The sequence below is a fragment of the Chelonia mydas genome, chromosome 25, assembly GCF_015237465.2.
Source record: "Chelonia mydas isolate rCheMyd1 chromosome 25, rCheMyd1.pri.v2, whole genome shotgun sequence".
Taxonomy (NCBI): Eukaryota; Metazoa; Chordata; order Testudines; family Cheloniidae; genus Chelonia; species Chelonia mydas.
This window is the reverse complement of record NC_057858.1, coordinates 13,572,018-13,673,218: the sequence shown is the minus strand read 5'-3', so window position 1 is coordinate 13,673,218 and position 101,201 is coordinate 13,572,018. Positions and strand designations below refer to the sequence as shown.

Sequence of the window (101,201 nt, the reverse complement as noted above, 5' to 3'; positions counted from 1 at the left end):
GGAATATTTTCCTCAATCCCCCTAGTTTGCTTGGCCCAGTATCCCATTGTCACGGAGTCCCTGGGCGATGCTCTGGAACTGCTCCCCATGAAGCCAGTCAGGTCTCTGGGGAAGTCTCCTTTCTGGGAGCAGCCTGTCTGCAGGACACACAGCTCACCCGGCTCCACCTTCCTGGGTCTGACCTCGGAGCATTCAGCATCCTCTGCCCCTCCGTGCGCTTCCCACAGCAAGTCCGCTCAGGTGGGGCTCCTGGGAAAGCCAGAGGGTCCTGCACCCCAACTCCGCAGTCAGACGGGACTCTCAGCCAGCCAGTAAAACAGAGGTTTATTAGATGACAGGAACATGGTCTAACACAGAGCTTGTAGGTGCAGAGAACAGGACACCTCAGTTGGGTCCATTTTGGGGGGCAGTGAGCCAGACAACCCCGTCTCTTCACTCCATGTCCCCAGCCAGCCCCAAAACTGCCTCCCACTCCAGCCCCCCTTCCTCTGGGCTTTGTCCCTTTCCTGGGCCAGGAAGTCACCTGATTCCTTTGTTCTCCAACCCTTTAGCTCTCACCTTGCAGGGAGGAAGGCCCAGGCCATCAGTTGCCAGGAAACAGGATGTCGGCCATTCTCTGTGTCCAGACCCCTGCACGTACCTGCCCTCTAGGGCTCTGCAATGATCATACACCCGTATCCCACCACCTAGATACTTAAGAACTGCCTAGGGGAAACTGAGGCACCCCCACAATGTTCAGAGGAAACATTAAGAACAGTCCCGCTTCGTCGCACCCCTGCCCTGCGCCTGTCTCATCCGGACACGCCAGAGCTCACTGATCCCAGATACACAGGGTCACGGGAGCTGGAGTTGGGAGAGACCCCTAGGGACCCAGCCAGGGGCTCTCCTGGCCCTGCCCGGTGCTCAGACGCGGCAGTGATGGGCACTAAAGCCGCTGGCACAGAGATCTCATGTACCTGCTCAGCCCGCAGACCCTATAGTGACAGATTCTGTAGACTCCAACATGGAGAGCTCGTGTACATTCCTCGTGCTCAGACGCTGCGGTGATGGGCTTCATAGACACCGGCACGAAACTCTCATTTGCCTAGACACAGAGGCGGATAAGGGGTTTGTGGGGGCCTGGGCCAGAGCAAGTGGGGGGCCCTCCCCACCCCTTCCGCCTGCAGTCCCCCCACAGCACTCCTGCCGGGGAGCGAGATCGAGACTCAGGGGCTTCCCCTGCTCCCCGCAGGAGCGCCAGGCAGAGCAGGTCGGGGCGCAGGGGCACCCCAATTGGCTGGGGCCCCTGGACACAGGCCCCGTTGGCCCAGTGGCTAATCTGCCACTGCCTAGATACTGCGGTGATGGCCCTGGGCAGACTTACAGACAGGTTAGCTCATCCAGCCCCATCTCCTGCGAGCGCAGGTCACAGGAGCCCATGGCGCGGACACAGCAAATAGGCACCCTGGACCCCAATGTTCACCTTGGGAAACATTTCTCCCAAAGGTCGATGGGACCAGCACTGGGGTGGATGGAGCCTTCCACAGCTCGGCCCCTGGTTCTGCTCCGGTCCAGCGCCTGGGCGCGGGTCCTGTCTGACGGCCGTGGCGTGACTTGTGCACAATAACCTGGGAACAGCTCGGCGGGCACCACCACCGCCTGGCCCTGTGTGGGCAGGCTCAGCAGAGAGGCCAAGGGATGGAAGGGCCCAGGGAACTGAGCACCCGTCTCAGCCTTGCACGGGCCCTTGAGCAGGCCCGGGATGGTGGGGAGCTCATCCTGCCACCACTCTGAACAACAAAAGCCTTTCATCTCCAGGGCTGCCAATCCGGCTCCTTTCACCCGCACTAAATTAATTTGAAGCAAACACAATGCTTCTGGGAGCGCTCCTTTCCCAGCCCCGCCGCCTGCTCCTGTCTCCTTGTAAAGTGAGCGCGAATGAATCAGCCCCGCGTCGCGGCTGGGGCGGCTCTGTGCGGTGGATGCAGGCCGCGAGCTCACCCAGCCATGAATAATACAGCAGCGCCGGCCTTCCACAGGCAACGGGCAACTTTATTTTGCCACTTCGGAGAAGACACAGAGGCATTAATGAATTTGTCGGGGAGCCACCTGCATAAAACATGAATCCCGGGTTCCTGCCTCACCTGAGCACGATGCCATCCGTCAGTTCTGCTTCATCAGTGGGCCAGTGGGCATCTGCTGCCCTCCTCCGGGCAGGGACCCCAGCAGGCTTGACGGACCCCGCCCCCTGTGCAGGGCGCTCTGCCTACAGCTGCTGCCACCTGGGCAGAGTCCTGAAGTGGCCCAGATCACCCAGAGCCAGGAAAAAATCCAGGAGCCCAGTCCTATCTCTAACCATTAGACGTCGCTCTCCTCTCACAGCTGGGAAAGAGAACCCAGGAGTCTGGACCTGCCCGTTGCCTCATCTAACCAGCTGCCCCTAATCTTGTCCTACAGGCAGGAATAGAACCCAGGAGCCCTGACACCACCCCACCCCCCCCACTCTGCTCTAACCAGTAGGCCACACGACCTGCCTTGCTTGAGCATGCTCGTTCCACCGAGCCTCCTTGGCGAGCGACAGGTCATGCTTCCCGAAGCCAGAGGGACCCCGGCTTTGCTGCTTCAATGGCAGTGGATGGGACCTGGGGGGGCAGAGGAGGTTGGGGGGCAGGTGGCACTTGTGCAAAGGAGGCAGCTTGGCTCCACTGAAGCCATGCACACTTGTGAGAGCTGCCTCTGGGATGGGCAGAGAGAAGGGGCTTCACATCTGCTTGGGGATGCAGAAGCGGGGAACCCAGGTGCACCCATCCCCACTGCCCCTTACCAGGCCAGGAGACGGTCCGCCAGCTGGATCTGCATGCACGAGACAAAGGCAAACGGCCCTTAAACCCCCTCTGCAAAGCCTCCGTCCTCTGGCCTGGGAGGAACTGGAACTAGAACAGGCCCAGTGCAATGCCGTTGGTGCACCTGCCCCCGTGCAAACCCCGAGTGGCGACATGCTGCTGCATTCTTGCAAAACAGGGCCTGTGCCTGGCACCTCATGGGTTTATGTCACGCTGGTGAGGCCCCCTCTTCCCGTGGTGCACGGGGCTGCTCCATCCGTGTGTCACGGAGTCCCTGGGCGATGCTCTGGAGCTGCTCCCCATGAAGCCAGTCAGGACTCTGGGGCAGTCTCCTTCCTGTGAGCAGCCCGTCTGCAGGACACACAGCTCACCCGGCTTCCACCTTCCTGGGTCTGACCTCGGAGCATTCAGCATCCTCTGCCCCTCCGTGCGCTTCCCACAGCGAGTCCGCCCAGGCGGGGTCCTGGGGAAGCCAGAGGGTCCTGCCCCCCAACTCCGCAGTCAGATGGGACTCTCAGCCAGCCAGTAAAACAGAGGTTTATTAGACGACAGGAATATGGTCTAAACCAGAGCTTGTAGGTGCAGAGAACAGGACCCCTGAGTTGGGTCCATTTTGGGGGGGCAGTGAGCCAGACAGCCACGTCTGCACTTCACTCCATGTCCCAGCCAGCCCCAAAACTGAAACTCCCTCCAGCCCCTGCTCCTCTGGGCTTTGTCCCTTTCCTGGGCCAGGAGGTCACCTGATTCCTTTGTTCTCCAACCCTTTAACTCTCACTTTGCAGAGGGGAAGGGCCCAGGCCATCAGTTGCCAGGAAACAGGGTGTCGGCCATTCTCTGTGTCCAGCCCCCTGCACATACCTGCCCTCTAGGGCTCTGCAAGGATCATACACCCTTACCCCACCACCTAGATACTTAAGAACTGCCTAGGGGAAACTGAGGCACCCCCACACTATTCAGAGGAAACATTAAGAACAGTCCCACTTCGTCACATCGTGTAACAAGCCACGGCACAAACCCTCAGCATGGAGGCCCGACTTTGCTGAGCTGGCTTTTCCCCAGCGCCCGTCTCTGCTGACCTTAGTCCCCAGTGGAATAGCCCTAGTCCTGGCTCCTCCTGGCTCTGCTCCCTTCTCCGGCACCATCGCGGCCAGCGCCCGGGCACCCAGCAGCTGTGATGACTAGACAGATCTACCCGCACCGAGCAGCGTGGAGCTGGGACAGCGCCTGGCATGAGGCTGTGGGACCGGCCCGTGCTGCCTCTCAAAGCCATCCCCCTTCCCGGAGGGATGTTGCCAGTTCCTCCCCTCCACCCCCTGGACACTGCTCCAGAGGGGAGGGAGCTATGGGGGAGCAGGGCAGGGGGAGCCTCTCTCTTCGCTTTGCAAAATGAGGTGCCTTGTTTTAGCCCCCTTCGTGCGCTTGATCCGTCCTGCCACAGGGCCCTGTCGCCGTCCCCTCGCTCTCATCGGTTCACATCCCCTTTCGAACAGCGAAATCCAGCCCCAGCACAGCGGAGCTCCGCTCCCCCGCCCCTTCGCCATGGCAGATCTGCCGTGAGTAGAGCCGGGGCCAGCTTGCCACTGCTTCAAATTCCGGCAGCTATTTATTTCCACCAGCGTTTGGAGTCAATAAACATGATGAATGAAATGTGCTTGAGCCCCCCCGGCAGGAGATAAAACACCACCAGAATCCAGGCCTGCCTGCTTCGCCAGCCCCAACCAGAGCCGCCGGGTGCCAGCATTCAGCACCTCTCCTCGCACAGCGGCAGAGAGCTGGGGGGAAGAAGAAAGGAAGAGCGGGGGGGGGGGGAGGGGGCACCACGTTCCCAAACTCCAGAGAATTAGGCCGGTTATTGAGCAACATCACTAACATCAAAACAAGCGCTTTGGCCACTCTCCGTCAGCGTTAGCGCTCTGCTAAAGGGCAGCTCCGATTCCAGCTGGGAGGCTGGTTTTACCCAACAAGACGTGGCCACCTCGTCCCTGGTGGAGCAAGGGCCGGCTGGCCAGGAGGGCAGAAAGTGGGGGCTTGTGGTTAGGCCACTGGCCTGGGCCTCAGGAGAGCTGGACTCCCACCCTGTGTTTGTACAGCGCCGGCACGACGGGGCCCTGAATGCAGCTCAAGCTTCTCGGGGCAACTGCAATAACAGGGCAAAGGCAAAATCAAGAAGCAGGACCTGACCCAGAGGGGGTGGAAAGGGCTGCTAGGCTTTTCGCCTCTCAGTGACTGGTTCCAACCCAGCCCGGGATGGTGACCCGCCGCTGCGGCTGTCTGATGGGTCCTGGTCCCTTTCCACATGGCCAGGTCCCCCCCGCACTGAGACCCAGCCCATCTGCAACTCACTGCCCCCCCTGCTGGGATGGGGCATGGGGAGTGGGTGGAATCTGCACTCTGGCTATCCCCATCCTGTGGCATCAGCCAGCGGGGCTGCCCATGGGGTATCTTCCACCATCTGCAAGTCATCCTGGCGGAGCAATTCCTGCGGCAGCTCTGGGGCTCGCCTGACAGCTCAGCAGGTCACACGTGCACACGCTCACAGACACTCACAATGGGAGCGACACGAACCTTTCGCGAAGCTGCTCGACTCCCCTTCGCAGCCCTGGGTGCCCCTGTGGGGGTTAGCGCCCAGGGCTGCAGCCAGGAGCAGCATGTGGAAGCTTGATCCCTGCCCAGCCGGATCCTGACACTGCTACTGACAGCATGTACGATATCTGCTTAGCCCCGCTGCCCTCCGGCAAAGCCCTGGGAACGACGGGCGGGCCGGGAAGCCACTCACCGGGAGCCGTGCTCGGCACACTCAGGCAAAGTCTGCGTTTTCCAGAGGCCACCTCGTGGCTGCAAACAGGCCCTCAGAGGCGCCGGCAGGCGCTACCAGCCTGACATGCCCAGCTATCCCGGCAGCTGCCTGTTGCAGAGGGATGGGGAGAATCACTCCTGACAGCCAGCCCTCTATGCTCCAGAGCCCACCAGGGCCAGAGACTGGACTAACGCCTGTCGCTAGAGGCTGCCAAGGGCCTGTGGTACCTGCTTAGGATCTGGCGCACCAGGACCAGACCAGAGGAGGGGAGCGGACCCTGCCACACTTGCTGGCAGCTGGGATCTTCTCGCTGTGGGCCTGAACCTCCCTCCTGGACTAGGCTGGGTCCAGATCAGAGCTTGGGGTCAGACCCATATCTCTATAATGCAGCAAACCGGAACCCCAATTCCCCATCCTGATTGAGGGGTCATGGTTCAGCCTCCATGGCGGGGGAGGGGAGAGCGCCTGGAGAGCCAAGGGGCTGGGGTGCGCTCACCCCCTCTCAGCCCCCTGCGCTGTCTTGGCTCAGAGGCCCCCTACCCCGTTGGTGAGCAGTTTAACCGGATCAGCCCATGTGAATTTTGCTGAGAGCAGGCACCCCCCATGCAGCCCGGCCCAGCAGTCCCGGCTTGTCATCAATGGCTCAGCTGTAGGGGCATTTCCTGCAGCATAAATTATGCAAATAAGCCACCGTGGGGGCGCCACACTCCTAGGGAGCCCCCAGAATGCTGCACTGGCTTGTGGACTCCCCTGACACACCCTATGCAGTGGGAGCAAACTCGCCCAGCAACCCCCCACCGGGCCAATTATGCAAATTAGCTGCAATCATGCAAATTAGCTCCCCGCCTCGCTTGCATTTGGCGCTCTCCCGGCTGTGCTGATGACACGCGGGTTCTGCGGCAGAGGGCAGCGATGCCAGGCCCGCTCCCGGCCTTCCCGGCGCTGGCAGAGCGACCCAGAGACGCGAGAGCAGAGGCAGGGCCGGGGAGAGGGAGAGGGAGCGGCGCTGGTTTGGCTGCAGGTTCCCCCAGCAGGGTGGCTGGCCCCGGGGAATCCCCGGTTGCCCGAAGTTTAAACAAAGCTGGTGGCTCACTGAATGCTGCCTGACGGGCCCCCAGGCTGCAAAGTGGGAGAGGAGCTCCCGGTCCTGCACTGAGCAGGCCCAACTGGGGGCCACACCCATCCTGCCACCAGCCACCTCCGGCCAGGCAGGGGCAGGGCTGGGGGAAGAGAGCTCCAGGGTGAGTGACTGATCTGGGCTGAGCTTGCCCCCCCTCAAGTGGGCGCTGACCCACATGCTCTGGGGGGCACGGTGCTGCTAATGCAGCCCCCTCTCAGAGCCCCTCCACCTTGTGTTCCCGAGCGATCCCGGAGGAGCAGGAGCGCGGGTCCCACCTCCCTCCCTCTTTCCCACCGCAGCTTGAACTGGCTCTCAACCCCCCCCCACCCCATCCCCGCACCATTAAACAGCGTCTGCGCTTCACCCCAGAGCCGCGGCATGTTTGTTTCTCCTGCGCATCGTGCAGCACCTTGCACATCAATGTGCCTTGTTCCTATTAGCCAGGAAGTTCGACTGGAGCCAGGCCCTGCCTGAGAGACCCAGGAGCCGGAGAGCCAGGTACAGAGACATGAGTCCACAGTTCAGTCTCAATCAACCGCCAAGCCTTTATTTCATTAGCTCCCCGACCACAACCGACCCCTCACTGGCCAGAAGGGAAGCCCCAGTGGATCTGGGGAGCCCATTTGTGACCTCTGGCTCTGAGAGCCTCCTGCAGGCCCGTCCCAGTTGCCGTCTGGCCCTAAGTCGCGGGAACGGAGACCTTGGTCAGCTCTGCTGCTCCACTCAGAGCAGAGGGACCCGGAGCTCCCTCCCCTGTCGCGGGTGGTGTCCCTCGCCCGGCCACGCATGCAGCTGAAAACGAAGGCAGGCACGGCGTCTCGGAGCGACGCAGCGTTGTAGCGAGAGCGGGAGGCGGCACACGGACTGCATGCATCGGGGGCGGGGAGATAGCCCTAGCCAGCGGTACGGGCTCTGTGCCTCGAGCAGGGAAACACACTGCGAGCCACCGGGGTGACCACGGCCGACCCCCTGCACTTGCCCTGGCCTGGGAGGCAACGCGCATCTGCAGGGCTGGGGGAAGCCAAATCCCTGCCCCCTTTCCCTGGCTCCTCCCCTTTCCCCTGGCTCCTCCCCCTCACTAGATTTCTCTCCCATGCCGAGCCCATCCTGTGTGGTGCTGATTTCAGTGGCGGCTGAGGGCACTCAGGATCGGGCCCTATATCACGATGCTGTATTAATCCCCATCGGTCGCCCTGACTCCACAGAGTAGCCCCCCTTTCTCAGGGGACTATCACGGGGGGGCCCTGGCTGGGGATCTCTTAGGACAGCACTGTGGAGACTGAAAAATCCGGTCACTTTTTTCTTTGCCCGGGAGGGGGGAAAACCCCACCTGCGCTTTGATTGTTTAAGGGACAGCAGCAATCATCAGCCCTGGGCGAGCCCTGGACACTGCAGCTCACGGCAAAGCACCCACACACCAATTTCCTACTGCAGTGGTCAGTGCCTGTTTGAGCTTAACCACGCCCGATTTGCCAGATTCCTGCTTTCCCATCGTGCCTAGCTTCATGTGCTGTGGCAAGGTGATTCACCCCACCTATCGTAATGAACAGGCTGGTGTGGGTGGGGAACCACGACCGCCCACAGATGGAATCTGAGCTGTACCACTGAGTACCATATGCCCTGTACTGTATAGCGCTAAGGGGATTCTCCTTCAGCTCAAAGTGTGTTTTCGAAGGGGGTGGGTCAGAGTTCTGTCCCTGTAAAGTTAGATCAGCTGCTTGAGCATGGCATAGATCCTGCATGGCTATGTTACAACGTTAAACTAAACTCCACAGATGGGATTATTCAGCCAGATGTTTTACATGTACCTCAAAGGGTTTTTGCTCTAGAAAAGCTTACGTTAGTGAGTCCAGCTCTCAACGTGCCTGCTTTCCTGTCCCTCCTGCGCAGGGTACATTCAGGGAGCATAGGCCTTTCCATGGGTGTTTCAAGGGCTTTGCATTGAACCTAGTGCTGAGTATGCGCCGTCTGGTCCCTTAGGGAGCTTTGTCAGCAGGACCCGTGCTGAGCTGCGCAGATCCCGGGGAGCAAGGGGAGCAGCTGGCCTCTTCCGACACCCTCACGCTTGCTTCTCTTCGCAGCGCTGCGGGCAGGGGGACGCTGTTGATTTTGCTCCAGTGCCGTTAGCTGAAGCACTGACAGGGAGCGCGTGGGCCGTGAACTGCACAGGGCGGTGCCATCCCAAGCGGACGCTTTGCATCATCCACCCGCTCCCCATCCAGGGCATTAATCTTCTGAGCATCCGCCCCCCATGCGTGGGGCGAGAACTACACTCCCATTTACGCCCCCTCTGAGTTTCCATCCTCCGCAGTCATCGGAGGAGCAGGGCCCAAGGCCTGTCCGGTTCAGCAGGACCCACCCTAGCGCTGCGGGTGTGCACCACATCTGAACAGCCCCCAGCCCCAGGCAGGAGCGTGGCATTGGCATGGGGGATCCTGGGGAAGCTGCAGGGGCGGCAGCCCGGCCCTGCCCCCTCTGCAAGCAGAGAAAGGCCTAAAAACTAGATTCCAAGCGCTAGCCACAGCAGCGTGAAGCCAAGAAGGAATCCGGAGGTTGGGTTAGCGAGGGGGGCAGCGGCTGCACCGGAGCGTGGCCGGAGCGGCCCCTACGAGTGCAGAGTCTGGATGTCCGTTTGCAGGAGAAAGCAAGTGAATTGAAGCTGGCATGGTCCCCCCTCCAGCCCTCTTCCCTTCTCTACCACAGACCCCCTCCCTAGCCTGCCATGCCGTGGGACCGTCCCCACCTGCTATGGAAAGGGATGGGGGGGGGGTTCCCTTCTGTTTCCTGTGATGCTGTTACCAAGAAATGCCCGGTCCCTGGGGCTCGGTGGCCAGTACCACGGTCCTGGCTCAGCCGGCTCCAGGTGAGAAGGGATGGGAGGGTGGGGGGGAATTACTATGGTAGCAGCTCTCCAGCTGCGGCGTTTGTCTGATGGTTGCAAGAGCAGTTCTGTCCCCAGCAGAGCGGCCATGGCTGCCTCTTATACCTGGAGAGGCCTCCACTTGCCCGGCTCCTCCCTGCCGTCCTTGGGGGGCCCTTCGCTGGCCTTCTTGTAGCAGTAGACCCCGAAGAGCTTGTACTTCTTGTCCGGGAAGCCCAAGTTGCGGACGCCGGGCTCCCGGCCCCCGCAGCGTGCCCGGGGGTTGACGATGGGGTAGCGGATGCTGCCATCCTCCACCCAGCCCGCCTCACACTTGTCCAGCAGCTGGATCTTCCAGGCAGCGTAGAGCTGGCCCACCTTGGCCACCCTGGCGCCGTTCTTCTTGCAGGCCTGGAGGGCCTCAGGGTAGCTCACCTTGCCGTAGGTCTTCAGGAAGTAAACTTTGCCTGGAGGGGGAAGAGAAGGAGCTGGGTTAAAGGGATGGAGCTTCCCCCCTCCCCTCCCCCTCGCCAAGAGGTGCAGGGCACCAGGCCCGAGACTGGCCATGCCGGGCCCGGGGCATCAGCCACGTACAGTGGGCAGGACTTAAGCCCATAAGGCCTGGCACCCACAGCTCCCATTGGCTTCTGGGGGAACCACGGGTGCTTGGCACCTCTGTGGATCATGCCTGTAACTGGTGGGAGGGGTCCCCGCCATGGGACCCTGTCATTGTCACCATGGCATGAAGCGTGAGCGCAGCCAGGAGGGACTAGTTACACGTCTAGCTCCAGGATCGGCCTCTCCATGACCAAAGACGCCAGGGCGGGTCTCAGACCTAGCAGGGGGACGTGGCCGCTCGAGGGGCTTGAACGGCCCTGTCTAGCATCTGTTGGAAGAAAGAAAGCAAGGGACGGTGCCGTGCAGGGTCATGTCAAGGCAGCGACTAGCCCCCGTTAGCCATGGGTCTCAGAGACCGGGAGGGAGCAGGATTTGTGGCTTCGTTGCCAACATCCCCTGTGCTGGGGGCCGCGGCAGCTGAGGCCAGGACAGAGCTCCAGCCCCACTGGGATGTTGAATTAGGATCTCTCCCACGCCCCCTGGGTCCATGAGCTATAGACACTTAGGAGCACAAGGGAGCCGAGGAGTCCAAGAGGACCCCAGGGTGGATCTGTGTCCAGCAGCCTTGAGAAAGAATCCCCTTTGCAGCCAGGACACCCGAGCCTGGTCCCCTCTCTGCCCCACAGGACACTGGTGCAGCTTGGCTCCCCCCCGGCTTTGGGATCCAGCCATGCCACACTGCCTCTCCCGATCCCTCCGCCCAAGGGCAAACTGGCAAAGGAGCCCTACCAGTCCCAGCCGGATGGGAGGGGCACACAGGCAGGGCTAGGCCTTCATCAGCCAGAGGTGAGGAGCGAACAGGGGAACGCTGAGCCAGCCTGGCTGCAGAGGAATAAAGGCAGCTCCTGGAAATTAATTCCTAGACACATCGAGATTGATGGGGGATGCAGCGCTGCGTCCGGTGATGAGTCCCCATAGCTATTACATCCGCTATTTATCCCGCCTGCCATGATTAAATAAACATCCGCAGAGCCCCCTCTTCCGCATTCCACCTCCCTCCCCCCCCCGCCCCCGGCCCTGCCAGCCAAAGAGTACTGTAATTTACGCACAGGGACAGCCCCTCTAGCTCAGATTTGTCTTGTGTAGCCCTGGCTTCATCCATCATCTGTGCCTCTCTCCGTTGTAATTACCTGCTTCTCCTTCCCCTGTTTCTGCCCCGGGGAGGCAGGAATTACAGCACAAAGGACCTTGTCCATCGCGGAAACCTCGCCTCTTTGCATTAAAGCCAGTGCCGCTGACAGCGGGAGCTAGTGTAAACGGCACCCGCATCTGTGCCACCACGTCACCCCGAGCCGCTCTGAAGAGTCAGGCGATGGTGGACATGCTGGTGCTTCTCCCGCTGTTGCCCTGGGGGAGAGGTTCCCCCCCCCAAGGTGTGGGGCGGCTCTGTCTGCCTTGAGTCCTTCTGGGATTTGTGAGGGCTGGGGGTGGCTTTGCAAAAGGAGGGGGAGGGACAGCCGCTCTTGTCCCTCAGTGCCTTGGAGGGGCAGGGGCCGGGGGTTCAATTCCTGATGAAAGGGGGTGGATACAGCGTGGGCTCGAGCAGGGAGGCACCCCCCACCCCGAGACCACTGGCTGTAGTGGGGTGGACTCCCCTGCATGAGGAGCTTGGCTGAGGCTCATCAAACTCACCGCACACAGGCCAGCGAAACAGCCCCCTAGTCCCCGGCTCTGGCCCGTCAGGAAGCCCCGATGGAGGCTGGGCTTTTCAGAGCCTGAGCGAGTGGCGAAGGCTGCTGACATGCAGTCCCCAGCGCTTCGCCGGGGGGGCGGGGGGGGGCTGCCATCGCGCCCAGCAGCCACACACCACGACGGCGAAATAAGCCAGCGCTAAGGGGGGAGATTTATGTGGCAGCCATCAAGCTGTCCTGGCAATAAAAGCCATCGTTAAAAGATACCAAGAGACACCTCCCTCTTCGCCACTTAGCAGCACCAGAGCCGTTGGAAGCGAGAGCCCTCGGGTTCACTCCCTCCTGCTGTTAGCCCAGCCCCAAATCCCAGCTGGGATTCCTTCCTCTGTGCGGAGAAGGGGACCGACAGCTTAAAACCCCCGTCACCTTTAACAGAGAGAGAAAGAGAAGGCCGGGGCTGGGGACGGCAGGCGGAGTGCCATGCTCCAGCTCCAGCTGTGAGATGAGTTGGGAGGATCTCAGCCACTTCCCGCTGGGGCTCCCTGGCAGTTGGGCCCCCTCATTGGCAAGCTGAGCGGAGAGGCCGAGGGCTGAGCAGGCCACAGGGACAGAACCCCCAAAGGCGAGACGGGGGCGTGGGGAGGGGAGAGGCTTTTGCTGCGGCATCCCGCCCTCTCGTGTGGGTACAGAGAGGATTTGGGACTCGGGGCACCTCCCACCAACATCGTGTTCATATCTCCTGGTCCCACCGGAGACCCCTGGGCTCCTTCTGTCATTGCTACAGAGAGCTGGGGGGGGGGGGGCGGGGGGGGTGGAAGGGTCTCTTCTCTCCAAAGCACCCTGCCCAGAGGCTGAGCACTGCCTAGCTCGTGTCAGCAGGGACCCCTTTGCTGTTCCCTCCTCCCTTAGGTGGCAGGGGGTGGATACAAACAATCCCCTTAGCAATAATAGCTGGTGCTTCCTGGGGCCAGGATGGGGGGGGGTTGACTCAAGGCTGAGGGGCAGGGGGAGCCATGGGGCTGCCCTGACAGCAACCCCTCCCCTGCCCCGCCCCGCTCCGCCCCAGGGAGAGCCGAGTGAACTCACTGACTTCCACAGGACGCAGCACCGAGGGCAGGCAGGGCGAGACCCCAGCAGCTGAGGGGCCCAGATCAATGGCTGGGGGGCAGGGGGGGAAGGAGCCCTGGGAAGCCTTTGGGTGCTTAAAAGCCATCGTGTGACACTGATCCACAGCAGGGGACGGGGGTAGAGTGCAGAGGGCTGCACCATTCAGGTGATGAGCTGCCTCAGTTCTGAGCCGATCCCCACGCCACTGCCCAGGGAGGCAGCATAGTCCAATGGGTAGGTTCAATTCTGCTTTGAGGATCTAGGCCCGATCCCACAGTCTGTGCGCCGGGACCGGGGCAGCGCAGGGGCTCAGAGGCAGCGTGGGCTGACCCACGCTTGGGGGGTGCTGGCATTCCTGGCTCCTTACCCTCCCACCCCTTCTTTTAATCCGTGCCCTCCACTTCCACCCCTCAGCAGTGGCCGTGACTATTAAAGGCATAAAAGGCCCAGGAGAGCTGTAACCACCCAGTGTGCTCACTCACTCAGGTGCTTTAGTGCCTAATTAACTCCCAGTAATCCCAAGGCAATGAACCAGGCATGTTCAGCAACCAATCACCCTGGGCTAATAGGGAGGGAGGACGCCACCAGCCGCACCTGAGCTCCGGGGGCTGCAGCCAGGTACAGAGTGTTTAAATTCCCTGGGGCCTCAGCCCTCTACCCCTTTCCCTAGCATTTCGGGCTGTTGGAGTCTTTGGGTGATGGGCTGGGCCACTGGCTTTCAGCCTGTGGATTGGGGGTCTTCAGACTGTATCTGAGATTTCCAAAGGGGTCCGCACCAGCATTTGAAACGTTTTAGGGGTCTGCAAATGAAACAAGGTTGAAACCTGCTGGATTGGAGTAGGGGGGAGGAGAAGGAGGGGATGATGCCAAGGCTAGGCTAGGAATAAATAAAATTAAAGGGCCAAAACCCACTGAGGCCAGGGCTATTGCCCAGGGTCCGGGATGGGCCGTTCTCTTCCCCATTCAGCGTCCTGTGATCTGGGAATGCAGCCTGTTCCTTCAGCGCCTGGGTGGGACAGAGAACAGCTGCTGCTCTGGGGGGCTGGGATTTGGTGGGGCGGGGGGGCTGGCAGGGAGAGACGCATGGCCTAAAGGAGGAGTTCTGCTCTCCCCAGAGCAGGATCAGCATGCCCGTGCTGAGGGGCGACAGCGGCCCATTGATGAGACCTCCCTGCAGCTCCACCAGCTCCGTGCCCCCAGGGGACGCGCGGGGCACGCACCAGCAGGGAGGGGAGCCTCCCAATCCCAGGCGGGGAGGGGGATCCGCTTAGAAAGTAGTGCTGAGCGACCGTAGCCCACAGAGGGGTCATGTTCAAGGGCTCAGGCCTTCTCAGCAAGGGAAGAAAAGAGCCTCAAGCTCCAGGAAGGGGATGGTGGCCGGCAGCTCCGTTCATCAGGCCCTGTGGAACTCTCTGCCACAAGGGTAATGCTCGTCTGGGCAGGGGCCAGAACTTCCTCAGGGGTCAGTCCCAAGCGGCAGGATGAACTCCCACAGGAACAAGGGGCCATCCCAAACCAGCCCACCACTCCAGGTGGTGCTCTGCCCTGCTTTCTCCAACACAAACACAGCAGTGCAGACCTCTAGAGATCCCAAAGCCCCCCCTGGTGTGCACAATCCCCCCGTTGGGGAGGGGAGAGAGACCAAATCCCATGTGACAGATGTGAGTCACACAGCTTAGTGCCCGGCTGTACGGCACTGAGACGCGGCAGGATGAGCCCCTAGTAGAATGGGGCACCTGAGTTGAAGCCGGGGGGGGGAGGTAAGAAAACACAGCATCAAGGAGCACGGCTTGTTAGGCAAAGCACTAGGCTGGGGAGTTGGCTCTCCCACAGCTGCCTGTGTGACCCTGTGCAGGTCACTCCCTTCCCCCCCGCCCCACACGATGTGCCTCAGTTTCCCCCTTTGCAAAGCGAGGATAATGACCGTGACCCGCTCTGCTAACCCAACGTGCGCTAAGTATTACGTTCTTGCTGAGCATTCAGCGTGCTCCAGGCCCGGCTGCGCTGCCTGTGCAGCTGCCCCGCGTCTCTCAGCACCTGCCCCCTTGGCCCTGCCCCACAGAGGGAAGGGGGCTGTTACCGTTCAGGTTGGACGTGAAGCAGAAGGCGTCGTAGCGCTCGTCCTCCTTGTGCCGGTACCCGTAGCTCCTGACCCCGACGGGGGTGTCTTTGCGGCCGCACTCGTCTCGGGGCCTGGAGATGGGGTACTGCACGGAGCCATCCTCCAGCCAGCCGGCGTTGCACCAGTCCATGCCCTCCACCCAGGCCTTGTGCAGCTGGTCGTAGGAGGCCAGGATGCCGTCCTGGGCCAGACACGCCTCCTGGGCCTCCTGGAAGTTGAGGGTGTAGCGGCCAAGGCGCGGGTGGTACGGGAAGATCACTCCTACAGGGACACGCAAGCAGAGCAAAGCGCTGGCTGGGGGGTCCTACAGCAATCGCCGAATGGGGAGCTGCGCGGGGGGTGGGGGAAGGGCTGTTGGCTCTGAGGCTTCAGGGCCCTCGCTGTGCACTGAAGGGGTCAGGAAGGGATTTCTCCCCCCACCTCCTCAAGGACATTACTTTACAATTTCTCAAGTGTATTACGGGTCCCCCCCCCTTCCCCCCGAAGCATCAGTTATTGGCCGCTGCTGGAGGAGGGATACCAGGCTAGAGAGACCAATGGTCTGTTCCGGGGCTGGCAGGGGAAGCCTGGCCTCCTGCCTCCTGATCCTGTGAGCCAACCTCCAGCCCACACCTCCTTGCAGAATCAGGAAGAGAACTTAAGACTCCTAACTCTCGTTACCCCGCCCCTCTTCTCTCACCACTAGCCCCCACTCCCCTCCCAGAGCTGGATCTAGGACCCAGGTGGCCTGGCTCCCTGTCCTCTGCTCTAGTCACATGACCACGTTCTCCTCCCAGTGCCCATCTGTCCCTGCACCCTGCTCTAACCCCGGGGAGACCTGCCCCCCTGTGTAAAATAGGAACCGCCTGAACTTTCACCCAAAGCTTGAGCCTAATACCAGCCGACGCCAGCCGTGGGGCTGCTGTCCGGGTGGCAGGCACGGTGCGGGTGATGGGACTTATCTGCCCTGGCAGCTGCTGGGTTTTGCTCCGGCACGGGCACGTAACGCTTGCTTTTGAAAAGAAAGTAGGACAAGGTGAGCGGCACCGCAGCTCAGAGTGACGGATGCATCTCTCAACCCTGCCACCCCAGGCATCGGCTCCTCCGCCACCTTGCCCGGAGCCGGGGCCCGGGTTCTGCCAGGCCGCAGAGCGAGGTGATAGAGAGGCATGCTCCAGGTCGAGCTGTCCTCCCACGCTCATTCACATCACCCTCCCGCCGATCCAGCATTAGCCAGCCTGAAGCGACGTGGATGAGCTCTGAGGAAAGCAAACCAAGTGTGGCAGTGATTACAGCAGGGCAGAAGGGAGTCTGGCCGCCTGGGGGCAGTGAAATCTAGTGGTTAGAGCAAAGGACGGGGCAGTCAGGACTCCTGGGTTCTATTCCTGGCCGTGTCATTCTCTCTGACCTTGGCCAAGTCACGTATCTCTCCGGCTGGCTGGCTGCAAAGAGAGGGTGATTCCTCCCTCCCCAGGCTGAGGGATTGTTTGCAGCAATGCTTTGAGAACCTCAGACACAAGGTGTATGCTAATGACCTCGCTTGGACATGTGCCGCCACTCCGGGTTCTGATTGCATGGACGCCGCACCGGGACCTTGTCTACACTACAGGTTACTCCAGTATAATTTACCTCATTCAGGAGCGTGCATAATCCACACCCCTGAGCGACCTAAATTACACCCACCTTAGCGCCGGGGTAAACGGCGCTATGTCAGCGGGAGTAAAATTTGCAAAACCAGACGCTCAGGCCAGGCCTACGCTAGCAAGCCCACAGCTGCACTGCTAATTATGTTTTGCCAACATGAGTGGTAGCGTAGACGTGGCCTAAGTGGGTGTGCACGGTCGTTTTGTCTCCATACGGTAGCCGGGCGCTGCAGTTCAGAGCTTTGGCGAACAGGATTTATGAGCACATGCTGGGTGGTCAGGCCATGCGTGCGTGCAAAACGGCGCACACAAAACTGGGTGTGCAATGCAGCCTGGGGCTCGCAGGCCCCCAGAGAATGCGGCCCTGCTAGTGTCTCCGGGATTCCCTTTACCTTCCAGATCCAGCTTCACCATGCCTGTGTCGTCCTCCAGCTCATTGGTGACCTCGCACTCATACTGCCCGTAGTCCTGCAGGGTGACATTGCGGATGATGAGGGAGGCGTCCCCTGTCCCATCCTCCTGCAGCGCCGTGCGCCCCCGGTAGCTCCCAAAAGACCTGCGCTCCTTCCCCATGGCCACGAAGACGTCCACGAAAGACATCGGGTCCATCACTTTGGTCCACTTGAGGCGGATCTCGGCGGGGTCGTGGGCTGACGTGTCATAGTGGTACCGGCAGGGAAGGAGGATGGTCCCGCCCCGGTGGGTGACCACCTTCCCAGGCGCCGTCTGGACGACCACGGCCCCGCTCTCATCCTCTGCACATAGACACAAAGGCTAGCGGTGGCTTTGGAGGGCACACACCCCTCCTCCAGCCAGCACACCACCCTCTGCCCTGCCCCGCTGCACCAAACCGCAAACCAACCAGGGACCCAAAAATACAAAACTCTTCTGCTAACGTTCCGGGGTGTGAGTTTCACACACTGGCTGGGAGAAGGGCTGGATGATCCGACTGGGCTTTTCCATCTCAACCTCCTGGGTTGCTTGGAAATAAGAAAGCTGCCGCTTCTCCATGTCACATGAGGACACGAACACGCGTGTTGGGAGCTGTCTGCCCTAGGATGGCCTGCAGCGCTGGGGGAAGGTTATTATGTGACGGCTAAACGTTCGTGGAGGGTGTCCATCTGTCACACGGCCAGGCAGCCCTTAGAGAGGTGACCAGAGACAAACGGACCCAACCTTAGGAAAAGCTTGTGTCCATTGTTAGCGATTCAGCTCCTTAATGGATACTGGGGGGTCGGGGGGTTTGGAAGAACGAATCCACCCCTGCAAATGCACCTCAAATTTCCAGAGAGAGGAAATAAAGCTTCCTTTTTATTGGGGAAGAAAACAAGGTGATTCATGCTCCCTCCACCGCTCGTCTGGGACTCTCTGACTCCATGTCTCTCTGCATCACGCTCCCTTGCTCTCCGGCTGGCCTTGGCTATCCTAGGAAATTGCACCCGTTTAACTAAATCGATATTAAATGTCACTGAATGGCGCTAAAGGGATATGAACCAGATTTAAAGTGATTGGAGTGCATCTGCATTAGGGGCATGAAGAAGGTGGCTGGGCTTGGGCTGCAGGCAGCAGGCTGCGATTCCAGAAGTCTGGGTCCATTTCCCAGCTATGCCACAGACTCCCTGTGTGACCTTGGCCACGGTCCTTAATGTCCTTGTGCCTCAGACCTCACACCCTTTGTCTATTTAGACTGTCAGCAGTTTGGGGCAGGGCCTGTCTCTCACTGTGTCTGTGCAGCATCAGCACGAGGGTTGCCCAGTCTTGGTTGAGGCCTTTTGCAGCTCATCCATTGTAGTATAACAGCCTACTACTCCTAGTTGCTGATGGAGTTACTCTTTTAGCTCAGAAGACAGAGGCATGTGCTGAAGTCCTGGGTTCAAACCTTGCTGATGCCCTATGGTGGGGACCGGGAGTTTATTAACCCTTCTGGACTTGATACGATCCTGGTAGCACAAAGGAGATGGCCCAGTTGAGAATGAGAATGATCTCTAATGAGATGTGATACAATGGAGAAATCGGGAGGGGGAGCGAGAGGGGACCCATCCGACAGGCTGAACAAAGACACTGCTTGCTGGAGGGCTCAATCCCATTGGCAAAGCAGCATCCCCATAATAAGGCGGAGGGAAGGTGCTCGCTCCCAGCAGTGGAGCCTGTCACACAGCAGAGCCAGGGTGGCTGGGTGCGTTAACGGCCACCTCCCTCCCAGGAGTCATTCCTGCAGGCAGGTCATTCCCAAGCAGGGTCCCACGGGCTGGGGTTCCGCCAGGGGACTTGCACTGCAGATTCAGTGCCTGGCTGATGCAGTCCCAAGCACTGTTCCCTCTAAGCCACACACGGGTGCACGCACACACAGATCCTAAACACACGGCGAAACACCGCACGCACAAACATTTGCACAGAAGCACAAACATTTGCACAGAAGAAATTTTTTGTGCACACGGCCTGTCAAAAATTACAGGGAACATTGGTCCCAAGCTGGGTGCCAGCGCTGCCAACAGAATGGTAGTGGGGCAAAAACCTGCCCAAGAGCCATTATTGCCTGGGTGACACTGTATAGGAAGGTTTCATTTATAAATAGTTTATCAAGGGTTAATAACTGAGGATTAGATGCTTTAATATGTGGTTACGTGATTGTCAGAGTCCAACAGATCAGTGTTATGTGGCACCGTAGTTTATAACCGTCTATAACACTGCGAAGGACGTGCTCACAACCAGAGATGGCTGGGAAAAGGGTTTCCACCTCATGACAAATGTTGAGATTTAAAAAATAAAAAATTCAGCTCAAATTGGGACCAAAAGCCAAAATTTTGAATTTTTGCACTAAATGAAAATTTTTAAAAAATTCATGTTTGGTCAGTTGAAACATTTCATTTTGATTTTGACCCTTTTTAAAATGATGATTTTTAATTTGTGCTTGTTGTTTAACTTATGTTTTTTATTGTTGTTGTTTTGTTGTTTGATGTAGAAAATAAAGTCAATATCTGCACACAAAGTCACTCTGAAATGACAAATCAAAATTTCCCCTTTTGAAAATATCGATAGTTTGAAAGCAGGTTTAAAACAAACAAACATTCAAAAGGAAATTTTGTCAGAACTATACAATTTCATGGGAAAATCTGGTTTCATTAAAATTGGACCAGTTCTTAGAACCACCTGTACCAGCCAACTGCTCCTATCACCGTCCCACAAAGTACTCGCTGGGTCGGTAATATTCTTATAACATCTCATATTCATGTATGCACCCTTTAGAAACACTGCCTATAAAGTGAGACCAGTACCTGTAGCCAAGTAGCCCCTGGAGACCTCAGCTGGCCTGTTGTGTAGGAGACAAAGGCTGCACAGACACAGAGTGAGAGACACTCCCTGCCCCCAAACATGTTACAGACTAAATACATAAAGGGTGGGAGGGGAAACTGAGGCACCAAGCAGGGAAGTGACTTGCCAAGGTCTCACAGTAGGTCAGGAATAGAAACTGGGTCTCCCACATCCCAGCCCAAGAGGCACTAGACAATCGCCCTGTCCATTTAAGGGGAAAGAGGGTCTTACACACTTTTGCAGGTGGAAATCAAATCTACCTGCAGGGTGCTGGGTGCAGAGCCCCCCACTCCCCTCCCCGGCCTCCTGTCTTATCCTGAGGGGGGAGAGTGAGTGAGGCCCTTAGAATTAAAGGTGCAGTTGTGAGAGGTGAGCTGGAGCAGGGGGCCAGTCCTGGGCACTGGCACTTTAGGGTTGTGTTCCCAGCTCTGCCGCTGACTGGCCATGTGACTCTGCTCGGTGCCTCAGTTTCCCCATTTGGTGCCTCAGGGAAAACTTTTGGGTGATATTTCTATGGCAACAGTTCCCCATGTCTCTGGGCTGGAACCATCCCTTCCCAGCCCTGTGTGGATCGTTTTTTGTTCCCTTCCCCTGAGGTGACCATTCCCTTGGGGTGGGCACGCTTGAGACCTCCTTAGCGAGCAAAGTGGGGGGGGACCCCATCTTGGGGGAGCTGGCTGAGCCAGCCCCTCACTCACCTGACACGTGGATGACCTTCTTGCGCCCCCTCTCGCTGAGCGCCGGCGGGGAGGAGAGGACGGCGATGAGAAGCAGCAGGGTGGCTGCCCGGCACACAGGCTGCATCTAGCAGAGAGAAGAGGAAACCCCCATTCACCCCTGGCTGGCAGGCCTGGCTCAGAGCTCTAATGCCCTAGAGAGACCGGCGCCCCCTACAGGCCTGCCCCAGAGCAGGGTTGAAGAGCAAAGGGGGCGTGGAGATTCCATTGGCTGACCCTTGTGCAAAGGGATGTTGGACAGTGACACAACCCGCGGGGACTCCTTCGAGGCTAGGGCAGAACCAGGCCCAGGCCAAAGCGCCCAGGACAGTGGCTTTCCTGGCATCGAGCGTGAGTGACCCGTACGCAAAGGGGACGGGGGCAGATACTGGGGGTGAGTGCAAGAGAGAGAGGGAGGGTGGAGATTCGGATAGACGGATTGAGAGTATGAGAGACAGACAGCAGAGAGGTACAGATGACAAGGTATTGACAGATGCAGAAACAGAAGGGTGGACGGATAGATAGCTAGATATGGCCATGGATGGATGGAGAGAGAGAGATGGATGTTTGTAAAGTGCCTTAAGACCGGGAGCTGGGCAGTGCGGGTGGGCACCACTCCCCCTCTGACTCAGTTTAAGTGTCACCAGAGGGCAGCACAGACAGTGCCCCGTGGCATCCATGTGAATTGCACATACTCAGCCGCTCCCATCAGCAGCTGGGCACCGTTATGAGGCGGGCTGCGCCCAGCTGGACACGTGGCTCCCAGCCCAGCCTGCAGCCGGTCCCAGCGTCCCAAGTTACTCTGTAGATTTCGGTTGTGCTCACAGGGTGCTGGGCGGCCCCCAAGCGCATGGTACCACAGCTAGCTCCCAGCCAGTGCTGCCCGAATCTCACTGCCGCGCAGGCCCGTGCCATCCTTGCTTGGCCGGGGATGCCCACACGAGGGAAAGGAGGTGCTGTCCCCTCGCTGTCTCCAGCTCGGAACGCCATACACCATTACGCCGGCTGATTAAAGCAAATTGAATCAAGAGCAGGTGATGAAATTGGCTCTAATGCACTTATTACCTGCCCTGCTGAGCAGGGGGGCTCAGCTTTTGCTCGAAACTGTTATTTCTGAAGCCGGTTAATTGCACTGCGTGAGGGAAAGGTGCCCAGCTGCCTCCTCCACCGAACTGGGCTGCCCGCTCCACCCCAGGGAGGCTGCGCCATGGGGCTCTCTGAGCCCCCAACTGCCCCCCTTTGCTCTGAGCATCTACGTGGGCCACTCCTCGGAATGAGGATGTAGTTGGTGGGATGGAAGCTGGAGTCTGTGTATGAGATGGGGCCGATCAGCTGCTCCCAAACTCAGATGTTCGTGTTCCTTCTCCCAGCCAGCCTGGGCCGTGACCCGCACCCTGGCTACACAGAGATTCATCAGTTCCTAGATCCCAAGGCCAAAAGGGACCATTGTGATCCTATCATCTGATCCCCTGTATAACACAAGCCAGAGACCTGCCACGAAGTAATTCCTAGATCAGATCTGTTAGAAAAACATCCCATCTTGACGTAAAAATTGTCAGTGATGGAGAATCCACCACAACCCCTGCTAAACTGTCCCGATGCAGCAATTCTCAGATTCCTGTGTCCCATTCAGATGGGAAATGTTTAAGTGAGGGTGATGATTAACCACTGGATCCACCATGGGGTCCATCCAGGCCAGTGTCCTGTCACCAGCAGCTCCAGTAAAAGCCCTACAGTGACAGGACAACCCGCTCCCAGGGAAAGTCCTCTCCTGACCCCCGTTAGCTAGAGGGCAGCACATGTCCTGAAACAGGAGGGTTTCGAGCCAGTCCCAAACTCTTGTTATTTTTTAATCCTTGCTATTATAACTCAGCTGATGCTCTTCAGTCCTCACCCCCAGCCCCGGTGCTATCCTAGCCCTGGGCTCCCCTCTCCCCCTGCCCCAGCTCTTCCAGTGCCCCTCAATCCTGACCTGCAGCCCCCTGCTATCCCAGCTGTGGGCTCCCCCGCACACCCCGCTTTGCTGGTACCCTCAGTCCTAACCCACAGCCCCCTGCTTTTCCAGCCGCTGCGTTCAGAGTCTGGGCTAGAACCCAGCTCTCCTCTGACCACTAGGCCCTGCTGGCTACAGAAAGCAGCTGGCAGGTGGTTTCTGGGACCAGGACTCCTTGGGAATTGCTCTCACTTCCCTCCTTTCGTGGGGCTGGGCTACAGTGTCTGCTTCCTGAATGCTCCCCCCGCCCACACACACGCTCCTAGTGCAGCTCGAAAAGGTTGAGGGCCATTCCCCATTCCTCCCTCTGGCCCAGTGTAATGTTGGGAGGCTATTCCTGCCACCCACAGGGGAGAGGGAGTGGTGCACTCACTGACCCCTTCCTCATGGAGGGTTCAAGGGGACCTCACCAGCAAAGGGGTGGGGTGTAGGTGCCCAGGTCCCAGCCTGCCCTGTGGCTGCCAAGGCAGAACCCAGCCTCCCAGCACTGAACCTGCTGGGCACATGAGAGGGGACAAGTCTTGGGGCAGGAGAGGAGACCGACCCTTGCTGAGCATGGCCCGTTGGAATGGTCCGTCCCTAGGATGGCCACTGCCCCTGGGGGGCCGCTCCCCTGTGCAGCCCTGGGTCCCTCCAACTGTGTGGGAAGAGGCCGTGCCAAGGGAGAGTGATTCCCAGTCACTTGCACCTGTGCGACAGGCGTGCCATGTGGGTGTGGAATGCTGGTGAGTCCTGCCCGCTTGGCCCGGGGTCATTGCCAGCCCCCGAGCAGCAGAGCAGAGCACTGGCCTTGGGGGCAGAGTGGGGCAACTTTGCTGACACACAAACATCCCCTCCAGGCTGGGACCTGTGGCTCAGCTGCCTCTCTGCCCTTGGCAACCAGAGCCAGGGCATCTGCAGTGCCCCTTAGAAAGAAGGAACACGCAGGGGTTCAGTTCCCACACCTGGAAGGACAAAGCCATGGGGGCTGGGGGATCCAGCCACAAAAAAGACAAGGTGGCACCGAATATTCTCTCTCTCAGGCCCACATGCTCAGGCAGGGTCTAATCGTTGGCCAGGTATGGGGTCGGGCAGGAATTTTCCCCAGGTCAGAGTCTCAGGGACCTTGGGGTGGGGGGAGTCACCTTCCTCTGCAGCGTGGGGTGCGGGTCACTTGCCTGGATTATCTCGGTGTATCTCACTTAACCGTTTCCCTGCCATTGTGGGGGTTGGGGGCCACTGGTGCACCTGGATCCCTCCTGTTCCTTGCCACACAGAGGCCTAGTCCCCTGGGGGCCTAAGTCCAGTTGTTGGGTTCCGGGTGCAGGGCGTGGGGGCGGCCGGTGGGGTACGGGGATGGAGGATCATGTGGGTCCCTTCTGGCCTTAGGCTCGGGGGTCCTAGCAGGGAAGAGCTGGGGGTCAGGCTGCAGATGCTGCTGGGGGCTGGGGCAGGCTGTAAGGCTGCTTTGCCTTTGTTCCTGGCACAAACCCCGCTCTGCCCCACAGGGGAGATCTGCCGGCTGGCAGCTGCTCTCTGCGGAATGAGTTTGACGGGTCTCAGCCGCAGGGGCTGCCAGGGCAGTCTCAGCAGAGCGGGCTGGGATGGCATGGTGCCCCGGGCCCCAGCTCCCCCGGCCGGCTGGGCATGCAGCGTGTCAGTGGGGTGCAGGGCAGCTGCTATGCCTCTGGCTCCGCTAACCCCCCCCACACCCTCCGCAGCTGCTGGCAGGGGGGTCCCGGCAGCCGGCCCCCCTGGGGACAGCCGGGGCCAAGGCGCTGCACTGCAGCGGATGGAGGAGCTGTGCCCCGGGGTACCCGGCCGGCCCCAATCCGGCCTGCGGCATGGGGGCCGATCCCCCGGGGGCCGCTGCGCCCGTGCACGAGCTGAATCCAGGGGCAGCAGCTGGGCAGAGGGGACCCAGGTTCCGCCGGGCTCAGGGCCCCGCCGTGGTACCGGCTCTATCTGCAGCTCCCTGAGCTCGGGTCTGGGGGGCGGACGGACCGATCCTCTCTCTCTCTGCTCAGCTGCCCGGTCCCCAGCTGCAGATCGGTCCGGGGTGTGTGGGGGGGAATCAAAGGCCATTTCCCTCCCCCCCGCGCGAGTCCTGCTCTGTGTCCCCCCCCCGCGAGTCCTGCTCTGTGTCCCCCCCCCCCCGCGAGTCCTGCTCTGTGTCCCGTCCCCCCCGCGAGTCCTGCTCTCTGTCGCTCCCCCCCCCCCCCGGGCTCCGATCCGGCCCCGCAGACCGCGCCCAGCCCAAGGTGACCCCGCGGGGCGCACTCACCATTGTCCCGGGGCAGGGCGCGCGGGGTCCGGCCCAGGGCAGCCCGTGGCTGGCGGAGGTGGGCTCGGTGCATCCGAGGGGCCCGCGGGCTTGGCTCCTTCCCCCTGCCTGGGCCGCCCCCAGCCGGGTCTGCGAGGGGGGCGCCGGGTCCCTGCTCGGAGAGAAAGTTCCGCAGCGAGGCGAGGAGCGGGGCCGGCGGGGGACTGGAGCCGCTGCAGTTACCGGCTGCGGATGGGCTGGGAGGGACGGAGGGGGCGGGGGGGGAAGACTTGGGAAGGAGAAAGGAGCCGGGCTCGGTCACCGCCGGGAGCTGGCAGCTGGGGCTGTGCCGCAGACAGCAGGATGCTCTGCCCGTGGGGGGAGACATGGGGTGGGTCTGCTACAGTGAAAAGGGGAGCGCCTCGAGACCCCCCACCCCGGTCAGGGCCCCTCGTGCCGGGCACTATGCAGACCCAGCAGGAGACAGTCCCTGCCCATAGAGCCCACAGCCTGAATGCACCAGACAGCCGAAGGAAGGATCATTCACCCCATTTTACAGCTGGAGCACTGAGCCCCAGAGAGACTCAGTGACTCGCCCAGGATCACCCAGCGAGCCAGTGGCAGAGCTGGGCATGAAACCCAGAGCTCCTGAACCCAGGCCCAGGGCCCTTAACCACAAGCCCCCTGGGCTCCTTCTTTCTCTTTCCCCAGGGCTCCCTCCTCCCTGTGCTGCCCAGCTCCCCCAGCCCACCTGCCCTCCTGCAGCAGGTGCGCGCTGTCCCGGGCTGTGGCCGCTAGGGGGCAGCAGACAGGCTGATGGGATCCCTGTAACCTGCAAGGGGTCCAGAGCCCTGCCCCAGTAGGGCAAGGGGAGCTGGCTGTGGCCCCCCCTCCAGCCACTGCTTTCCCGGGCTGCGGAGGACATGATCCCCTCACTGATCACGGCCTCTCCGGAGCCCCCCACCCACTTCTGCCCAGGCTGCGGCACTGGTGGGGCAGGGGAAGGGCCCGGGGGCATTGCGCTGCCATTTTGCAGGGGCAGGAGCCAGGGGCTGGGAGTCAGGCGGCCTGGGCTCAATCCTCATCTGCGGGGGGTGCCGCGGGGTCACAGGGAGACAGGGGCATTCAGCGGTCAGAGGAGAAGGAGCTAACACGCAGCAGGCCAAGGCTGCATTTCGCCGGAGCCCCTTGAGCGCGGGCTGGGCTGCGTCCCTGCAGCCTGGCTGCCGAGTCCCCCGGGCGTTGCTCACTCCGTGCCCCACTTCTCAGCCGCTGCACTGGGGCCTTTCTGAGGGCAGACACCTCGCCCTGCTCCCCACATGTCACTGCCGCAGGCCCCGTGTGGGGGTGGCTCCCACTGCTGGGAGTAGGCCCCTGGGATTCGGGGCTCACGCTGGGCAGCCACATGCGGTGGCATGAGCGACAGGATGGGGGGATCACACCCCAGCCTCTGTCTGTTTTTCAGGCATGTGCTAATTAGGGCCCTGGGGCCGTAGGGCACCGAGGGGGGGAAGCGCCAGGTTCAGCAGAGGTAGCGAGCCCCATGGGTCGCTGGGCTCACCCAGAAGCTCCCAGGCTTTCAAACCAACCCACCAAAGCACCAAGCTTCAGGAAACTCGCTTGAATTCTGCAAAACCGCCCCCAAGCCTTGGTATAAACAAGTGAGTGACACGCAGCTGTGCACCTGCACCCCTAGGAACTAGTGCGCCTGCAGGTCCCTCGGGCATGCACACCATACAGGAGCATGTGTGAATACGCACACGCACGCACAGCTCCAGGCACCCAGCCATGAGTGGTTAGACACAGAGTCACACAGTGATGGACCTGCAGATACACTCCACAGCTGCCCCTGCTGGAGGTAGGGACACGTTAGACTTTATAGATGCGGAAACTGAGGCACAGACAGGTTAGTGGAATCATCAAAGCTGGGGATAGGAATCCTGACCTCCAAGTACCTGCTCTAACCACTACACCCCACTCTCTTCCAAAGCCGGGAGTTCTAGCTCCCGGTGCAGCCCTCAGAACTTAAATTGGTTGCATGGGTCGTGGTCTCTGGCCCACACACCAGGCTTCTGTGTTAGCCGGCATGTGTACAGGGAATGCACGTCAATGGGAGGGGCCATGACTTTGATCTGGTGTGGGGGAGGGAGATGGGGGGGTGCTGGAGCTGGTCCCCCGCTCGCCCTGGCCTGCATCATGCTGTGCTCTTAGCATGGTGGGTCCCTAAGCCCCGGCTGGGCTGGGCACCTCTCCGAGTCAAGGGGCCAAGCGCTCAGAGCTGCAGCACAAACGCAGACATGCCAAACCCGCCAACAAAATGCAGAAACTGGGCTTGTTTTTGGCTTAATTGGCTTGTGAGCTGCTTGTTGGCTAGTTTTTGGCTTGTAGCTTGTTTGGCTCAAAGCTTATTGCTTCTTTTTCCTTTTTTTTTTTTATCAGCTCCCAGCAAGCAGGGGCAAGTGAGGTGGGGGGCAAGCAGGGGCAAGGGGGGAGAGAGTCGGGGTGCACAGCAGGCCCACCACAGTCCCAGACTGCAAGCCAGGGGGATCTAATCACATAGAGTGTTGGGATTCTTAGGGACTGGCTTGTTTTGAAATGGGATTTGCTTGATTTTGGGCTTATTGTGAAAGTCGTGTGCTTATTCACTGCGTGAAAGTTGGCAACCGTGCACAAAAGCCTGGCCCCAGCTCGAGGCGTTTTGCTCCCCGCTGTCTCCCAGAGGGCTGGGTTGCCCATGCCCCATTTTTCTGGGAGGGGGGGCCCTGGCGCAGATCTGGAGGGGGGAGCGTTTGAGTCGGGCCTGAGCAGAGCCTCAGGGGCAGCACGGGAGAAAGGGGAGCGCGGGGATCAGACAGGGGAGCAGCAGGCACATTGGACATCATCCCCCCCATTCTGCATCCTGGCTGGAACCCTCAGCCCAGGACAGACCCAGCCCTGCCCCCCCTCCCCCCCCTCCCCCCCCCACACCTGAGCCCTCTCCCGTACACTGGGGCCCATGGAGGCTGTGAAGAGATAAGGGTGGGGAAGGGGCCCAGCTTCTGCCTCCCCTGGGCAGGCACCGTCCCACCAGGGCTCATTGATTTGGAGCTGTGCAGGTTATGGTGGCCCAAAGTGAGACACTGAGCACCTGCTCCTCAGGGGGGCCAAGCCCCCACTGCTCCTGGCTGCAGCAGGTGGGCTCAGCTAGGCCCTGCCAGTGGCCACTGTGGAAAGCAGGAGGGCCCTATTCTGTAGCAAACCGCGCTCTGGAGCTCAGGGCCGTTGAGGCCCTAGCATCCCCTCAGGGGCTGGAGACTGTAGGGCTGGGGGGGGGGGGGGGGAACTTCTCAGTGAGCACCATTGTCAGAACCACACAGCACAGTTCAGGAAATCGACCCACCTCCCGCACAAGGGACTGTGAGCACCTGAAAAAGTATCCAGCCACAGCAGGGTTAAAAAGTCACAGCACAAAATGATTTTATTCTGTAAACGGTTTGTTATGGAGGGTCTCTGGCACCTCCCTCCTTTAAGCATTGCAGCATGGCTAGGGAACAAAGCCTCCCCCACCCACCCGACATGGCTTTGCAGAACAAGAGGACCCTGTGAGCAGCAATCCTTAGGGAGACGCAGGCTGCAGGGTGCCCCATGGCACCGACAGGGGCAGGGCAGTGGGAGCAGGCTTTGGGACGGGAGACAGGTTCCCCCAAGCCAGGACATGGCCAGCCACTCCAGAGCCAAGCCCCTAAACACCACCAGGGTCACAGCAGCCGGCACAGCCTCAAGGCACCTCTGCCTCCATCACCTTTCCCCTGGTGCCAGGGCAGCCTGGACCCCAAGGGCCATCCCGGCAGAAGGGCCCACGGGTGCCAACACCATTAAGGACTCCAAGGCAAAGGCCAACAGGGAGGCCGGGGGAAGAGGGCTCAGAGCAACCACTCGGCACCCTGGGCCTGGTGGTTGGTGCTAGCGAGAGGAGGGAGACACACGCCCTCACTCCATAGCGCTCCCTTCTGGCAGGGTGAGGAGTGCCGCTGAGGGGCTGAAGTGCCAATCAGGCCTGGAGAAGAGCTTCAGAGCTCCATGAAGGATGGGGGGGCGGGGGTAGCCCAGGGCCAAAGAGGAGGAACAAGACCCTGCCGTGCACAAAATCCCCGACCGCCTGCTGTGAAACTCCCCCCCCGCCCCACCAAAAGCAGGGATCCTCCTTCCCCTCAGTGGCTTGTCTCCTGGAGCCACATGGCCCGGCTATTAACCCAGCAGGGACGGAGATTTCGTCATCCTGCTGCCTCCATCCAGCTGAGCGTATTGGGGCCCGGGGGTAGGGGGGGGGTGTTAGGGGAGGGAGGGTAGCAGCTCCTCCTTGCAATGTCCTGACACTGGAGGCAGGAGCCAGGCGTTCTCCTCACTGATGCTTCTTGATCCCGTCCTGGCCGGTGGGAGCAGCTGGCTGGAAGAAGCCAGGGCTGTGGAGACAGCGGTAGGCGAGGAGGTGCGGGCCCAGCGCATAGAGGATGTTGGTGAGGAGGAAGATCCACCAGACCTCCTCTGGGGTGCGGTAGGGGTAGGGGGTGCGGTGGTGCAGGGAGGAGCCCACGTGGGAGAACTGGGCCTGAAATGCACAAGAGGGGCAGGGTGATGGGAGACGCTGCCCACGGCACCTGGCCCATGAGTCCCCTGCCAGCCCCTCCCTCTGCAGTGAGTGGGAAGCCTTGCCCTGGTGGGGCCCCAGCGAAGTGACTTGGCTAAGGGGCAGTCAGCGGGTGCCAGCGGACAGTGCTGACTCCCACCCCTGTGCGCAGGCCCCAGGTTCGAGAGGACGGCTGAAGGGAAAGCACCTTTGATTCTATTGCACCATGGAGAAAAAGCCAACAGAACTCATGACCACAAGACTGTAAGGGCCAGACGCTCCCATCTCAGCTCCAGCAACCTGCCCAAACAACGGGGCGGCTTCTCACACTGCTCTGCACCCAGCAGCTCCACCGCGAACAACAGGGGCAGGGGCAGATTCTCCGTTTAGAGCAACAGGGATTGCTGAGGGCTGATCTCCTTTCAAGTGCTGGCCCCATTCCCCACCCCTGCAGCCCAAGTGTCACAAGATGGTTAGACCCTGTTATGCATAAATCCAGCAGGGCCAAGAGCTAGGGATTAAAGAGGGTAAGCCCCATCCTCATGCTCCAGGGCATAAAAGTGCATCAGCAGCTGGGGTCAGGAAGGAATTGCCTTGAGAAGATAATGGTGCACAGCCAGGCACACAATGGGGTTTGTCCCCAGGGGAATCCTGTTGGGCCAAGGGGTTTGGGCTAGCCAGCCCCAGGGCTACACTGGGGCAGCTGTGCCCATGCTGATAGCAGGGCTGCATGTTCCCCCTTGCCCTATTGATAGCTACACGGGGCGCTGGCTCAAGTCTATTTCTGTGAAACTAATCCACGTCCGCCATTAACATCCGCTGAGAGAGTAATTATCAGGCTCTGCTCGTTGCCATAGAAACTGCTCCACATGCAAACCCAAGGACGGGGGAATCGTGAGAGGTCAGAACACGCTTGTCCAGGAGCCTCGTGCAGGGGCACTGGCCCAGTGACACACCAGCCCTTTAATGCACTGGCCCTGCACTGCCCGTGGCTCCCGCCTACAGACAGCATTGCTTTCGCTGAACCACGGAGCGGGGCTAGGAGCGGGGCTAACTAGTAGCTAGGTGGCTCGGTGCAGTGGTAGACGCTGCTTGCAGTTCAGAGCCCTGGGCCAGCCCGGAGGAGGGGTGTGAAGGCTGCTGGGACCCTGGCCTGAAACCTAGGCCTCCCCCGAGACACGGGCTCAAGGAAAGATCTGGGAAGCTGGCACTGACAGCTGAGTCTGCCACTCCATCGCAGTGGTAAGTGTCAGAGCAACGTCCGGCTGTGCTTTGAGCAGAGCGCGATTTCCAGGTGTAAACAGGGGCGACTGTGGTTCCAGAACATCGTGTCCCCAGGCCTGTCCCCTCCTACACCCACAGGGAGACCCGCAGGCAAGAACAGCGCAGAACCCAAGGCAGGAATCAAACGTCCCTGCAACTCCAGACAAAATAAGAGGGATAAGCCTCGGTTTTATCTCGTCCCCCGACTCCAGAGCTGGAGCCCTCGTGTGGCTTAGCAGTGAGGAGAGCCTGGGTTCCCAGCATCTGTGGGACCCCAGTGGATGGGGCTGGACCCACCCCTTGCCCCTCCCCTCGTTTTACAGCGGACTGAGTTAAAGAAAAAAAACCACCAGGACACTTGGGTTTTATTCCTAGCTCTGCCGCAGACTGGCTGGGTGGCCTTGGCACAGTCACCTGTCACCCCCAAGCCCTCCCATCTCCCTCTAAACTGTGAGCACCTGGGGGCAGGGACTGTCTCTCACTCTCCGTCGATGAAGCCCCAGCAGAACGGGGCCCTGTTCTCATCGACAGTCTCTACTGCAATACCCCTACTAACAGGCCCAGGGTCTGCTGCTCCCCAGGGGCTGTGCAACAAATCCCAGCCCCAGCCCCTCATTACCTGTGCTATGGCCCCAGCAAATACCAGGGCCCAGTCGGGCAGCCATGTGCAGCCAGGCTGCAGGAGCCCATAAATGCCAAGGCAGAAGAATGGGAGGACGTAGAACATGTAGACCAGCATCTGGGAGCAAAGGGAGAGAGGTCAGCACAGGCCTGAGCCAGGGCAAACTGTGAGCATGGGGCAGGGACTGGGAGAAGTAAGGAAGCGAGTCCAAGAACAGAGGTGGGCCTGGACCGGAACCCTGGATGCAAAACTGCCCTGGACTTGCAGGAATGCCCAGCAGGATGCTCAAAATCCCAGGCCCCCAGGGACACCTACAAGCAGCCCCAATGTTCCCAGGCAGTTAAAATAAATGAATAAGCAGCACTCTCTCCTAAGGGATTTAGGTGCACAAGTCTATACACTCCAACATCCCATACGGTCCTTTATAGAGCCTCCCCCTGAATCTCTCTGGGCCTGAATTCCCTGCCTGGACGATGGGGATACTGATCCCGCCTTTCTCCTACCCTTTGTCCGGCAGCCTCCAAGAACCTGCATGGAGAGCAGCTGGACCCCAGTGGGCTCCACACTCACCTGCACTTTGGGGTAGGCGACGGGGTCACGCAGATATGGCTCGTACTGGTAAATGTAGTTGAAGCAGGAATCGGATGGACAGTCCAGGACCACCTGGAGACACAAGCAGAGTGCATGGGAGAGCCATCTCTGATCCCCCCACACCGACCCCTCACCCAGTTGCCCCCAGGAGATACAGAGTGCATGGGACAGCCAGATCTGAGAGCCCACGGCCATTCCCCACCCTCACATCAACCCCAGGCCCAGCTGCCCCTCTGAGATAAGCAGAGTGCATGGGAGATCTGGCCCCTGTCCCTGCCCCTCCCACATGCCCCACTGACTCACAGACTTTAAAGCCAGAAGGGACCACCATGTTCATCTAGTCCGACCTCCTGCACATTGCAGGCCCCAGAAGTCCCCTTCCCCACTTCTCCCCTGTAATAGAGCCCGACGCTCTGGCTGAGTCACCGACTGGCCAGCCCTTACCAGCCCTCTGAAGAACGTGAACGTCGCAGCCACCAGCAGGAACAGGACCAAGCCCAGATCCAGGGGCCGCTGATACAGACTTCTCTGCTGCTCCGCCACAACCTAAACACAAGCAGCCGCTGTGGGTGTCAGGGCCTGGGACGCTGGCCCTTTAAGTGGGAAACTTGAAAGGGCCAAATTTAAAAAGCCAGTTCTCTTTGCCTCCCCCTGGCTGGGCAGAAACCTCGATCCAGAGCCAGCAGCCCCAGGGGCATCTAGCTCAGGAAAGGCAGAGTCTCCTCCCTATGAAGGGCAGATCCATTCCCAGCCTCAGCACATTCTGCTTTTAAACAGGCAGTGAGCGGCGGGAACCTCCAGCCAGGGCTGCTCCGGAGACTGAGGTTTCCAGAGAGAGGCCTTGCTCCGCGGGAAGGGAGGGGGATGAGGATGGACAGGGCTGCGTTCATCCCCCATTCAGATGCAAAAAACATTTTTTAAATTAAAGTCCCTTAAAAGAATAAAAGGAGGGGGTGGTTCCCCCCGTCCTGAGCCCAGTGAGTTAAGGATAAAGGGCTCTGCAGCCATCCCTAGGCAGGGCAATCAGACATGCCCAGGGCCCTTCTCCCGTCCACGCTGCATTGGACTCACATCTACAGCTCTGCGTGGGCTACTGCAGTGTTTCTCAATGACCAGTCCGTGGACCGGCGCCGGTCCCGGAGGTCTCCCTGACACAGTTTAGGACGGCAACAAGCCGGTCCCTGGTATCAAAACAGTTGAGAAACACTGGGCTAGAGGACAGGACTGGAATGGGAGGCAGGAGACCTGGGTTCTGTTCAGTGATCCTGGGCCCGTCTTGTCTACTCAGCTTGGAGCAGCTCTGCCTGTCTCTCGCCGGGTCTGTGCAGCGCCCGGCACAGCGGGCACTGGAAGACGCCCCCAGGCCTAGTGGTGCCAAAGCAGCATCTCCACTCAGCTAGCCAAGGGAGCGGACAAGCCTGGGCGGGTGAGACACACACCAACCAGCAGAGGGCAGCAACGCACAGACACATTAACAGGGAGAGAGTTTGGACCCGGCACCAAAAGCAACTGCATTTGCCCTCCTGGCGAAAGGGTGCCAGCCAGCTGTGCCTGCGATGAGGGCTGGGTAAGGGATCGGGGCAATTCCTGCCGGGCTCGCTCATCCACCCCCAGCCTCCAAAACGGGGGGTTTCTCAAACAACGGTGTAAAATACGGGGCTGGAATATGGGAAAAACCAATCAGCGGCTTGAACCCGAACCGAGCCCTTAGCTCGGATGGAGGCCAGTGGTGGGGAAGGGGGACCCGGCTCCGGGAACAGCGCCCCAAGGCTCGGTAATGATCCCAAGGGGCCAGGAGCTCAGTGTCCCAGCCCCAATGGAAGACGTCACCTGCAGACTCCCTAGCCACAGGCAGGGGGGTTGGCTCCGCACAGGCCCAGGGCACCCCCTGCCCAGTCACCAACACCCGCCTGCTCCTTGCAGGCCACCTGCCCCAGCTGGGGACCCCCAGCCCGCCGACCCGCCTACCTTCTCAGCAGCGCAGCAGGGAAGGGATTTTGGCTGGCTGAAGAGTCTCATCCCAGCCCAGATTGGGATCAGGATGTAGGGCACGTTGAGCAGGAAGGAAGGGCGGATCTCAGAGCTGTACTTCCCTAAGAGAGAAGAGTCCCCGGTTGTGCATGGAGCAAGACCAGCCCTAGAGACCGGCACCTTTGGTTAACCCCATGGAGAGTGCGTAGCAACACCCCACTCCTCCCACATTCCCCCCTGCAACATTCCACCCCTATGGGGTGGGGAAAGGGGGTTACTGCCCCACGCACACCCCAGCTTCTCTGCCACCAAGGGGGCCTGTCTGCCGGTTTTAGTGATGCACACTGGACTTGAACCTGCAACTCTGGGGTGTGTCCCTGCAGAGGCAGAGCGGAGCAAGGGCAACAGGGGAAGGACACAGAGATCAGAGCTCAGAGCGGAGGGTAGCTCCCCAGGGCTTGTTGCTGGCAGGCACCCCATACCTAACATGTTCCCAGGCAGGAAGACGACAACGCTCATCATCAGGGAGCCCAGCCAGTAGAGACCCAGGGTCCTGTAGTTCTTCCTGGGGAGACAGTGGAAATTCAGCACCCTCTTGGGGCTCACCCCATCACTCAACTCCTGCTGCTTTCATAGATTTCTTCCCCTCGCCTGCTCTCCGGGGTTAGTGGCAAGGTGGGGTCAGCCCTGCCACGCTCACAGCATGTGGGTTCAGATGCGCACTCCGCCACCGCAGAGCAGCCTCCCCTCCAACAGCCGCTCCTCCCTTGCAGCATGCCAGCACTGGGAAGGGACTGCTACCCTGCCTGGCTTCCCACCACCAGAGCGCCCTGGCTGCAGGCCCCCACCAGCCCGGGAATTCTTCCTCACATTGGCTCCAGGCGCTGCCCATTGCTCACAGGGCTGCTACCAGCTGGGCAGGGCACATCCATGCCCGGAGTTTCCCTCGCTCACCCTGGGCTGCTGCCCTGTACCGACCGGAGCTCCCCACTGCTCCTGCACTAGAATCAAATGATAAGAGGGCTGGAGTTCGGGTCGGTTACTCAGCCCGGCTCTCCATGCCCATGGCCGGGAGGTCCCCTGAGAACAGGCCCACGCAGGAGATTCCTGCCGCTTCCAATCCTGGCTGGGACCTTGTGCAAAATACTACTGGACAGCTGACTATGGTTCTCCTAGCGCCCCCTCTTGGCCCCCTCCCCAGACTGTTCCAGGAAAAAGCAACCCCCACTCTCCTCCACCCACCACTTGGAAGCAGCCATGCAGTGCCCTGCCAGTGAGAAGCCCAGTGAGTGAACAGGAGACCCCAACTGGCTGCAGCCCCAGTCCCCTCTTACCTTTGTGTGATGGCTATGATCATGGCGAGGTAGAGAAGGTAGTGCACAATGCCATCCCAGTAACAGATCATGATGCCGTAAGCCGTGCGTAGGTACGGCTCGCCCTGCCCACCAGAAAGGCATCAAGTCACTTCCCCAGCTGGGCATGACGACGCAGGCTCCAGAGATGGACTCGCTCAGCCCAATGCCCACACGCTCCTGCCCCCATCTGGCGGCTCTACCCAGGGACCAGTGCTCCTCCCCGCTCCCTGACGGGCATGGGGAGCTGCCGGTGGCTTAGGAGATGGAGCTGTGCCCCTGTTTAACATACGCACTGAGCTGAAGCCACAGCTCATTTAAAGGAACAAGGGGTCAGATCTCCAACCCGGTTGCTTAGACCTGTGCCAATATGTGCAGCATGGCTTTAAACCCCCTTTGCACCGGGGGAAGTGCCTGCCCGCAGGGGCTCAGGCCCATGGTGTTTGTAAGGGAGCAGGGGTGGGACGCCACAGGGTCTGGCCAGGGCAGTGTGACGTTCTAGCCTCGCCAGCGGGCACCCCCCTGGGAATGGGCAGGTGACGGCCGCCAGGGTGGTACCTCCTTCATGTAGAACTCCATGAAGCCGCTGATGTAGCCATCCTCCTCCAGTGAGATGATCAGGTCGATGACAGAGGTGAAGGAGAACACCGTGAACACTGCAGGTGGGGAGAGAGGGGGGCAGGCTCACCTCTGTAGGGGCCACCAGCCACTTCCCTGCCAGGCTGCCCTGGGTCCCCCAAACACATAGGCCTCTGCCCAGCTCAGAGGGGACCTGCAATTGCAGTGACAAGTCCCAGCCTCACCTGTCAGCAGGGGAATTCTCCGCTCCCCAAAGCATAAGGGGCACAAGCCAGGTGGAGCAGGCACGGGGCAGGAGCCACCCACTGTCCGCCCTGCTTGTGGAGCTCAGCCCCGGAACTACCCTCGGTGGGAGGTTCGTTCATTGATTCTTTGGCAATTGAAACCCCGTCCAACCTCACTCCCTTGCTGCAGAGCCCCCCCCCCACCCCGCCTCTCGCAGGCATCGCAGCCCTCGCCACGCCCTGCACAGGCTGTCATGCCAGCAGCCAGCGTGTGCCCGCTGATGTGATGTTTTTGCCAGGCAGGCACCTTTCACCAGGGGACTGAGCTGTGCCCTCACCCCGCATGGGCTGCCTGACAGCTGTCACATAGGAGCAGCCTCCAGTCACTGGCAGCCAGGGCTAGATCTGGGCCTGACGTGGGTTCTTCAGTGCCACTACGCATCCCCTGCACCATCCAGAGCCACCGGCACCGGCTCAGACGCGGCTTCAATTCCCCTGAATCTCGCCCACCTACCTACCACCTACAGAGACACAGGGCTCATCCAACCCCATTGGCTTGCTGCCTCTCTTGCCCAGGTAGGTGAAACAGGAGACAGGAGGGGGTCACTAAGCAGGGCCCCCCTGCCGAGACTCACCATAGAAAAGGGGATCCTGGGAATGGCTCCCTTCGCCCAGAAGATACACCATGGAGAACAGAACCAGCAGCACCAGCACCCCGATCACCGCGATAGCCACTGGGCTGTAATACACGCCGACGAGGAACAGGTCAGACTCTCGCAGTGTGACGCAAGGGGCTGCTGAGGGCAGGGCAATGCCCCTGCCCAGCCTCTGGCCCAATTAACTGCCCCCTCTCCTCTTAACGTGGGGATGGAGCCCATCCGCAGAGGGGACTGAAGACAGTGGATGGAGTAAATGGGAGTTTTGCCATTGAGTTCAATGAGACCAGGCTTCCCCCCCGTGCCTCAGTTTCCACCACTCCCCATGACCCTGTTGGCAGAGCGGGTAAGAGGCCACAGCCTGGGGTCTGATCTTGCTCACTCCTGCTGAATTCTGAGGGGTTACTCTAGATAGTGGTGCCTGGACCCCCAATAAAATACAACTGTCTGGCTGGGATCCCTTGGACAAACCCACTGGGCGACAGCTCCCAGCTGGGATCCTGTGTAGCACGGCCTCCTTGGGTGGAGGGAGGGGCCTCTTGTAGCAGAGCAAAGGATCCTCCTGCTGCCTAGTGTTTTGCTTTTGGAAGGGGTGGGGGGCAGGAGGGGTTTTGCCAACACCAGCCGCTCGATGCAGCAGGGTTCAAAGTACATCCAGTCTACAAGCCGGGGCAGGCCAAAAGCCGAGCCCTCATGCTGAGCAGAGCACACGGCAGCATCCATGCGGCAGAGCAGGTCCGATCAGACCAGAGCCGGGCAAATTGAGTTCAAACACTTAGGAAGGGCCTGATCCAACATCCCCTGCAGTCAGAGGGAGTCCTGCCTGTCTGCTGACTTTGTGGGGTTGGGCAGGACCTTGGGTGGGGAAATGCCCCCAACATACAGGGTACTAGGAACAAGCAGAGGTTTACAGTGCTGCAACCCCCATCCACCCATCCACCCATGCTTTTCTCGGAGCCAGGTCACCCCTTTGCTCCCATGGGTACAGGACAGAGCTCTGCTCGGTGACAAGGGGCTTTGTGATGAATACGAGGCGATTCCATCACTCGGGAGAGGAAGGTAGCACTAGGGAAGCAGGAGAAGAGAGAGAACCATAGGTCCATGTCTATTATTATTTATATTATGGTCGCACCTAGAAACCCTAGCCAAGATCAGGGCACTGCAGAGACACATGAGGGATGGTTCCTGCCCCAAAGAGCCTACAGTCTAAGTAGACAGGGCAAAGGGTGGGAGGGGAAACTGAGGCAAAAGAAGGGAAACGACTTGCCCAAGGTGTGACATAACTGAGCATGGAGGGAAATGACAGACACTTTCTCCTCCTGAAATTCAGACCCAGCATCCCAGCAGGAGCTGCTTCGAGAAGTCTCCTGCACAAGTACAAAGATAGGGCCTCATCTCTCAACCGTCCAGGCCATTGTTACAATGGGCAAAATGCCAAGGCAGGGGCCACATGCTGGGTTTTATTCTGAAATGTCATTGTAGTTGAAATCATTAAGATTTCCATCTCCCTTCCCAGGTGCGGCACTGCCTTCACACAGGAATATGGATGGCCATGAGCTGATGCACTGTTATCAGAGACCATGTAAACCAATTAGAAGGTGAATCTATAATGAGGGGATAGATACTGCAAATTTGTGCTAGGACAGAGGGTAAGTTGGAGGGAAATCCATCCTGAGCTCTCTTCTGCTCTTCCAAGGAGCAATTTCATTAGCTGTAATAGCTACAAGACCAGCAGAGCTCCTGCTTTTGCTTTGTGAGCGATAAAGCCGAAAATATTAAGGCATTTTCCAATAAAGCCTTTCACCCTGTTGCAAAAAAAAGAGAAAGCCATTGCTAATTCTGGCATTCAACAGGCTAGCTTAACAGCTTACACTCCGAAAGTATCACCCATCAGCCAGGGAACTCATCTGCGGCCCACAGACTGCGGGATAGCAGAGAACAGCCTCAATTAAGCAAGGCTGAGGGTCCCCCGGCCGTAGCTCACACAGAGGAGTAGAGGTCAGGCTAAAAACCCGGGGTGTGAACAAGTCTCTGGGTATATTTAATGCAGCCATGCTCCAGTACTGCAAGAGGCGGAGAACAGTCTGTGCCTGGCCTTAAAAAGTAACCCCCAAAATACCAGTGATGGGGGAGATGTGAGCAAGTGCTGTCTAAAGTGCCCCGTAGAGGCTACCCCGCCACTGTCATTATTGACAGTAATTACAATAACACCCACAGGCCCCCAAGAGACCAGGGCCCCGTTGTGCCAGGCGCTGCACAGACAGACGAGGCCCTCGGTCAAAGAGCTCACAATGGCACTAGATAAACACATGCTGTGTCCCCATCTCTGTTCGGGGACGGAGATCCTTCCTTTCTCCCACCCTTTGGCTGCCTTGTCTTCATTAGAGGGCAAACTCTTCAGGGCAGGGGTGGCTCTCAGCCTGCCTGTGTGCAGCGCCCGGCATGGTGGGGCCCTGAGCAGACTGGAATACAAATAATAAAGGCAGATTTGCACATGCTTTGTTTCCACCTTTACACTACAGGGAAATCACAGCTAGGCAGATTCCAAGGCCAGAAGGGACCCTTGTGATCACCTGGTCTGACCCGGATAACACAAAGCCAGAGAACTGCCCCCTTCTTCGTTGTTCCCTTGTCTGGGGGCAAAGACTAGAAACAGGTCCTACAGCTGGGCACCCAGCCCTAGGGGCCCAGGGACGGGCCCTCGCCAGGCAAGGGGTTGTTAAGAAGAAAGAGGGAAACTCTCCTGCTCTGGCTTTAAAACTCCCAGCGCCAGGCTGTGGCAAAGGCTTCCCCAGCGATTGCACAAGGCAGGGGACTCAGGCCGGGGCGACCCCGCAAGCCCGGCAGGCGCAGCCCCAAAGCCCGCGCGCCCCGGCAGCGCAGCGCAGGCCGGGTACTTACTGCGCCAGGGCGGCGATGGAGTTCAGCGCGCAGGACACCGGGAAGGCGGCGAGCGACAAGCCGACGGCTCCCGGGACCGCAGGCAGCTGCATGGCGGAGGGGCCCCGCTGCCAGCCCGCTGCCAGCAGCCTCCCACCCCCGCTCGGGCCAGAGGGAAGCGGACAAACGTCCCCCAGAAGCGCCCGGGCCACTCAGTTGCCCCGAGTCCAACCCAGCGCGCCGCGCATGATCCCCGGCCTCCATGCAAAGGTCGCAGACTTTCCTCCCCCGGGCCACTCTCTCGTGCCCAGCCTGAGTCAACACGGCGCGCTCCCGGGTGGAGCCGCTCGCCCGGAGGCGGAGCCGGAGCCTTTGCCCCGCCTGCCGCTTCGCTTCAGCTCCTCCGCTTTGCAGCGTCTGCCGGGGAAGGTTTCAGAAACAGTAAGATCAAGGCCGGGAGGCTCCTTCCCCCCCCCGGCTAGAGCCGGCGCTGGGACTCCTGGGTTCGATCCCCCCCGGCTAGAGCCGGCGCTGGGACTCCTGGGTTCGATCCCCCCCACCCCCCTCGGTTAGAGCCAGGCGCTGGGACTCCTGGGTTCGATCCCCCCCCCCGGCTAGAGCCGGCGCTGGGACTCCTGGGTTCGATCCCCCCCCCGGCTAGAGCCGGCGCTGGGACTCCTGGGTTCGATCCCCCCCCCGGCTAGAGCCGGCGCTGGGACTCCTGGGTTCGATCCCCCCCCGGTTAGAGCCGGCGCTGGGACTCCTGGGTTCGATCCCCCCCGGCTAGAGCCGGCGCTGGGACTCCTGGGTTCGATCCCCCCCCGGTTAGAGCCGGCGCTGGGACTCCTGGGTTCGATCCCCCCCCGGTTAGAGCCGGCGCTGGGACTCCTGGGTTCGATCCCCCCCCGGTTAGAGCCGGCGCTGGGACTCCTGGGTTCGATCCCCCCCCGGTTAGAGCCGGCGCTGGGACTCCTGGGTTCGATCCCCCCCCGGTTAGAGCCGGCGCTGGGACTCCTGGGTTCGATCCCCCCCGGCTAGAGCCAGGCGCTGGGACTCCTGGCTTCTATCCCCCCCACCCCCCTCGGTTAGAGCCAGGCGCTGGGACTCCTGGGTTCGATCCCCCCCACCCCCCTCGGTTAGAGCCAGGCGCTGGGACTCCTGGGTTCGATCCCCCCCGGCTAGAGCCGGCGCTGGGACTCCTGGGTTCGATCCCCCCCACCCTCCTCGGTTAGAGCCAGGCGCTGGGACTCCTGGGTTCGATCCCCCCCCCGGCTAGAGCCGGCGCTGGGACTCCTGGGTTCTATCCCCCCCACCCCCCTCGGTTAGAGCCAGGCGCTGGGACTCCTGGGTTCGATCCCCCCCGGCTAGAGCCGGCGCTGGGACTCCTGGGTTCGATCCCCCCCACCCCCCTCGGTTAGAGCCAGGCGCTGGGACTCCTGGGTTCGATCTCCCCCCGGTTAGAGCCAGGCGCTGGGACTCCTGGGTTCTATCCCCCCCGACCCCCAGTTAGAGCCAGGCGCTGGGACTCCTGGGTTCTATTCCCCCCACCCCCCTCGGTTAGAGCCAGGCGCTGGGACTCCTGGATTCGATTCCCCCCCCCCCCCCGCCGCCGCCCCCGGTTACAGCCAGGCGTTGGGACTCCTGGGTTCTATCCGTCCTCATCCCCCCCCCCCCCCCCCCGACTCCTTTGGTGACCTTAGACAAGCCAAGTCAGCCTGTGTTTCCCCCACCTGGAGCCTGGCCTGCTAGAGCATTCACACAGGGCTGCCTGGCAGTTCAGTCCACCTTTGCCCAGTGCTTGAACGGCGTTGGGAAGACAAGAGCTATCCCAGCAAGAGTCAGCGGGAAAGGACTTGGAAACCTGCCGGCCTCCTTAGCCAGCTCCTGCGACCGCCCCTGCAAAACTCAGCCCAGGCAGGCACCCGCCATGCCTGGCTCCAACTCACCAGGTGCCCACCCAACCTCTGCTGCACTCAGAGCCAGCTGGGCTATTTGTTAGTTTCAGACGCAGAGACATTGATATCTGGTTAGCAACTACCCCCAGCCCACCTCCGCCCTGCCCTCGCATCCTGCTGGTACTGGCACCTTCTCCAGTGGCAGATGGAGGAAGCTGCAACACGGATGCCTTCAATAACACTCTTCATCATCCGGGATGGCAGCAGCTTCACCCCATGCTTCGGGACCATTGACAAGGAGAAAGGGCTTCACAGCCAAGTGGCCTGAAGTGGTCCTAAGCACTATCATTGTCTCACCAAATAGAACCACTCCTACATCTTGGGAGGCGGTGTCTTTTCAGCTGAGCTCTTCATTTCCAAGCTGATCAACTACAGCTCTGAAGGAGAGGCTGGTTGCTGGGCGCCAGTTTCTGTGCCCTGGAAACCCACATTTTCCAGTTAGTCCCAAGAGATTCCATCAGGTCTAAGTTGCTCAGATACAATCGCACAAATATGCCCACTAGAGGCGCTTGCAATGTTGAGAGTCCCGATTTTGCTTACGTAAAATTGTCCTTAGCAAAATAAATGTCCTTACTTAAGTCTGTGGAACTCATTGCCAAAGGATGGTTTTGAGAGAAAGAACCTAGCAAAATTCAAAGAGGGATTGGACATTTATCTGGTAAGGAGAATAACCAGAGATAATGGTAGTTAATGCTAATGGAAAGAGTTTTGGAAGGGCGATGAAACCTCATTTATTAGGAGTTAAGCCAATTTCTATTAGGACGCAGGAGAGACCTTTATGGGAGGAAATTACCCCACATCTGCCTACTGCGGGGCTTCTTGCACCATCCTCTGAAGAGAGTGGATACTGGACTAGATGGACCATGAGTTGGATCCAGGCTGGCTATTCTACTTCCTGCTTTCATAATCATGAGGCTGAACATCTGACAGTCCCTCTCTCTCTGGCCCCAATTTATTCCTACTCTGACTTCACTGGGTTTATGTCACAAATGCCTCTAGGTTCTTAAAAGGATGCATTTGGGTTCCTGTCTGCTCCCTGAATGCTCTCTCCCGTGGAAGTGACAGCCAAGAATATTGCATCTCTTCACCCTTGACATCTTACTGCTGACCCCGATAGTCTGATTACATTCCATTACTCTGTAACTGCTTTAAGTACTTTACTGAGCAACCCAGGCTTCTTGCTGACCTTGAATGAGATAATTCAGCGTTGGTTCAAGAACATAAACCTCCCCCCCCCCCCAAAAATAAAAGTTAGAAAAAGCCCACAGGTCAGCGTCCTCTGCCAGGGAAACAAAAAGACTATTTCAGTGGTAATCAAATCACGTTGCCAGGGCAGTATAGATTGCTCCTTGGTGCACATTGAGAGCTCTGTCCAGTCTCTCTAAGTATCCAGGGCTGCAGTCTCTACTTCTGTCCCTGGGCAGCTGTTTCCGCAGTCTCAACCCATCTAGGGTGTTTTCCCTCCACTATGCAGCTTTTCTTCATTTAATCTAATTAATCTTGGGGTTTATAGACCTCACACCTTATCATTGCAGCATCTGAGCTCCTCACAAACATTAATGAATGCATCCTCATAGCAAGTAATAGCTCCATTGTACTGATGGGGAAATAAGGCATAGATTCTTAAGGTCACCCAGTGAGGCTGTGGCAGGTGCCGAATTGAACCCAGATCTCCTGAGTCCCAAGCCAATGCATTAACTATAAGACCATCCTTCCTCCTTGTTTACTAGCCCCACTAGATAGACTGTTTAAGTTTATACACAAAGGGGTCACGCTGGTCTCCTTGACATTCACGTGGAAATGCTGTCCAGGAAGACTAAGATGTACTCTACAAGGTGTTTTGAAAAGCTTGGTGACTGAAGCATTTTCTTCCCATTCATCCTGGAAATCTGTAGCATCCAAACGGCTCAATAGAAAAAAACATCTTCAGATTTTGAGAGAGAATAAAAAGCCCATGAAAGCCACCACTTTTTACATGCATTTGAGAGAATTTTGATCAGCAGAGGTAGAGCAGGTATTTCAAGGTCTCTGTTGAGGCAAGGCTCAGTTTCCAGCAAGATTGTGACCTCTCCGTTTAACCTCTCTTTTCAGACATTGAGAGTCAATGCCAGTTGTTGGGGGAGGGACCTGGTTGAATGGTAGCACGTAGAATGTGCCAGAAACGTTCCAAGAACGAAGTGCTGTTTGTCAGACATTCAAAAAAACAAAGTTGCTGTCATGTGGCCTTTCACCTTGCTTCCAAAAGCTTTCCATCTGAGCCGTTGTGTCATTCCTTTGCTCCATCACGATTCAGAGTCCACGGATGAATTAGTGGCTGTGCACTTTGCCCTGCGCTGTTTCATTGCTTCGTGATGCGGCAGCAGAAGTGGAAGTTACTTTGTCTATGCCCCGAGATGACAATTCATCTTATTAAGCAACAATTCAAAGTACAGGCAGTTGTACATGCACTGATTAATAGCAGTGGGCGTGACACGACCATCTCTGTGCACAGAGGGAATACAGCTCTGCCCCACCTCACACAGCTGTGGGGTTTTAGCGCTTGTGAAAGGTACTAGATTATCAGCCACAGAGGCCAAAGTCCCATTTGCTCCCACACAAGCACAGAAATGTAAGCATCCCCCCAGCACTGCACTACCAATGCGCTCTGGGTTACGGTAGAGGGATCCCATCCGGGACTGAGAGGGGAGTTCAATCTCCCTGGGCCATCCAGTGGTTAAAGTGTGTAACTTTACATTAAGAAAAGGAGTACTTGTGGCACCTTAGAGACTAACCAATTTATTTGAGCATGAGCTTTCGTGAGCTACAGCTCACTTCATCGGATGCATCATGCTCATGCTCAAATAAATTGGTTAGTCTCTAAGGTGCCACAAGTACTCCTTTTCTTTTTGCGAATACAGACTAACACGGCTGCTACTCTGAAACCTAACTTTACATTCTGACTGTAAACTCCTCAGGGAAGGCAGTCACTGCCCAGCTCCCACTGGCACGGGGCACGCATCCTGCCTGTGACCGCTGGCCGCTCCCACAAGTACTGGACAATAAAGTAAAACAACAAAATGACAGGCGCAGACCTTAGGCTCCAAATTTAAGCACACTTTAGAATTACTATTACAAGTAAGGAATCTTTTCTGCATTCTAATGATCCACTTGAACATCGAAGTATCAATACATCTATCCCTTGCTTCACATGTCTCTGTCCCCATGCCTTTGGCCATAGCTGCGGTCAGCAGGGAAATCCCTTCTTATAAACTAGAGTGGGTGAATGGCAAGGCATTCTCTGTGTGGGTTCAAGACTCTGGAACGTGCTCTCCTTTGGTTAGGAATAGACCTGGGCACACTAAAAAGAGGCAGTGGTTTGGTAGGATTCGGGGAGAAGGCTGAGGACAGGCTTCCTAGCTGATAAAGGGACAGAAAGGTGTTTGTGGAGGTGGTGGGCTGAGCTCCCGTTGAATGGATCATTTAATATTGCTAAGATAGAGATGTCGTGTTAATGGCGCATTTTAATTATTTAAACTGAAATAAATAAAAGTTGAGCCAGAGATGCCCACACAGAGGAACAAAGCTTGTGCCAATGTACAGGGTGCTTCTGAGAAACAAGGCCATTGCCATATTGGTGTGTGCTGAAAAAGAGGCATACAGGACATCTACCAACAGAAGAGCAGGCAGGAAAAGCAGGATATACTCACTTTTCAAGAGAGATTTGCAAACCATGGAAGAGTGAAAACACTTGGCAGTCTCTGCAGCATTTGATTAGCTATAGATATTTCACCAGCTGTTTAAAAGAGGAAACCTGCACAAGCACCAGTCTGCACTGCCTTAAAAAAACATCCCTAATGGCTGGCTACGAGGGATTCTCAATATATTATTGCACCTATACTTGAAATGAACATTCTGATAACGTGCCCGTGTCTACAGCAGCCATCCTCACGGCTATTGGGATTGGGCCTTCAGCCCACATAGGTACAGTCACTGGAATTCAATGCTGTAAGTTAACTTTACGAAGCCCAGGTGACTTGAGCAGCAAGCTCTGTTCCCTGCGGTGCTTTTGGTCTTTCATAAACGTGGAAAGTTGTTAAGTTCTGCTTAGTTTCATTCATGCCCAAAGACCCAGCAGGTGGAGAGGAGAAACAAGAACAGAGCAGCACACCCTAAAACTGTGAGGCTCATAAACTAAATGGATCAACTAAACACCCCAGGAAAGCCTGAATGTTACAGCAGCCTTAATAGTTTTGGGAGAAGCTCAGCCTCACTAGTGGCCTGCCAAAATTTCCTACCTTTATTACCTAATGTTTCATAGTTATTGCCCATGTGCTGATTAGCCACATCAGCTGCAATACCCCCGTGTGCAAGCTGTAATAAGCGCACCTGTTACACTGGCATATATCACTGCCAGGAATGGATCACGTATTTCTTAGTTGCAAGCCTGACTGCCTGTGTTTCCGAGGTGCCCATACATTTTAATTTTCCCATGATGAACTCATATCAAATTGACCAGTCTCTGTTTTTATTTTTTATTGAAAGCCAAGCCATTAACTCTACATCACTGAGAAAGGTGAATCACATACTAAATGGTAAGATTTTGGTATCAGGGCAGAAGGGGCAAACAACAAACATGGGGAGGGGAAAAAAATCTTACAATTTGAGATGTTTTGAAAGAATACTACCATGGGGCTGTATGTTCACCCCCAAAACCCTGTGGCAAGGCCACTGCTTCTGATCAGACTGTGATAAAAAGCTAGGGGGCAGATGGGTGTGAGTTTGTTTACAGCCAGAGCAGAGGAGAGTTGCAATGCAGCAGTGTTTCACAGACCAATAAAAATCCACTGGCCTTTAATAACTCAGCTTTGAAGGCCTGGTTCTCTGCCACCCACATCCACAGAAAGGATATGTGGGCCTCTTGTTTTGCTGAAAGCTGTGTGTGAATTTAGTGTTCAGGAAAGTGAGGGACGGATGGCACTGGCACTGGGCAAATTTCCCCAGCAGGCCTCAATCCCCCACTGTGTCACTCTGCTCCAGACTTTGTTTTTCTACGAAGCAGAGATAAAACAAATAGGCACTGGGTTTGCAGTTTCAGCTGGAGGCCAGACTCTTTATACTTGTGACTTAATACAGGATTTGAACTCAGATCTTTGGGGGAAAAGGCTAGTCAACTAACTGATACTCACCTTTGGGGGCTAAGGGGGCTGCCTCGCATATATTTTTAATAAAGCTACGGCCAAGGCAGAATAGGCTGCATATCTGAGCAGTGGATGCAAAAAAACACAAAAAAAATGTATTTCTTGGCAAGTAACATGGCACTGAGCAATAAACCAATGGAGTCCCTGAACTATTCCCATTTGTATCTTTGGTGCTACCCTTCTGTACAGGAGGGCACCGGATAAAAACCTCCATTCTCACCTGCTCTCTTCTCCTTTTTGAATACCATCCCAGGCCTTGTTTGATGCAGTTGTCATGGCACTCAAGTGTGCAGTGAGTGGGCTTCTAGGCCTTTGTTCTGGGTGAAGATGTCATTGTGACTTTAATAGATTTTACAATATTTGCAAAAAAAGGATGATAATGCAGTTTTGTAACATTTCACAGTAAAATTACAACAGTATTGAAAATACTTTGTCCTGAAAACGCTATCAGTAGTAAGGTCTCCTCGGATTGTTCTGTAGAAAAGGGAACAACAACAGAAGATTAATTAAAATTGCAATTTGAACAGAACAATGACTATGTGAGCTTAATTAATATTAATTGAAGGACTCCACTGAAATAGGAGGTTTCAAGGGGTGAAATCTGAGGTTTCCTCTGGAAAATTACAAATGGAATGCAAGACTAAGTGCATTGGCCTGCTGGATGTAATGCAGAGTCACATGCAAACTGATAAGCTTTTTGCCATAAGAATGGTTATTCAACATAAAACACGCTGGGATTCAAGGACAACCCATCAGCTTCTTTTGTAGGCAGTATTTATACTTGGCACATACAGCTTCCAGCTAAATGCAGGAACTTTTGTATTAAAAATAATAGCCAGGAGAGCTGACTGTCCGGGGTGTTGTGGTATTCATGATTTGATTCAACACAAGAACAGAACCAAAAGGAAAATCTCCTAGTGTGAATTGTTACAGTTCATTTCCCTGTGACTGTTACTTTATTTGCTCTATTAAAATGTAACTCTTGGGGATATTTAGGAATATCCTCTGATGAAAAGGTACAATACAAGCGCTTTACAAACACTGAGTCTCACATTCTACACACACTTTCCTGAGGTGAAGGAGTAGGTTAGACTCAGCGTTTATATTTTACATGTAGGGAAACAACTACAGGCAGGTGATTTGCCCTAGGTTGCAGAGTGAGCCAGTAGCAGAGTTGGGAATAAACTCTTGGGGCGCAGATCTCCATGGCTCTGCCCCTTGTGCAGTCATTTACATCACTATCAAGGGAGTGGAAACTCCAACACCCACATCTGATACTATTTTACACCCACTTTATACTGTGTAAATGGCTGCACAATGGGCAGGACAAAGGAGAATGAGGCCCCAGAGTCCCAACTCCTAGGTCCCCGTGCTAGCTGGAGCCTGCCTCAGAGGGGTGCTGTGGAGATTAGTTGGTATTTGAGAAACACTTTGAAGATGAAGGGCCATACTGTGTCCTCTCTGTTTTTACACAAGGCAAAATTGGCCATAAAGATAAAGCATTCTGGAGCACTAATACTCCACATCCTCCCCCTTATAGGATATGGGCAGAGACACTATTGAAGCTTCACTATGTCGGAAGTGTGTTAGGAGTCACCTCACCAAAGGGTTGGGTCGGAACCTGTAGGCCAACATCATTCTTTTACGAAATGCCTCATACTCGTCATCCTCCTTCGACAGCTCAGCGGGACGATCGATCCCAAACCCAGCTCCGTCCACGGCAGTGGTACCCCTGTTTAAAAAAAACAGCCACAAAAAACCCCCTTCTAGTTAAGCAGATGCTAACAGAACATCTCTCTGCTAATCAAAAGAACCCACCACCTCATAGGATCTGCCCTCCTAACCAGAGCACAGAGACCAAGACAAAGGGACCATGTTTGCATTGCACAGGCGAAGACAGATATGCAGCAAGCAGGGTAGCTAGTTTTGACCTCAGAACAGTGCAGTGCTATTACATCATTGCGAGCTCATTCCTCCAAACAGCAAACCCCTCTGCTGTAGTGAGAAGCTGCGGCGTAAATACAGCGCTAGTTAAACGAAGGGTTAATTAAGCATGTAACGGGGATAATTCTCAGTGCTTTGGGTGCCTCTCTAGTGAAGGAGCCCCTGCCATGCTTATTAGCCTCTGGCAGTCAAGGTGACCAAATGCAATGATCTGGACCTTGCTTATTTAAGGAATGAGCATGAAACAGAAAGTGGCTACCTCGCACCCCCAAAAGGGAGTCACTGGAAGATAAATCAGTATTCTTCCCTGTGCATCAGACAGCTCCCTTGCCTTGCCAAGTCATAGACATCAGAGATGACAGAGCCTCTTAAGTCACATTTTGCCCAACTGTGCAGTGCAGGATTGCTCCCTGCAGCACATTTGGGAAAGGTGCAGTGGAAGCCTCATTATTCTGTACACAATAATCTCTCCCCACAGCTCTTGATTTAAGTGGGCCACCACTTCACCAGACAGATATTCCTGAGAGAAAGGAGCTGAAATGCTTTGTAGACGCACTTCATCTGTGGTTTCCACTAGATATGAACAACTGTAGTTTACAAAGGACCCACTGGATGGGAAACATTCTTAATTGCTTTCATTATCAATATTTAGTTTCCCTATAGTCCAGCATACACCACAAACAGCTGGTCATTCCGATCCACTTTGGATGCAATTACTCTTTATTATCCCAAAAACACTTGAGTAAAGAAACAGACTGATGTCCAGAGGGATGGCTTTCTGCTTGGTACTGACGTGGCTTTTAAAAACAGTTGGAGCAGTACCATCTGGTAACTGCCCTTGATGCACAGCGCACCAGAGACCAGCAAGTCTGCTTCAGAGTTCTCCAGCTGCATAAGGCATGCATTGGATATTTAATCACATATAGCACTTTACAAACATTGATCAATCCTCACATGGCCTGTGTGAGGAAGTAAGCACTACCCCCATTTTAAAGATGGGGAAACTGAGGAACAGAGTATGTGTCTCAGAGGATGGCACTGTGAGAGTCAAGGTTAGAATTCAGAAGCTCCTGGCCCATGCTCAGATCACAGATCATCTATCTTGTGTAAAGTAACCAATCTAATTCTGGAACCAGAAACACCTCAGTAGATTTTTTCCCCCCCCCTTTATGAAAAAGGTTCTATGCACCGTCCAAATGATGAACCTCAGCCATATTCATTCCAGCTGCTTCCAACAAGCTGGGAAGCGAGCATCAGCACCTACCTGACAGAAAAGGACTGAATCAACAGAAAGAAAATACAACATTTTGCTTACTTGCTGACTGGATTTTTAATCCCCTGTCCATCGGAGCCAAGCCCATCACCCTCCTTCCAGCCCATCTTCATCAGCATTTGGTAACCTATATTCTCCACGGTCAGTTTGAATTCCTTGTACTCAGAATAATCTGGTTCGCGACCTTCCTGCAGGGCAACAAAAGGCAACACGAGTTACACTGCAATACTCCACTCGAGTAGGGGAGCAGGGAAAGCACCACGTAGGGGAGATTAGTGTGGGCCGGGCAAAGAGTCAGAGACAGTTAATAATTTTAACAAAACTTCTTGGGATTCCATTGCTCGTCCACCACAGGGGAGGAAACGGGTAAGCGATACAGCACAGCAGAGCCACCCAGAGTCCAAAATGTAATCTGCAAGGTGCAGGGAGTGCAACTATGAGATTAAATTGAGAAGTATCAGGCTTCTGAATTGAAAGCTGCTCACTGGGCTGGCTCCAAAGATGGCTCTTATTTAAACAGAGATCTTACCTCAGGCCCCATCTCCAGTGCTGGCTACAAAGGAACACTATCAAGGATGCCAGCAGAGTTGGCAGGAGCCAAGGGCTCTGCACAGGCTTTATAGTTTTGCTTTATTACATTTGTCTGGCTAAAAATTCCAATTTTCCCTACCTGGTACTAGTGATTCCTCATCCTGCTCTGACACTGGAACTGCAGACTTGTCGGCAAGCAGTCTGAAAGCTCTGTCTGTTTCACTGTAATGTCACCTAGTGCCCTGTACCCCTTGCTGACGTACTGTTTTGTCACTCAGCCCAGCCAGGCTTCCCCATGAATCACAACAGATCAGCCCCCCACCTCCTTTAGTGACAAGACCCCTGGGGGATGGAGTTGTTTCTCCTTTAGTCTCCAGCGGTGGAAGAACACCAGCATCCCACAGCTGTGCTGAATCAGGACACCAGCTCTTTTCAAAGGCTGATGCCAAGGGGTTCAGCACAAAGTGCAGACATTTCTGCAAGTGGATGGGGAGCCTGTACAGGCTTAAAGTATTAAAAAAAAAAAAAAACCCCAAAAACTTGCTTGCAAAGAAGCTATACCAGTAAGTGGCTCACAGAACTGCAGGCAGCCTACTCTGGTAAATGGCTGAAAATGCTTGAGTACTTTCCCTCAGTGCTACCAGACAGGTCAGATTTCTGCTGGAGAGTTCCACTGTGGCCTAGGAAACTGTCGCTCGTTTCACCTTTAATGCCTTGAACGTCTCCATGAATTTCTCCAGCTCATCAGGTGGCAGGAAGTCCCCGATGAAATGCTTCCCTCTGCCCATCTGGGTCAGTTGCTCGGCCCACTCTGCTCAAGACATGGAGGGGAGAAAAAAAAAAAGCATAGTAATGATAAAGAAATGTTCTTTTATAGTGCCTTTGACCTCAGGATCTCAAAGTGCTTCACAAAGCATTAAGCTTCACAACCCCATGTGAAGTGGGTGTTATCTCCATTCTACGGGTGGGGAAAATGAAGCACAGAGGTTAAATGACTTGCCCAAGGGCACTCAGTGAGTCAGTGGCAGAGCTGGGAATGTCCTGACTAATCCCCTGCTCTAGCCACAAGACCTCATACTCCTTTCTATGGAAGTCTCAGCACAGCAGCAGAACAAGAGGAAATCCAGTGCTGAGGCTTTCCCACCCACCTCGTGTCTTGTCCATTTCCATGCGTCGAAGCTGATGTTCCCATGTCCCCAGTTCATTGTCTACCTCCTCATCGCTGTCATAATCATGCTGGTGCTGCTGAACCGCCTTTTCCCACATCACCTGCATTTCCTGCATGGCTCGCTTGTGCTTCATGATCATGTCATACATCTGCTGCATCTAGGGAAGCAAAACAGTAGCCTGCTCAGTGAGGCGGCTAGTCTGTAGGCAGCAGAGTGGACACAGAGAGGTCCCTAAGTTCTGCAATAGAGCACATGGCTGCCTTATCGATGAGACAGAAACGCAGGCCATGAAGACTACAAATCCCAGCAGGCAATGCTGAATCCAACTGCAAGCAGCTTACTGCTCAGGTCAAACAGGAGCATCACCTGCTGGCATCTTTGAGAGCTGCACCCATACATTAACAATGTGGGCAGCTGCCATGTGACCCGTTTTATGTCGTTTGTAGTTTAAATGCAGCCCTTAGGATCCCAAAAGTGGCCAGTTATGATACCCTGAACTACAGTAACACAAATCTCAGCAGGGAAGAAAAGTGACACAATAAGCCTTGCAGACATTGGGCTTTAGTTGGAAAGGGCATTAAGTCCTACATGAATAGCATATAAGAGGAAAGGTGAGCTCACAGCCAGAACATTTTTTTGTTTAGCGGGGAGATGGGTTGGCTGGATTTTGCTCATGTCCCCCTATGCTCTGTAATGCATTTCTGCTGACCACAGCATCATCTGATACTTACAAATCCAATATGAATCCAAGAGGTTTTGTTTGTTCAGCCCCTGGGAAAATCTCCGTTGTCTATCTCCACCCCTTAACCCAACCATGCTGCAATGCAATGTAGTGCTGCACAAATTAGCTCAGAAATCATTTCATGGCATTACCTCCTGCTGCTCCTTCAGCTGTTTCTTCTGCGCATCAGAGAGCTCTGTCACACCCACTAGTCCAACCGGTTTCCCTTTTTCATAACCAAGACCCTTGAGGTCCTGAACTGAAATAAGCAAATGTTAAAGATTGTCAAAAAACTGAGCCAGCCGTTCAAGACAGCGGAACCAAATCCCAACATCCTATCCATTTAAATCTTACAGTCTGTTACATAACTCCAGCATTAAGATGCTAAGCTGCACAACAACTCCCAGTAGTACTCTAAAGACTCACAAAAGAAAGACTCATTAGGTCACACTCCACCTCCTGGCCAACTCAGAACTGTTCTCCACATTTGTATTCTCTAGGGCTTTGTTCTGTCTAGTTTCAGATATTCCCCAGCTTCCCTTGGGAAACTATTCTACAGTCTTGGAGATCACAGAGTCAGGAAGTCTGTCCTCCCAGGCAGGCTAACGTTACCCTCTCTTAATTTAAGCTTATTTCTTTTCATTACGCTCCTTTATGAATCTCCCTACCACAAATAAACTGGTATTTAATTATACAGCATTAAGTGCCCAGCAGATTTCAGTCTGTCAGTGTAGTGCTCAGTACATCTATGCAGTAACTGTACTGCGTTTACTATATGAATAGCTACCAGTCATTCAGAATGATAAATGATCACACCTTTTTTGGAAATTACCACTCCCTACTATATGTTTAATTTCTCAGCTACAGATTTCAGAAGGACAAGGACATCAGGCCTCCTGCCTTCAAAGAGGAGACATATTTTAAGTCTAAGCTTGATGTCTCCGTTCGTGTATCCCTGTTCTGCTTCGTCTGTGTCTCAAGCTCCTGTTTTGAAATGATTTTACCTGCTGTTGTATTGGAAAGGCCCTGCAATTAGTTTTTAAGCTCAGTAAGGCAGGCCCCTGCTGATTTTGAAAGGCCATTCAGTGCTGTGCGTTCATAGGGGCATTTTAAAATTGCATAATGATCTCTCTTTAAGAAAATATTTCTGCAGGAATAAAAACAACAAACAAAAATTTTCCTGGGGTGGTGAAGCCAAGATTTACAATGAAGAGCAACTTGCAAGGCTAGTCTATTTCTAACTAACTGGGCTGACAGCTCCCCAGTTAAACATCTAAGAGTTGCAGTTAAGTATTTAAAGGATTGCAAAAAAAACCCCACAAACCCTGCACTTGAAAGTACATTATGTTTTTCAATACAAGGGGAAGGATTTTTTCCTAGTGGCTACAAAAACCTCATATTTAATTAAAAAAAAGGAGTACTTGTGGCACCTTAGAGACTAACCAATTTATCTGAGCATAAGCTTGGTTAGTCTCTAAGGTGCCACAAGTACTCCTTTTCTTTTTGCGAATACAGACTAACACGGCTGCTACTCTGAAACCTCTCATATTTAATGTGAACCCAGGCTATGGCTAAATTATGCTTCATTAATTATTCACTACCAATTAATTATGAAGCCTGATAATAATAGGATCATTGTTCATGACACCAAATGTCTGTGCAGATGGTAATTAGGCCCCAGGGGTCATCTCTCCAGTTCTCTCACTCTCACTTAGGGCAATTGATCAAAGTGCTTTATCCCCTTCCCCTTATGGTTTTTGCCAAGCATGTCATGATTTGGAAACAGGTTTCAGAGTGGTAGCCATGTTACTCTGTATCAGCAAAAAGAACAAGGACTATTTGTGGCAGTTAGTCTCTAAGGTGCCACAAGTACTCCTCGTTCTTTTTGATGATCTGGAAAGTGGCTTCCTTAGCACCTGCCTCCAAACAAGAGCATAAAGCAGTCCAGCAGTTCATGCTCATATGGCCGAGAGCACTTGGATACTCATATAATCAGTCTTAAGAGCAAACTGTGTATATTGAGTTCAGCAGAAACATGGCAAGAGATATTCTAAGACAGAGTTAGAGATAAACTGGCTCCCTCCAGGCTCTGTGAAGTACTGAGTATGCCCTCAATTCCCAATGAAATAATCGCAAATAAAAAACCAAACCTATACATAAAATTATCGGACAGAGGCCCTTTAAATAAAGCACATGATTCTTCTCTCACATACACCAGTGAGAATCAGGAGCAGCTCCACTGATGGAAGACTGGTGAGAGGAGAATCAGGCTCAAAATGTCCTATGGGAGACTCTATTGGCAGCCCCAAACACAGGGTCAGCCCCGTTCTCAAGGAACAGGAAGCCTCTTTGGCTACATTGAAGAAATCCGTTCGACCCTCACAGAGAAGGTCAGCAGCTGTTTGACTTAGCCTGAGAGTTTATGCCATCTAGAACTAACAGCACAACACAGCTCAGGAGGCCAATGTATCGGCAAGCCTCCAGGGACAGCCTTAAAAGGAGAAGGGTGAGATAGAGAGGCATCTTTCTTTCCATCCCAGACATACAGTGCATGCCTTTGCTCCTCTTTGCACTAAAACTGTACATCTGGTTTCATGGAACCAACATATGACCTTGCAGCTCCAGGCCAACATGACAATAACCTGCTGAAAGACCTATTGTACGTGTTTAGCTCGGTGCACCAAGGCTAATTAAAAAAATCCCTCAAAGTGACACCTATTATATCCAGGCAAATTAAACAGAAGGAAGAAAGTCTTTGGTGCAGGTGGGAAAACTATTGTAGAACAAAGCCAAGACAGGTGCCTGGGCAACTTGTATCAATCTGCACATATTGCAAAGACGTCAGCACGCTTACCTAAACCGGGCCACGGGACTGAGAGTGTTAGCCAGGGCACACTCATGCCATGAAAACAGGCAGAAGATGCGGAACTGCTCCTCAGCCTGGGATAAAGAGCTGCTTTCATCCTCGGAAAAGTGTGCCTTGCAAAACATTACCCTTGGCCACAACCAGGTGAATGGTGCCATTTGCAGCATCGAGCAGAAGACTACCGGAAAGTTTACCCCTACTCACATGCCTGGAGAGGAGGTCTCCCTTCCTTTCACGACAAGTGCAATCACTCTATAGTCAAAGGGAGCCATTAGCTGCCTGACTTTTGACTCAGTGTTCTGAAGATCATATTAATTACAACTAGACAGATCCAAACCAGCGCTCCGCCCCCAATCCAAAGTTAGCATCAGATGTGCCCAGACAACACTCACGAATTCTCCTGTAGTTCCGAGACTTTACTAATTAATAGCACCCCTGTTCTATTCAGCATTTTGAATACATCACTCACTGTAGTATACAAGCTGTTAAGTGTCTAAACATCAATATACGTAAGAGGAGCATCATATCCGTCCAAAAGGGCCATACTACACTCTTCACTCTGCATGATACTGATTTAAGACTGAAAACTGACATGGAATGAATGAGAAATAATAAACAGTCCTGGCCTAACTGTCCAAGGCTCCAAAGCAGCAACATCTACAAAGCAGATGGGGCTGGGGAGGCATGGACCATCTAAAGCACATTTTGTGGCTCTAACTCCAGCAGGGCCATGGCTATAATTTGGTATTCTAGTCATCTGTCAAGTTAAAGATGTTAATGCTAGAAGAGGATTATTCCATCTGAACCAATAAACATTTTCCCTGCAGAGCATTAACACAGTGTTAACGGTCAATTTCTTATGACTGGCAGATTGTTTGCCTTCTTTTCCTTTACTTGACAACGCCCTGTGGAAAGTGAGCATGCCACCTGTCTAATTAAGAGGAAGCTAACACGGAGGTTAAAGGAAAAAGCAAGTAATTTTAGCAGGAAGACACAAAGGAATGTGCGGCTGTAAGACTCTATCAGACCCCAAATGCAGCATGATGCGCAAGGCAGGAATTCACTTATTTTATTATGATAGCATCTGCCCAGCTTTGGCTTTTTAACTTTTTTTTTTAAAAAATGTATTAAAATAGATAAATGAAGGTGTGACAACCCATGTAGCCTGCCTTTTACACAAGTTAGAGACATTAAATGTCTGAAGGAAAGAAGGACTCCAGCAATACAGAATGAGGGGAGACCTTGGCATTTGATTTCGGTCTCACTAGGAAAAGGAATAGAAGATCAGACCAGTGGTCCATTTAGCCTGGTATCTCCCTCCCTCCCCCTCCCTCCAGACAGAGCTGGTTGAAACTCAAAGTTTCCATTTTGTGGGAAGTTTCGAGGTTTCAAAATTTGTTTTAATTCCAAACAGTATCAGTGCTAAACTGTTTCATTACAACACAAACAAGAGACACTGATCTAAAGAAGATAACATGTCAATGAGTCCTAAGTAGCAGCTGCCCTTTGTGATTTAAAAATAAAATCTCTCTACTACTGATGTAAAAATAAAAAAACCCATAAAATAAAATTCTAAATGAAGTTTTCCAAAATGAAACATTTTTGTTTCAAAATATCCCCCCCTCCAGGAATTTTTGTTGAAATCAACATTTTTTTTAAGCTGTTTAGATTTCAATGGAAACAGTGTTTTTCATCAAAACATTCTGACGAAGGATGTCTGACCAGCTCTATTCCTGATCCCTGTGGCCATCAGCCGACACTACAAAGCATCTTACCCTTTATCTTGGCCATCCAGTGTTATTAATGGCCATGCAATTATCCAGTCTCTCTTAAAACCCAGCCACAGTACATGACCCAATGACTCGCTGTGACAGTGAACTCCACAGGCTGAACGTATGCACTTGTGAACTCACTCCGCAGCTCAGAATGACATTAGAGCTTGTTTTCTAGAAAGAATACATTTCCACTCTCTATACTCACACCAATACCCCTCCTGTAGTTGGTTGGCTCTTCTCTTTCCATTGCCTCCCTCATCTCTGTTCTCTTTTTCCTCCTTTTCTCTGTCCTATCCACACCCTTTCCCCTCATCACACTAGATGGGCAAAGTATTCAAAGACAGTTGTACCTGAAAAATGCTTGCATTCGTCAGGTGCCCTTGAAAGTCATGCTTTCACGTGCACATAGCCAGCTCACCGTCGGACTCATTACCTATCTACACATGCACACATGGGACATAAGTGTTTAAATTTTGCAGGCACAGTAAGAGTGCCTCTATGGGAAAAAGAGTCCTCGTGTCTGATGTGAGTTGCACCCCTAAAGGGGTCTGCAGCATGCTGTCCTCAGAGAGAAATCACAACCCTGGATCAGGGAGCAGTCTCATGACTTGAAATAGGTCCTGGAGACCAAAAATTGGAACCTGGCAGCTTTGCTTGCATCCCTCAGCGCAGTGATTCTCAACCAGGGGTACATGTACCTCTGGGAGTATTCAGAGGACTTCCAGGGGTACATCAACTTATCTAGATATTTGCCTAGTTTTACAACAGGCTACATAAAAAGCACTAGCGAAGTCAGGACAAACTAAACTTTCATAGACAATGATTTGTTTATACTGTTCTGTATACTACACACTGAAATGTAAGTACACTATTTATATTCCAATTGATTTATTTTATAATTATATGGTAAAAATGAGAAAGTAAACAATTTTTCAGTAATAGTGTGCTGTGACTCCTGTATTTTTGTGTCTGATTTTGTAAGTTTTTAAGTGAGGTGAAACTTGGGGGTACACAACACAAAGACTCTTGAAGGGGTACAGTAGTCTGGAAAGGTTGAGAGCCACTGCCTTAGCACCATAAGCAAAGCTATTTATGTTTAGTTACTTTTCTGACCCGTCATCATCAAAGAGGATAGAAGAGCTGCCCAAGGATGTCAGCCTACCACAGGGAATAAGCGGAGTTCATACTTCAACATTTGTTTTCTGACCATCTCTATTCCTGAAGTGAAATAGCCCTAAATAGCATAAAGAAAAGGAGTACTTGTGGCACCTTAGAGACTAACCGTGAGCTATAGCTTACGAAAGCTTATGCTCAAATAAATTGGTTAGTCTCTAAGGTGCCACAAGTCCTCCTTTTCTTTTTGCGAATACAGACTAACACGGCTGCTACTCTGAAACCTAAATAGCATGGAGGCTGAGGCTATAATGAGCTACAGCTCAGCAGAGTTTTAAAGATAGCTGGAAAGCGATAAGATTCCAATCCCCAGAGTCAATGAGATAAAGTGGTTTATCTGGATTTGCACATGAGAGTTAGCTGCTAGACTTCGCTGAGAGATAGAAGGTTGCTGACTGGCGAGATTACAACAAGAGATAGACTCACAGGGTATCCTGTTTACAGAGCCAACTGAATTAGAACAGATCACAAGCTACCAGGAAAAAAAAATCCAATCAACCCCAAATACAGAACCACTAACCTGACAATGGGGAGGGAGAAGAGTTCAACTCCTGCTGGGCAAGCTCTGGGGGGGGCAAGTCAACCTTTTCCTCCTCTGGCCCCCATCTGCTCTTCCTCCTCTTTTTAGAGGCAGCTGCAACCGGCTGTTTAGAGGAAGCTGGAGAGGATGAAGAGGACGGTGTGGCCTCAGGAATGCTCTTGTGTTTCAGGTTGGGTTCCGGCACAAAAGGTGTCCCTATGGAGTTGTTCTTGGCCTTACGGAACTCCTCCAGCTTCTGCCGGTAATATTTGTAGCCTTTGCTGTTTGGTTCATATAAAAACCTAAGTTGAAAAAAGAAAAAGTTTTGTGTGCAACACTTCAATTCAGAGATAGGTCTAACAGTGATTTGGCCAGGAACTCTCCTCCCCACGTGCTTGGAAATATCTCCTGCCTTCTTCAAACCCACTTCTTCCACTTCACCCTGGATACTTCTCTCCCCTCTGGTGCCTCATTTGCCTGGGGTGCAAGTTAGCTTGTGAGCCCCTTGGGACAGGGACTTTATGGCTGTTTGTAAATGCACCATGGCTAATAGTTACAATACCATAAAATACAGAGAAATAATAAGAAAGTGGTTGTTCTGGTTAGGCATCTGATGCCTTTACAAGATCACATTGTCAGTGGAAACATAAAATCTTCCCCCAATCCCCCCTGCTGTACTCCACACAGCCTGTTCCAGTTCACAAGAGATGCCTCTTCACCTTACCAAAGAGAAAAATGGACTAGTGGTTAGAGCAAACTCCCACTCAAGTACTCACCTTACTGACACTAAGTCATTTTATGTAATCCCACCCTCCCCCACACCCAGAGCTCACTGCCATAGGCTGTAACCTCATGAACAAATAATGTCTTTTCCCTTTTGGGTGGAGGGAAAATCCTATTTCAATCTCTGTGGGAGGAATAGGAAGAGTCTGCAATCTAACAGCCACACAGATTAGACACACTCAGATTTGTTACAAATCTATCCACCGCTTCCCCCATCCCCTTTTCAATTTAAGCATTTTAACATAAAACCATAACTCCCTTCAAACTTCCCCATCCCTCACTCTTCAGAGGATCAGTTTATTATTGGATACAGCCTCTCATTAGGAGACTGTTGTGTTCTTGCAGGAGAACACACTCAGTTAGGTAAGAGGTCCGTTCTGTCTATAACTGCATGATTCTACACAGGCCCACGCACACATGTGTCTCTGCTGTATTCAAAAATTCACCAAGGTGTGACCTCGCACTCCCTAACTCAGACAAAGCTGCTGCACACTTAAATGGGCATTGTTTCAGGGTAGCGCATGGAGTGCGGGATCGGACCCTCCACGAGCAATACATGAAGTAACCCAAGCAGCAGGCCCAGATGGGATTCCCAGCAGGGCTTTACGGGAGTTAAATGACAAAGCGGCTCAGATGCTAGTACTTCTGTCTGACATGCCACTCAACACAAGGGGGCGGGGATTCCAGAGGGCAGGATGGCAGTTAATATAATGCCAAGATTTCAAGAAGGAAGAGGCTAATTAAAAACTGGTGAGTCTAGCTTCATTCCCAGGAAACATATTGTAACTCCTTGTAATGGCAGAAACAATGAGCTGCTTGGGTGAGAAGAAAAACTAGGCACTTCCCAGCGGGGATTGTGAGTAATGGGTCTGTCAGATAAACTGATGAGAAATTTTCCAAAGAGTGGAGGAGGGGCTCTTCCTGGAATTTAGTTAAGGCGCCCTACAAAGCGGCAGTGAGTATCAGCACCAGATGATGGTCATGGGTGAAAGGGAGCTGCAGGGAAAGGTGTAAAGGATTAGAATCAATACTAGCGCATTGCCATGGAAGGGAGGAAGTGAATGCACAATTAGGGAAATCAGATAGCAATCAAATGCCAGTTTGTTTAGAGTATTTTCTGGTCAGAAATGGCAGTCTTGGGCTGGGATTTGGGTTCTAGGCTTGGTCAGCTCTAGGAGTGTCCAGTAGCAGGAAATAAGTAGAACAACTGCTGTGTTGCACCGCGAGTGCTTGGACTGGAAAAGGGGTGACCTACCCGGCACAAAGCAGCGTCCGTTATTTATAACATGTTTTGGGTGCTACCGTAATATGTGCTGAACAGACATAGAGGGGAAATAGCGCCAGCACCCAAAATTTACAATCCTATGCCTTGATCCTCCAATGAGCTTTGTGCAGAGGGACCCCTGTACCCATGCAGAGCTCACTGGAGAATCCAGGCCTAAGACAACAACAAAAACAGACTAAAGGGAGCAAAAAGGGATACAACATACACACAAAGGGATCAGGTGATGGCAGCACGACTCCAGTGCCATGATATCTAATACAAGAGAAGATGAAATAATAAATATTGACTCATTTCTAGCAGCCACTGAAGCAGCAGTGGGACTAAGGAGTAATATGAATGAAGAGAGGGTAACACATTCAGGAAGTGTGTTCCATGCACAGAGGGGAACATGAAACAGAAGTGAACGCACAGGGTATCGATGGGGGTAACGCTGTCTGGCGAAGTGGAAATAGCAAAAAGTAAAGATCAGACTTCAGGACAATTAAATCGCACTAACATGACGAAAGATGGTTAAGTGGTTGGAGCAGAGGACTGTGAAGTAGGACTCCCGGGCTCTATACCCAGTTTCACATATAGTCATTCTGCAGCTTGTATCCTAAGTCTTATTCATAGGGGTTTGTCCCCTGTAAACCCTGCTAAAAACAAACACAAAAAACATGCACACTCAGCTGCAGGCTTCTTCCTTTACCTGAAAGCATGGTTCTCCCGGTTGTTCTGCAAGGCAATAGCTTCCACCTCTGGACCCCCGTCTGCTATGAACCTGGCCAGCTTCTCAGCAAAGTTCTTGGTCTCTTCCTCCTCTGGGGGTGAAACTTTAAGCAGGCTGTCAATACTGGGCCCAACTCACACACCCAACAGTCAAAAGCCTATCTGTTCTACGGACCCCAAGAGTGGAATAAGGGCAAGAGGAGGGGTTTATTTTTAAGAATAACGTAAAGAAACACAGTCAAATGGTCAAGAGTTCATATCACTGGGTAAGCAGTGAGGTATCAGCTAGCGCGATTTCTCTGTATCCAGGGGAATGGCCAGGACTTTCACTCTCTGATTTTCTGCATGCCAGGGGGCAGGTGAGAGTAGACTAATACACAAGGCAGCTTTCCCCTTCTGAAAACCCATATTTGTCTCTCGCACTTAGGAAGGCAGCTAGTTTTGTCCTCCTGTACTGGATATTTGCCCATAGCAGAAAACCACAATGCAATCGGTCATCTCTAGTTAAGGCCCCCACTTCTGAAGTAAGTGGGAGCTTTGCCAGGATTGCAGCCCTCAGAAATGAGTGTGGCAGGTCACATGTGAGAGAGAGTGGTTTGTGTTAGCCAATCTGGAGGAAAAGAGGAAAGCAGTGCTCCATACAGAGCCTTCGTCCCACTCTTACCTGGAGGAGGGAGCTACTGCAGCCCTAGTCCAATGGTACAGAGAAAGCTCTGACCGTGAACATTGTCAGAGCAATTCCCCCTTATGAACAATCAAACAAGTATTTTATTTACATACAACTGCCTTATATGGTACTTCCCATCTTCAGAGCACTATGGCAACAAGGCTTAACGGTTAGAGCACAGGAGTAGGCGTCCAGGCGACCTGATTTGTTGCATGGGCTTGGGCATGTCAGAACATTTCCTTGCCTCAATGTCCCATCTGCAAAGGGTGGATAATACCACTTAACTATTACGGTGCTGCAAGGATTAATTAATTGGTGTTTTCAGAGCACTATGGACCTAAAAAGCTCTATAAAAATCATTGCTACTGTGTGTTAACTAATAAACCTTCAACACCCTGCACTGGTAAACAGCATTACTCCCTTTTTTACAGCTGAAGAAATGGAGAAGAGAGGTTAAGTGATTTGCCATGGTCACACAGGATTTCTGTGCCAGAGGCTGGATTAGACGCGAGATGTTCCTGACCCAAAAATCATGCTTAGCTCACCAGGCCACTCCCTCCTTCCCGAAATATTTAATTTTTTGCATTTCACTGCCCTGGACATTAATTCACTGGCAGATCATCTGCTCCTGCTTCTCCACCTAAAGCCACAATTCCCAATTTGCAAGAACCCATCTGTTGGCTATGGAATTATGATGCAAGCTAAATGTAATGTCTTTCAATGGGGAATAAGCAGCAGAAACAGGGGAATGAATGCTGAAGAAACAAAGACCCTGTTTCCATCTTGACTCATGTAGAGTGAAGTTAGAAAGCAAACGAGAGTACCTGAGAAGCAAGACAGATTCTAAATCTATTGTCTTTCAGAGTTGGAACATCATTTTCAGGACCAAACAATGCAGAATCTTCTTCCTTCTAGCTCACTTTCCTGAAGACGTTTGGGAAATACTAGGATACTCTTCCTCCACAGGAAGCAATCCTGCAAGCTCTCAGTGTGTTGGACTCGCACTGATTTCAATGGGACTTTCATGCGTGGAGAGCTCCCTTATAGACTTAAGGAAATGAATATAGTGGCATCCCTTAAGAATCAGGCTCTCTTATTGACTCAGGAAACGAATACAGTGGCATCAGAGATCGATGCCAGGAAACATCATACAACTCCCTTTGTGACAGGGCTTTACTTACAGGCAGCAAGAGACCAACAGCACGACTAAAGCTGCTGCATATTCTACTTCGATCGACTCTTAAAACGTCTAACTAGCAGTTATTGAGAGCACTGACAAAGACTTTAGGAGCTACATTTCATGACTGACAGGTTGTGCTCCCAACCCCCTCACTTACCTTTCTGACAAGAGGACGTCTGCAAACTCTGATTCTCTTTTTTCATTTCTGCTACTTTCTTTCTGTAGTACAGGAATTCCCTGCTGTTCTTATCATGTAAAAATCTGGAGTGGACAGGAGAAAAAAGTTACTAAAGCATATTTTGAGATGTTAATGTTTCTGCCCACTTGGTACAAAACAAAAAAAGACTAGACTAGACAAAATCAGAAGATAAACTACTCTGAAAATACCTTAAATGACTCCATTTATAAATTGTATAGTATAACACAGTGTTTCTCAACCGGGGTCTGGCGGGGCACAAGCAGGTTTCAGGGTGTCCGTCAAGCAGGGCCAATGTTAGACTCGCTGGGGCCCAGGGCAGAAAGCCAAAGCCCCACAGCCCTGAGCCCCGCCACCCAGGGTTGAAGTCAAACCTGAGCAATGTAACCTTGCGGAGTTCCTGTGGCATGGCAATGGCCCTGCTTTCTCCCCGAAACACCAGCCCTGGCTTTCGTATTCAGAAAGCCAGTTCTTGTGGCACAGGTGGGCTGTGGAGTTTTTATAGAATGTTGGGGGGGAGGGCCATCAAAAAAAAGGTTGAGAACCCCTGGACTATAACACTTTATATCTGTAAATCTCACAGCACTTTCGGAACATAAGCAACAGTAGCCCCATTTTACAGACGGGGAAATGATCACGCAGCAGACAGAGAGGAGTGAACCTACGGTCTCCTGACTCCCAGCCCAGTACTCTTATCTGCTAGACCACAATAGCATAGAGTCAGGGCTCCTGGGTTCTCCTTCTAACTGCTACTGATTTGCGACGTGTCCTCAGCAAAGTCATTTCCTCTCTATACCTCAGTTTCCCCATCTATAAAACAAGGCCAATAACACTCAGCTACCTCAAAGGAGATAGTGAGACATAATTGACTGGTGTTTGTAAAGCGCTTTGAGATCCATGGCTAGAAGGCTGTCCAGATGCACAGAGTATTCTTATGGTACTTTGTGAAAACATATGAAGGAAATGACACCATAAAGATCCAACCCCCCTCTTCCCAGAAGATCACAAAGCCCCCGCTCTATGCATGCAGGGCCTAGGTTCTTCACCTTGAGATATACTATGCTGCTTTAGCAAATGAAGTTTGCCCCCAAACTTACGAAAATGCTGGATTATCCTTGTAGTCTTCCATAGCGACCTTTTCTAATTCTGGTCCCCCTTCGGCCACGAACCTAGCCAGCTTTTCCACCACTTTCCGGGTCTCTGCATCCTCTGGGGGTAAAACTTTAAGCAGGCTGTCAGTACTGGGGTTCAACTCACACACCCAACAGGCACATTACTTCTAAGAACCACAGCGGTAGACAAGAGTGGGATGGGGATGAGGAGAAAAACGATGAAATGGGGAGCCAGTCTTACACAGCTGCACAAGTTACAAATCCGAGTTACTCTCAGGCCTTACCCTCCCAGTGGGAAAGGAACGATCTGACTAGAACCTTTTATGAGAGAAAATAGAAGATGTGGATTCCTTCCAGTTTAGGGTTCAATTGCAATTTGCTATGTAATTAGCTACTAACAATTCTAACACACACACTCACAACGGGGTGGGGACAATGTGGCTGTTTTTTAAAATAATGTATTGTTCACGAAGGGGCATGGATTTCAGCTCCTGAGATGTCAGGCTTTATCCACATACCAGACACAGTCTGGGCAGTAGGAGCGTAAGCTTCCCCATGCTGCACCTGCCAGTGTGCCTTAACCAGGAAGCACCATTACCAGAGGGGAGAGCGCTGACTCTCTGAGAAGTTACCCTTTGGCCTCTCTGCTGAGACTGCCAACAAGGGGCCAATTCATCTCAAGTATCACAGAAAGCCCAATAAAGGACACATGTTCACTGGGAACTAGACAGAGACCAAACAAATTTCACACAGGCCACTGAACAGCTATCAGACAGTAACAGATTTGTCAGCACTGACCTAGACTAGATTTGACCCAATGACCAAAAAGCAAAAAAGTCCATATCCTAGTACCAATCCCATTAGCCAATTGGTCTCCCACACTCGTTTTTCAGTTGTTGTAGGGATGTTTAATTCCTGCCTTGGTTTCTACACGGTTATGTGCAGATCTGCTTGAGATTTTGCTTAAGTTTCTGATGGAAATAGCAATAAGGCTGATCCCATATAGCAAGAAGTGGTCTTTCTAATGCATCATTAAAACCATTTCACATTTTGTTTAATCACGTAACATGAAGCCTATTTAGGAGGTCTGTAAATATGCCCAGACTGACTCTCCTTCTAAACCATTCGTTCAAAACATGAATGGAAATTCAAGTTACTAGCTGGGAAGCAGGGCTCAATAAGTTTCTCTAAGATCATCTTGGCCCTAAATTTAAATGAGACTATGTTATTTGACATGCTGCAGCATTCTTTATTCTCTTTGATATTCCAACCTAATCAAGGAGTCATAGATCCCAGGGCAAGAAGGGGCCATTGTGATCATCTAGTCTGACTCCCTGTATAACACAGGCCATAAACTTCCCCAAAATAATTCCTAGAGCTTCTCTTTTAGAATAAGGATCCAATCTTGATTTAAAGGGTAAGGAAAGAAGCTCACAGTCAAGATGTCCAAAATGGTGATTTCCTAATGAAACTCTGGAAAGATGGAAGGGCTTCACTTCTATCTGATCTCCATAAAATGCTTAGTGTTCAGACAGCCACTCCTGAAGAGGGAGCCTTTAATTTTCAATTGATTAAAACAAACCAGATATGTCTCAAGACCACCTTTTAAAAAAAGAATTGTGCACCATCCAGCCTGCTTTCTAGCTGCAAAGGCAGACACCCTCCTACCACCAACATCTAAGCAAGCTCAACTAAGTGGAGGAAAGATTGGAACATACCCTTCCCCTCCCTACTCCTTAGAGTATGTGAATTTTGTAATGGTGAAAGGTGCTGGCTTGACAGCTCTGGAGAAGAGAGTCCTCTATTCACAGCACAGGCAATGGTAGGGGGAGCGTCTCCCACTCTGGCTAACAAATGTGTGTCAGCCCCAAACTAGAGGAACAGTATCTAAGGGTGAGGAGGGAGTTCACTCTCCATGGTCCAGTAATTCAATCCTCAGCCCCTGTCATGAAGTTGGTAACAAGGGGGCCAATCAGTGTCAATTGTAGTGTTTATATTTTGTGATGCAGACACCTGCCCATTGGGATCTGGGCTGAAAAATACTTTCTCATGTGCTGTGATTTGGTAAGATCTTTCCAATGAGAAAGCATCAAGCAATAACTTTTCCCCATAAGAAAGACTGTAAACAGAAGTCGAAGAAGCATTAAACCAAGCTGTTTCCCATCTGAACCCTTACCGATAGCCTAACTGAACCTGCATGCAAAATAAATAAGAGGTGATTTCAGTTCAATAGGATGCAACTTACTTTTAATTTCCAACCATTGCTCATAATCCTCCTCTTCATCATCATCTGGTGACTGAAACACACTGAGGCGGTTAGCAACTGGCATCTGTTTGGAATGGGAGTAATTCTTCACTTGGTTCACCATGCTGCTCGTGCCCAAGCTGGGACGTTTCCCAATCAGGATGGGTTTCTTCCCGGTGCTTGAAGCAGAGGTGTTTGCAGAAACGTTGCCAGAACTTGGGGAAGCTTCTTAAAAAAGAAAGGGGGGGGGGGGGGGGGAAATCTGTGTATCCTTTCTGATTTGATCCGAGTAGTTTGCATAGGGCACTAATATGGTTACCACAGTGGACTGCGTTTAATTTTAGGTTTACAGATGTTTGTTGGTAAACACCAATCTCAGCCAAGCAGCTGAGTTTAAGGAAGACTAGGATCTCCCAGAAATGTTAAGAAAATACATTTCAAGCTCGAGAACATATCTTGCTAAATACAGATGGTAGCAATGCAAGCTTCCGTACCACATACTGCCTCACCAAGTCACCTTCCTCTTAGTTTAGAGGGACCACTTCTCTTTCAGTATTTAAAGTACCCAATGTTAGCAAACAGTTTGCACTCTCTAACCCTGGGCTCCTCCGTGTAAATACACCTTCAGAGCAGCTCTCATGCTGCTGGTGTCACAAAGGAGAAGAGGGAGGACTTTCTGTTGCCCAAGAGTCAACTTACCAGTACTTGATTTTTCCTTCTGCAGCTTAAGAAACTGCTGGAGAAAGCTGCCGTCGTTGGCAAATTTGTTGGAAACAGAGGCTTCGTTTTCACCACTTTCATCTCTAAATAGAAAAAAAGAAGAGAAGAAGATTAGATGCTTCATGTCCTTCCTTGTAGCTCAGAGAGCAAAATAAAATGCCAATAATTGCTAATCTCTCAAGGCGGAAAGGGACCACCTGTCTCAGCACTTCCCAATCATATAGCATTTTCAAAATATTAGATACTAATTAATCTCCACGATACCCCTGTTAGGTATTAGTAACCCTACTTAACGGATTGGAAAGTGAAACAGGAAGTTGAGTAAGTCACTTATTCTAAACCTGCAATGATTCATGGTCAGAAGCTGGAGTTAGAATTCAGGTGTTTCTGATTCCCACTTGAGTGCTTGGACTACGTCTCTCCCACTGTACAAAATGCCCCTACATTTTCTAAATCTCCACAGCCACAGAATTTGCCTATTATGGAATTATCTGTGCATCCCATGTAGTTCACTTCCCACCCTACTGAAACAGGACTGCTGCTAGCAGAGTTTCTGTATCATTTCCCTGAGCAGCATTTGTTCAGAGGACTACACTAACCAAACCATACTGTGGGGTTAGTCTCTAGCAGTTTCCAAAACAAGATTTACAGAATAAAAGTATCAGGCAGAAAGCCCCAGGGAAAACATACTAGGTCTCTGCTAGCAACAATCATGTTTAATTGTTGTTGCTAGCTGCTCAACCATGGACAATACTTTAGAAAGGAGACAAGACGCTGAAAACTGCCTAGCATAAAAAGAAAGATGTACTAAAGTACTAAATTTAATTTTACTAAAGGGTTTTTTTGAATCAGTCCTGTATGTAATGGTTTCTGAAACAAAATTTAGTGACAAAACCTTATGATTCTTACGCACTCATTGAGCCGAGGGGGTTGTTGGCTGGCCAGGTGATTCCGTTTTGCTTGCTGCTCCATTTTGGCCTCAATTTCTTTCTTCTTTTGTGCTATCAGTTCCTCCTGATGAAGAATATTCATATTCATCTTCACAGATTTAGATGGCGTAACGCCAAACCATCTGCTAGCTTTTCCTGGAGAAACAAAGTGGGATCAAAATTTTCTTCCCCTTATGAGATCATCTAGAGAAATATTAGAGTGCTTATAAATAACTGGAGGGGCATGAGAGAAAAAGCAAACAAACCACTTTTCCACTTCTACTATTCCTGACTTTTACATCATCTGACTAGGGGACATTTGGTAAGTCCTTTAACTTCTATCTCAGACTTGGTCTACATCTAAAACTTGGTTCTACCTAGCTACACTGCTCAGGACTGTGAAAAACTTCACACCCTGTACAACATGGTTAGGTCAACCTAAACCCCACTGTAGATGCAGCTAGGGCAACAGACGAATTCTTCCATCAGTCTAGCTACTGCCTTTTGAGGGGGTGGATTTACAACAGCAATGGAGAAATCCCTTCCATCACTGGAGTGTCTACACTACAGCAGCCTTGCTGCAGCGCTTGTCATGTAGACATACCCTCAGATTGCCCCCTCTAACAGGACACAGTCATGAGACTTAACCTACATTTTGCGAGCACTTTAGAAATCCTCAAACAAAAGGTGTTACAGAAAGACAGAGCATTCTTATATTCGGCTAGAGACTCTCACATTTGAGATGACAGTGCATTCTCTCCCAAGGTGAAGGGCTTTGCTGTACACGTATCAATCAGGCATTTAAAACATCACTTTTTAAAAGTCTCCCTCATTTGTACAATTACAGCTTGGCGGCCAGAGTTCTGAGGGCGGCGGGGAAGGCGGCTGCTGATCTGCCTAGGGGGAAAGGCTTTTCGCTTCCAGGGCTGGGCTGTGACGGATGGCAGACCCACAGCAGGCAGGGGCCCTGCCAGCCCTGCTGCTGAGAGCCCGGGCCTGCAGGGGCGGCCCCTTTAGACGGGATGCCGGGCTCGAGCCTGGGGAGGGGCGGGAGAGGACGAAGGGGGCTGAACCCCTTTAGAAGGAGTTAAGCCCCCAGCGAGGGGCCGGGCTCTGCTTGGGAGCCAGGGCCGTTCCCCCGGCTGGGGAAGGGGGCAGAATCGGGGCCGGAGGAGGGGCTCTCTCTCAGACAGGCGGGGAGGCCGGGGGGAGGCCAGGCCCAGGCTGCGGAGACAACATTGGTACCTGGAGCATCCCGGGAGTTGTCCATTTTGATGTCGTTATCCCACAATGCAACGCGGTTACCTGGGCTTATGGGATGGAAATGGAGGGCAGGGCTAATGCACCGCAAAGGCGCCTGGGAGTTGTAGTCCGAAATCCAGAAAGCGGGAGACGGATGGGGTGGGGAAGCTGGAAGGATTAAAGGCCATCTCTCTTTTGTATGTGGCCCAAGATCCCACGCTCGCCCCAACTGCCGGATTCGGCCTCCCGGGCAGGGCTGAAGGCAGAGACTACGACTCCCATGAGACTGCGCGCGGGAAGTCCCGTTGAGAGAGCGCAGTTCTCGAGCGATTTGGCGAGGCCTCCAAGGAGGCGGGGGAGACGGGAAGTAAAGAACAACATTTCCCATGAGCCTGTTGGCGGGGACGAGGCCCTCCTGGGAGGAGAGGGCCGCTCCCCAGCGCGTGATTTGCTCCGAGTTCTCGCGTGACCTATGCGCGCCGGGGCTGCCCAGCCCTGTGAGGCAGGCTCGCGACTCCATGTCCCAGGCGCCCTTGCGCGGGCAGCCGCCCCCGCCCCCGCCCCCGCGTTGTGGCGGCGGCGGCCTGAGATGGCGGCGGTAGCTGCGGGTGGCTCGGGCTCGGCCGCCGGGGCGGCCCCTCAGCAGCAGCAGCAGCAGCCGCCGCCGCCGCCGCCGCAGCAGGCGGCGGGGGGCGCGGCGGGCTCGGGCTCCGGGGAGGCCGGCGGGGGCGGCGCTGGGGCCGGGGCGGGCTCGGGCGGCGGGGCCGGGCCCGGAGGCGGGGGCGAGTCCTGGTACCTGGCGCTGCTGGGCCTGGCCGAGCACTTCCGCACGTCGAGCCCGCCCAAGGTGCGGCTGTGCGTGCACTGCCTGCAGGCCGTGCTGCCCCGCAAGCCGCCGGCCCGCATGGAGGCCCGCACCCACCTGCAGCTGGGCTCCGTGCTCTACCACCACACCCGCAACGGGGACCAGGCCCGCGGGCATCTGGAGAAGGCGGTGAGGGCCCCAGAGGAGGCAGTGAGAGAGTGGGGGGTTGGGGGAGGGCAGGAGGGTGGGGTCCTGCAGGGTGCTCACGGGGGGCGGCTGGCGGCCACTGAGCACTCTCCCTGCGTCCCTTCGTGGGAGTCGGGCTGCTCTCTGCCCCAGCCAGCTTGTGATTTGGTGCCCTACTGAGCAAGGGGGCCAGGTTGTTGTCTGGTGGGCTGAGTGAAGGGTTTCATGCCATGGAGAGAGACTGTGCTGGCTCCTCGATTGAGGCCCATGAGCCATGTTCTGTCTGTTTACCAAAGAAATTGTAGTGTGAGAGAACGGGTGGCCTTGGGGCAGTTTCTTGAATGAACCCCTTCGTATTGTTGACTGTGCACTGACTCATCTGTTGTCTTCTCTTACAGTGGATGATATCACAACAAGTATCCTTTCCTGACCATCTGACGGTAGAACTTTAATAGCTGAACACTCACGTTTATAGCCTGGATTTAATGTGAAGTATTTCGACAAACAAAACTGGCCAGAGTGAACCTGATTCAGTATTTTGTAGGTTGTTCTCGCCAATTCCCAGACGTGGGCTTTTCTTAAATCTTTAAGCTTTGTCTTGGCATATTGAGCATTGATTGGTGGACTAATACATATTGCAACAAAGTTTAATATTTACTTAACTTTGATGCTGCTAGATTCCACAGTTTGAAGATGTTAAATTTGAAGCAGCAAGCCTTCTGTCTGAACTGTACTGTCAAGAGGTAAGTGTATTGAGGCTGCTCCTAAAATATGGTACTTTGCTGATCATGAGTGCCCTATCGAGGGGGTGCAGGGTTTTTGACAATTTACAAATATTTTTTGTATTAGAACCACACATGCACACATCAGTTACAACATACTCCTGATTATGGGTGATCTCTGGTGCAGGGAAGCTTAATTTGTAGTGAAGTAATATGGAAGTTCCAAGGTGTTTCAATATATCCCATTATGCTGGTTGCAATTACCATTACAATTAAGAAGTTCTATGATAAAATGAGTTTACAAACTTTACTTATTCCATTAGTCATGGAGGAAAAGACAGGCTAACTTTTTTTTGGAGTTTCCTGAGATACTTTTGTTATGTGTCTTGAATATTTTGGATTAGATTTACTAAAAGACCTTTAAAAGGGGTCTTCAGTTTTTGTAGGCAAGCCCATTTGTGTTCTCTAGTATGCATTTTTGTGCACGCATGAAGGTTTATATGAGTGTACAGATGGATTTATGTACTAATATTGTTCAGCACATCTTTAGAGGACTGCAAATTTGATTACTAATGTCAATGTTTGTTTTCAATTTTTTTTGTTTTTTTTTTTTTTGCTTTCAGACTTTTTTAAATTGGGACCAAACCAGAATATCTTTCATTAAATCTCATCTGCTTTCAGTGCTGAAGATTCATTATTTTGGTTGGTTTTACTGTTGACTTTAAGGTACATATTTTTATTTCAGAATTCAGTTGATGCAGCAAAGCCTTTGTTGCGTAAAGCCATCCAGATTTCACAGCAGACGCCGTACTGGCACTGTAGACTACTTTTTCAGCTTGCCGTAAGTATTATTCAGGTGCCTTATAAAGCTGCATAAAAGGACTGTGAAAATGTCAGGAAGAAAGTATAATTTATGTGTAAATTTCTAGATTTTTGCAAAGAGGAGAGAATACTTCTGTATTACTGAGGACACAGCAAGGCTTGGGTGTCTGTCTCTTGATCCAGTGGCTGGAACTAGTGCATAGATGGAACTGCCGAGAGTGCTTCATGTTGTACTATTGTGATAGACTTCAAATGGAGTTTAGTACAGGCCTCCTTGCCTGTAGGGGTGGTGATGTGGCTGGCAAGAGAAGGGAGGGGGGAGATCCTCAGGATTCTAGCAGGGACATAGAATCCTGAGAAAAGGTAGAAGAATCCCCTTCAAAATGTACATAAAACAGATACCTCCCCACAAAGCCTGACTGGATTGAATAGAGAGTTTCCTACTTGAGGATGGTGTGAGAGAAGTGTGGGTTCCACTGTTTTCCACTTGCCTTAACATCCAAAGCCAACCTGGGTTGGAAAGTGGAATTACTATGAAGGCTTCAGGTCAACATCAGAAATGTTGTTCTCCCCGTTTCGTAAATGTTCTTATGCATGGCTTCAGTTGCATGTTTAACACAGTACTGGTTTTTAGGCATCATCTGAGAACAATCTTGGAATTAGGAGGTGTGCTTGACATCTTGTCCTTACTTTTGTTGTACATGTGTTCAGCGGATACTACTTAACCGATCTATAGGGTATCCCAGACTGTTAGGATTAGAAGCACATCATATCATCCAAAGAGTTTACAGGCTAACCAAGTAGTGAGAGAGGCAGGTCTTGCTCTCTGCTGGACCTGTACGGTCAAGAGAGCATTGTACAGCAATATCTCTTCCAAGATGTGCCTTTTCTCAGCAGCCTGATAGATACACAGAGTACAATGAAGGCTGTTTGATAAGGATTGAGGGAATTGCGCTTTAGAGGCACTTTCTTTCAAAAGGGAGCTTGCCAAACTATTCTCTTGAAGGATGTATTAACATTCACCTCTACTCCTCTTCCTCCCCCATTCTGTATAGGCTCAATCAAATAGCAACAACTTATTTCCTCGAAAATGACTCGTTTGTGTAATTTGAGTTGAGATTTTTGAGAGCCTTGCACTTCTGTCAATTAAGGGGGAAATGTTTACTTATCAGTGAGTTGTATGTGTACGTATAAGAAGCTTAATCTCCAGTTATAGTCTGTGCTTCTGTGAAAGATTCTTCTTACAAACCCCAAATATGTTGCTGGTGTTGTGACATGTTTCTTTCTAGCTTCTTCCTGATCAAAAGGCCTGAATTCTTTATTCTGTTGCACATTTCACTGAGATAAATTGACTTTCTGGCTGGAGATTGGGAAAATTCCAATTTCAGAAACTAAGGATGCATCACAAAAAAACCTACACCACTCTTCTTCCCTGGCCTGGAGCATTGAATATCAGGTTGTGCTCACCGACTTTATGATAGTGCCTTCCCTGCCAAAGGAACCCCTGCTGTTTTTGACTGTATGTTAGGTTTAGATGAGGCTGTATGTAGAGTAGACCACCTCTACTCTATGATAACTTGGATACATGTTTAAAAAAAAAAGGTTTGAAGGGGATTTTCTTTGAAATGTTGAAAACTTTTTTAGAAGAGGAATAGGAAAAGTTTCCTGAAAAGGCCTTCTGTTGTGTTCAGGTGATATGTAAAGAACTTCTATTAAGCAGTTGTAGCAAACTTTAATTTCATAACAAAATGTCCAATTATTGTAACAGGAGTACCAAAAGAAAAAAACATAACTGGAAGTTTGAGTCATCAAGAATGCTAACTTGAAAACTGACTGTTTTTTTCTCTTCAGCAACTTCACACACTTGAAAAAGATTTGGTATCCGCATGTGACCTTCTAGGAGTTGGAGCAGAATATGCCCGGGTAGTAGGATCAGAATATACCAGGTATGTTGCCTTCACCTACCTTTCCCAGAAATATTTTAATTTATTCTAATTTACATTGAGATGCTGGTTGCAAATGAGCTTCTGTAAATCCATCATAATCAAACCAGTATTTCTCATGTATTCTCTCTCTCAAATCTGAGTCTCTTGCTCTCGCCTATCCAAGGCTGCTTTTAACAGGAAACAAACACCGGCAGTCTGCACCAAAGCTCTGGAGATTCTTATTCTTAAACAGATCTTTGTTTGCCCTCCTCATCTACTCAAATCTTCCCAACATGCAGGCTTTAGCTCCCCTGCAAATGGGGACCTTCCAAGGCTTAGATACAGACCTAAAGCCTCAGACTCTTTATTTCCCTGGCACTGTGATTTGGACTCCTTTTTCCAACTTTAAACTTGCCTTCCTCTTCTAGCTCTGGCAGGCCCCTTATTGCTGCTTTGAGTGGAGCCCCAGAGATAAAGGACAATGGGTGTGTTCTATATTTTGGTGCATAGACCGCAAAAATTTGATTAAACCCTCTTCTCCCACCCCACACATTACCTTATAATTTACCTTATGTTGTGTCTTTTATGTCAGAGATACTCTAAAGTCTGGTCTGCCACCACTGGGGTGGCCGCACCCAGCCAATGCACACAGGATGCTGCACAGTAATGAAGGAGGACACTTGTGCTTTGATAAGTAGGACCATGGGATGATGGCCTTGCAGAGCAGGCAGGACCTCTTTTTGTAAGATCTCATTTCAAAGGTCTTCAGATGGTAGATTGCATGGACTTCATTTACCATGAAAGGGTGAAGGGCTGAGTTGGTTCTGCTAGACTTTTGTCCCAGGCAGTCTAAGCATTATAAGTGTGATGCCTATATGAATAGCTTGTTTCTTCTGGCCTAGTATAGTCCATGCTGAAAAGATCTGCAGCAGCCTCTTACCCTGAGTTTTCTCTCATGAGTATATCTTTGTTCAGTGTTGTACCTTCTTAAAGCTGTAACACAGTTTTGTTTTATTTCAGGGCACTGTTTCTGCTAAGTAAAGGGATGGTAAGTTGGATATATTTAAGTGTAACAAATAAGCAAGCAAGTCAATACTGTTACTTCACTTCATATGTTTTATCGGGACAAAATAAGGCTTTGCTCTTGAAATTATGTCTAGTTTGTGAGTTGTGTGCCTTCCTTGTGACAAGCATATTTTGCTTCATTTCTGTAAGCAGGCATGATGTTTGAAATGCACCTGAAATCTGCTCTTTGGCATGCAGGATTCTTATGTAGTTCAATGTCTTGCCTGCTCATAATAGCAACACACAAGTAATTTCATGAAGAAATCAAGCACTGTTAGTTATTGGCATATCTCAGATTAGGGAAGTTGATTATAATCAGTGAAGAAGCCCTTTTGTGACGCAGGATGAAAGGTCCAATAACATACAATGACTAGTTCTTTTTTGAAAAGAGCACCTTTAAAGTTAACATCTTAAGTCTACATTTAGGGACTTAAATAAATGAGACCCGACATTCAAAAGGGAAGAGCACTCAACAGCTTCAACTCAGCTTCACTGAGCATTTAAGCTGTTTTTGCTGCACTGTTTATATACGTAATGCTTTTCTTATAGCTTCTTTTAATGGAACGGAAACTGCAGGAAGTGCACCCACTCCTTACTCTGTGTGGACAGATAGTTGAAAACTGGCAAGGAAATCCCATCCAGAAAGAATCATTGCGTGTGTTCTTCTTGGTGCTGCAGGTGACTCATTACCTGGATGCTGGGCAGGTATGTGAATAATTGTGCAAAGTTATATGTTTGGGAATCAGGGAAAGATTCCTGTCCAAAAGGCTGTGATGTGTTATGAAATTACTGCATCAGATTATGCCTTAAAGTCGACTAAACTCTTTAAGGCAATGACTGTTAACTGGTTGGCACGTTTACTGAACTCTATACATATTCAGGTGTTGTCCCAGATGGCATGACCTGTGTCTGATATGAATCAACTTTCACAGGTGAAAAGTGTGAAACCGTGTCTGAAGCAGCTCCAGCAGTGCATTCAGACCATATCGACTCTTCATGACGATGAAATTCTACCCAGCAACCCAGCAGATCTCTTTCACTGGCTGCCGAAGGAGCACATGTGTGTGCTGGTCTACCTGGTGAGAAGCTTTGTTTTACTTAAGCGGCCATTGTTAACTGATGGGGTGTGGGATAAGTGTGCTCATTTCACGTGAGGATGGACCTTGTATCCAGAGTATGATCCAGTGTACAAGCACTTTAATTCTTTAAATGATTGTGGAATTCACCATTTTATGTATGGACTGAATGCACAGTACAGAGCAAAGAGTTTTTACTTCTGCCCTCCCACATGTACATACTTCTTCTCATCTAATGCTTGACCCTTGCTCTCCACAGGGATCAAAAAGATGCAGTTCATCCTGTAAGTTCAAATTTACTGAGGTCAGAGTATGGTGACTTATGTGGCTTAAAACAACCAACAGATGGCAAACATGGTCTGAAAGAATTGGCTAGGAGAGCTTGCCATTCCCCACCCTGTTGTAGTGTGTTTTAAATGCAGTGGTTTTTAATGCAATAGCCTTTTGCTTCTAGAAACCAGAGTGGTCACAAGTAAGTGTGAATCTGGTGCTCTCAAATTTAGTTCCTAGTGGTCCAAGTCACCACATGGTAAGCTGCAGTTGACAATCAAGGTCTTCTAAATAGCAGCGGATGTCCTATGTTGTGGGAGACTCCGCTTGGAAGAGCAGTTAACTTACATGGAAGTTTAATAATCTATGGAGTTTTGCTGTAGAAAGTGACTTTGTAAAGATGGCATCCAGATGGATCAGCCCTGCCAACTAAACCTGGGATCTGAAAATCACACAGTTTTTTCTAGCTTGTCCATAATCACTGGTAATAAAGGTTTTTCAGGCTGCGTGTTTCTTTGTTGTACTTCTACCATTGGCTTCAAATTCTGGTCTGTGACACCTATGCAACTTTTTATTCCCTTCAGTAATGGCAGCATTTAAAGGGGTTGTACAAGAAGCCCTGAAAATGAAACTTAGTTAACAATGACATCAATACATGAGCCAAGTAGAATCCAGCTCATTCTCCTAGAGCTATGTTGGTTCTTCATGACTGACAGCGGCAGAAACTTGTCTTTTTAACAAAGCAAGGAAATATGACTCCATGTGCCTGAAAATACTTAACTTATCTTTTGAAATTGACTAGATTTCAAATTGATTTTAAATTGTTTTGACTTCAGTTCTGGAATATGACTCTAGACTTTCAGACCCTCTTTCTTACATTCTGTGGCAGGTGACAGTGATGCATTCCATGCAAGCAGGATACCTGGAGAAGGCACAAAAGTACACAGACAAAGCACTCATGCAGCTAGAAAAGCTAAAAAGTAAGTATTAGGGTTAAAACTTTTGATGAGTTGCAAGGCACCTTTATCTGGTGCTAACATAAAAATACCAAAAACTGCAATCTGCCTGCAAGAACAGGCACCTCTAATGCTATTGATCTGTTCGGGGTTACTTCCATAAGCCTATGTATGAGGATTTACTGCTCAGCTGTAAGAATTTTGCTCCGGTCTGAAAGTTAGTTTATTAAGATCTGAGTCCAGAACAAGACTTCTTTCCTGTACATATTTACTGATTAGCCTGCTGAGTTATGGGAGTACAAAAAGATTAATTCATCAGTTCCTAGCAGTTTTTAAACTGCTCTGTAGAAACTTTGCTATCCAAATGACTGGACTATTCAAGATCCCACTTATTGGAAGCAAACTCATGATCCCCAGGGGTTCAGCTAAGTGAAGCTTGGACTACCATTCTTCCCTGATCAAGGAACAATTCTCCTTTTAAAAATAGGTTCACTTCCCCAGTGGCAACTGAAACAGTAGGTGGGAGCAAGCTGACTTCTCCGATGCCACATAGTTCATATAGACTTCTGCTCAGAAGTCTTTGTGCTGAAGTTCTGTTGAACTGTCAGCATCAGGGAAGCTAGCTTTGTAGTAGTTATCTAGGGCCTAGGCTATGGGGTTAGGATGTTTTAATGCTATATAACTTTATTTCCTGAACTACCTTTGCTTCCCTCTTAGTGTTGGACTGCAGTCCTATTTTGTCATCTTTCCAAGTTATTTTGTTGGAACATATTATCATGTGTCGGCTTGTGACTGGGCACAAAGCTACAGCACTGCAGGAGGTAAAACTCTTTTGATCACTTCCATGCTCGTTTAATCTTTTGAATATTCATGAATCTTTGCAATAAATGTTAGTTAAAAAATATGGACATTTAATTTCCAAATAACATGTTCAGACTCTCGCTGGAATTCCAGTAGTCTCAGTGTAACTACAAACAATGCATAGCAGTGTCTGGGAATCCTTAATAAGACACTGGCAAGGTTCTTAAGCCTTGAAATTAAACTACCTTCCATACCTCATTTGAGAGCACTTCAGAGATTTTACTCACAGGGTTTTAAAATAGTATAGCTTGCTAATGGCCAGAACTGAGTTCCAGATACTTTTCCCCTCATCCTCTTTTTCTGTCACTCTTAACTATGCCACCATACTTCCTTCACTCAAACCCATAACTAGAGTTGTCTTCAACTTTCCCTAATTTCCATATAGTGTCCACCACATGACACTTCAACCTGTGCATACATAAGATACAACTGTTCCTATTCATACAGCTAAAACTGTCATCCAGGCTCTCCTCTCCATCCTGATAGTTCATAAAAAATGCAGTTGAAGATTAATTTTCCTCACTTGTTCCTCTGATCAAGTCATCCCCCTTTTGAATCCTTCCACTGGTTCCCCATTCTCTATTTGGCTCTAGCTCAGGCATATTGCACTGGCTTTTCCAGCCCTTCACAACCCTGCCCTTCCCTACTTATCTTTGTCTTATTATGTCACCACCTCCTTCCTCCCCTCTGATGGTAATACTGGTCTCAGCTTCCCTTTTGTCCAGTCCTCCCCCAAATGTCTGCATTGTCTTCCATTCCATCCCTTTTTTATGGAATATGCTTTCTGAATTGGTCCACTGACCTTTCAAATCTTTTAACACTGCCTACCACAGCATTTAGAAGAAATTAGCCAAGTAATAGTGGCTAAATAAAGGAGCAGTTGGTGATGGTTCATGGGTCGTTCGTTTTGTTTTTTTTTTGTCCCTCTTCCATCTTTTGTTGCATGTTGTCTTGGATTGTGAGCTCTTCAGGACCGGAACCATGACTTCATGTGGGTGGATAGTGCCCAGCACACGATAGAATCTGCCATAAAGCAAATCTGAAAACTGACTGGTGCACACATCCCAGTACAGGGAAGAGCCTATACACACTGATCTATGTACGGCTTAGCTTGCAACGTGTCTGGACTCTGCTTTAAAGGTGCAAAGCATAGCTTAACTTAAATTTGAGCAAAGCACAGCAATAAGCTAATTGGCTTTTACAGTTCAGGCAGTTGGGAAGTGGGGGCAGGCTCAGCCTAGACATAATAAAGAAATAATTGGTTTAATCTTTTAAAATATTTTTTTCTAACAGATCTCACAAGTCTGTCAACTCTGCCAGCAGTCTCCCAGACTGTTTTCTAATCATGCTGCGCAGCTACATACTCTCCTAGTGAGTACACGCTATTTCTGTTGAATTTTGGCCTATACATGGCACTATAACTAGAGTTCCACCTTAATTATTTCAGATAACTGTTCTAGTGATGCAAACCTCAGCCAGATTTTTAGACGTGCACCAGGCAAGATCATTTAATAATTTTATAGAAATCTTGTAAATTGCCTCAGTCTGTCTTTTAAGCAAACACCAAGCATTTTGTAATAGCCATAGAACAGTTAAATATTTAAACTCTTCTCCTTTAAAAATACAGCACATTTAAGTATGGGAGCTTTGTAAGTGAACATCCACAAGGTATATTGTATGCGTTAGGGAATGCATTTTGGTAACAGAAAAAGCATTAGATGATTCTCACTGTATGTAGAATTTGTATTTTTAATATTATATGAAACAGATTCTAAAAAGAAATGAACTTTACAATAATTTGATGAGAAGTTGGCAATACAGGAATTACTTGATCTTCTCAAGTGAACCAAACAAAACTGAGGCTTGTTGGTGTCTGGCATAACACATTAAATTGTTTTCCTGTTAATGCCTCATAACCACTGTTCCCTCTAAGCTGTGCGCGTGTGTGCGCACACGGGTCCTAAACCCAGTGAACACAGCGAAACACCGCACGCAAAAAAATTTGCACAGAAGAAATTTTTTTGCGCACACGGCCTGTCAAAAATGAGAGGGAACATTGCTCATAACTTCAGGATTTAGTGGATCAAACTTGCAACCATCTCCTTTACTTGCAGAATTGCAATTTTGCTACAGTTACTAGAATGCTTAGTCTAAAATGCACTTTCTTTTACAGGGGCTTTACTGCATTTCTGTTAATTGCATGGACAATGCAGAAGCACAGTTTACTACAGCATTGCGGGTAAGATTTAATGCTAAAACTACTTGCTGTAGCTCTATTAAATGTAGACGTGGGCATAGAGTAGACTTACCTTCAATTTCTCTAGGGTCTGTCCTCTAGTAACCTTTTATGAAGCAGCAATGGGTTTGGCTTTACATCTCCTTGGGTAAGGCAAAGCTATCTTACCCAGTGAAACATATGAATAGATCATTCCACTATTCCTGTTGGGGGGTGGGGGGGAGGATTAAGACTTGGGGGGGCGCAGAGCCTGAGTGCTTTAATATTATCATGGGTTTCAGAGTAGCAGCCGTGTTAGTCTGTATTAGCAAAAAGAAAAGGATGCATCCGATGAAGTGAGCTGTAGCTCACGAAAGCTTATGCTCAAATAAATTGGTTAGTCTCTAAGGTGCCACAAGTCCTCCTTTTCTTTTTGGGAATATTATCATTGGTGCTTGCAACAATCTCTCTTTACTAGAATGGGGCAATATCAGAGGACACTGTGCTCAAAGGGCTGGCTTAGCAGTTCCATCTCACCCAAACTGAGATTACTTTAATATGAAGAGACATAAGAGTAACCAAGATGAAGCAGCAAATTCTTAAGGAGCTTGGAATAACGAAACAAAACAAAAAAGCCTCACCACAGGAATGTGGTGTTTAAATGCTGCCTGTCATGTATTTTGCTTTAGAGACTTTTACAGACTGCTGTTGGGTTTAATATTTATTAACAGCTTCTCAGAAATGAGTTCTGTGTATAAACGCACTTTTGAGTGTCTAGATGGCTTGGCTCTTCTGGGCTGCGCTATTTCTTTGTCTTGTGAGGGCTGTAAACATGCTGCTTAGTGACTAATACCACTCCAGCTATTTCTGGTTTAGTTTGTGTTTTATATTCTTCTATTTTAGCTCACCACACATCAGGAATTGTGGGCATTTATCGTGACAAACCTGGCCAGTGTGTACATCAGGGAAGGCAACAGACATCAAGAGGTATGTGACTGGCTGCTTCTGATCTGTGGCTTTACAAGGTGCATATTTGCAAGAGGAAAAAATTTTAGCACAGCTCTTTGATTATTCATTCTTGGTGTGCTTTGCCACAAGGGGGAGTGCTTTGTTGGGCAACCACCCATCTGATCAACATGGCGTCATTTATTAATAATATTACTTACAGGGGCTTGAGGGTATGAGTTGGCCTGGGGCAGACCATTAAAGGAAACGAGCATTTTGGATCCTACAGAGAGGTGTGATTTAGATGTCGGAGCACAGCAGTGGGAGTCAGGAACTTGAGTCCTAATCTCAGGCCTGTCACTGACTCCCTCTGTGATCTTGAGCCAATCACTTAAATTGTTCATTTCAGTTTAGATCTGTATCTAAGGGCAATATCTACATTACATGGAGTTTAATAAGAATTAATTAAATGATTGTGAAGTGTTTGGAAATGGACATTTTCAGGTGGTGTTTGTTACCCACAGAGGACTGATCGATCAATCCTCTTCCCAAAGAAGTTTACATCAACTTTCAAGTATTTATCATTTGTACAGCAGTATTTGTGTATTCTCTCTAGCACTTACGATTGGGTTCCTTAGCTATTTTTCAGAAACAGTACTTCCAAGTGTTATACTTAGTGTTTTGTGGACAAATTATGGACAATTACGTTGTCAGTTTGAACAAGCAAAAGCTGAAGCACATTAAAAAGGGATGCTTGGAGAATGAAAATTAGTCAACTTAATTTTTGTTTAGTGTCAGGTTCTGGTTCTTGTTAGTCAGCAAGATGATTCAACTTTTGGATTTCAAGCACTCCTGTCATATGTTTCCATTAAAAGTCTTTCCAGTTAAATTTGAAGTTTCATGCTAACACTTATGAAGTCTAAAAAAAATAGAAAATTGTTCTTTGTAAACCTGATTTTTCAAGCCAATATTGAGCTGATGGAACCCTTCCAATGTTGGAATGTTCCATCTTGTGTTCTAGCCAGTAACAGCAAATGTTTGCTATGTTTTTTATATAACTTGAGCATTCTGCTTTATGTACTGCTCCCATTAAAACATTTGTATCCCATACTGTAAGCTAATACTTGTTAGAAACAATTTTTTTCCATTTCTGTTTCTTGACTACAGCTTTACAGTTTATTGGAAAGGATAAATCCAGACCACAACTTCCCTGTAAGGTAGGGATTCTGGATATCTTCTAAATGCTATTTTTGCAAGGGTGTTTTTATGGCTCTTGCCTTGTAAAATTCTTAAAATAAAAAAAAGCAAGCATGAAAAGCAAATGATCAGCTTTGATGTCAAGGAAGGGCTGCTTACAGGTTTTTCAATCTTTGGCACAAAGAATTTTGCTTTGATTATGAAATGTTGGAAAATAAATTCCTAGAATGTATCTTGTATTACGCATCTGATTATTGTAAAACTCGTGGATTTAAGTTTATCGTTTTGTCCCCAGCTCTCACTGTCTCCGAGCAGCTGCTTTCTACATCCGAGGACTGTTCTCCTTCTTCCAAGGAAGATACAATGAAGCAAAGTGAGTGCAAAGTCAGTGCCATTTGGAAGGGGTGAGCGAGAGGGGAAAAATGGCTCTTTCATACAAAAGAGAGGGAAGATGAGACCTCTTCCAGGCCTACCAGAATCCTTCTTCCCTTGAATTCGGCCAGGTTGATTTAATACCTGCTGTTTGCCTAAATAGGATTGACAAACAGTTTAGAGAAATTCCCCTTTAGATTTTCTTCTCTACAGCTTTGAATTCCTAGTAATGACAATATCTAGCACTCTTTGTTGGTAGATCTCAAAGTGCTTTACAAATGTCTGTATTGTTATCCCCATTTTACAGATAGGGAAACTGAGACACACAGAGAGCAAGTGACTTGCGCAAGGTGTCGCAACCAGCCAGTGTCAGAGCTCGGAGCAGATCTTAGGTCTCCAGAATCCCAGTATTTGCCCCTTGACTTCCGCAGTTAGTCTTTCTGTTCTGGATTATGGTTATTACATGTTTGTTACATATTTGAAGAAAAGGAGAATGTTTTATACACTGTTTCATTTTTGTTCTGTTTTGATAGACGATTTTTGCGAGAGACACTGAAAATGTCAAATGCAGAAGACTTGAACCGATTAACAGCATGTTCTCTTGTACTCCTGGGCCATATATTCTATGTGTTAGGGAATCACAGGGTAAGCCTTTACAGTCTTCAGTATTACTACTGAGACCCTTGTTTTACTTGCTATTTGCCAAAAAAATCAGTGGGTTTTGTAAAACTAATCTGTCTTATGAGTTCCACACATAGCAGTATCCTATGTAAAGCTGGCAGCGCATTGACTTTTCAATTTGTGATTTGCATGTTTAATGGTACGTTGACAAAGCAGTGACATTTGCAATCTATTTCGGAAGATTGTATTTTCGTAATGTTTAAAATCATTTGAAAAGAGGATCAAAGTAGAGGAGAAATGGTTTAAACTGGATTGTTTTGGAAAGGATTCTGAATTCAGATTCTCCTTTTTTTTTTTTTAAATCCTCATGCTGTGGCAAGATGATGCATGCAATGTTTTCCCTGATGTGCCCAGTCGATGTACTCTAATTCCTATTGTGTTGAAAGATCCTAGACCACTTTAGACTGTATTTTAGGGGTTACTGTCCTACCTCAGAAACACAGCCACCTCCTGGGTTGAAACTTGGCAGCCATTCTGTGGTTACCAAAGTTGTTTCAATTTCAGCAATAATTTATATGTAATTATTGATGATTCATATATTGAAACAAAATCCTTAATAGGTCACTTGCTTTGAAAGTTACTAGTCTTAATTGGCCCCTTGTATATTGTAGCCCTTCTCTGTATTTGCCATCTCTGTCCTCATTTGCTTTTCCTATGCATTAGGGAGCAGTAAACTTTTAACTCTGGACTTCCTCTATGTACTCTGTCTGCGTCCGTCTGTCATACACATAATGTATAGTGTGTGTTCAGGTGTTCGTAGTCTCTTCTAAATAAATCCTGATATCTGGTGCTTGGATTTAGTTTGCTGCAGCAGATCCAGTAAATGATGAAATAACAAAACAGGGGTTATACAGAGGAATATAATTTCACATGAGATCGGTTCTAATAGCCCAGGAGTGGCACTGTCTGTCATGTTACTGCATAGGTGAAAATTGCCCTGAGTAGCTCTTAACTAATACATGAGAACAGTGTTGGGTTAAGAGTTAGCTAGGTATTCTAGATGGCAGTGAATATCTTCAAGGTGGGAGGGGAGGAGCTGGGGGCTGTGAGCATTCCATTGTGAGACTTGTTATACAAATTTTACGGAACACTTTTATATCTTAAAGAAAAATATCTGTGGCTACAATGAGTGTTTGACCTTAATATGCATTCTTGACTAGGAAAGTAATAACATGGTGGTACCAGCCATGCAACTTGCTAGCAAGATCCCAGACATGTCTGTGCAACTATGGTCTTCAGCTCTGTTGCGAGGTAAGTTAGTCAAAGTGTAGCTCCTATATGTCTGTATACAAGACAAGTAGCAAGTTGAGTTCTCAGGACTGGGGAGAGGGGAAAGACCATGCTTTTCGATTCTAATGCTTACCAAGAAGCTAGTGGCATAAACATCTTATGACCCCAGTTTTTTTAGGCGTGTATGTGTCTGAAAGACAAGAAAAGTTAATTTTCTGACCTGATATGCTCATTTAAAGTGTGTGGAAATCAGGTGCTTCTTCCAGAGAAGCTGGTGTCAGTCACTTGAGTGTCAGAAATCCCGACTATCAGTCCTGCTGTGCAGCAGCTCGCATAAGCTAATGTAGCCTCTCATTTGCAGCTGTTCAGACTTGATGCCCAGGTTTTGGGCAGAATGATCTTGGCCAAAATTTTCAAAAGTTACAGGTTGATTTTGAATGTCCAACTTGCCACCTTAAAGGGGCTTGACTTTCAGAAAGTTCTGAGAACCATCCTCTGAAAATCAGTCCCACATAATGTCTCCAGGTGGGCACCCAAAATCACTAGTCACTTTTTAAAATCTTGGCCTTTGGGGTGTCATTGGAAGCCTGTAATTTTTAAGAAACTTTTTTTCCCACTTTTTCAGACTATTGCACTAGCTCCTAACTGTTCCCACCATCAGCCAACTTGTATGCTGACCTTATTTGCCCAGAAATAACGCCACCTGTTAGTCACTAAAGAGGTGTGATTCCCAGAGGAGAAAAAGATCAGAATACATTGGCTGACAGTGGCGACAGTTATGAGCCGGTGTAGCACAGTCTGAAAAAGAAAGGGGAAATGTTTGAGTGGCTTTTCAGTGCCTGATAGCAGGAGTGGTAGTCTCAAATCTTAATGTCACCTTTTCTAGTTCAGCATTAGGGTGCAAGGTGAAAGAAAGGAAAGTAAATTAAACCAGGAGGGACAGAGGGTGGTCAAGAGGGAAAACAAAAAAGTAAACCCCAAGAAAATACCAGATGGATGCTAATGGCTGTTCCAGGAGCCTATTGAATCTCTAACCTTGACACCAGCCCCAGATTTTTTGGACGCCGAGGTCATCCCTGCATGTTTTGCTACAACAGTAGAATCACTAATGCTTGCAGTTTATAGTGTCTCCATGAATGTCTTGCAAAAGGGGTGGGAGAGAATCTTATATTGCTCTCTGGCAATCCCATGTGGCTCTCACAAGAGCAGTGTTAAATTAATCCAGAGAGAGGTTGATCTAGTTCTTGACTAGAAAGGCAGGTTAGCCTGCTGTAAAGCTGAGAGGGCGGATGAATAGGCAGGATTCTAGAGGATGTTTTGTAGTTGATTCTCTCACAAAGTATCCCTTTTTCAACATTATTCTCTGTATTTCACCATGTCCTGTGTTCTGGATACTGGGGGCATTGATTGTTTCACTTAATAGTTTCTGCTGCTATCGGAGCATTCATAAATAGGGAGGGGAAGACTGTTATACCACATCATGCATAAATATAATTTAATTTGACTCCCATCAACCCAGGATGCTTTATACAAATATTGACTAGTTTCTTGGCAGACTGTGTTAATGCTACAGTTGACTTATCCTGCAGCTTCAGTTTAATATAAATAGTCACGTTACTACAAACCCTGTGCTGCACATTAAGCGCTGCAGGCAGGAAAGGCCAGACTTACATTCTCCTGTTTTCCTGCTGCTTTGGTTAAAAATGTCTTCCATGTAATTGAAATACTTTTCTAATTTGTATGTGAGTGTAGCTCTTGCGTGAGGTGCGTTGATGGCCCTAGAGGCTGACACCCTCAATTTATCCTTAGTCCGGGTGCAATATGAACTTTCCCCACACTGTCCCATCAGTGTGCATTATCCATGCCTTGGAGAGACCTTGAGTGGAGAGGGGAACTCTGTCTCAGTAGTCGTTACCTGCTGGGACTGCCTACAAGAGGTCCCCTTGTTTCATGGTGTGGATACTTGTCCACTAGTAACTAGCCTGTGGCTCATTAATTTACTGTGAATAGATTGCCAAGCAGTCAGCCATCTGATGAGTACCATTTTTCAGTCACTAGTCAACTGCAATAAGATTTTCCTCTTGCCTGCAGTCCTTGTATGTGATTACAGGTCTTTCATAAAGTTTCTGTCAAGGAAATGGCAGTCACCTTGAAATAGATTAAAGCTCTTCAGTAATGGGGGATGAGAAAACCATATACATGGATAGTTTGTGGAATTGCCCATACTAAAAAAACAGCCCTGGGTTAGTACGCTAGAATGTGGCAAAATATTTAGGAGTCAAATCAGTATGATGGCAAAATACACCACACAGAGGCTCTTTATCTTGGCACTGTCATCCTGGTAATCTTTTAAACAATTAAGGTGCTTAAGGGAGAGCTGGATTGCTAATAAGTATTCACTGCAGGATAGCACTGCTTCAGGTTTCTGATAATAGAAAATATAAGACTTCTTTTTGCTTAACAGAAGGTTATTTGTGCATAATGATAGCTGCTTATTTAGCCCAGATTTCCCTTTTGGATCACAAAAAAACTCAACTTCATCTCATAAATTCCTCCTGTGTTCACATCATAGAATTGCTGATGAAAAAGCACTGGGCTACTAGTCATGGAGACTATCCTGGCAAAATGGAAGTATTAAGTGTGGATTGGCACCCTTAAGAGCTGTCCCTTCCACTTTGCTCTGCAGAGCATTTTGAAACTTCACACAGCTACTAAACGCTGCAGTGCTCCTGCCTACCTTTGATATTTTTCTACACCTCTTCCTACTTCCTCAGCTTGTCTAGCATGGGCCTCCTCTTCATCACTTTTCACGATGTTACCGCTGTTTGGGGTGAGAGCCTTCTTCACTGCAGTTCCTCACGTTGGGAGTAGCCGTTCTGTATTTCTGGGCCTTGTTGATTCTCCATCTGTCTTCAAATTGCATTTGAAAACTTAATTTTTTCTCTTGTGAACACAGAATCAGTTAACTTCAGCTGTATTTTAACTTTGGAGGTGGAATATGGTTTAGCTGAAACACTACCTATTGAAACACTACACTGAGAACCCATTCTATGTATGCACCAACTTCCGTTCTGCTTAAGTGATATAGTGATGAGAATTTTCTGTATAAACAAAGATATTTAGTGTTGAAACAAAGTTCTTCAGTCACCTAATATTAGAGCAGCTTGGAAAATCAAATGGATTGTGTATGCTGTTTGGGGTTGGGCAGGAGACTGGCAGGCATCTGTGGCAGAAACTGATCTCAGGAAAGGCAGAATCCAAAGTGGGTAATGCCTGGGATGTGACGTGAAGGCAGCTATGACTGCTTTCCCCCAAGCAATGCCAAAAAGAGGCTAATGACAAATGTGGAGAGACACAAAGATACTAGAAGGGGCACTAGGCACCATGACTCCTGTATACAAAGTGCTGCTCTCCTGCACCAGACAGCGCTTCATAATGTGAGAGCAAGAATTGTGTTGTGGGGCTCTTTTGGCACATGTCTGAGCTAAAAAGGGATGAACTAGTTTAAATGAGCAAACATTACATAGGGTGACACTGTGATGCCAAGTTTCAGCCTATAGTGAATTAAAACAGTGCAGTTTTAAAGCTCCACAAAATTTGGGGTTTGTAATAGAAAATTATAACTCAACTTCTATTAAAATCAGCACTACTGTCAGATTAATATAATTTCCTGTAATTACCAAGACCTGCAGTTGCACACTTTTTTCCAATAGATGGCACTGTAAACTAGACACACTGTCAAAGGTTGACAACAAGCAGATGTTTTCTGTTCAAGAAAGAATTACTGGTCCTTGTGGAGCTCCTGGCATATTGTCCATAGAGGTTGAAAATAAAGAGAATAAATGTTTTGAAACAGGGAAGGATAACAGACTGTTCAGCAAAAGTGAAACTTTCTCCTGCCTTCTGATTGTGCAGAATAGGACAGTGCAATAGCAGGGAATGTTCGATGTGGCTGGTGTAATAGCATCAAGTATTTTAGGCATATTTTAAATATTTTTTATTGTATACAGTATCTAAGATTCATCTGCCCTCAGATGCAAGTGTGCAGTTCCTACTGAAGACACTGGGAGGGAGTGCCTGTGAGGGTAGAAGTTAGCACCAAATGTAACTTTTGGCTGTTTTGGTCCAGTTCTGTCTGATCTTGCCTTTCCATTAAGTAGCTGAGGTAAAAGCACTTGGAGTACCATACCCAAGTGACATAGTTAAGCCGATCTAATCTTCAGTGTAGGCAGTGCTAGGTAAATGGAAGAATTCTTTTTTCAACCTAGCTACTGCCTCTTGGGGAGGTGTGTACCTATGCTGACGGGAGAGCCCTTCCCGTTGGCGTAGGTAGTGTGAACACTGAAGCACTAAGGCAGTGCTGCTATAGTGGTGCCCCTGCAGTATTTCTAGTGTAGACTAACCCCGTTTCATTATTTTCATTGTTCTCCCTTGCTGAAAATAACTTCTAAACATCCCTAGTGTAGCAGAAACACCTTTAAACTTCTCTGCAGAGTTGTTATAAAAGTATCAGGGCATACTATTTAAAGGGCGGACTTTTTTGGGGGGGATAATCAATTTTAAAAGCTTTGGATTCAGTGTTTCTTGAAAATGACTTTTTTTTATAAAGTAGGAGACAGGAAGGAAGTTCCACATGGGGCTACACAAGTGACCTCCTCTTTCTCCAGCCAATAAAAAGGGGCATTCTTAAGCAATAAAAAATCTCATCTGCCCAAACTGTCAGCCATTTAATCTTTCTCTCAGTACAAAAATGTGACACACTCCACTTTTTTTCTCTTTCAGATCTGAACAAAGCCTGTGGAAATGCAATGGATGCTCATGAGGCTGCACAGATGCATCAGAACTTTTCACAGCAGCTTCTTCAGGACCATATAGAAGCTTGTAGTCTTCCAGAACACAACCTAATTACGGTAGGTAGTCTTCATCTTTCAACACTATGGTGTGTGTAAAGCAACACGCTGATCTTTTCTCTCGTCTGCCACCACTCCCCCGACACACATGCATCTCAGTGAGTTGCCAAACTTCAGGCTGCTTCCTAATATTTATAATGGACGGATAACAGAAAAGAGAAATGGAGGTCAAATTAATGAGTTAACTTCTGTAAAGGCTGTTCAGTTGCTGATGTCTTTATTTCTCAACTGTGCTTTTCCCTGAGTGTCACATGATTATTTATTGCATGAGCAAAGTGGTTTTTGTAACCCGTCAGATGGTTCGTTTTACTTACAGGTCTTGCTTTCAAAAGCAAGAAACCATTTATGTTCTGGATATGTTATTTGGTTATGGTTGTACACCCAGATCTTCAGTCTGAGAGATATTGTCTTGTACATTGCAAGAAATATCCACTACTGTTCACATTTCTGCCATGTTTAGATTTTCTATGTCTAAATCGAAATGTCTTTGGGTAGCCAGTCTAGGGTTTGGTTTAATTTCACATTTTGTATCTATACAGACATTGCCATAAACTGAAGTTTTTTACCCCTTTGAATGTGCTAGTCTTCTGAAGTCACTTAGATTCACGTCTAACAGAACTAAATACAGTGTTTTATTTTGGAATCCAGAGAATTACCTTAACCTCTGACTCCCTAACTTTGACTGTCTGTGTCAAAATGTTCTGACACTCAGATTGTTTTGAAGAGGTAAAGAAGTCAGTCCAATTTTTTTTAGTTAATCATAATTTAAATGTCTTAACTTTCTGGGGACAAAATGAGATGGAGAATAGGAATAAATCATTTTATTGCTTTGTCTGCAGTATGTCCCATTGTCTACAGATTTCCCAGAGGAGGGAATGCTTGAGATATAACCTCTTGTTTACAAAGATGCCCACAGTAACTATGTGATTCCCAGGAGCATGTGTATATAACCTGCAATCCCAGAGGGCACAGATTTCAGTGATAGTGCTGTGCTAGTGACTTCAGTTTGATGTCTACCTGCATTGCTGAGTTTTTCATAATCCATGTTCTGATTGCATAGGCTAGATAATGTGGATTGGATAAAATGTATATTACAAAAATTAGTTTTCTGTCTCAGCAGACTTCGTAAAATATAAAACACGCAAATGTATTAAGATGGGTGAGAAACAGGCCTTTATTGAATTTAATTTTGGTTGTAGCTTGAGCATTTTAATAGACTTGTACAGACAAACTCAACTTGGGGCCCTATCCATCAAATCTGTACTTAGGAGTGGTTTCAGGATTGGACCTTCACATTCTTATGGGAAGGAACAGGAAATGCATTCACTCAGTAACTTGCCAAATGTAGGTCAAATGAAGTAAGAGACCAATGTCTGGAATTAAACTGGACCCAGGATTGACTGGCCGTTTGAACAGCAGCATTTTGTCTCTGTGGTATATCCTAGTAATGAACTCCTGGCTGATGAAAACCAGAATGTTTGATTTTAACTACTTTTGATGCCCTGCCTTTTAGTATCTAATGTGGTAAATATTATATGGCCAACTCTTCATTTCTGATCTTGCTGTGATTTTTTTCCCTCCCATGTAGTGTATATAGGATTTTCATATTGTATATTGTCTTTCAGTGGACAGATGGACCGCCTCCTGTACAGTTCCAGGCTCAGAATGGACCCACCACCAGCCTAGCCAGTCTCCTGTGAAAGAGAGAAACTACCAGGACAATGCTTAAAAAATGTAGCCAAAAACGGGGGGAATAACCAGAACATTTTTCCAAAAATTTTTCTGCAAAGAAAACAAAGCAAATTCCTCTTCTAGCGAGGGCCTAGTAGGACATGGAGTGATGATCACATAATGTACATTTCATAGACTTACAAAGTGAGAAGGGCATTTTAAGCTGCTTTTATGTAGCCTGTGTGAACATACAGCTAGTTTGTGTGTATACTCACCATCTGGTTTTAACTTGTTTTCCTCTTATCCAGAATTAAGGTTTAGACAAAGAGGAACACTTGTTCCTTAAATTGGTTAGATGTTTGTTTTTAAAAAAGACAATAACAGAAAATGAAGAATGTATTCAGATTGGAACAGTGATCATAATCTAAATATTTAAACCCTACCTGAAATGATGCATGCCTGCTTTTATTGTTTTCTATGCTCTCCTCTCCCTGGGAGAAATTGGATAGAATCATGACTAGCCGTAGGGGTACAAGAAGTTTCAGAAGTTGGTTCATGAAGTGGTATCCTTTCTTCTTATTCTGTATCAAGGCTTTGAGAGTGCCAGAAGTATTGGAATCCCATAATGAAGGTAAAAATTAGCTCATTTATTAGTTAGACTGTTGAAGAGAGAAGCAAATCAAAGTGTGTGGTTTAGGGTAAACAGTCCCCAAATCTGACATGAATATCTGTATAGAAGAGGATTACAACAGAATAACACATGCACCTGGGAAATCTTGCGTTTCCAGACTTTTCCATCTGCTGGGCAACTTTTCTGTTTTGGTACGTCAATTTTTGGAACCTTGCTGCTGTGAAGTTACTGTGTTTCTCTGTCTGTGTGCTGTCCAGCTGCCTACCAAAATAGGAAAGATGTGGTCACAGCTCGGTCATTTCCATTCTGCACAGTGGAGTTTGGCAGTTGTTAATTCTGTGGAGCAGTGTCAACAGCTTGTAGCTGGGATTCCAACATGCTGAGTGCAGAATGGTGTAAAGGTGGTCATACAGGGTTAAATGTTTCCCCTTTTTGGTAGCTCTGCATATTTCAATAGAAAAATACGTGGTGTTAAGATTTTTAACCAAACGAGTACTGCTGATATTCCAGTAATACCTGTGGGGTTTTTTTTTTTAAGAAATGCTAATCTTACGTTTGGGGCAACTTTCTGACCTTAAAATTGTTGAGTCTAGCAGGAGTGTATTTAAAATTTCTCTCTTGGGGTGGTGGTTCTCCTATTTAGCAATCTGGCATCTGCCTGATAGCATATTATTTGCCTTCTAGAAATCAAAGTCTACTACTTGACCATTGAGAGAGAGAGAGAGAGATTTTTAATGGGACAAAAATCTGTTTCGTCCATGTAACGGTGGGGTTTTGTGATCCCTCTGCTTGCTGTACTGCCACTGTGTAACCTCTTTCTCAGAGCTGTGCCGGTGCACAAGCCATGGTAATTTTAGGCTTCATGTAGGGGGAAGATGCTTCAACTTCAGGCCTGCAGAGCAGTACTTGATGCAGCATAAACTTAATTTTTTTCCCAGAACTCAAAAGATAACAGCATCTTTGTGAGCTGACAGGGCTTTATGGGTACTTTTATGCAAATAAGCATCTCTTGTTTCTCAGTTTATATATATAGAAACTGTTTCACAACATTTGTGATTGTGTTGATTTAAAAGAAGAGACACTATCTCCAGTGTGTCACCTGGTTTTTTTGACCCAGGCTGGAATGCCATTCTTGTACCCAAGAAGGGTTGTGCCAGCTGATCATGAGGCACGCTACTTAGAGTATACTTTGCTGAGTTCCTTTGAATTATATCACTGACACTTAGCACAGTGCAGCCATCCCCATGAAGGGTCCCAGACTGACAGCTCTGGGGACAGAAATCCTCTCTCCTCATAAGACAGGTTTGGCAGCAGCACTGCAAGCTTGCACCACAGTACCAGTGTGGCTTCAGTTCTCACCAGGTGGATTCTGTCGCTGTCCTCTGATGAGGCTGCCTGAAGAGGTGCCAAATTGTGGTATTGGTGTCTGTCACTAAGAAGGGTAGTGGCGCAATAGACTTTTCATACTGGCACTCAAGCAGCTGTCACTGCAGTCACTTTGTCTGGATTTCAGCCATTGATGATCAGGTGAATGGTGCCATATTCCATGTGCCATCCAGACCCCTGTCTTAGGACATCCCTTCTAAAGCCCACAACCTTTACTCTGGGGCATGAAGCAATTAGTGTCTAGTACATCTATGGCCAGATTTCCAAAAGTGCTGAACAAACACCACCTCCCATTGAAACACTTATGGAAAGTGGCCATATTCTCAGTGATGTTGAGCACCCCACCCTGCCCTCATGGTTCTCCACTTCTGGTTGCTGACTGGTCTTAAAAATATTCCCCTAGTTGTGGGTGCTGCTCAGTTGAAAATCCTATGAAAGAATCTTGGTTTAGAAGTGTTTATACTTTGCATTTGGATGTTTGTTAAAGAATGGAGCCTTTACAAAATGGGGTGGGAGTGTCTGGCTTCTGTCTGTCTTGCTTTCCCACTGATAGGGAACATTCTTGTTCTGTAATATAATATTCAAATTAATACAAATATTTTTAAATAATTCCCTTCAAAGATCGGCCTATTCAGATGATCCAAGCACTGTTCCTTTGCCTTACTTCTAGGCTCCTGTTATCCACCCTAAGCTCTTTATTCACCAATCACGTTCCCATTCAACTGAAAGAAATCCATTATAAATGTTCGTTAAATGTCTGTTCTGTGAAGCAATGTAGTGGGCTGAGGATTAGGTGTGGTTCACATGAAGTGTCTCCAGCCAAGCTGGGCATGTTCACTTGAGTCTACACAGGTACGTTGCCTCCTGTGGCATTACTGCCTTCAAGCTTTCAGGGGAAGCAATTGGGTTTTCAAGGCTAGGTTATGAAAAGGCCGTGTATTATCCTCTATGCAGCTCTTCAGTTTGCAGTGGTGATTTTCTAGCTTCTTGTTGGCAATACCTTGGCACATATGGATTGCTTTGTTCTATCTGTAGAAAGCTTGTTGTAAAGTTATAGAAAATAACAATGGGAATTCCACCTGTTACCTGACTAGCCAAGACTTGCTTCTTCATAGGAGGGTGGTGCTGCATTTCCAATCTTCTCTGGACAGAGTGGCATGCTTGTTCATATCTGTTGACATCTGACGTATCACCCACCATAGGCTTTGTTTGAATTCAAACTCCCTTTCCTTTCTCCTGCCTTCTTCCTGTGCACAGAATTTCACACACTGTGTAAATTTGAATTAACCTGGTAATTTTGTATCTCTGAAACTCAGTGTACATTTGCTACAATGTACAATGCTTTTTGACTACACTTGTGTATTAAATTATTTAATAGTCATATTTGCTTTTCAATACATTTTGTATGTAGCGCAGATTAAAATAAGGGTCTCATAACTTAGGTTCTTCCTAATTTTAAAATGCATAGTATCTTTGGTCATCTGTACGTCAAGACGAACAGAAAACTAAAATTTACAATTTAGAAATTTTTGGTTAAATGCTTGATCTGACTTTAAATTGATTTGATCAACACTGCATATTTCTAGTCTTCAGACTCCTGTCCCTTAATTCCCTTTATATGAAACATACACAGTCGTTTTTATGAATTTCTTAAAAAAAAAAAAAAAAAAAAAAACCTGTACAGTTTCTTTAGCATTTTTAAATAAGTAGTAAAACTTATACAGAACCATTTTATCATTGTCACGTAGGTAGTGTTAAAACTTCAATATGTATAGACAATGCAGTCTGAAACAGTGTTTGCCTATTATTTTCATTTCCTGTAGTACAGACTTCAGAGGGGTTTCAACTAATAAATTGCATACTTGGGAAAGACCATTTAAATTAGCTCCCAGTTTCTTGAAAAAGTAGATAGGAAGTTTATTCCCCCTGTACGTACGTACATATGTACATACACATGCGCACACGCACAGAGAAATGTGTGATGGTACAACAGTGTTGGAGCCTTGAGTTGTTATCTTACCTATAGACACATGCAGTTCATCACTCTGTTGTTTTACCGCTTTGATTTTAGTTTTTCAATTTACCCAGAGAATGGATAGTTTTCTTTTCTTTTATGACAGAAATTCTAATTAGTATACCATTTTGCTTTAATGTACAGGGGTGCTGACAAAACTACATATCACACTAAATGAACCTGATTAGCATTTATAATATATGGCATTCATGCCACAATTATGGAACTCTTTTGCATGAGAGGGATGGAGCAGGGAGCCAATCAGTATATCAGCTTGTACAGAAGAACCTTCAGTGAAGAAAACAAAGTGAAGTATCACTTGTCTGTACTGTCCTGCTGTCTGTCTGAGCAAGTTTGTTGAATTATTTGCTGCCATGAAATGTTAATGTTAGATTAGGTCTGTACAACGTATTGTTTGTGTTTGTAGTTCTCCCTAAATACCAGGACTACTACTTCCGTCTAACACTGTAAATACCGTAACTGATGTAAGGAGACGTAACTTTAGGCATTAGTTTGTTGCGTTTGGTTCCTCTCGTTTTCTATATTAGAAGAATTTTTAATAAAGTTTAATCTGGCCTCTAATTTTAGTAACTTGTAAAATACTAATTCCATTAGTTGTAGGTAACTGTGACTACCAAGGCCTCTTATATGGAGGTGGTGACTCAACCCATCCTCCAGATCTGCCACTGAAAGTTTAAGGTGGTGCTGCTTTGGGACAAAACACTGTTCAGAGAGAGCTGTGCCCTAGCAGGACCCCAGCACAGTACATGCAAAGGGGTGATGTGGCAGCATGCAGGGAAGTGGAGGGCTGCTCAATGTGACGCTGCCCCTCATTTTACTGCTGTTGAGAGTTCCTGTCTCAGTGTGAACCTGGGGTTTCATGACACAGTGCTAAAAATGTCTGAGCCTGGTCTATGCTGATATTTACACAATAGCACTGGTGCAGCTACTCAAAATCAGGTACAAAACTTTATTATGAATGCAGCTCTAGGGCCTGTTAACGTTGATGCCTAAACTAACAAGGTTCTCCTAACATGGTTCTGCTTTCCTTGATTGTATAATATAAAGTTTGTGTGTGTTGTAGTCGAGGTGGACCACCCAGTGTTTTTTTGGTCTGTGTCCGCGTTCACACTCTCCACTCATCTGAAGCAACAAGACTAAAAGGGAATCCAGGGAGAATGGATGAGAACACAACCTGTGCCCCTGAGTCCTGTTATCACTACAGATCTGCTCAGGATCATAACTGGCAGTATGATTAGTGTCTATGTGGATGAGCTGCAGCGGGTAGTTATCAGTAGTTAGGTACTTGCCGAACAAACATCCCAGTTTTCATGCAGGCAAATTCTGTTTGTGTTACTGCAGCCTGTTCACTGGGAGCTGCACAGAGGTGTGTCATGTGCTGATTTAACTTCATTAACAGGGCAGCCAGGCACTCTCTTCAATTGCTGCGGGTCATTCTTTTGTTAGGAGTAGGCAGCTTGCCTTCCCTTATTAGCTTTTTACACTTAACCTTTGACATGCAGGATGTCTAGTTATGAATGTAAAATGGACCAAACAGCCTTAAACAGCTGAATGAGAGCTCTATTAGAGCACATGCCTTCAACTGGGCTCCAGAGGCCACAGCCTATTAGTGTTAGACTGAGCCAAGTTCTGATAAAGCAGGGTAGCAAAAGACTCTTTACACCTTTCTTTAAATAAACTGCACTAGGTGGTGTAACACTTCTTGTGCTAAAGATTACTTTAAACCCTGATGCCAACACAAATGAAATAGCACAAGTTGGAGAACCCAAATAAATATGTGTTAAAGTATAACTTTAGAAGAATCTGTCCTCCTCAGTAGTTAACTATAAGGTTCTCAATAGCTTGAGGTGAAGCCAACTAGTTATAAGTGAATTACCGCTATTAAACTGTTATCATTTGAAAACTACAGTTGAGCTCTTGAAAGTGAAAAACCTGCTGTAAAGCTATATTAGGAAAAATTACCCATTTGCAAGATATCTTTAGAAAAAGATTGTGTTGTAAAGAGGTCAGTGTTGGTTATTAAACTCCATATAGAATTGGGTACAGGTAAAGGAAGATGAGTAAATAGTTTTCCTGATCACAGGTAGAATCTGTTCAAATGTGCAATTTGGTGATGTAGATGCTCTGCCAACTAGGACACTGGACTAGAAGTCCTGCGGTCTATTACTAGCTCTTCTACTGACTTATTTTGTGACCTTGGGTAAGTCACTTCACCTTCCTGCCTCAGTAAAATGGGGAAAATACTTACCTGTCTCTGTTAAACATTGAGATCTGTGGATGAAAAGCTCTAGATAAGAGCTCAATATTAATTGTTCCTATTTCTTTGAAACAAGCACCTGAATTATCTGATCTAAAGACTCATCTAATCCCAGAAAGAACCTTGTTAGTGTGTGTAAATTAGCTGGTGAAAGACTAGTTTCAATGTGTAAAAATAAAAACCTCTTTTAAAACAGACCCCAGTTCCTATCATTTCCCTTGTAAGTGAAGAAAATAAAATAGTGATTATAAACTTGCCTGACCCCGTGCTGCATTAACAAGCTCATAAGTAGAGTGTCTAAAGATAGGAGCACGTTGAAATGCTTTCTAAATGCTCTTCCGTGTAAGTGTTACGGTTGCAACAGGGTCCTTACCCATAGGATCACAGAGTGGAAGGAGGGTAGTCCATGAAAATATGGGAACAGAGGACTTGCCAGATAGCATCAGACCAGTAAGTCCTTTTTGTCCTGTGTTTGCTGGGGGCCCGTTTCAGATGCTTGAGAAGAAGGTGGAAGAAACCCTACAGAAGGCAGTGATGGGATAACACCTCTTCTCCCTTTGTCCGCCACCCCAAGAAAGTTTCCTTCTAACCCCCATTAGTTACAGGTTGGCTCATGGTCTGGAGCACCAAGGGTTAATATCCCTGTCAAAGCTCTTGGAGAGAAGATTCTTATGGCCCATCTGGTAAGAGGTGTGGTCCATGGTATGAAAACTCTTGACCTAGATACAAGGAGGAAGTGTGGGGTGAGTCACTGTGTAATACTGACAGTTGCAGTCTGATCTATCACAAATAATCTTGCCTCATCTTGCAGTCCACCCACAGCCAGCAGGTGTTGCTGTGGGCTTTAGATTTAGAAGAATGAATACATCTTTCAGGTTTACAACAGTGCCAGCCTTGCTAGTGTATGATTATCAACTTTAATTGCTTCCTGAGCACCAAAGTAACTAAAGAGTATACTTCAGCACTTATAAACACACCCTTGAATGCGATGAAGCTCTATCAAGCTATTAGTGGAGGCCTATGATGTATCAGTGATAATGCCAGGAGGAACCAGACCACTGAAGAGTGGTATGTACCACTCAACATAAACCTCAAGTGCATATACAATGGGGATGCACGGAAGGAATAATGATGTCCCAGTACACGAAAGTCACTTGCATTTTAAAACTTTAATTTTATTTTTCTTCTATTGCCACCCAAGGAAAGTTTGTAAATGACATTTTCTATACACACAAGATGGATCATGGATAATTTCTAAGCACTGTTACGGAAGGTGCTAAATAAATCTAGAGGGGAAAAGAGTACTCTTGTCCTCCATGTTTGGGACTGCAATATATACTAAGTGGATGTATTTTGCTCTTGGCAAATAAGGCCATTTCTAAATGAGGTGTTACCTCTCATCTGCAAATTATTTAAACTATAACTTATGGTTGGTTTGGTGCCTTTTTGCTTCAGATATTTACTGCTGAAGATTAGTAATAATATGTTGCTCTTATCGCTTATCAATAGATCTCAAAGCACTTTTTTACAGAGGCGGTAAGTCTCATTTTTCTCCATTTTACAGATGGAGAAACTGAGGCACAGAGAGGTGAAGTGACTTGCATAAGATTACCAAGCAAGAGAGCTGGGAATAGAACACAGGTATTCTGACTCCCAGTCCAGTGCTCTAGCCACTTGTCCCACTTCCTACCTAGCAATGGCTCTCAACCTTTCTAGAATACTTCATCCATTTCAGGAGTCTGATTTGTCTTGCAACTTTCACCTCACTTACAAACTATTTGCTTACAAAGTCAGACATAGAAATACAAAAGTATCACAGCACCCTATTACTGACAAATTGCTTCCTTTCTCATTTTGACCATATAATTATAAAATCAATTGGAATAAAAATAGTGTACTTACATTTCAGTGTATAGTATTGCGAGTAGTATAAATAAATCATTGTATGAAATTTTAGTTTGTACTGACTGATCCGGAGCTTTTTATCTAGCCTGTTGTAAAACCAGGCAAATATTTAGATGAGTTGATTTACCCACTGGAAGATCTCTGTGTACCTGAAGAGGTATGTATACCTGTAGTTGAGAACCACTGCTCTATAGAACCTTTCTGTCAGGGTGGAGATTACTCTACACTTTAAGGATTACAAAGTGCAGCTGTTTCTGAAGGAGATAATGTATATATCATTTTCCAGATGTGTAAACTGAGTCACATTTGGAAAGATGTTGAGATTTGCTCTGTCACAATGAAAATCAATAGTAGAGGTGGGAAATGAACTCAGGAATCCAGATACCCTCCCCCATTTTCACCACTAGACACACTTTCTGTGAGGCTCTGCACTTTGTAGCATGTTTAGATGCTTGCTCAAGTGTGTATTTTCCTAAATAAAAAGGATTGTTCAAGCAGTTTACCTGAATCCTAGAAATATAGAATACTTCCCCATAGTTGTTAAGTGGCATTGGGGACTGCATTCACTTTGTTATAACCTTTTTAGATCAGAGTACCTGTATCAAATAGGGCCCTTTTGAAGTGGAGGAAGCTGCTTCTGACCATTCTTATTTTTTGGGTAATGATGATGACTCTAGATCCTTCCAGGGACCATTAACAGTAGGCAGATGTCTGTCACTCCTAACAGATTCCCCATTTCTACAGAGGCCATTGCTTGTCCTAACAACTGGATGTGGAGCTGCCCTTTCACTATCATGTCCACTTGCCTGCTTCACATTTTTGGTTTTGTTTTGTCCCAGAGCTATTAGTTCCAGTCACTTCTGGTGGAATAAAAGATCTCCAAAGTGATGGACAGAAACTCAAAGAAATGATGCCCGAGCCTTAGGAAAGGAAACTGTCACTTATAAATAAGTCTAGATCTCTGTGTCCTAAAGTAATGTGGAAATTCCAGGGAAATGCTGGTAAGATGGTAGTATTTTTAGTTATGCTCTTCTGGGAGGTAGATTCTGCTTGCATGCATTCCCATGGTGCAAGGTGAAAGATACTCTCACTCCTTTTGACCCAAAGGGTTAGCCAAAAATTCAGGGTCTTCCAGGTTGTTCCACTCATGAGGGGAAATCGGTGATAGTCAGGTATTTTTCTGATGCAATCCTGTTTATTT

The 101,201-nt window shown here is 50.0% G+C and overlaps 4 protein-coding genes across 7 annotated transcripts; 1 reads left to right on the top strand and 3 right to left on the bottom strand.

The window, feature by feature from the left end:
- Positions 1 to 7,109: 7,109 nt before the first annotated feature.
- On the bottom strand, positions 7,110 to 25,764 carry HAPLN4 (hyaluronan and proteoglycan link protein 4). 2 transcript variants are annotated; one of them, XM_037885769.2, is made up of 5 exons: positions 24,984 to 25,764; positions 20,710 to 20,815; positions 17,092 to 17,454; positions 15,036 to 15,338; positions 7,110 to 10,066 (listed from the first exon to the last, which is right to left on the bottom strand). In XM_037885769.2, the coding sequence occupies exons 1-5, from the start codon at positions 24,984 to 24,986 to the stop codon at positions 9,720 to 9,722; spliced, it is 1,122 nt and encodes a 373-aa protein (XP_037741697.1). In that variant the 5' UTR covers positions 24,987 to 25,764; the 3' UTR covers positions 7,110 to 9,719. The 2 variants fall into 2 exon arrangements, with proteins under 2 accessions (XP_037741697.1, XP_043391997.1); XM_043536062.1 differs by lacking the exon at positions 24,984 to 25,764 and adding an exon at positions 21,553 to 21,727.
- A 2,636-nt stretch (positions 25,765 to 28,400) lies between these two features.
- TM6SF2 (transmembrane 6 superfamily member 2) lies at positions 28,401 to 41,865 on the bottom strand. 3 transcript variants are annotated; one of them, XM_007072151.4, is made up of 10 exons: positions 39,728 to 40,257; positions 36,806 to 36,909; positions 35,926 to 36,023; positions 35,350 to 35,453; positions 34,498 to 34,580; positions 34,013 to 34,137; positions 32,489 to 32,590; positions 32,024 to 32,116; positions 31,451 to 31,570; positions 28,401 to 29,550 (listed from the first exon to the last, which is right to left on the bottom strand). In XM_007072151.4, the coding sequence occupies exons 1-10, from the start codon at positions 39,817 to 39,819 to the stop codon at positions 29,344 to 29,346; spliced, it is 1,128 nt and encodes a 375-aa protein (XP_007072213.2). In that variant the 5' UTR covers positions 39,820 to 40,257; the 3' UTR covers positions 28,401 to 29,343. The 3 variants fall into 3 exon arrangements, with proteins under 3 accessions (XP_007072213.2, XP_043391834.1, XP_043391835.1); XM_043535899.1 differs by lacking the exon at positions 39,728 to 40,257 and adding an exon at positions 41,792 to 41,865 and having other exon boundaries at positions 28,402 to 29,550; XM_043535900.1 differs by lacking the exon at positions 39,728 to 40,257 and adding an exon at positions 41,437 to 41,455 and having other exon boundaries at positions 28,402 to 29,550.
- A 4,291-nt stretch (positions 41,866 to 46,156) lies between these two features.
- On the bottom strand, positions 46,157 to 70,028 carry SUGP1 (SURP and G-patch domain containing 1). Its single transcript, XM_037885583.2, has 14 exons — positions 69,881 to 70,028; positions 68,620 to 68,791; positions 67,686 to 67,789; positions 66,987 to 67,211; positions 64,727 to 64,850; positions 63,591 to 63,694; positions 61,567 to 61,690; positions 58,811 to 59,112; positions 52,629 to 52,735; positions 51,735 to 51,912; positions 51,291 to 51,397; positions 50,098 to 50,243; positions 48,441 to 48,570; positions 46,157 to 47,312 (listed from the first exon to the last, which is right to left on the bottom strand). Exons 1-14 carry the CDS (start codon positions 69,903 to 69,905, stop codon positions 47,286 to 47,288), a joined length of 1,875 nt encoding a protein of 624 aa, XP_037741511.1. The 5' UTR covers positions 69,906 to 70,028; the 3' UTR covers positions 46,157 to 47,285.
- Positions 70,029 to 70,451: 423 nt separating this feature from the next.
- MAU2 (MAU2 sister chromatid cohesion factor) lies at positions 70,452 to 96,399 on the top strand. The gene is made up of 19 exons (XM_037885466.2): positions 70,452 to 70,871; positions 71,267 to 71,284; positions 71,546 to 71,611; positions 72,336 to 72,431; positions 74,264 to 74,358; positions 75,358 to 75,385; positions 75,952 to 76,107; positions 76,335 to 76,481; positions 77,638 to 77,728; positions 78,422 to 78,525; positions 79,859 to 79,936; positions 80,739 to 80,804; positions 81,684 to 81,767; positions 82,893 to 82,942; positions 83,218 to 83,295; positions 83,828 to 83,939; positions 85,136 to 85,226; positions 89,988 to 90,115; positions 91,741 to 96,399. Exons 1-19 carry the CDS (start codon positions 70,467 to 70,469, stop codon positions 91,813 to 91,815), a joined length of 1,968 nt encoding a protein of 655 aa, XP_037741394.1. The 5' UTR covers positions 70,452 to 70,466; the 3' UTR covers positions 91,816 to 96,399.
- The last annotated feature ends 4,802 nt before the right edge of the window (positions 96,400 to 101,201 follow it).

Coding starts and splice junctions, on each gene's coding strand:
- HAPLN4 (XM_043536062.1), bottom strand. CDS start 21,717: ATGGCGTTCCGAGCTGGAGACAGCGAGGGGACAGCACCTCCTTTCCCT. Junction 17,455..20,709: donor GAAGGTCATCCACGTGTCAG/GTGAGTGAGGGG, acceptor GTCTATGTGCAG/AGGATGAGAGCGGGGCCGTG. Junction 15,339..17,091: donor GGTGAAGCTGGATCTGGAAG/GTAAAGGGAATC, acceptor GTGTCCCTGTAG/GAGTGATCTTCCCGTACCAC.
- TM6SF2 (XM_007072151.4), bottom strand. CDS start 39,819: ATGCAGCTGCCTGCGGTCCCGGGAGCCGTCGGCTTGTCGCTCGCCGCC. Junction 36,910..39,727: donor TCCATCGCCGCCCTGGCGCA/GTAAGTACCCGG, acceptor CGTGTATTACAG/CCCAGTGGCTATCGCGGTGA. Junction 36,024..36,805: donor CCAGGATCCCCTTTTCTATG/GTGAGTCTCGGC, acceptor CCCCACCTGCAG/TGTTCACGGTGTTCTCCTTC.
- SUGP1 (XM_037885583.2), bottom strand. CDS start 69,905: ATGGACAACTCCCGGGATGCTCCAG. Junction 67,212..67,685: donor GAAGGAAAAATCAAGTACTG/GTAAGTTGACTC, acceptor TTTTTTAAGAAG/CTTCCCCAAGTTCTGGCAAC. Junction 48,571..50,097: donor ATTAAAAATCCAGTCAGCAA/GTAAGCAAAATG, acceptor TTTTTTAAACAG/GGGTACCACTGCCGTGGACG.
- MAU2 (XM_037885466.2), top strand. CDS start 70,467: ATGGCGGCGGTAGCTGCGGGTGGCTCGGGCTCGGCCGCCGGGGCGGCC. Junction 76,108..76,334: donor ATTACCTGGATGCTGGGCAG/GTATGTGAATAA, acceptor CAACTTTCACAG/GTGAAAAGTGTGAAACCGTG. Junction 81,768..82,892: donor AAGGCAACAGACATCAAGAG/GTATGTGACTGG, acceptor TCTTGACTACAG/CTTTACAGTTTATTGGAAAG.